Source organism: Tympanuchus pallidicinctus, unplaced genomic scaffold (genome assembly GCF_026119805.1).
Source record: "Tympanuchus pallidicinctus isolate F22 unplaced genomic scaffold, pur_lepc_1.0 scaffold8, whole genome shotgun sequence".
NCBI classification, from domain to species: Eukaryota; Metazoa; Chordata; class Aves; order Galliformes; family Phasianidae; genus Tympanuchus; species Tympanuchus pallidicinctus.
Genome location: NW_026294802.1, coordinates 27837398 through 27981576, shown reverse-complemented (window position 1 = coordinate 27981576; position 144179 = coordinate 27837398). Strand labels below are relative to the sequence as shown.

At 38.6% G+C, this 144179-nt stretch overlaps 1 protein-coding gene and 1 long non-coding RNA gene across 2 annotated transcripts; one reads left to right on the top strand and one right to left on the bottom strand.

The window, feature by feature from the left end:
- The first annotated feature begins 39983 nt into the window (after positions 1-39983).
- On the top strand, positions 39984-125669 carry LGR5 (leucine rich repeat containing G protein-coupled receptor 5). The gene is made up of 18 exons (XM_052668997.1): positions 39984-40234; positions 72909-72980; positions 87786-87857; positions 89484-89555; positions 99300-99515; positions 102580-102651; positions 104773-104841; positions 107654-107725; positions 108572-108643; positions 108744-108812; positions 108951-109022; positions 110883-110948; positions 111157-111228; positions 112670-112741; positions 114282-114407; positions 119631-119776; positions 120777-120860; positions 123359-125669. The coding sequence occupies exons 1-18, from the start codon at positions 40020-40022 to the stop codon at positions 124447-124449; spliced, it is 2730 nt and encodes a 909-aa protein (XP_052524957.1). The 5' UTR covers positions 39984-40019; the 3' UTR covers positions 124450-125669.
- LOC128073804 (uncharacterized) lies at positions 53818-66904 on the bottom strand. The gene is made up of 3 exons (XR_008202891.1): positions 66087-66904; positions 62089-63356; positions 53818-54082 (listed from the first exon to the last, which is right to left on the bottom strand). It is a non-coding gene; the product is annotated as an uncharacterized LOC128073804 (long non-coding RNA).
- Positions 125670-144179: the final 18510 nt, after the last annotated feature.

Below are 144179 nucleotides of genomic sequence, written 5' to 3'. Positions count from 1 at the left end.
GAGCAGAAAGATAGTCTCTCATTCAAAAAACTTACTCCAACAGAATGATAAGAAATTAGAGATGACAAAAATCTACACAGTATTTCAGAGCTGATAAAAGTGAAACCTCTGTCTGCTCAGCAGTTACGGCTTCAACACAGAAGCATCTTATCCACTTTTTGCAGACATCAGCAAGTGCAAGTTGTGAAGAAAGATGTGAAAAATAAAAAATAGAATGCCTTTTCAAGTTTTACAAGAGAGCTCTTCCCAGTTGTATGGGGCAACTTCACTTGACAAATGTTCATTAAAAGTATTAACAACCGTTAAAGTAATATGCAGTCAAATTGTGTTGGATGACCACCAAAGACTGCAGCTCCCTTCCTTGGTTAATGTTAAATGTTGATAGCAAGTGTTACACAAGACTTTAATAAATTCTTTGCCATCATTTGGGAGACCATCAGAGAGAAAGACGTAATTGATAATATCCACTTATTAAATAGTTTTTCTTGCCCAGTATATTTCAATAACTTCCTTAATATTTTCATCATTTGATCATCTTTATGTAAATTTCTTTTGCTCTGATGTCTCAAGTGAAAAATTCAAAAGTCTACTTTACTGATAATCACTTTAGTAAAATAGCATCACTTTAGTTCATAACTTTCATTTTCAGTATTTTTAAGTGCATGTAGGATCACGTTTCATGTGTTTGAATTTACAAAAGCTGTATATCAAACCTGTGCTCTTCACTAGTCAAATAATTTAGCTGAAAAAAGATTTTTGCTGCTGGGCCTGCTACTATAATTTGAAGTCAGTGGTGGAAAGCAAACAGACGATTTCTTCAAGATTTCAAATTTGCAGTAAAAAAAATTGCACACTGTTAGTTCCAGGAATAATAAGAACAGTTGTGTTGTTTTTTTTTCAGACACATTTGACAAAGTCCGTATATTTAAAAACTGCAGACATGCTTCTTTAAATTATGTCTGTAATCACATTATTCACAGCTTGACAGTTATTCTTTGGTACATATAATTTGCAAACAGTGCCCATCAGCTCAGTGTTCCATGTTGTTGTTTTTATTTTATTTTCTTGCTTTACAGTCTGTACATTAAAAGTTGTGCCCGTAGAAGCGACTTTTGCCAAAGGAATTGCCCCTCTCGTGTCTTTGTGTAGAAGTCGTGTAAAGACAAAACTGCTCCATGGTTCTTTTAGCCTTCTCCCTCACCTTTTTTAAAAGTCATTGAATCAGCACAAGTTCTTCTAATGAAAAATGTTTTTGCATAAAATTTGTTGATAGAAATGCAGTCCAGCATGTCTCCAGGTCTGCCGTCAGTCAGATGTGAGCAGTTTGCAGTGTTGTGTCCAGCTGCTCTACTTGATACATCGTGATTTGTGAGTATTTAAACATGAAGTTTGAAACTGCCAGAGCTTATTCTGAAATGCTCAGTTGGATTTGGCTTCAATTAGAAAGACAAAGAATCAGGAATATCAAGGGCTGGCACAAGAAGAAGTGCATTTCCAAAATTACAAATATAATTTAAAAGACAGATTTAAGCTCTTTAGAGCAGCAAAGCAGTTTAATCTGTTAGTCTTGATCAATAATGGCAACTAATTCAAAATGCTCTCTTACTCCTAAGGATTATAATAGAGGAAGTGATTCCTGGCCCAGAGATCTCAGAGTGGGTAAGATTTTATCACCATTAATGCACATTATCCTCAGTAAGAACAGCAGAATTTAGCCAAATACAAAGAATCTGTCCTGAAGAATCTATCCTGTGGGGTTTTTTTAGCAAAATGTGGTATTTCTTAAAGAAAAGAATAAATAAACAAAAAGGAAGCTCTATATACCCAGGCGGTTTCGGTGATACTGATCCTCATCCCAACCTCAACTTTTAAAGTGCATGGAAAGATGGAACACAGCAGCTGACAGAAAAGACTTACCAGCTCAAACAGGAAGCTGAGAGAAACAGTGCAAGAAAAGCAAGGCAATTTCCATTGACTGATCACCACTGTCTTATTAAAGCAACAGAATTGTGTCCACTTTCCTCACCTTGCAGCCACTGAACCATAATGGCACAAAGGAAATCATCAAGAGAGCAGGAAAGGAATGTACAGTGGAAAGTTCCATGAAACATTCTTAATGCAGATGTTTTACAGGAATGTTCAGAAGTGAACATGTATTTTGCCATAAGTACATCCCTCAGGAGATTTACATTAGACTCAAAGATGTCTGTGTTGAATGACTGACAGTAAAAAATTGCTTAGCAATTTTATGTTTAATCATGGCAAATAATTTCCTAAATACTTTTTGGGCGCCGATGTACATTTTGTAGTGGCTGACTAATGTGTAATCTTCACAGAGTATAATGTCAGTAAACCTACCGTTGTGGAGTAAAGTCTTTGCTGTGTCTTACTTAAATTGCTCAGAAAGTTTGTATTGTTTTTCCACAACCAATTGCTTGGAATCAGAAAATTTCCAGAGGAGGGCCACAAAAACTACTGAAGGAATAGAACACTTTCCCTGTGAGGTAAGGCTGAGAGAGCTAGGGCTCTTCAGCCTGGAGAAGAGAAGATTCCAGAGAGACCTCACTGTTGCTTTTTGGTATCTAAAGGGGTGAGGTTAGAAAGAAGGAGACAGACTCTTTAGCAGGATCAGTTGGCATAGGACAAGGGGAAATGGTTTCAAACTAACAAAGGAGAGATTTAGACTGGATATAAGGAAAAAGCTTTCTACAGTAAGGTTGGTAGGGCACTAGAATAGATTGCCCAGAGAGATATATGGTGGATGACCATTCCCAGGAGACATCCAAGGCCAGACTAGATAAGATCCTGAGCAACATGACAGCTCCAGATGTCCCTGCTCATTGCAGAGGAGTTGGACTAGATGACTAGGTGATCAAACCCCTCAATCATGAATAACATTCCTGTAAGTGAAGAGAGTAACTCGTGCCTTATAGCCCCAGCTTGGTGTCCATAGGATACCATATTTTATTTATCTAACTATTTCACTGTTTTTCCATGGTGATGAGAAGCAATGTATTTACAGAGAAATATATTGATGCTAAACAACAAAGACAATACAGCAGCACTTGGCTGTCAGTAAGCTGGTGGATTAGTAACCCCTCCTTGTCCAGTGCAGAATGTAAGCCCCCTCTGATTTCTAATTGATGGTCTTCTTTTCTCCAGATGACCTTGATTATTTTCCCTCTTTTTGTGTAAACCATCATGTTTGGTTTTTTTCAGTTAATGCTACTTGTCTAGAAATAGCATTGATTTTAGGCACAAATAAAGCAGACTGCTGTTTTCCATCACTTGCAGGGAGTGGTAGAATAGCCCCAACTTCATTTTTTATATTCTCTTCATAAGAAGTTGGGGTAGTGGCACATATCTGGGCAGAGATGTTTCTTTGTTTCTTTAATCATCAGGGAGACACACTCTCCATTATTGCAGCTCATCATACATAGTATTAGGCATTTACTAATAAGTAAGATCCAAATTCTCTTATTTGTCACTCATTATTTCAGGATAACTATAAGAAGATTTACACAGTTCAGTACCAATTTTTTAATTATGTATGCATAAGATATATGATGACTTAGCCATATATGTCCTATAGAGAGAGACGCATACAAGACATTCATACAGATATATACTTTTAATTGCGACATAAACATGTAAACAATTTCTTATTAAATTGTTAGACAAAAAACAAACAAAAAGAAAAACCACGCAGCAAACTTTGTAAAGAGGAATCATTACTGTGTTACTTTTTTTAGGATTGTTTTTTAACAAACCCAAAAGAATTCCCCTTCATTTAAGGTGGTATTTTATTTATCATATCTACTGTCTTTTTACTAATTTACTTTTTTTTTTACTAATTTACTAACTTTTTACTAATTAAGGGAATTACATGTGGCAGTAAGTTCAAGCCACCTATACAGGCTGATTGATACTGCTTGGTAAATAATCAAGTTTTCCAATATGACTATATAGATAAAGATACTATTATACTACTACTATAGGATAGAGATACTTAGAAATCATAGAATCATGGAATGGTTTGGAAGGGACCTTTAAGATCATCTAGTTCCTCCCCTCTGCTATAGGCAGGGATATCTCCCTCTAAACCAGGTTGCTCACAGCCCCATCCAGCCTGGCCTTGGCTGATTCCAGAGAGGGCATCCACAACCTCACTGGGCAACATTCAGTGTCTCACCAACCTCGCAGTAAAGAATTCCTTCCTGATATCTAGTCTAAATCTACCCTGTTTCAGTTTAAAGGCACTTCCCCTTGTTTTGTCTCTACATACCCTTCTAAAAAGTCCCTCCCCAGCTTTCCTGTAGACACCTTCAGGTACTGGAAGGCCTCTATAAGGTCACCCCAGAGCCTTCTCTTCTCTAGGTTGAAGATCCCCCAGCTCTCTCAGCCTGTCAAGACCATAAGCCAAATTCAGAAGAGGAATCGTATTCTACAACACAATGTAACTGGAAAACTTTGGAAAATCATAATTATTAACTAACATCTGTTTCCAATATGGTACTAGCAGGAGAACATAATCCTTGAATAGAGGGATGTGCAACAATGTCAGGAGTGGTAATTACTTAGTAATATGGTATTAATGAGATCATTTCTGAAACTCTCTGCTGTCTGCACTTCTAAAGGGATATGGATAGCTGGAACTCAGAAAGAAGCTACAGAAATAGCTATTGCTCTGGAAATAATTATGTTGTAGTGAAAGAGAGTGACAAATTCTGTTCATTTTATTAATAAATATACTGAATGGATCATATTCTACCAGTAGCCATGTGGGAAAAAAGATATTTTTGATAACAAATTGAAATTTGGCATAGCAGAGGAAGACATAATAAGACCCAAAAGACATATTCAAAACAGTGAATTGAGTTTCCTGATTCCCCTGTGTATTGATAGGCAGAAATCAGACCTTTCATAATCTCTACTTCCAGCTAATGAGTTCTCAATTCATGACAAGAATTAAAGTTTCTCTATTACACCTTACTGTAATACTTTGCAGTTCATGCTGTTGAATCTCGTGTCTAATTCCCCAGTCCTTGAAGTGATGCAACTCTTTTAATTTGATATCCTGAGTTTTCTCCATTTTCTATTTCCCAATACTATCAACAAGTTTGAATCTAATTTCCTTCAAGTCCTTCAGTGAAAAGATTTCTCCTAATATATCTTCTTAAAAATCTGTCTCGAGTACAGATGAGTTCCCCCATCTGTACCATTCCTTTTTCAATACTGCCCTAAATTCTTTACCTTAGTCACCTTACAGTTGCACTCTTCAACTCCACTTTCTCCAAGCAAGTGATTTTCTTTTCAGCAGCATAATGACTGCATTGTAGAAAGACAGACAGGATATATCCCCTTCATTTCCTTTCTCTAGAATATGAAGTCATGCTATTTAAAGAAGAAAAAAAAAATCAGAATCAAGTTAGTTTGGCACATCCTGCTTTGGTAAAACAATATTTCACTTCCCTTTTATCTGCAGCCTTAGTGGTCTTTCCCTTCAAAACCTGTTCTAAAGCTACATGTACTACTGAGCCAGACTTAAAATTCACAGTTGCCTGCACTGATTTCCTCTCCTAATGCAAATATGTGCAAGATGCTTGTGTTCAAATCTAGTTCAATCACTAACTCAGTGGGTTTGATTTGAAATAGTTGCTTTTGGACCTATGTTTCAGTGCTGATTTTAAAAGAGATTGGTCACTGTTGAGTCTGTTGCACCTTGGCAGAATCAACTCAGATTTTGTTTTTACTTCTCTAATAGCTATTTTCCATTCTCTCATTCTAATTTACGCTTCAGTTTTCTCCTAAGTCTTCAACTTACCAAAAAGCACCGCAAACAATTTCCTTTTGTGCTAACAGCTACGTTTTATTTTACTTCTTTACCTTTCATCTTTTTATGTTACTTCTTCAGCCTCTGTCTTCATTCTTAGGTATCCCTTGTGCTTATTGCATCAACACAGTGATGAATTGCTGTAGAGGAATCATTATCTTAACCGGTAGTTTGTCAGCTGTTCCACTGTGGCTGCCTGCACACATTCTGTGGTTCAACGCAAGGCAGCTGACTGCTTTCAGGGAGATTTGAGCTCATGTGTTTTTTGATAATTCCTGCACCTCAGCTGCTAGATGGTCACTTGTAAAGCTGTTACTTTTTATCAAATGGCAAGTATCTATATGCCTTAATTAGCAATGTCCAGCATCCCAAAATCCAAAATCCACTTCCAGACCTATAACTGTACATCCTTCTGCTTAATTCTAACTAAATTTCAATTGCCAAGACTACTTTCTGCATCTTCCTTAAATATAGTCTGTCCTAAATTCATCAGCTAGCAGCCTTCCTGTTGTCCTCAGAATTTGTCTCAGAAATTTTCGGTGAAGAAATGAGTGACTTAATTCTATATTCAGAACAGCGTTGCCCAAAATAATTATGTAAAATAAAAATACCATAATGACACATTTACATCAATATTTCTTTTTCTCATATGAGCAAAGGTCCAGATGATTCCAATAAGCAAATAAATTTTATTTTCTATAAGAGTGGGGAAAATATTCCTTTCACTTTTATTTAAAACTGTGGGAAATATGAAAATAATCCAGGCTGTTGGGGAGATGGTTGACTTTCCTTCAACTGTTAAAGCTTTTTGATTCCAGTGGTGTCCAGGAAATATCATATTGCATGAAATAAAGAGGTATGTGTCTAACCCATGCCCCAGCTTAGAAGCTGCCTCCTGTCAGCAATTACACTCTTTAGCTGACTTTGCATGCTTATATGTGAGGTCTATGGAACTTAAAACTTAAAGATTTTTGGACAAAGACTCCTGTATACAATGCGATCTCTCTCTTCCTTTCTTTTAATAGAAGCAATTTCAGCCTAAGAGCTGATTTTACCTTCTCCACTTCCGCTTGAGTGTGGAAAGTGAAACATGTTTGAGGCCATAATGACTAAGCACAACCTTGATACTGATTTGTAGGCTTTTTTTCAAAACTAAGAGGGTTAAAAAAAATATATATATATATATATATATATTTTTTTTTTTTTCTTTTAACACTTGACTCTGTTATTGACTAATATTCTCCACAGGATTATGGTTTGTTTGTAGTTTGACAGAACTACCCACCTGAATGAAACAATGGCCCTTTGGACATCAGAAGTATGACTCAGTTCCATGACTCTCTGGCTTATGTTTTCAACATATGTATTTCAACAGTATATAATGTCCTGAAAGCCCCACACTGACATCACCAGCACCGCACACCATAAGACATTTTTCATTGGCATGAAAATCCTGGTACCTCTCTTCTCTGGTTTTGCTTTTTTGTACACAGGCATTTAGATTTAAATTTGGGGAGAAAAATATATTTATACTTCTATCTCTATAGTATCTACACCACTGCTGCAATACAAATAATATTGTTAATAAATAACAGTAAGATTATCCTTGTTTTCTGATTTTTTACATTGTTTCTATGTTAATTCTGACTCAGTATTGATTTTATCTTTCATAAATGATTTTCTATTTTAAAGTCCTTAATAGTGTGGGGCACTATTACAGCAAAGTAGTTTTTGATCCTCTTTATAATAGGTACATTCTCAGTATCAGCAGCCACTCCCATTTAAGTACTTATGCTGCATTTAGCATAGAGTGGTGAGTATTACACATTTAGAATGTATTTTTCTCTGTTATATTTCATAATACTCAAAAAAAAAAAATCACCAGAAAATGTATGTTATATTAACAGAATATTTGTTTTGGCCATCATACTGTTTCTATAACATGAATTTTTCTCAGGGATAACTTATTTCTTTGCACCATTGATAAAAGTGCTCCTTTTAATCAGAATCTGTTCTTGATTTGCTAGGAAAGGGACCCATAGTTACAAAAAATTCCCACCAGCTTGGCTTGCCAAGATGATGGAATATAAAAACTTGGTGGTGTCAGCTGACTGGAAAAAACTCAGCATGACCCAGCAACGTGCAATTGAAGCTCAGAAAGCCAGCTGTATCCTGGATTCTCTCAAAAGAAGTGTGGCTGGCAGTGTGAGGGAGGGGATTCTCCCTCACTGCTCTCAAAAGACTCTACCTGCAGAAATGGGTTCAGCTCTGTGGCACCCAGCAAAAGGTGGTCAGAGACTTATTGGAGTGAAACTAGAGAAAGGCCATGAGGATGCTCAGAGGGCTGAAGCTCCTCTCCTGGGAAGATAAGCTGAGAGAGTTTGGGTTGTTCAGCCTGGAGAAGAGAAAGCTCTGCGGAGACCATATAGAGGCCTTTCAGTACCTAAAGGAGGCCTATAGGAAAGCTGAAGAGGGACTTTTTAGCAGGGAGTGTGAAGATAGGACAAAGAGTAATGGCTTTATGCTGAAAGAGGTAGTTTTAGATTAGAGGAAATTCTTCACTATGAGCTCAGTGACGCAGTTGCTTAGAGAAGTTTTGGATGTCCTATCCTTGGAAGTCTTCAAGGCTGGGCTAGGTGGGGCTCTGGACAACTTGGTAAGTGGAAGTTGTCTCTGCCCATGGCAGGGTTGTTGAAATTAGTCTTCAAGGTCCCTTACAACCCAATCCATTCTATGGTTCTATGAAAATTTTCCCTACAAACAAAAATCACATATTGGATTTGAATTGATCTTTTCCATGAGTTGTCTGCTCATATTTTCCTCCTCATGGTGTTTTTGCATACAGCTATACTGCAAGATATGCAATTATTAAATGACAGAGAACTGTCATATCTTACATTTGGTTTCATTTGGTAGACAATCCAAGCCAGATCTCCTTGATTAAACACAATGCAGTAGTCATACAAAATCCTATTAAATAGAAAAGAAAAAAACTTTGTTTTCAACATTCAAACTTACTATATTAACTTCTCACTCAACTAATCTATACCCTCTCAGATTATTAGCCTTGTATCTACTGAATTTTCTGGTAATTTGCTTGAACATTATTATATATGCCCAACAGAGCCATTACTAAAAAGCAGTTATGACTAGATTTATCCCTACTTATGCAAAACTTCTGAGTTGATTGGTAATTCTAATAAAAATTATTTTTTCAACCCTACTGAAGAAAATGCAGTTGCACTGAAATCACCAAGAGCATGGTTTACACTCCACAAACTTTCATAACTGGTGGGAAAATGTAGTCTCAGTTTCATTATTCACTCCCAAAAGCAAATAATGCAGTACAGCATTTTCCTCAACTATTTTCCCTATAAACTGAGCTCTTTCATATTTTTTTTTGATTGTTGAGGCTCAGGTGACCCTTATGATATCAATTTATTCCCTTGTCAGATGAAAATTAAGCTTTAACTATTCTCGAAAACCTTTTCCCAATCCCATGGTTCATGAAGCACAAACCACCCCGCCATGCAAGCTGCGCCCTCATGTACACCTGACCTATTACAGTTTCCTGCCATGTCTTCACAGCTCAAAGAGAATGACAAAAGATAAGTTCTGATACAGTCGAGTGGCTACAGAATACTGAAAGCAACATTAAATAAGTGAACTATTGTTAGCTATCAGTCTGACTCTCTGCCAAGCAGCTAAATGAATCACTTTGAAAAATTAAACAAAAAGAGTTTAATTTGACATGACTGTTGTTTGACTTTCCACTTTTTTGTTTTAGTGCAGACCCAGTGCTGATTCTATGCAACACCAGCCAGAGAATAAAGCACCCCATATCTGTCCATTGTCAGCCCATAACCAGTGCATTAAAGCCTTTTATTTTTCGCTTGTGCTGTTTACTATTAGAAATGCATGATGCAGACTCATAGGTCTGCAGAAAAGCCCCTGATATTTCACAGACAAAACCTCTCCATCCTCTTAAAATGTCTATCTGTTTGCCTTTGCTCTTTATGTAGTAAATAAGCTAGGAGGGATACTGAACACAGATAGCTAAACAATTCCAGTTCATTTAGCAGTTCATATGTGCCCTTCAGTCTGTTGGAAAAGGCAAAGGGCCAGGTAGGCAGGGCCATTGCAATAAAATGTTTTATACAGTGAATTTGTCTTGGTTGAATAAAGCATTAATGTAGGAGTAAATCATCAAGTTAGCAAGAATCCTGTTGCCTGTCCATTTACAGTTTTGTGCTTCTCCTCTTCAGTAGGTTTCTTTCCTTTTTAATGCTGTTAGTAAACACTATGGGACAATTTTTCCACCCTGTTACAGCATGCAACCACATTGGCAGTAATTTGGTAACAATGGTGTAACCAAGGCAAAAGAATTTGCCCTTCACATTCATAGGCCACCTTTCATCCAAGGATATCAAAGAACAAGTCTGACCAAAATCAATGTCCAAGATCTAAAAGCTCCCAAACCTGTGCACAGAACCAGCTTTTGCAGCCAGATGCATTTCTGATCCATGTTTAAAGCACTTTTGTCTTGAATCAAGAGATACAAATCAGTAACAGCACTCCTACATGGAGCAGCAACCTGTCAGGAACATCTAGAATGATTAAAAACTGTGGTTTGGTTCAAAATCAACTTCTAGTTTAAAAATATAATTGTGACCCAAATCAGTACCTAATATTTCAGCTTTTCTTAGAGGAAACCTGGTTGCATCAGTAGTTTTTCATGAAACAAAAAAATAATCAGCCAAGGAACATGAAAACTGTCTTCAAGTTGAGTACAGAAAGAGTTAAACAAAATAAACTGCTACTATCATGCATTAACGTTTTGTATGTTCTAATCACAACAGCAGAAAACCCTCCTCTATTTCTTAAGTAGTCAATCGATTTAGTCAGTGTGATATATATTCTGCAGCATTCATAAAACATAAACAAGAAAATATTCATCGCTACAGAAATGAGGAAAAATTTGTTGTTCAAAAAGAGCTCATGGTATTGGCCACCTGCCTAGAGGCCAAGTGGCTTTCATTACGTGTCTCTTCAAAGCATGCCCTTACCTGCTTAGGGACCCCAGCTCTGCCAGATACCTTAGCTGTCACCCTGCAGTGACACTATAACCTGGTTTAGCTTGTGGTGACAGAAAAAACGGACTGTACTCTTCTGATCTCCTCATAGAGGAAGCAAGGGGAGGTCAGTGAAGCTTCTTGTGACTTTGTTCATGAGAAGACATGAAAAACACAGATCTTCAAGTTACTAGTAATAGTATTCATTTTTAAAAAAGAAAGTAGTAGAAACGAACGCAGGCTTGGGAATGGCTTGGTAGAAGTGAATCTGGAATTGAATTAATTGTCTTCAATTTACTTTTCAATTTCTCATGGTGGGGAGGGGGAAAAAGAATGATTAAATAGAAAATACACAGCTGGGAAATTAAAATACCCCAGGCTTGGCATCGAACATCACCTCCTCCTCCCTCCACACACAGCTCAGCTGTGGGGCAGATTTAGATGCAAGCAAAACATTTCTGAAAGCTCTAAGTCTGCTTATGTTGTCCTAAAATATGACCAGAATGCTAATGGGGCAGAGGCAGACTCTTGTTTCATGGACCTCCCACTGAGTTCATGCTTCACCCGTTGCACAAAAAGGAATGTTTTGCACATTAGGCTAAAATTAACTCTTCCTGTTCTTTCCTCCAAATGAAGAAAGGGGGCACTCTGCATGATGTTGCTGTGGGCCTGGGAGTCCAGTTCCCTCAGCCGCTGCCAACACCCGTGGCCAGGCTGTGGGGTGCAGCACTGCACATCAGCAGCTGCTCTGCCATCAGCATCACCAGCTAGGCAGCTCTGCCAGCTGGACTGTGATCCACAGAGGTTCCTTCTCTCTCTCAATCTCTCAAATGTACATTGCCATCCATAAGCTGTTGGAAAGCTGTATCAGAGCTGGCTTCTCTGGCATATGGTTTTATGGATTTCCATCTGAGGGATCATTTTGAGAGGCTGACCTCCATACTCAAGTGAAGTTTAATTTAATGGTAGAAATGAGTAGATGGTGAACAGTGTAAACAGCAGGCATGCTCAAACTGAACCACTAAAAAACAAGACACAGTCTCTTTTCTGACTCAGAAGCTACTTATTACTTCTCTTTTACAGGTTGAAATTATTCATTGAATAATTTGAACAGTAGACTACATCTACTGTTTTGCTTTCTGTGGTCAAGGATTTTAGAAAATGTTTACAAGCTGTAAGCTCTTAAACTCAAAATTGGCTCCTTTCATGTTTTCTAAAGTGTTCAGCAATTGAGAGCGACCAAAAAAGATCAGTCATTGCCCCTTAATGCTTTAATGCACTTGACAGACTAACTGTATGTTCTCTGATTTGAAAGAAGGGAGAGATTTATGAGTTGTTTTAAAAGCAAGAATGGTATTTGCAAGCTACTGAATATAATACTTTTTTCATTTTAAAAATATATACATGTAATTTTCAATAGTAATAATATAATTGTTACTTGAAGTTGTCCCAGAGAAAATATAGAACTATTGTATTTACCTTTTAGAACATTTCTTCTAACAAAAGAAATATGTGTACTCAGCTTCTAGGTCAACATTATTCAGAAGAAAGTCTCTGTGTATTTTTATAACAACTGCCCTTTCTTTCCCTTGCATTCCCGCTTCCCCAAATCTTAGATTAGTATGTGCTAAGAAGTGGGCATTTTCTGGTGTTTGAGATTAGATTAATTAGCTTTACAAAATCTAGTTAACATGCACAGAATCAGATGTTACAAGCTAACTTCTACTTTACTTTAAAAAAGCAATAACAAGACCTCAACAAAATAATTCCAAAGGAACTGAAAACCTACAAACCCTTGGTAGTCTCTGAGCTATAAGAGTGGAGAAGAAAAAGGTTACATATGAGATCTCAATAGACCTATGCTTTGTTTGCTAAAAAGCATACCTAACACATACCTAAACATACCCTAACACACCACCTTTTCAAAGACCTCAGTTCATTAGTCCTCAGAGAAACAGATGGCTGTCACACTGTCAGCAAATGTGGTATAGAAGCAATACAGCGAGCTCTGGCCTCTGCTTTGGAATAGCTGGAGGAATCTCCCATTAAGAAGTTTCTGGATCAGGTATCCCAAGCAGAAATGCACAAGTTTTGAAGCTGCAAGTTGGATTCACTACCTCAACTGACGATCCCACCCAACTGATGACCCTCTGGCCATCTCCAGGAAGTTCCCTATACAGGCTGCAAGCAAGTGGTTTGGTTCACCCTCTCTCCCAGTGCTTAGTGCAGGTAACACTAGCACTTAGCTAGGGTCATGGTATCTAGCCTAGGTGAATGGTACCTAATTTTAAAATAGTTTAGTGGGGTTCTGAGCTGAACAGATTTTCCAACATTTATAAAGGTACAAGGGTTTTGTAACTTGTCGAGTTCAAAGACTGACTCTTTAAAAAACAGTCTGGGAATAAATTCTCTGCTTTTCTCTTCTAGGATCAAACCTGTTAGTATCTACAGAATTTTGTGAGGCTACTGTTAGGAAAAGTACTGCAAACATTGCTATTTCAGGTCAGTCAGGAACCAACCTGACATTTAAACTAAGGGATCCATATCCTCACGGAGTGTAAACTAAGTTTTTTTCAAAATGTAAGTAAAATGAATGCAGCCTAGCAGGCACAGCCCAGGGCATGTTGCCCTGCAGTTATTCTGCATTTGCAGTCTCCTAAAAGGGAGCACAAGGTGTAAGTCCCCAGGAGTGAGCACTGCATTCCATACAACCTTGAATCAACTTGCAAGAAGGCCAACCTGTGTAGTTTATTGCCATTTTGGCTATGAGTATAGTACAGACTGTTCCTTCACATACTCTCATTTCACCAGATTCTTATTCCACTTGAGCAGTGTCCATGCCCAGGTTGGTGCAATACTTGTATTGCCCTGATCAAAAGTTCTCATAGTATCAGTAGCAGACTTATCAGGAGATCCAGCATCAGTATATCCCCCATAATTACCTGGGAGAAAAGATGGCTCCGTTTATTGCTCTCCCTAAGAAAATCTTTCCACTTAAAGCCAGTATATACTAGAAAATAGGAACAAAGTCAACTATTTCTTATAGCTTCTAAATAACAAATAAGGTTGCTATATAAGTAGGGATGTGAACTAAGGTAGATTTGGCAAAAGTTGCATCTCCTCTTCTATGTGTCACCAGTTATTTGGGCTTGCATGAGCTGAAATCCAGCTTTTAAGAAAAATGAGTATTTAGAAATGAAAAGTTTGGTGGTTTTCTAGCTAAAACGTAGCTCATGTTTTATATTTGGAATTGAAAGTTTCATGAAACGTCTTCTCTGGCCTTGGATGATTCTGAGGTATTTTTGTTGGGCCCCAAACGCTATAAACTATCCACCACTAACAGCTTGCTTCTATGAAAGTCTGTTTCAAACTTCAGCAAAACACAAAGGTTAAGTCCAAAATAATTCATTCTTGTAAAAATAAATAGATAAATAGCTCCCCTATAATCACATAATTAGTGGTACAATGCGTTAGCCACTTTTGTAAAAGCAATTTAACCACTTAACCATTCACATTGTCAAAAATATCACTGACCCAGTTACTTAAAAACAATTGCTGAAATTAATGTTGTTTTTTATTGTAGTATTAATGTGGGGCAGATTTTGCTATGTGCAGACAGAACCAGACCCTTCGTCTATGCAATCCCCCAGTATGATTTTTGACTCCTTCCCAAGAAAATGAAGTTGGGGCAGGATGGCAAGGATCCATACCTAACCTAATCATTTATTCACTGGCCAAATTTCCCATATTCAAAATTAAGAAAAATTGTATCTCAGTGAACTCAAAGCGTGTGGCACCTGAAGGTTTACTAATGCAATCATACTTTGCAGAACAGAAATGCCCAGTGAACTCAAAGCGTGTGGCACCTGAAGGTTTACTAATGCAATCATACTTTGCAGAACAGAAATGCCCACCATTGAGTCATTCACTCCCTTTAACATAAGAGCAGCTGAAGAAATTATGAGACTAGATTCTCTGTTTGCAAACCAAATAAGATCCAGGGTAACAAAAGGGATTTTTAGGAAATTTTCCACCCTCCATTGGAAAACAGAGATCAAGATGATTAGATCTAATGATGATTAGGTCTAGTTTGATGTGGGAATTCAAACAATGGAAGCAAATACTTTCATTTTAATTTAATTCAAGTTCATCACCATTTCTGCAAATTTTCTACAGCTTGAAAAATATTTTATCTTCATAAAAGATCTAGTTCTTGTGTATGAAAAGAGTTTTCCACTTGCCTGCTGTCGAGCTGTTAATTGTAGAATAACATTTCTCAGTATGTAGAACATTCTTAGGGATATATAAAGGAAGAAATATGGACTAAATTCAGTGGGTAACTTTTACAGAAGCTGAGCTTTCACAATCAACAATTGAAACTACTAAGCTTGTGAAAGGTACTTGCAAAAAAATTGAGTAATTTGTTCAGAAGAGTCTACCTGCAGATATAAATCTGAGGTGTGCACCAAATCTACTGGTAACAAGAGATGCTATGTCTGTACTGCTCACTTTTTCGCTGATGCATGTATAAAAGTACTTTAGTAGGAATCTTTACCACAGTGTTTTTGAGAGTAAGCAGTAAAAGCAGCATGCAATAAGAATAAAGTAGCTGTTTGACCTTAAAAGATAACAGAAATACTATGGGCTTGATTGATTTCATTTTGAGAGTGAGTTCAGCTTTTAAAAGACTGGGAAGTGCCATTACAGTAAGTTGTAATGATTTTACAATAACAGCAGATAGCAGATGGCAAAAAACAACTGCACCCAAAATACCTGACTTGCTAGTAAACAGCTCTGCAGCCCATGTCTATCATTCTGTTGCCTGTTGAGTTTAAAACAAGATTTTTTTTTTAAGTCACTTTGATGGCAGGACTCAGAGAAGAATGAACAGGACTTTCAGAAATAAATGTCTACTCAATTATATACATTTCATTCTGCGTTTTCAGTAAAGACACAGAGCTCTCTCAGACTCAATCACTCACATAGGTACAGGTTCAGGCAAGCAATAAACTAATCAAGACATTTTCTCTACAGCCTGGAGAAAGAAAAAGGAGGGAAAAAAGAGCAGCTTATATTGTTGTAGTTATTTCTATTTTAAAATACTTAGGAAGAACTTAGATACCTCAGTGGCAGGCCAGTTCCTAGATGGACTGTACAAGTAATTGTGCAAAGAATCACAGCCAGGGCAACAGCATCAGGGTTTGTTGTCCACATAAAGCAGACTGGCACATATAGCTCCTGTGATAGACTTGGAAGCAAGCAAACCAATTTTCCAGGAAATAGCAAGGAAGAGTTATTAAATAATAGGCATGGTGTTGAAGCCAGTCGTTTGGTCTCCAGTGGTTCAAAAGTTCTGCCATACTGACAGGGTTTGGAACTCACCCAAGTCATATCGAAGAATGCCACTTAGCACCAGTGGTGAAAATCATGAAAATTTAGACTAGGGCTGTAAGGGCAAGGGGAAGAATGTGATGTAGGATCGGGATTGCTATGTGTTGGCTTTTTGTGGAAAATAACCTATAGGGTCAGTCTGTCTGTAAAGTGGACAATATGCATACTTTTCCCAAAAAAGACATCACAGAATAAAAGAGCTTTAGATCAGCAGTAACCATCAAGAAGTCTGAAATTTGGATTCAAGGAATTCAGATCTTAGATGATTATTATTCTACAATTGCTTTTGTTCAAAATGACCCCCATTCTACAAGTCCACACTATTAAACAAAGCAGTCACTTGAAAAGAGCATCACCTGATTGCTGTGTGTGAGTTTCCCACAAGGAGCCTCTAGTGCAAGCACAGGAATTTATTTGCAGCCTAGATAAATGCAGTTTAGCACAGATCTAGAAATAAACACTGAAGACAATGTCTTGTTATGCTAAGCAGGTAGTATTTCTGTTCATTTGCTTTCCATTCTTTTTCTCACCTTGAGTGTGCACCTCCTTTTAGAAAAGTAGAATCCCGAATCTACTCAGTTCATATTTTTCGATTACTATATAAAAAAAAACCAAACCAACAAACCTTGAAAGTTAAATGACACTACCATGTAGAAAAAAGAGGGAGAAAACTTCAGTGTGTCGGGGGAGGCACAGGGAGAAGGGGAGGCAACAAACTCATTGTGTTGTTCCGGACAGGCAGGAAGAAAGATAAGATGCAAGGGATGTGGTTTATTTTAGCTGCAGCTTTATTAACTCAACTCCCCTGGGAACTACTATCAATAACTTGTACAGTGCAGGTCGTCATTCTTTCCATAATTATTCCCACCTGCTGGAGAGCTGCAGTTGGCCTCCTTTCTCCCATCACTCCTCCCCTCCCCACACACACCTCCACAGCTGGTTACCAGCCTGCTACTTACCACCAGACCCCATCAAAAAGGGTAACAGGGCTGGAAGAAAGAGATATCTCCTTGCTGTTACAGCAGTTCCGACTCCCTCTCAGTTTCACTCTCAGCTACACCTTTCTCTAAGTCCTCCTGCACTTCCAGTTTATCAGACATTTAGGTATTCAGGGAAGAAATAGTTGTGCTGTGCATCTGCCACTTGGAGAAGACAGCAATTGGTTTGGTTGAGCTTCTCCACCCTCCTCCCTGTTCCCCAGAGTTATTCACATTTACAATTGTGCATAAAGCTCAGTGTGTACAGACTCAGTAAAGTGCCCGAACTAGAAATAAATGTCATTTAGCCAAAATGCTGATTATCATGACATTTAAGATTGCTGTAACTTTTACTTAGATCAATATTTGAAATTACTATTTTAAAATAGTAAAGGAAGTGTTTCTTTATATTAGTCAGAGAAAGTAAGAAGCAAAGAGCATTCCAATTCCCATAGTTGTTATATATACATAAGATGATCTGTTGACCTCACATTCTTGAATTTGTTCTTTAGCAGCTCTAGGAATGAGTATGGTACCAGCAGGAAGAGAGAACAAAGAGCTTGGAGTAAGAGGAAGGATGTGTTTCACAAGATCCTGAAAGGAGGTTGTGGTGGCAATGTGCAAGTCTGCCTCTTCTCCTGCATAATTAGTTATAGGACTAGAGGGAATGGCCTCAAGTTGTGCCAGGAGAAGTTCAGGCTGGATATCAGGAAAAAAATTCTTCTCCAAAAGAGTAGTCAGGAGCTGGAATAGGCTACCCAAGGAGGAGGTTGAATCACGTTCATGGGGGAAATATTTGTTCATGTATATATTGTACATATTGTGTGTGTACATATACATATTGTAACATATACATATTGTAATATGTATATATACATATTGTTCATGTATATATTGTACAATATTTGTAGATGGTTGGACTAGATGATCTTGGAGGTCTTTTCCAACCTTGGTGATTCTATGACTCTATGATTGTATCACACATATGAGAATCAGACACACCTACTCTCTGCATGCAAGACAGCCCCTTGGATTACTTAAACAAAATGTTTATATGAGTTGCATGTGTGCATGTCTGATATAGGAGTGCATGTGTGCACTCCTTGAGAACTGCCCTGCAGAGAAGGACTCGCGGGTCCTCATAGACAAGAAGCTAGACATGAGCCAGCAGTGTGCACTTGAAGCCCAGAAAACCAGCTGTGTTCTGGGCTGCATTAAAAAAGGAGTGGCCAGCAGGGAGAGGGAGGTGATTTTCCCCCTCTACTCGGCTCTTGTGAGACCCTATCTGGAGTACTGCATCCAGGCCTGGGGCCCCCAGTACAGGAAAGGTGTGGAGCTCTTAGAGAGGGTCCAGAGGAGGGCCACTAAGATGATCAGAGGGCTGGAGCACCTCTCTCATAAAGAAAGGTTGAGGGAACTGGGCTTCTTTAGCTTGGAGAAGAGAAGACTCTGGGGAGACCTTGTGTCCAGGTCTGGAGCCCCCAGTACAAGAATGACAGAGAGCTGTTGGATAGGGTCCAGAGGAGAGCCGTCAAGATGTAGGGGAATGGAGCACCTCCCCTACAAAGACAGGCAGAGGGAGCTGGGCTTGTTCAGTCTGAAGAAAAGGCTGCAGGGTGACCTCATTGCAGCCTTTCAGTACCTAAAGGATGCCTACAAACAGGAGGGAAATCAATTCTTTGAAAGGGTAGAGAAAACAGCAGGACAAGGGGAAATGGAAAAGTTGAAGGAGGAAAGATTTAGGTTGGATGTCAGGGGGAAGTTCTTTACAGAGAGAGTGGTGGGGTGCTGGAGCAGGCTGCCCAGTGAGGTTGTGGATGCCCCATCCCTGGAGGTGTTCAAGGACAGGTTGGATGGGGCCCTGGGCAGCCTGGTCTACTATTAAATGGGGAGGTTGGTGGCCCTGCATGTCACAGGGGGGTTGGAGGTCCGTAATCCTTGAGGTCCCTTCCAACTCTGGCCATTCTGTGATTCTGTGAGATCTCATGGTGGCCTTCTAATACTTGAAAGGGAGCGTATAAAAAAGAGGAGGAATGGCTGTTTACGAGGGTGGATAGTAATAGGACAAGGGGGAATGATTTTAAACTGAGACAGGGGAGGTTTAGGTTAGATATTAGGAGGAAGTTTTTCGCACAGAGGATGGTGACAAACTGGAACAGGTTGCCCAAGGAGGTTGTGGATGCCCCATCGCTTGGAGGCATTCAAGGCCAGGCTGGATGTGGCTTTGGACAGCATGGTCTGGTGGTTGGTGCACATAGCAGTGGGGTTGAAACTGGATTATCATTGTGGTCCTTTTCAACCCAGGCCATGCTATGATTCTATGATTCTATGATTCTATGTATTCACTGGCAAGAACATGAACGTGTGTCCAAACCATGTTGGGAGGAACAAAGGATGGGCAGTGGGAAAAGACGAGAAAAATGCAGTCAAATTATACTCCCATTACAAGTTCATCTTTTAAGAAAATAACCAATTGTATACTCAAAAACATGCAAATAAAAGCCATTTATCAGGAAAAATGCACAAAATTTCCTGAAGAAAATTCCATTTAATAATCAAAATGATATGACTGTTGCATCTTAAAAAGTAAACCGTTGTTATGCTTCTGATCTGTTATGAATTTTTATTTATTTTGGCAATATATTTACATCTTCTATGAATTATCAGTGAATGTAAGAAAGGCTTTCTAGAATCCTCAGCATAACAGAATTGATTGAAAAATATGTATATATTTTAAAGCCATTAAAACATGGTCATATACAGTAGTTTTGCTATCACTTCCGTGTCCTTTTAGATAAGTATCTCCCTTCTGCAGACAGCCATTAATGCAGATACTAACCATCCCTTCTTCCAAACTGTCTCTTTTTTCTTCTCCTATTGCAGAATTAAAATAATTAAAAATTATACTGGTTTTAGACTCAGTATGAGACCAGAAATAAGTCTGTTCACATTGACGTCAGAGAAAATGGTTCATGAGATTCTGGCTCCATGAATACACAAATAGGAGGATTTTGCATTTCTTTCTGGTATTTATTTATTTCTTCACACCTAATTAATACATGAAATCAGTTGTGTAAAGGAAAAAAATGTATATATCAAAATAGAACACATCTTCATCTGTTTTTTACATTTTCTGAATTAATTCCCTTAAAAATGAAGTATCAAAACACAAATAATATATTTAATTCTTGTAAAAATATGTCATGGGCAAAATGTTGAATGTTGAACTGCTTAGAGAAATTTACTCCTTTCCATTTTTCACAAGAAGTTCCACTGTATGAACTGAAGAGATTTGTCTCTGTTCTTGAATGCAGAAGAACGGAAATATGGTATTCTATCATTTTGCTGTACTTGGTCTAGGTTCATTTGATTTTTTTCCTAATGTTTTGAAATATACATGACATGAAAACCAACGTCTGGCCCAGTAGGAGATAGTAAAATACTTCACAAACACCAGATGGGATTTTAACAGTGCTTGTAAAAACATAAAATGCTTGAAGCGTTTTCTGGAAACCTAAACCCAAACATGTTCCATCTCATTATAAGCCTTTTTTTCACCTAGTGAATTCCTTTAAATTTTCTGTTTGAAGACTGACAGTGTAATAGATCTCTGCTAAACAGAAAAGAAACCTCCAAATCAACCTCTTTGGAAACTAATATTGATACATATAAAATTCTTGTGTGATGTCACCAGCGTAACTCCTATGTAATCTTCATAGCATGATTGCATGGTCTCAAAAAAAGAAGCCAAACAAGAAAAAAAACACATCATGGTATTTTTTGTTCCATTATTCTATTAGATAACTGAAGCATAATATACATTATTGCATTTATGTTTTAACAATCAGATAATATTTTAAAAGTAAAAAAGAAGACTACCTATCCATCATCACATCAAAAGAAATGAGTTCCTACTCCTCCAGGATTAGGAATGCAGCAGAATGGAAAAATTCAAGAAATCTACTTTTTCCACAATATATACAGTGATTTAAATTTAAAAAAAGTATTGACAAGAGTTATTTAGATGACTTTCCAGTTTATTTTCTGTTTGATGCATTTTACTTTCAAAGCTTTAATCTCAAAATGTAAGGCAGTTATAGTTGAAATAATATACATTAAAATGGAATGATATATTTAGAAATGATCAAAAAAGAACCATTCAAGTCAAAACAGTAGGTAAGCTCACAGTCATCTCAAATTTCAACATACTGCATTGACAAAGGATGAAGAGAATCATCAAAATCTTGTAGGTTTTCCCTGGAAGGAAAAATAAATTGTATGAAATAATTTAAATTAAGTTAATTTAAATGCAATATAATATAATTCTTTAGAAGGAAACCATTTCTATATAAAAGCAGCCTTACAGCCTACTCATTCTCTTAAATCCAAACAACATTAGAACTAACTGGATATTTTTATGTATGCATTACTGAAGTATTTTATTTTTCTCACAAACATTTCTTTTTTATAGAGTGGCTTCACTTTCCTGAGCAACAGATGAGCAACTCTCATACAATCTGATATCGTTGTGCCTTCGTGAGACAAGAAGTTCTTTCACGGCAATATTTGTCACCAGCATTAATAGGCATACGTGTGTGTTTTACTGATCCAGGAGCCCAAGATTCCTTTATTCTGTAAGTGGCAAAGCCAAACTTTTTGCTTTCTTTTTGAGAGCAGACCTTTGTGATCAGAGTTTAGCACTCTTCTCATCGTGCTCTGGGAGCTAACTCAACACCAGGAGAAAGACAATGCCTGAAGATAGCTGGGGGTGTCAGCTTCTTGGGCTGCCAGGATCATGCCCGAGGACCTTTAGGCAGTACCAGAAGAAAGTAATGTTGGGAATTAGCTTTTCTGGAATCTTCTTTAGGAGTTAGGTACCTTATTTCAATGCAGATTCACCAGTCGTCAACTTTTTAGACATTCTGGGGAAGGAAAGAGCAGATAAACATTAATAATACAAAATAGATGAGATTAGTAAGATTTAGTTCCAGAAATGCCTGTTTCCATTTGAAGATACTTAATGGAGTGTGACACTGTAGGTGTTTTCGCAACAGCTTCATCAGATTTTCTCAGTTGCAATTTATGTTTATTATTTCATTTTAAAGAGGTGACCAATTTGTGACTCTCTTAGAATACGCACTTCCTAGCTGTGACTCTTGGATGAATTTATTTTCAAAGGTACAGTAAAGCCGCAAATGAGTTATCTTTAAATAAGGTAACTATTAAGTGTCTTGGAGTTTCCGTATCCCTTTGCACTATGGGCCAGCATCTCACAAGGTGAAGCCTGATATCCATATGTTTTATGAGCCTAAATTTTGCACCAGCAAGTGCCACAATCATATCTTCAAACACAGGCTTAGTTGAGAAAACAGCTGGATATTTGGGTGATTGAAAGCCCAGTGAAGACTAATTGAATCCAGTGTGAACATTTCCACCAATTTAATTGGTATTTATGTTCACAGCAGGACTATATTTTTATTACGAAATTAAAGATTTCTGTAGACAGGTACATAAAACAAGCAGTAAAAGCGTGGAGGCAGAAACATCGTGACCTCTGGTTTGGTGTGTGAGAATCCCACACTGAAGGTTGTCCAGTGAAGAATGATTTCAGCAAAGCCAGTGCTGAAACAATCATTTTTGTTACGCATTTTGTGAAGTTGCTTGTTCTATGACTTTAACAGATATCAGCTAAGACACTGAAATATGGTGCATTATTTATTGATGGCATTTATTCTCTTCTCCTGTGGTATATTACTGTAGTTCCTGAGAGTTTGATGTGAAATGTTGTTTCTGGGTTTTTTGGTTAAGTATTTTTAAAGCCTTAAAGCTACCAAGATAAAGAAAAGGGAAAGCCATAATAGATTCTACTCATGAAAATTTTATTTTGTTAAAGTAATGTATGTGCATCAACTGCACATTTGGCTGCATCCACTTGCAGACAAAATCTGCCTTCATAGAGATTTATGTGCAAAAACTGGAGACAAACTTCAAAAGTCGGAGCACTTTATTGGAGATCTTTTTACAAGGTCCTACAGTTTGAGTTCACCAGTTCCACTCATGGCACTTCCTGGAAGCCCACCCTAATTTTGAGTGTACAGTAGCAAAAGAATCAAGCACTGTAGATATTCCTAAGTGAGAAAGATATAACAGTCAGCATCCTCAGGGAATTCACAGAATATAACCTATTTCACTATTTAGTTGCATACTAAAACATACATTTGTACACTTGTGGTTTTTTCAGTATTTTTATTTCTCTGTAATCCCATATAATTTCTATCTTAATTTCAAAGTTAAGGTATGTGCAGGGTTTCTTTTGTGAACATCAGCCTTCCATGCTGTGCCTGAAGTGTACAAGTCAAAGTAGTTTTTCTCAAGTTTATATTCATCAGCATCACCAGTAAAAGAAGCTCTTCAGCTGGACCTCCATTAGCAATGCTATTGTGCAAGACTGATAATAAACCAAATCATTCTCACTGTATTTTCTGGCTCTAGAGAAAGAGGAAAGCAGCTAAAACATACTGGCAAGAGCAATGCCACCTTTGGAAGAGCTGTGAGCACCACATGTTCCAGTTTTTTGTCTGCCTGCTGCCCACACATAACTGCTGAAGGACAGGCTGCAGGCTGCCTGGTGATGCATAGCGTTGGATGTGGGCCTGCACTGTCTTCCATTTGCTTGATTTTATGCTTCAGATTTCCTTAGCCTGTACTTGAGAGACTTTGTCAGTCCTGAAGGAATAGGCCTGTGGTTCTGTGGTTCTCTGAATTACGAGAGCTTTGTCATCGGACTGTACTCATACTGTACTCATACTTAGAGTCAGCACAGTGAGCTGGCAAGACTCAACACACAACGAGAGCATGCAAGAGAATTAAAACTGTACCATTTTTATGGTGCACTTTTGCTTTATATACAGAATTGCCTTCAGAGTTCCATGCTGAATTACGGCCTCTGAATTTCAGTATCTCACTTCCCCTCTTTTGAAGATGGCCATGTACATTTTATTTAGGCTGCCACAAGAATAATAAAAAAAGCGAGTCACACTGAGAGAATATTTTTCCCGTTTCTTTTTGGCTATGGAATGCAACTGTCAGTTATTTGCACTGGTGTGTCTATGTGTCCAGATGCTGCTTTTCAAGTAACACATCCTACCCAAACTCCACATAATGGCTCCATCCACATCTAGAGCCTTCAACTGCTTTGGGTTCCCACTCCTACCTCCTCTTTCTCATCCAAGAGAGAGTCTATGAGGCTGAATGAGTCCTGAATTATAATCCTTTTAATGGACCCAAATACTAACTGCCCTTTGTGTGTTTGAAAATTTACATCTGGAAACAATAATAAAGCCACTTTGCCTATAAGTAACTTTATCCATTCCACTTACAATTTACAGAGCATTTTCTTTGTATTTCTATTTAAATAATTTGGCAAAGAGATCTCTCAGATCCTGGCTGATTCTCCTTGTCTTGGCTAAAGGGTACAGTGTACCCTTTCAACCTCCAAATGTGATCTTTCAGGCTCTTCTGAACAGAAAGCTTCTCTTTGAAGTGCTGAGGCAAGCCAGTGAGGCTGGTTCACTCTCCTGCTTCCAGAAAACATATTATTCACAAATTGGAACACCTACTCAACTGTATAGGACCAAGCTATGGGCTTTGATACAGCATATTTCAGCAAACATTAGCCCTTGTTATTTCAGTAGAAAAACATAAAATGGAATAAATGATTTAAAAAGAATTTATTCTTGTATAAAAGCAGATATATTGAATATAAAAAGAGCTTAGGAAAAATAAAACAGATTTCATAGAATATAGACTGCATTTTAATGAACAGTGCATGCTTCTCCTAGGATTTTTTAGGCAGCATATGGAAGACTTTTTTTTCTTTTTTTTTTTTTTCTTTTTTTTTTTTGTCTTTTATAATAGAATCAAATTGGCTAAAACCCAGATGTCAATGAAAGTAGCATGTTCATATTTTTAAATTAAATGGCATTTATACTAATTACATAATTGGTTCTCCAGTACTTTGGAAATGTGCTAGAAAATCAAAAAAGCATGCATAAATCTAACACCTAAAGCCATGCTCCTTATTTTTTTTTAGAAAGCAGTTACTGTTCAGTAATGGCCTCAGTTCTTCAAGCATATCTGTGCTGTGCAGCATCATCTAATGCAGCCCCTCAGTCATTCATGTGAATTGAGCTAGCTCTGCTACCTGAGGCATTTGGCCAGAAAGAAAAGCAAATTCAGGTATATTGATATACAAATACACAGGCAGGTAAACAGCCATGCACTGTGGCATAATTTATCCCTTCTTACTCAAAATTTCCACTAAATTCAACAAAAATTAGCAAAACAATATGTGAGCTGAAAGATTAGTCCCTACAGCTGGGGAGTTGAGATAATTATGGAAGGGAATGGGTTCCTGAAACTACACTGTGCTCAGTGTGAGCTGATCCCTCTACCTTTCCTAACCACATCCTAGCTCAATTAACTGAAATATTTTTGTCACAGAAAAACCGAGCCTTGAAACATCATCACTCAAATCCCAGTATGTGACAACCAGGCACAGACTCAGATATGAACAATACAAATTCTTTATTATAGGTTCTCACATCATTTACACACATTCACAGGTTTTCCTTCTTTAGCTTTCCCATCCATCTTTACACATCAACAAAGTGTCCCACAGACAGTCCTTAACTGTGCATACAGGTGCTTATCCAATCAGAGCCATGGGCAATTTCTTTTGCTTTTCTCTTTTTCTAGAGACATCCATGGTTCTCTGCCTTGCTTTCTCATTCTGTTCATCTTGCTTCACAGCTGCTGCTCTGAATAGTCTTTCTTATATTCCCACACGAGAATCATGTGTCTCAAAGCTAGGTATAAAGCAGAGACAAGTTTCCAGTTTGAGGATGCTTTCAAAGCAAGTTGTTTTCCTAAAGCTCCAAAAGCAATACCTCCTGTTTATTTCACAGAATCACAGAACTATAGGGGTTGGAAGACACCTCTTGAGATCATCTAGTCCAGCCCTCTGCAAAGCAGGCCTCCTACAGCAGGCTTCACAGGTAGGAGTCCAGGAGAGTTTCCATTTCCACAGAAACCACAACAGATACAAAGAGTACAATAACACAGTTTGATAGAACAAATTCTCAGCCACAGTACACTATTTTTCAACACAGCTAGTACCATTAGCTACATATTTTTGCAGCAATGAACAACAGCCAGCATGCCGCACTCGTCAAAATCTACACCAGAGGAAAGGACCCACAGTTTCACAGCTGCTATAACTGAGCCATTGCTAGGAAAATGTTGCCCATGCAGTCCATCTTTTATCAGTCTGAACAGATGAAAATCAGAAGGTGCCAAATCCAGACTCAGTGGTGAGTGTGGTAGGAGAGTCCAGCCAAGACTGGCAACGTGCTCCACAGTTTTAAAATTGGTGTGGGTCCAAGAGTTACTGTGTTGCAACAGAACAGATGTCTTATTCTCTGATCTGACTCTGACAGTTCAAGCCTTCAACATAGCATCGTGATGTAGCCATCAGAGTTCACGGTTTGTCCAAGTTCCAGAAGGATCATTTCTTTGCTATCCCAAAACACAGTGCACATCACTTTACCCTCTGAGGGCTGTGTCTTGAACTTTTTCCTCAATGGGAAATTCACATGTCACCACTGCACAGACTACCATTTTGACTCCAGCTCATAGTGGTGATGCTACATCTCAGCACCAGTGATGCAATTCAGGAAGCTGTCACCTTCAGCCTTGTATTTGTTCAACAGGTTCTAACAAACTTGCATACGGTGTTCTGTTCCTGTGTGAACATTCATGGGACTCACCTGGCACAAACTCAGAGGTATTCAGATGTTGCCACCATCATTTCCAACATATTTAAGCCAATTTTCAGCTCCTTACACAGTTTCCTGGTTGCAATCTACTGATTCATGAGGATGAGCTGATCAAGACTTTCTTCATTACTTGTGTGACAGCTGTGCTGATGCTTGATGACCATCTGGAAAATGGCTTGTCTTTCACGTCACTGTCACCACTGCTGAAACACACCCCCACCATCTCATTGTGCTCCCATCCACTGTTTGGTCTCCATAAACATTCAGTAAGCATCAATGACTGTCAACGATACCATTTTTTCCACACAAAGGAATTCAGTGATACATCTTTTCTTCATATGCATACACTGTTTTGTCAGATTGCCCCTTTTGCTGCCAGCTGTTACACAGCAACAAAATACAACAGGATATTAGTGGGAAGGTTCAGAGACAACATCCGTCTCTGATGTCATGGCTCAACAGAATGAAATAGGAGGCATTACTTTCAGAGCAATCTTCATAATTTAGAGTGGTAAATGGTGTCTACTGACAGTATCATAATGGGCTTAATGCAAGTGAGTTGTGCAGACCTATCTAATACATGCTATTGATACAAGGGCACTTCTGAAGTAGTCACATTATCAGAGTGAGTTCTAAAAATGCCCAGTTTACTAGTGCATGCGTCATACAAAGCCTTAACCACAGATGCATTCAGTTGCCTTTCACATACCTGAGGGAGTATTGCTGTTTCTGTGTACTTTATCATGCCTATGTATGTATCAAAAGGATAAAAAAAAAGTTACAGATGTGTTAATATAGCTAAAATCATTTTAAGTATATGTACATTATGCTACAAAGTAGACTGAAGAAGGATTGAGTCTTCTCTGTAGATAACATCTGGTAGGTGTTACAACAGAATAGACTCAATTAGGGGCACATGCCAGTACTATCATTAATCCCTTGGACTGCATTGTAGGTTCAACATTTCAGCAAGTATCACTGATACAAAACAACCTGTAAAACATAAAGTAACTTCAAAGCCAGCTTTGTCCATGACATATTCAATGCCAATTCCTTCTGGTAAAACAGACCAGCAACACATTAAGGCTCACATGAGACTTTTCCAGCTTATCTTTGTACCATTCAATTATGATATTTTTCTATTTCCTTAAAATTTGTCTAGTGAATAGAGTACTTTGACCAGTGAAAACTAACTAGTCATGAGAACTATTGCCATAAAACTGCCAGCATGTTTTGTATCCCCTTCGTCATCCTGTTACTTATATTATAGCTGAGTACATCACTGCTAACAGGGGATTGAATTGGTCATCCTGTTTCTTAAAGATTCCAAACTGTCCCTTTAGAATTGACCTTCGTGGGTTAGGCTGTAGTCATTAAAACAAAACAAAACACAAAAACAAAACAAACAAAAAACCAAGAACTTTGAAATACATTTCATAATAATTCTGATAGCATATTTATGAAGACAGCTTTCCTGAAGATTAATAGAAAAAGCATGGTCCTTCTTTTGAGGGTTAGCTTTAAATGGAATCACAACACAGGCTCAAACAAACTTTTCATCTGATACATTCATGGCAGGATGAAATGGAATCTGTTGTAAGTAAGCTGATCTCACTACTTTTTCACATCTAATTCAAGCTTGTCAGATAAGAACCGGAATTGGTTTTCATCCATGGCCTGAAGAACCAAGAAAATCACATTGGACTCCTGAGTAAAAAAAGGGAAAGAAGTATTCACAAAAGCTAAGTCTGGTCTTCAAAGAACAGACTTGCTAGACTACCTTTACTGTTGATAGAAGAAAAACTGCAGTAAGGGAAAAAAATCAAGAACACGTAGAACATGGCTTTTTCTCTGAATCATCTTCTAAAGAGGTCTCTCTCTCTTGAGAATAATGTATAGGTTTCCCTGCTTCCGAGTGGCAATGTAAACTTTCATATAACCTGTGTACTATTGTTCAGTACTTTGAGGAAGGATGGTGAGCTCACATTCATATATTCTCATGCCTGTGCAGTGAATGGTTGTGGAAAGCAGCTCTGTGGGAATGGTTGGTCACAACGCAGGGTGTTAAAAGTATTCCTTTACTTTCATACAGTCTGTGTACCTTTTCCTCATTGTACAGGCATGTTGGAGACTATCAGATAAACCCTCAGTCTAAAATCCAGAGCCTAGGATTCTTTTCCAAACAAGCTGTATGTGATTTTCCCCAGCTTTATTAATCACTTGGTGCAGGGAACAAAGCGTTTTCATTAATGGCTGAGGAACTCACCAATCTGCAGCCCTGTACTCTGCACCTGTATTGTATTTCTCTCTCCTTGCTAAGGCCTGCTGTTAAGCAAAGAGGTGAAGTGCCGGAGGCGGATCCAGGACCCTGTCTTTACACAGACAGAATGACATTTTCTACCTTGGAATACAAAAGACCACTCAAGATGAACATTGGGTTAAAAGCTGTATTATACAAACTCTTTTTCATAACTTTAATGTTCCTTTTATATACTACACGTGTTTAGTATTGAAATCTGCAACACTGTATATCAGATAGAGAAAAGGCTGAAGAAAGCAGAAGAGATCTGATTCAATCTTTAGCTCATGGAAGGACCAATTTCAGCTCAGGTTGCTTACGGGCTTATCCAGTTGAGATCTGAAAAGAAATCAAAAGATCCTGACATAAGTTATGCTTGAGAGTATGGGAATGGCTAGAAATAAGTTACAGATGGGATATTCATTTTCTGCTGAGTTTTACACAAGATAGGGTTGTTATATTGCATCCTCTCTTCTCCACTTTTCCATCTCTTTTAGCACCTCAGAATTTAAGTGTTTTAAATAAACTACAACTCATTTATTCTCAATTGCATTGTTTGAAAATATATTCTGGAGAAAGGCTCAGAACACCACCGGCAGCCAGCAGAGGGGGCCCACGTTTTTAACTTGGTTTGGTCTCATTGAAATCCCTAAAATAAAGAGCGTGCAGCTTCTGCCTGAAAACAGGAGTGTGGGTTAGAGATGGTAGCCAAATTACTTCTAATTTGAGCAGAAATCTCTCTCTTGTGTGTGTGTGCTTTTGGCAAAACAACAAATAAAATTCCCGCCTTCCTGTAATCAGTAGTAAGAAATTATTTGCTATGAATATACAATTGTATGGGAATCTATTCAACTTCTTCACAGATCAACTTATAGATATGGTTGGAATCTTTTAATTAACCCTTGGCCTCATATGCCTTTTTGCCTGTCACTACTTTTTCAAAAGTCAAAATAACATCTTCATCTTCTTCACTTCACTTACCACTTTAAGCTCCAGCCTTGCAAACATACAGTGACTTTGTCCACACAAGCAGTCCCAAAGAAGCTTTGTAGCATACAAAAAGTGTATTTGTAATATTTACGTGTAATTCTTCCAGAGAGTTGTTTGCCACTTCAGTGTCTTTCTGTAATATGCTTCTCTTAATAGCTCTATCATAAGTCATGTTAATTACTCTCTGAGTGAAAGTATTAATAAAAGGTACTATATTTTCCATGTTAGGTAAATTTTTTGCAGGATTGTCTCTGCCATTCACCTGAAGGTAATTCTAAGCTTCAGATTTTACTCTGGTGATGTGCTGAGATAGAAATGGAATAGTCCTGCATAATAAATGCCACAAAAGCATCTATTATTTGGACAGCCCATAAGAAGCTGCACTTGAGAAATATCTATGCACCCAATAAGACATTCTCTTGTATCTATCAACACACATAAACAGTAAAAACCAAAATAGCTTATTAGAGTATTTCAAATTTTTGCACCTCAGAATAAATTAGTGTTGAAATTAACTGAATGCTTTCTTTCAGATCTAAAATTCCCAAGAAACAGAAGAAATTCTTACTGTTTGGGGAAAAAAAAAAAAAAAAAATCTCTTAGAAGTGCATTAGGAAAAACATTGCCGATAAACTGCTGGGCACCAGTAAAATTGGAGAAAATTCTAACTACTAAAACTCTGAATTAAAACACAGCATAGATTATCTCTTTTTGATTACCACAGTTAGTCTAATGTCTCAAACTGTTTTCAAGTTGTTCTGAATTAATAACTCAGTCCTGCAAGCTAAAGACAGAAAAAAATACTAGTGCCTCAAAAATGAACAGTTGCATTTTGATAATATAAATACACAGAGATACATTGTTCTGAAGATTTGGGGTACAAAGGAACATTACTAAAGAGTAGTAGTATCTGATTTGACTCAAATTAATCTGTGAATGATATACTCATGACCTAAAAAAACCTGAATATAACATTGAAGTATACAGGTATATTCATAACATAATGTATAATCTGACAATGTATCCCAAACCTCTAACACTGCATGGAAGATGTAGATTTTGCTCTCTGCTACAAAGGAATGGGTCAGGCTGCGAGTTGTTGAGAAGATATAAAATCTGAAGCAAAAGTGGGTGTCTGAATTCAGTATGGTCACCCACAAACAACACAGCACCCTTTATGAAGCCTTCCTCTCTTCCCAAGACATTTCAGTTGTGTTCAATTTCCACGTTCAAAGAAACGCTCCCTAAAATAATCAGCCAACAGACCTGGTACTTATGACTTCTTTCCATAATAACATTTGCTAAAATTCAACATTAAACATTATTGTTCTTAATATAAAATGCATTAAGTGCATATTTGTTCTACGGATGAAGATGTGTTCCTTGAAAAGGAAAATGTATCATGGAAATGAAAACGTAGAAATAGAATGCTTTTGACTTGGTGCTTTTGAAACACATTCCAAGTGGTCAAACTTAAAGTAATTATTTTTCAGTACAATGCATTGCTTTCTCCTTTTGTCATTTTCTTCCACTTAGTATATTTTAGATTCCATCTGTTTTTACCATAGTTCACAGAAATATTTCAGAGAAAAATTAAACTTGACCAAAGGCTGCTTCCTATTCCACTGCTCCTTCTGACAGATTCCAAGTTGCATTAGACCAAAATTATTAGTACTGATTTTCTTTCAACCTTCAATTTCACCTATCTCAGGGGCCCATGCTTTGAGCCAAATGCAGACAAAAAAATGTACGTAATCAGAATACTAAGCCTGAGTTTTTTATATTAGCCCTTATTTCTCAAAGTTTCCTCTCTCCTGAGTATAACATCTCAGAGCTCTGCTCTACTGTAACATTAACTTTAATCACAATCAATGCAAGCTTGCTTTTTCTTGGCAACCTTGGTTTAACTATCCACAAATATATAAAATAATTAATATAAGTGCTTTGAACTACCTTCTGGAAGAATCTATAGTTCTTAATCAGCTTCAGAGAGATGCCTAGGAGATTAAATTTGGGTGGTATGAACACTCTCTCCTCATCTACTATCTCCATTAATTACTAAAGAAAAGTAGCCAAATGCTTAGAGGCCTGATTTATTAACAGAAATAAATGCATTGGCTTCCGTGAAACTATACTAATACTGTATTGCTCTGAATCTTGCCCTTTCAGCTACTACTACAAAATGAACTTTACTCAGGATTTACAAGAACTTAACCAAGGTCTGAACCAGGTCCACAGACTACAAATTTGAACTTCTTTCAAATACTTCTTTTTTAAAAAGTCCTGCAACAGCCATGCATTGGGACATTTCAGTGCTAATGACAGTAGTCTGAATAATAACCAGTGCTGAAAACCTTGTTAGCCTTGTAAGAGGCTCTAAGGTTCCCTGCACAATCAGTGGATGTTGATGAAGTTTTCTCAGCTTAAAGCCAGAGTAGGCAAGTGCCACTCAGGAACCCCTTTGGTTTCAAAAGTGACAGAGGAAGTTCAGTGATATAACATCCTGTTCCATGCTTTTGTAGAGGCATTGCATGTCGTGGGTCCATGCTGACACTCCATTAAGCAAGGTTTACAGATAGAAAGGTAGTTCAAGTAAGCTGATTGCCTCAAAGGAAAACACAACTCAAAACAGCAATACCCACCCTACAGTCAGCTCATCAGCCCTGCCAAGGAGCAGAAGAGAAGCAACCTAAGGCATGTTAAAAAGATATTAATGTTATATAAAGCTCTGATTCTAACATTCAATCCAGAAATATATCTCCATCTTTCAAAAACATCTAATGCAAATATATAGCAATTAACAGACTATTAACACTATCAGGGGCACAGTTTGTAGAAAAAGGCCACAGAAAATTGATGGTTGTGTACTTCATAATGACAGAAGTTTCCAAGCTTTTTTACCTCTTTCCCTTTCAAGTCCTTTGTGAGCCACCTTCCCAGCTCTTCTTTGTAATGACCTGCCTGTGACTCCCATTCCAAATTTCCTCTTAGTTTTGAATGTCCCACTGTTCTTCTTTCAAACTCAAGACTCCTCTAACTCATCCACTCTAGTCTTCCTATAAATATCTGGGCTGTAATCAATCTTCTTCCCTTTACTCCATGTTTCTCTCCATGAGGCTCCTTAAGTCTTCAGCTCTGCAGCAGCTGCAGGCACACAGCTCCATTTTTCCTTCCTTCTGACTGCACTGCTGCTGTTCAGGGCCAGTCCCCTTCCTCCAGCTGCAGCAGGGGTACTGCACAGGCGTCAGCCATAAGAAAGAAACATTTCTTGCATATCTGCATAAGCACTCCATTTTTCCTGCCTCACTGGCAAGCTCTGTTGGAGTCTTTGTGGATCTGTTAGAGGAACAGACATATGCTTTAACCTTTCCCATTCTTTGTGTCATTCTGTGTTAATGTAGATGGGACTACATCAACACATAAGAGTCAAGAGGTGGGTAATGTGTCCTGTCAGTTTGTCATAATGGTGTTAAACTTACCAAAGTGAAAATGAGACATAGGAACCACAGAAAGATGGACTCTTCAACACCTGCTCTCATTAACTATGTAACTATGAAGCTCTGTTGCTTACTTTTGCACTAGACAATATATCAACGGCTTTCCAAAACTTCTTAAAAAATAAAGTCCTGTAGAGTATTTCCTGTTTCACTCTTCTAAAGACCAGTTCAAGAATGGGAAAAGCACTGTTATCACAGTGATTTAGCGTGTCTGAAATATTGGTGTTATTTGTGACCAAAAATATTTGCAAAGAAATTTCTTTCTGCAAAGAAATCCTCTTTTTCTGTGCTTACAACTCAGGAGCCAAACACTCAGACAAAAATAAAAAATAATGTAACTCCTCCATTTGGAGAGGGATTTACAGGAACACAAGGTATTAGACCACATCTAAAGTCTCTTGTTAATTTGTCACAATTAGGTGCTTCTTAGATTTCTTAGATGCTGATCCTCAAATGACTAAAAATCTTAAAACTACCAATGAAAAGGAAAAAAAGGGAAAAAAAGGGAAAAAGTGGAAAAAGGAAAAAAGGAAAAAAAGCAAAAAAGGAGAAGGAAAGGAGAAAGAAAGGAGAAGGGGAAGGGAAGGGAGGTGAGGGGAGGGGAGGGGGGAGGGGAGAAGAAGGGAAGAGAAGAGAGGAGAAGAGAGGAGAGGAGAAGGAAAGGAGAAGAGAGGAGAAGAGAGGAGAAGAGAGGAGAAGAGAGGAGAAGAGAGGAGAAGAGAGGAGAAGAGAGGAGAAGAGAAGAGAAGAGAAGAGAAGAGAAGAGAAGAGAAGAGAAGAGAAGAGAAGAGAAGAGAAGAGAAGAGAAAAGAAAAGAAAAGAAAAGAAAAGAAAAGAAAAGAAAAGAAAAGAAAAGAAAAGAAAAGAAAAGAAAAGAAAAGAAAAGAAAAGAAAAGAAAAGAAAAGAAAAGAAAAGAAAAGAAAAGAAAAGAAGAAGAACGAGAAGAAGAAAAATCCATTATTGTGACCTCCTTCAAACAACTGCAAAACAATGTATTCGCTCTTTATACAGTATCAAGCAAATACACTTCAAAAACCACAGGAACCCCAGGGTGTTTGCCACACAGACACAGTGAAAGAAGGAAGGATGAAAAGACTTGGACAGAATTTCTGTATGAGTTGCTAAATTAAGAAATGACTCTATGGATGCACATGGTATATATCAACTCTCATCTTTACCCAAAGAAGAATGCAGATCTCCACAGCACGTACAGGACATAGAAATACATCATGCATCTCCACACACCCACATATTCAAGGGTTTTATGTTTTAAAAATGTTAGGGAAAGAACTCTGCAACTCTCTGTGAACTGGAGTTAACTTCCTCACAGATGTGGATGTATTGACTTTCCATTGAAATATGGAACTTTTGTTGCATTAAGTGAGCAATAATTTGCAGAGCTTCCTCCAAATCCCACTGACAAACACCAAACTAGATATGGCACTTTCTGGACTTAATATTGTGCTATAAATATGTGCAAATTATTTTAGTGTTCGGCTTCAATATTTGCTGTTAAACTGAATGACTGGCTACTGGCTACCCTGCTGCAGTGATAAAGAATCCAGAAACCGTACAACTGAGAAAACAGTCACAGTGATTCATCCATTGCAATGTATCTTTCCAATATCCTGGGCTTTTTTCCACATTTTTTCAGTCTTTTTTGAGCAAGATTTGATACCACTTGTTATTTGAGGTTCAAATTTGTCACATGCTTTCCTGCGCATGTAAGAACAAATGCATGTGAAAACATGACAGACTGTCTCTCTCACAGACCTGTTGCAATGACTTATTTACTATCAGAAGGCATGGTTCATAAAACCATATAAATTTGGTTAGTGGAAGGACAGAGGCAATTTGACTTGCCTCAGTGCCCTACTGCTCATGCTTCATGGTTCTTAAAAAACTGTATCACGTCTGATGATGGTCCTCTAGGGCTATAGTAAGGCAAACTTTGAATGGACGGTTAGATAAGGTTGAGAAAAAAAGACTGATGGGCCAAACAGAGAGCTGATGTTTTCAAATATGAGTTGTACTGATGAGAGATATTCCTCCTTCCTGTATCACCTTACCATTCTTCATTTACATACAGCCTACGTGTTTTCCTCTTGTTCTCTTATATGATATACAGATATATAAAGATACAGTAGCAGACCAATTACTGCTAGAGTTTAAAAGCATCATTGCAAGTGTTATTTAAAACACATCTTTCCAATTTTGGTGAAATATCCACTTAATGCTTTTGCAGCCTGGCTTTAATTCCCTAAATGATGTCACATCCACCTCAACTCAAAGTAATAGTTTTTCTTTATATAGCTTATTTCCATGTCTTCACTCTAACACATGGATTTTATTTCCTATACAGAGTATTACTGTAATGATCAGCTTTCGTTCTCTCCAAACAAATATTCAGTAAATCAGCCTCCTTTGTATTTACATTTCTTCCTCATTTATTTTCCCAAATCACTACCTATTAAAATGTGCCTGGAAAAACATTTCTTTTTCACTTTCTATGCGTGCTTTGCAATCAATCTTTTTTCAGAGTGAAAATAATGTCAGACGTTACAATGTGCTTCAAAATTATACTAAGCCAACCTTCACAGTACAGATTGTAATAATAATTCTGTTTTTCTATTTTTGTCCTTTCTTCCCATCAGCAATTTCTCTACTGAAGAATATTTCAGGTGAATCCAAGAAAGCTTCACTTGTCAAATGTGCCATCTTGCTTTTAGCTTAACTTCAGAACTGTTGGGGGAAGACTGCAGCTAGATGGCAATGTGCCAAACAAAAGAATCAACATAAAAAGGTGATTTCTAAAGATTCGTGACAGAGCATGCCCTAAATAGCATGAAAATCTGAACAAAAACAAGTTAATGGCACATAATCCATAATATCACTGCAATTGACATGTTGTGGCCATGTGGTAAATAGAGCAAGGGTAATTACAGTTTTCTATTTCTTCTAGGTTCTAGGAGCGATTCTGCCCTAACCATCTTCCATTTATTATGTAAAACAGAAATGGTGCCATCTGCCTTGTTCTGAAGGACATTGTAAATACTTGTTTTAACTTAAGATTCTCACTGAAACAAGAAAGGTACATGACACAAGTGTGAATGTTTACTGAGCAGGTAAATATGAAATTGAACATAGCATACAGCCTTCTGCTGTATGTATAAAAACACCACACAGCAATAGTTACTAACTGAGAACTATAGTTACTTAGTTATTTAGTGAGAACTATTGGGGATAGGTGGATGGTTGGACTGGATGATCTTGTAGGTCTTTTCCAACCTTGGTGATTCTGTGATTCTGTGATTCTGTGAAATGGCACACATAGTCCCTCGAGGCTGGCCATAACAAAAGGATGAGTCAGGAGTCCTGCAAAGTGAACCCTTCTGCACACATAACCATGCAACTCCAGCACTGCTCTACAGTAGCACAGCCTAAGGGCTAATGGAGCTTCACATTTGCTTAATGAACCGTTTCAGCCTAAGGACTACAACATGCCCAATGACGAATTTGCTCCCCCAGTGGTCAGAAAAAGAAATCCCACTCTGTGCAACAGCTTTGTTCTTTCCATGGCCTAACTACATGGTTGAACTGCCTTCTGCGTATTTACTATGAACAAGAAAGGAAGAAACATGCTATGTTCAACTGTAAACTACTTTGACCTTTCCAATTTGTTTATTTGTTTTTGTTTGTTTGTTTGCTTTGGCTCTGTATTGGAGTTGCCTTAATACCTAAGCACTAGCTGCTACCTTTGCTAGTGCAGGATCTGTTACCATTTCTGCTTTAAACTCCATTTTGGCTGGGACAACCAATCATAGCAGAATGAGGTATAACTTTCCATTGTTAAATGCTTTAGGCACATTGCTTTTCTTTTTTTTAATCAGTTCATCCAGTTTAAGCTTCCAAAGCAGAAATAGCAGTTAAAGTTTCTTTTTATAGTTCTGCACTTTAAAATCAACTTTCACATGAAATCTAAAGCTTGTCCTGCTGTAATTAATCATCTGCCCAAAAAACACATTAAATATATCTATCTACTGTATGAATTGTTGTGCTTTTAGTGTGCGTATAATACATAATGTTTTTTTGCATTCAAGCAATCCAGGAAAATGCCTTTTCTATTGATAAGCCTTAAAGGTGGAGGATCATCACATTATCACAATCAGAAGACAGCTTCTTTGATTATCAGGAAGACAGGAAGAGATTCAGGACATCGTTTTGCTGAAAACCCTTTGGGTTTTGTTTACTACCCTGATCAAATCCAAAGGTGGCTGCAGAAGAAGTGACTAAGACTGCATGCCAAGATGGGAGAACCTGCAGGCAGTCTTAAGGTCCCAACAGCCTTTTGGAACAACAGCACCTCCCTAAAACATTACCAAACTGGCAGATGTTTTTCCTTTTCTCTTTGTGGAGAATCAGGGATCTGTAAGAAAATAAAATATGGAAAAAAAATAACTGAAAAGTTTAATTTAAAAGCACAAAAGTAAGAACTATCCATGTCCAATCCTGTCACATCCTTCTTTTAGTCCTCCAGCTACTCTTCTTCCAAAAATTCTTTAAATTAAATGGAAGCACATTGAATGTTTCAAAGAAAGTCACTAGCAGAACAAATGTATTCATGAAAAATAAACAACACTCAAAGAAGGATTTTTAAAGTAAAACTCTCACTACAAATTTATCTGTCCACTTTCAGATATCTGGTGCAATTGGATCAAATCCTCAACAGAAAAGGAACAAACAGCACTTGCCTTGCTTTCTAGAACAAACAAAATATGTGTGCAATGGCCTCAGGTTATATAAATACTATTTCCCTACACTTATGAGAAATATTTACTTCTTTGTTAACTAAAACTATTCTGATACCTTTGGCAGAGAATGTTTGTGACTCTAAAGTCATGAAGTAGGGATGCCTAAAAAAGACTATTTTGCCCCAGTATAAAGTAAAATATTCAGAGTTCATCAAACCATTAGCACGTATCCATTCAGCACAACATAAAATCATGGAATGGTTTGGGTTGGAAGGGACCTTCAAGATATCTATTTCTAACCCGCTGTCATGGGCAGAGTTGCCACGCAGTTCAGAAACAGAACTACTGCTACTTTGCAGAGACATTAGGCATGGGAAGTCTGAGATTTGGGGTGGAAAAGGTCACCCTACAACACACTAATTTTTGCAGAATTTTTTGACTTGGCCATTTTTTCTTGTAAATCTGTGCTTTCAACAACTGCTCTCATTAGTGTAGAATAAGGTGATGCTTGCTTGGAGAAAGCTTTCCACCAACCCATAGGCCTAAATTGACAAAGCATTCAGCCTAAAGAGCAAGACAGCAGATTCCTTCTTTATTAATTTAAATAGAGCACTTGAGCACCAGTGCAAGGTCCTTCTGCAGCTCAGGTTACATCCAGTGATGGTCCAGAGGTGGGAATAGGGATTAGAACCTGGGTGGTATGTAAAAAACAGTATTTTGCCAGCCTTTTCATTAGGCTCTCATTTCAGACTTAATTGTAGAGACGGCGTAGCTGAAAACCTTCAACTAATTCTCTGCGGTGCACAGCAAGCAGCTTGACCAACCATCCAGCCACCAGTTTGAACAAGACTTGGGCTGGAACGTGGTTATTAATCTGGTTGCGAGTCCTAAGCCTGGAGCCTGTGGTGCGATTTGGAGGGGGACAAAAAAGAACAACCACAACACCGATGTGGCACAACAGAAAGGCTCAACATTTTGCCATCCTCCCCACTCCCTCGGTTTTGAGGGAAAAGAAGGAGGGAAAGAGGGGGCCAACCGCCATTTCACGACCGCTCCCCTCCCGCCGCTTCCCTGAGGGGAGCTGTTGACCCGAGGGAGCTCCCGCCCTGAGGCGAGCCCTGAGGCGCCGCGGCCGCCCCGCCCCGGGTACCCCCCGCCTCCCGCCTCTCCCCGCCCGCCCGCACGGCGACGCGGACAGGGCCGCCGCGCTACGGCGGGCAAGGCTGGGGCGGCGTCAGCGGGCGCGCGGTGCCGGCCGCAGGGCTTTAAAGCAGCGTGTAAGCTGAGATGCTACCACAGACAGCGGCGCGGCGGCGGCGGCCGCAGCAGCTCCACGAGCCCAGCCGGCCGCGGGGCGCGCGAGCCGGGACCCATGGCGACGTCCCGCGCTGCCCGCGCCCTCCTCCTCCTCCTTCTCCTGCTCTGCCTGCCCGCGCTGCGGAGGGGGGCGCGGGGCGGCGGGCAGCGGCCGCGGGGCTGTCCTGCGCCTTGCCGCTGCGAGCAGGAGGGCATGCTGCTGCGCGCCGACTGCTCCGACCTGGGGCTGACGGCCGTGCCCGCCAACCTCAGCGCCTTCACCTCCTACCTGTAAGTGCGGGACGGGAGGGGGCGACTTCCATAAGAGCCGAGCGGCTTTTTGAGCAGCGGGCGGGCTGTAAGGCGTTTATGGGCGTCTCGCTGTTTCCGCGCCCGCTTCGGTGTCTGTAGAGGATCGCCATGCGATGTGCCGTTCGGAAGCTAATTAACAGCGGCTGCAACAGCAGAAACTCGATTAGATCCGCGGGGACGTTATCTCTACCTTCTCTTCCCGGTACAGCGCCGTGAGCTGCGGCTGCTGCCGACGCGGTTAGCGGCTGAGAGCGGCGGGCAGGTGGCCGGGCGGTCCCGCAGCCGCCGCTCTGCCCCGAGCACTGCGGCACGGAGCCTTGCGCCGGCGCCAGGTGAGCTCCGCGCTGCGCCGCGCCGTGCGGGGCGGCCGGGGCAGAAAACTGCTGCATTTCTCGTAATAACAGTAGTAATTCCAGGGAAACTTTCTTTCTTTGCTTGCTTTTGAGATGGCTCTTCGTTAAGCCTCGCTTGGTTTTGTGTTTGTGCACGGTGTCCTAGTGCCCTTCGTGGTGATTTCACACAGATCTTCGCGGCTGCGTGTCCGGTAGCTTGTTAGTGGGATGCTTCTCTGTATCCAGCACTTCTTGTATCTGTCTTGTCCACCTGTGTATGACTGCTGAAATCCGCGCTACTGTGGCTGCTGTGAAGATGCTTTCCCAGGGCTGCGTGCCTGTGTGGTCCTGACGTGGTAATTCTGAGCTAACTTGTCACTGCTGTGCTTCAGAGGGCATAGAACACACATTGCGTCTGGGGAAGTGGATGGAACTCAGCTAGAAATGACAGACATGACAACATAGGCAAGGTAGAAATGAAATTCAACCAATAAAACGTGTTTTTGAAGAGAGCTTAGTTGAGAGAAAATAGTGGCTTTGAAAGAGGGCGTGCAGCTGAAAGCCTTTTCTTTCTGCACATCAATACTTTTCTGGAATTTATCTTCATAAGATCAATTTTAGCTTATTTTTATCCTAAACATTTCAAAGTCAAAGCTATTAGTGACATTAAAAGGCGGAAGCCCATGGTATTTAATGGCTGCTTACAGCAGAGCAGAACTTGGCTGCACACAACTGAAATGCAGTCTTTAAGATGCGCACAGAATTTTTCACTGGTTTCTCAAGCAGCAGGTGAGGACTGGGGGCACACACATGACTCAATACTTTCTTATGCTTGGGAAAGTCATTACCAGAGAGAAAGTCATTATACGTAATGAACGTATAATGGCATACGTATTTAAACTGTACATGTCCTGTGTCAAGAAGAAGATGCTCTAAACTCAGTACTGCTTGTAGGAATGCTAAAATTGGAAAAAAAAAAAAAAAAGAAAAAAAGAAAAAAAGACAAAACAAACCGAACTTCTGAGAGCCTACTGTTTGACTGTTTTATGAAGAGAAAAAGAACATAAATATGCATGATGATGTCAAAACACCACTGCTGTGCACGTCTGCTGTTCAAAAGCTGTGTGTCTCCAGCAATCTGCTTCTAAGCAGACTTATGACCTGCTCCACACTTTTGTTTTCTCAATCCTCTTCTCCTTTAGTGGGAGAATGTCCTTCTCTAGTCAATAGTTTTGTTCTGCTCAGTAGCATGCACCCTGAAGTGTAAAAACTCCACTGCGGGGCAGGCAGACTTCTAAGTGACCTAGGCTGTTTGCATGCATGCGGTAGTCAAGTGGGTAAAAGACTGGTGCATACGTTGGTGCATCCACACTTACAAGGCTGTTATACTTGGATTGATTAATTATTGCCTAATTATGCAGAGCTGTAGCTCCTGACTGCCTTCTGTACAGAACTGCCAATACTCATTTTCTTTAGATGGCTAAGCAATGGTAAATTTTAAAACATTCCTGTTTGTTATAGAGATGTTTCCTTCCATAAGCTTTGCGGCCCAACCAATTGCTTCTTGATTTATTCTTTTGCCTTTGGTTTTGTTTTCTGAACAAAACAGAAATGTCTTTTTGTGTTGTGACAATTTTTGCTTTAGAATAAAGCAGGAAGTTAAAGCTTTATGCTCAAATTAACTCTCTTTCCAGCAAAGAGCATCTTCTCCGGCAGATTCCCCCATAGTACAGTGTATACATCTGGCTAAAAACTGCCTGTGGTATTACCTTATGCTAAGACTCTGTTTGTGTTTTGGTTGTTTGGGTTTTTTTTCTGAATTTCTATCATTCATGTCTCATTCACTTGCATAGGGAAAAAAAACAAACAAACACAATATCTTGTTGTATGCTGGATATTGTGTGAAAATGTCAAATACCAAAGCCACATTTGTCTTATGCTGGAACAAACATCTACAGATGATGAAATGTCATGGTGCCTAGATTCTGCTTTTTGTATGAAGGTGTTCTTGCAGTAAAGCCAAATGTAGTCTACAGCTGGACCTGTTGTATGTTTCCACATTCTCTTATAAAGTTTCAATCCGTGTTCCCCCATCAAAAATAATTTCACTGATGCTTTTGTATCTGCTGCCATGAACTGTTAGAATTTTAAGAACAGACAAGGAGAATCCAGGAGTTTCTCGCCGTTTCTTCTTCATTTGCTTCTAGGCTAAATAATGTGTATGTAACATACAGTGTATGTAATGCAATTCCTGTTGACATTAATGTGAATTCCATGTGCTTGTGAAGGGCAGCACTGAGTCTCTGTTTCAAATTAAGAACATGTCACTTTCCTATCAGTACGCAGTGAAAAGAAGAAGCCAGGATCTACAAGTCTGTGGCACAAGGGACCTCATTAATTCTCAAACCAAGCCTGTGAGTTAGTGAAGTATTATTACCATTTATTGTGATGTGGAAAACTGAGGCAAAAAAGGGGGTTGCTCAAAGTTAAAGTTTATGACAAAGTCGGTAATTAAAGCCAGAATACCTTATCCCAACTCCATTCTTTAACCACAGCCTATTTCTCCTACATAACTGCTCATTAAAAATAGCGTAAGATTTGCCTACTCTTGTTCAAGAATATTTAATATGACAAGTATATTAAAAAAAACTGTTTCATATCTCTTGTGATGACAATCCATAATATAGCATTTAAAGATTCTGAGGGTCTTTGTTATATGGTTGGATAGCACAGAAAAGAAAATCAATCATAAATGCCAGTGCTGTCTGACAGTTCAGCTGCTGTGCTCTTCATGATCAGAAACTTTCCATAAAGCCCTTAACAAGAAACTCTGAAGTGGAATATTTTCATAATGTTACAACCTTGGATTGATACAGATGTATGTACATACATGGGTAACTATCACAGGATATGGTGTATTACCTTTTCCATCATGGTTTACTTAATACGTTATTTCAGGATAAGTGTTAATCACATTTTAAAAATGCTACTTTTGAGTACATTGTAAGTCTGCATAGTAACATTTAGAAAAATCTGGTTCATGTCACTGTTAATCCTTTATAGGAATTACTTGTTAAAAAGATATTCTTTTTAAAAACTATGTTAACACTGACAGTATTACAGTAAAGCCTATGAATATCATAAGTTTTATAATATATTCCTTGGATAAACTTTGGCCTTCTGTTTCGTTCATTTCCTTAATATTGCATTTAATAATAATTATTTCTGTAAAGCACACTTGAAGTTTTTGAGGGTCTTTGAAAGTGTTTAAGAGAACTCAACATTAAAAAAAAGACAATTCTGGGAGAAAAATTATTTATCTTGGAAGGTTAAAAAGTACATTTGCATAAATTATCTGCACTTCTGAAATGAGACGGTGGTTTCTGTGTTAGGAATATACAAAAACATGAAGCCAGACTCTCTGGGGTAAGTTTGCCCTTTTTTATTATCACATTCTAATATCACAGTGCAAGATCAAGATCTGTATACCTCTTCATCTAACGTACCATGGGAATGACTGCAGTGTTTCGGGGAGATCAGACAGCGAGGTATCGTTGTAAGCAGGAGCAAGCTCTTTAAAGTCTCTTGCAACTTGCAGATCCCTTGACAAGTCCGAGGTGTTAGGTTGCTAGTAAAATGCCTACCTTTCCTTAGAAAGGATTTCTTTACATAGCTACACACTTTATAAACCATTTTTTCTCCTTTCTAGTTGAAATACGTTAGATGTTCAGCATGTGGTTTCAGGTCATAATCTGAGTCTCGTCCTAGTGAGAGATGAAGGTAAATCCAGATTCTGGGTTTAGAATTTGGTGTTACATTCCCTTTTTGAAACAAAAACTCCGCTCATGGCAATGGTTGGTATAGAGAAGTAAAATGTATGCATAGGTAAATCAGAGATGCATGAAAACCAGGGAAGTGACAACCTATTTAATGTTCCTGTTCATCAGCTTCCAAGGGACTTGCTTTAAATTTCAAAACATGATGTGTCAACTCTCAGCTAGTTTCTTTGTGAAAAAATTTAGATTGAGTTTGACAGTGTCGCTCTTCACACTGGAGAATGCGGTGCTCAAATTAACTCCTTACACTGCTCTGAGTATAAAGGCTGAGCAGCCTTGTGCTGCTCAGAGGGGAAAAAAGGCGCTCGCGCTACATCTCTCCTTTGTAGCATTTACTGTGTGGAAATGCTGCGTAAATTGACAGGGAAAAGGAAGCTCTTTTTAGGCTGGTAGAATACAAGGAGCTGGCAGGGTGGAGGCACCTTCAGTTCGGTTTGGTGTCTGAAGTGCACAGGACAATTGGCCGGGCAGAGGGGGCCCGACTCCAGCTGGGAACGCGTGCTCCAGGCTGACCTTCCCAGCCAGCATGCCAGCGGAGATTAGACTTCCCTCAACTGCTCCCTTGTTAACCCAGTCTTTGCTCTGACACGATTTGTCTTCCAAATGTATAAAATTGCTACTAGTTTTGCTGTCTAGATCTTTCTTTTTTTCTGTGTTTGCTGGCCAAAGATAATATTTCATCCACATGCACTGCTTTCCTAATTCTCTGTTGATCATTTAAGTGGTCTCGATTAATGCAATTTATGGTATTTTCCTTCACTTACTTCCTTGAACTGTCCAGCAGATCTGATTCTTTTCCCAGTAAAAATCATGGTAAATAAGGTGTGGTTCCTTTGGCTCCGAGTAAACCGACTGAGGGCAGAACATGATGTGGTGTTTTTGACATACCAAAACAGCTTTAGACTTCAGCTCAAAGAAAATACCCTAACGTCTTAAAAAAAGAATGAGATGTGATCAAAGCGTGCTTACTCCTCAGAGATTTAGCAATTCAAGTGGCAAATCCTTATGCTACATGCTCTGTGCTGTTTGCTGAGGAGGCCTGAGTAATCTCTGTGCTCTTCTGCTGATCAGGTGTGGGAAAGTTAAGGCCTGGAGAATTGTAGAAGAAATAAATGTAGTTGGGGAGGGGCAGGATCTGAAGTGGTATTGCTCACTGAAGGAGTACAGTCCTCTTCTCTCTTTCGGAAAGGAGATTTAGATGAAAACTGCACAAAGCGAAGAGAATGAGCACCTTATACTATGTGAGAGTAACTCATGGTACCCCTCCTTTTCATCCAAGAAGCATAGTTTTGTGTTTTATCTTCTAAAAGCTTATGGCAACAGCTTGGAATTTTTGAACTAGAGACCTCAGAATGAGTATTAAAGCAGCAGCACTCACTCTGAATTCCATCCTGGAGCCTCTTTTTTATTGAGCTGAGAAAGACCTATCAGCGCTGCTTGGAGACAAGCAATTGTTCAAGTGGGGAGAGCACAAGCCCAGTGGTACAAGGTACAACCACCACAATTAGATACAACACCACCTGTTACTCTGAGCAGGAAAGGAGTGGGATAGCAGCGCAGATCCCCAGGAACTAGTACAGGATGTTCCCAGCTTGATAAGGCCTTTGCAGAGACAGTGCATTCTGTATCACCTTAAGATTTCTGATTTTGCTTTGTTTTATTATACTTTTTTAGCTACGAGCTTTAGGTTTTAGAATCAGTGGCCTCAGCACTAATGTCCACCTCTACGAAAGAGGAGTATATTGTCTAGACAGTGCTGCAAAAGTAATTATTCTAAAGCGTATTGTTATCCAGCAGTGATAATTGTAATAATTAACCACTCTCAAATTAGGACTTTATTGGTAACAAATGGACTCTTAGTTTGGGCCTGATTGTATAATTTGGCTTTAGTCCTGCAAATACTTATTCGGATACTTAACTGTAGTGTCAGGAGTGGTTCTACTGAAATCACATGTGCAAATGATTGTAGGAGCAAGGTCTTGTGTAATTTTAAAGCAATTCTCACCTTCCCCAAATATGAATTCATTTGCGTGACATAGTTTTATTGCAGTGTTCTTCTACACTGTCTCACTGCACAGCCTAAAGCATTAGGTATATAATAAAGAACCTAAAAGCTTGTATTTCCTTTTTTTCTTTTTTTTTTTTTTAAGTTTTATATAAAACGTGTACATAATTTAATGTGAAAAGCACTATCTTTCAGCAATTATGTAATTGCAAGTAAGCAATTTTACATATATATATAGATTTTTTATAACTATCGCTGAAATATTTTATATGGTAGTATTTCAAGAGAGGCAGGAATCACTTTGGTTGGGAATAGGACACTCTTGCATGTAGAGATGTGTGCGGGTAGGTAGATGTGCCCAAAGCATATCAGCACCTTGCAGTAGAAACAAATGCTTCTTCCATCTCACAAAGTCTCTTGCAGACGCTTGAATTCTTTTTTTATTGATTGTAATCATGCTTACTAATGTCACTTAAGTATTAAGTTTTTGGGTAAGGCAGAAGTATTTGTGGGATATAGACTTAATCTATATAATGATTGTGTATAAATTTAACCCTTTTCATCTTAAGAACTTTGATTGTGCTTATAGATACATAACTATGCCAATAAAATCTGTTCAATAATTTCTTGAGGCTTTGAAGGGAGTGTAAAGATGGTGTTCAGTACTGCTTGCTTAGTGCTAATATTTTTCTATTTTATTTATGTTTTTTTGCTATTAGTTCATTTACCAAACACTTTGATCCATTTTGCTTGAGGATTAAACAGTTATAGCACCAGTGTTAGGCAGGAATAAAACTTCCTAGCTCTTGTTTCTGCAGTAGCAAGCATCTTATGATGCCAGTTACACCATGTCTTCTGGATCCTGCGATAATATAAATGCTAGTCTTAGTGAATGAGAGAGCAGATGTGAGATGATGTCAGCACTAAGAGAAGTGTAACTGCACTGATTTGGCATTCACTGAGTTTGTAAATGAGTCTCTGTGTACCCTGTGGGGAGAAGTAGGTCATAGCTGGCAAAGGAAACAAGATAAGACAAAGCTCTCTCTCACCCATCTCTGAAATTTACCTGTTGTAAACCACCTTGATGACTAACTTGCCTTTAGGTCTCTTAGCCCAATAAGTTTAGCATTTCTTAAATGCTCTGCTTCACTGAAGTTGCCATTTTGGAGGCATGAGGAAAGAGAAGGAACTGCTCCTGCAAAAAGGGAATGTGATCAATAGCCAGGATCCAGATAGTGAGACCTTTGGGTTCTGCTGCTGAATACAGTCGTAAGTAATTTACGACTTCAAGCAAGTCACGCAGCAATTCTGTGATCTTACTGTATGGGTTAGACAGCTATCTACATCTGAATTTAACTAATTTGGTAGTGACTGATAAATGCTGGAGATCAATAGATTAAAAACACATAATGAAGTGCTAATTGTGAGTATGACATGGTAAAACTAGGTGAAATCCCAGAGGATTTGTATGTGTGTGTGTTTGTGTGGGTACATCTCCCTTTCAGTTTTGCTCATGGTTGCTTACGTAGTCTCAAATGAGTGATATATACGATTCTTATTGCAACAAGTAAAATCTATGCAGGCATCTGAAAGCAATATTTGACCTGCTGACAAAAAAATACAGGATCCATATGTTTGGAAGTATTGCCTGCACTCATGCTGAAGTTATACAAAGACAAGGATTTGGAAAAAGGCCAAAAGAAGTGCAGGTTCAACCTTGTGACCTGACAAAGGTCTCAGGGAGTAAATTGCAGTCCTGGGGTGTACCTGTATAAAGCCTCAGTGCATTGAATTTAACCTGCAACAGGCACACACTATTTCAAAGGGATTAACAAAGGCATTAAAAGTGCATTGTGAAGAGAGAGGCAAGAGGTAGTCCAGTAATCTGTCTATATTGGAGCTGTGGAGCAGTGAAACGTGGCTCTCATCAGGCAGTTCAACCAACTTTAAACCCCTGGGACAGGAATGGAAATCACGGTTTTCATTTGTGCCAGGTGTCAGCAATAAAATTTCATAGGGTACAGTTACCTTGGCATAGTTATTACCTGAAAGGTGTGTGACTAACTGGACCTACTGGAAGTAACACATAAGTATGGTTGTGGTGGGGTGCAAAGTATGGGTTTGTGGTGCTGCTGCTGTTTGTTTTGAGTATGGGGCACTGTGAAAGTGCAACTGGGAACAAGACAGGGTGTTCACATGGTGTTACTTAGGTCAGCACTGACAAAGGACGGTGTGAAAGTTCACAATGCTGAGAATAGCATATGGAAAAGCTGTTTCACAGCATATAGTCCACTCATCTGACTTGTTACCTTTACATACGTAGAGTAGTGTGAACTGCTGAGTGCCAGAACATTTCTGACTAAGACAGAAGATGTGAAAATAAAGGGCAAGACAAGTATCCTGTCTGCCTGAAGACCAGAGACGGTAAGGAGGGTAGCAGAGTAGATTCTGGAAATGTCAAAGTAGATGCATTTTTATTTTTAAATTCTGAACACTTGCTGAATACTGATGAAGGGAAAAAATAATCTGGTATAGAAAAAAAAACCAACATTGTGTAGAAACTGATATATGTAGGAGAATATCATATTAACAGTATTTCTAGGGTTTTCAGGGTGAAATATTAAAAAAAAAAATCATCAGAGGGAATGGAGAAAAAAAACCCAGTGCCAGATTTATCTCTGCATGTTTATGCCTAGGAAGACTCAGGTAGGCTTTTCTTTGCTTATACTGATGGAGTTGATTCTCTAGAATTAGGACTGCTAACACAAATTCAGTTTGAAAAATTCATAGATTTTAGAAAAGTATGAATATAATTAAATTAAAACATTCAGTCATAATATGGTAGCTCTTGAAGGAAAAGTCATTGCCGTGCAGGGTATCTGTCTATGAAACCAATAGAAGTCAAAATTATTTTAAGGAAAAAAAAAATAGACGTGCAACCAAGTAATCATTTCTGTCTTGCATGTATCAGAATCTGTATTCTGCCAGGATCTGTACTCTACCTAGGGAGGAAGAATTGCTTGCACCAATACAGGCTGGGGGATGAGCTGCTGGAGAGGAGCTCTGCAGAGAGGGACCTGCGTGTCCTGGTGGACGACAGGTTGGCCATGAGCCAGCAGTGTGCCCTTGTGGCCAAGAGAACCAATGGCATCCTGGGGTGCATTAAAAACAGCGTGGCCAGCAGGTCGAGGGAGGTGATCCTTCTCCTCTACTCTGCCCTGGTAAGGCCTCATCTGGAGTACTGTGGCCTACCTGTGCGACCTGGTGTAGGGAACCTGCTTTGGAAGGGGGGTTGGTCTCGTTGATCTCTAGAGGTCTCTTCCAACCCCTACAATTCCATGTTTTTGTGAAAGTTTCTTTGTGTCATAGAGCTGTGATCAGCTATTCAGATTTTCCAGCAGTTTGAGGAAGGTGAGATTTTTCTTCTATTTTTCAGTCTTTTCTGTTGCTGGTGATTGCATTCAGATTTTTGATGCAACAGATTTATGGTCTTTTGTTTTTTTGTTTTTTTACGAGGATGCTTACGTAGCACCATGATGCTTTCGTTATATTTACTATGGACAGATATCATCCCACCAAATAGAGTTATCAAATCACATTTGTCCACATATTGGTGCCTCAGCCTTTAATGGCTATCTCCAGTCATCTGTGAAGAATCCTGTGAACTTGAAGCCAGATGTGGTCTGTTTTCTACATTTATCATCAATCACAACAATAGCATCTTGCAGGCATGTAGCTCTGTGTTGCTGCCGATGGGGGTCTGACCATGGGGCACTGCTGTAAGAGCATCAGATTTCATAAAGAATTTGCAATACTCAAACTTGCTGGATAGTATTATATTCACTGTTATATCTCTGTGTGGGAAGCATATAGGAAAATGGTGCATGCTGTCAACATGCCACTAGTTTAATCTGTTCTGATAAGGGCTTGTGAAAGCTAATTATGAAGCAGTTCAGTTCCCAATGAAGCTAAAATAGCATCTCCTTGTGATTATATGGATTGAGCTCCCGGAATGTCAGTTAGCTCTGTTGTAGTACATTCTGTTGGGTCGCAGTGAGTCTAATCTTTATCCAAATATCACTATGTGTTGAGTATGCAAACAGATTTGTTTTTCATATTTGGTGAATGAATAACTGCCTGAGAACACAATAAGAGTAATTAATTGTAAATTATATTCATTAGTGGTTTTGTTTATCACAGCACTGAGAGCTTCCATTGAAAGTGTTCTCAGCTTTCATAAGATAGCATTAAAGTGGTTGTTCTGATCAAGATTAGACCATAAGGAAATAAGTGTATCATCGTGGAATGGTATGCATTCAGTAATGGCTGGCTGTCCTAGCCACAGGAGAACAATAACAGGAAGACATAAAAGAAAAAAACACTTTGTAGCACTATACTTCTGTTCCTTCAGTCACCATTACTAAAATTAAAGTTAAATGAAATACATATCAAGCTGTAAAAGTATGAAATAAAATCAGAGGTGCACTATGCCATCTATTTGTTGTTTGCTGACAGCAACATAGTGTTGTTCATCTGAAGCAATTTGAAAATATAAAACATTTGGTAATCTAATATTTGCTGCCACATTTAGACTCCAGTCTGAGTGCTCCTCCATGCCACCAAGTCCATCGCAACAAAATGCCTCAGACCATTACTCTCCAGTGTGACTCTGACAAACATCTGGTATATTTGTAGGCTTTTTGACTGATGGAGCAGCTCCCGGCTTATTAGACAGGCTGAGGTGTTCAGCAGTGTGACAGGCAAACTCCTGCATTGGTCCCCTTGGGTGCAATTAGAGAAGGCCTGTTGCTACTGCAGTGACCTCAGGTGCACTTTGGGAACACGTGGCTCACCACTGTGCAAGCTGGATTGAAAGAAACAGCCCAGGGCTGCTCCAGGTGGGGAGGATGACACAGAACAAAGGGAACTCAGAATTTTTCTTTATATACTACGGCAGAATTATTGATGTAGTTGAAATTGATGGAGGTGGAATTTGTCAGTAGTTATAGTAAAAAAATAGGCTTTGAAGTTGTGTACTATGATGATTCTACAATGTGGTTTCAGAGTATATCATTCTTTACTATTTAATGATGTAATATGTATATGTTTTTCACTTCTAGTTAAAAGAGCTTTGAATAGTTTCTAAAACATCAGGGCAAGTACAAAAAAAATAGTTGAGGCTGAGTTTTTTATTATACAGGTAGTGAAGCACTGAAATGGTTTGCCCAGAGAGGTGGTGGATGTCCTGCCACTGGTGACATTGAAGGTCAGGCTGGACAGGGCTCTGAGCAAGCTGATCTAGCTGTGAGTGTCCCTGTTCACTGCAGAGGAGGTGGACTAGATGACCTTTAAAGGTCCCTTCCAATTCAAAAGATTCTGTGACTCTATGATCTCAGTGCATGAGGATCTAAATGTGGAGAAAGGAATCCTATCAATGTTTATAAATTCAAACTCAATCTTTACTTCTACGTCAAGATGTATCTGAATAGATAATGCAGCTCATGTAAAAACATGAATGCTGTTTCCTGATAACATTTTCATTTATTTAATATTCATTACAATCTTGTTGACAAGGTTGTTTCTGACCACTGGATTTAGTAAAATTACTTAGTTATATGTTGTAATAGGCAAGGTGATGGTTAGCTGCTGGAACCTGCTTTGGCAGGGGGGTTGGACTCAATGATCTCTGGAGGTCCCTTCCAACCCCTACAGTTCTGTGATTCTGTGATTCTGTGATTCACACCGTGTATAAAAACATTTGAGATGTCAGCATGTAAGCATATACACAAGGCTGAGTTATATTCTGAAATGATTACAAGATTGATTTTAATACCAATTCTGTACCTCATGCTGGTCTTTCAGTATTTCACAAAATACAACATGCAGTTGATTTTGAAAGATGCTGATTAAGAATACTGATTAAGAACAGTTCTATAAGGGATACTGGAGTAAAGCTTATGCTGCTTCTAAGAGCCAGGTCTGGCAGGGAAAGCTAGAGGTTTCTTCTGCATTTTTTTACAAGTAATATTTCCTACCCAATTTAGGTTACTTAGGACAGCAATGCAATTCACAGAGAAAATAGAAAACTCTTAAAGGCAGCTTATCTCATAGCTATCCTAGGAGCAGCTTCACTCTTCAGAACTGTCAAGAAGGAACATGAAGACCCAACAACAACAACAAGGTTTGCTAGTTCTAGACAGAAGTCTCTGTTAAAATGATTGGATTTATTACACATAGTAATACACATAGTTTTCTAGAGACAAACAAATGCAAGCCAATGGAAATACTTGCATCTTCTGGTTAATTACTTTCAGCTGCAATGGTTCAATATGGTGCAGAAGCTCTGTACAGAAGCTTATAAGTTCTATATGAAGTGTAAAATATATAAAGATATATTTAGCTTGGAGAATAGAAGGCTGCGGGGAGACTTCATTGTGGCCTTCCAATACTTGAAGGGAGCATATAAACAGGTGGGGGAACGGCTGTTTACAAGGGTGGATAGTGATAGGACAAAGGAGAATGGTTTTAAACCGAGACATGGGAGGTTTAGGTTAGATATTAGGAGGAGTTTTTTCATACAGAGGATGATGATCACTGAAACAGCTTGCCCAAGGAGGTTGTGGATGCCCCATCCCTAGAGGCATTCAAGGCCAGGCTGGATGTGGCTCTGGGCAGCCTGGTCTGGTGGTTGACAACCCTGCACATAGCAGGGGAGTTCAAACCAGATGATCACTGTGGTCCTTTTCAACCCAGGCCATTCTATGATTTAGGAATCATTAATTGTTATCAGTATCTAAATATTTCATTTTGTCAAAGGAAAAATACTTCTGTTGTTCTACTAGGTAGACTAGTTTTATTAGATTAATTAGATTCCAGTGTATCATGTATTCTAGTATGTTAGGCAATGATGTAGTTTTGGACACAGATACAGAACTACCTATTTTGTGTTTGGAAGGAAAGACAGATCACGGTGTAACTGGTGTGATATCAAGTAATCCAAATGTGGGGACTGTTACCTCCATATTATCTACTCAATGCCAGATCCATTCCCAGTAAGCCTCTGTTTGCTGTCTGCATCTGAAAGTGATAGTACTGCTTTTAAGATCTTTATCCCTTCAATCTTTAAACTATTAAAATAGGAAGGAGATGCCTTACAATGGAAAGCTAATAGCTTACTCAAGCTTCTCAGCTTACTATTCCAGATCTAGGAAGGGATTGTTTATAAGAAGTTTGTAGCTATTCTGTCTGAATTTCATCTCACTTTATATGATGTTATCAGATAAGACAAAGAACGGATATCAGAAGATTGCCTTTGCAAGTTACATTTGGTAGAACTCAAATATATTTCTGTGTTTGTATGCAGATTGAGAAAGAAGTTCTTACAAATATTTGGGATTTAGAATATTTATTTTTACATTAATTTTTATATTTTATATTGTTTAAATGTGGCTGGCAGTCTCTTTGAAGAAGACCTGCTAATGTAGACATGAGCTGGCACCATAGAAGGCACTTTTTCTTGGAGCACCTCTCCATCTAAATTGTTTTTCTTCGTAGGAAACTTGTCTTTCCAGGAAATTCTAAATCTGTTACTCTTCACAGCTTACAAAAAAAGTTTGTTTTGGTTTCTTCTGCTTTTGTATGAGGAGATTCTATGCTGAAAGAAAAAAATGGGCATAGCTATGTCAGGTAACAAAGCATATAAATCAAGTTTGTACCAAATATATTTTGTAATAACATTTTATATATATTTATATATATATAACATGATAAGAGTTTGCATTAAAAGTCTAACAAGATGAACAAAGCTGTATTTTGAAGCCTCCTCCATAGTGTTTAAGGCAAAGAAAACTGTTATATATCCCTTTGTAAAAAGTATTTCTTAAAATTGACGTTATTTGTTTTGCAGTTCAGAAGACTCTGCAGGTAGCCTTAAGAGCATGTACATTTCATTATTATTAAACCAACAAGCAGAACTTCTTTCTGCCATTCTCTGGCAGGATTAATGGATTTTGGCACGATTTTGGCAAGAGTGAAAGCTCTTGCTGCGTAAGCTAGCAAGCTTGACTAATTCTCAGTTGTGCTAACTTCATAAACCTATTTTAAGGTTTTAACTTTGACTAAAGATTAAAGGTAATGACTTCATGCTGCTGCCTTTGAATATATGATACTCTAATACGATTACAGTTAGTAAGTGTAAATAAAATATAGCATACGTATATCTTATGGTACACATGAAAAAAATGTATGTAATGGATATTTTACAACTTCCAGCAAACTCTCATTTTTGAGAATTTAAAATGAGATTCCACAAAATAATTGATACATTAATATTAAACACAGCCATTAAAACGTCTGAAATATTAAATTATAGATGGAACTAGTAAGCTGTATAATAGAAACAGATCATCTGTGTTCCAAAACAATTTACACTTGAATCAAAAAAGTGAACAGTTTTGATTTGATCTGATTTAAGGCTGACTTACTTAGCAAAGCCATTTTAACCTGTAGAGCATTCCAGTGCCTATCGGGTTTTTCACCTTGCCAGACAACCCTAGAATCAGTATTCAGAAAAGCCTAAAGAAAGGAGAAAAGAGAGGAAAAAATATTTTCAGCCTGTCTGACAAGACTACATAAAAAGCTCATGATCAAAGGGTCTTAAATACACGTTACTGGTGTGACAAACAACATTTTTGTCCCTTTATTAGATTTATTTTTCTTCTGAAAACTGCAGTGGCCAGTGCATAGTTTGTGAAAGAAAGCTGGCAGGGTTGTATTCTTTGATTCCTAATTAACACCTTCAGTCTCAAAAGAGAACTAACAGAAATACCATAAAATGTTGCAGCTGCATTGTTATTACGCTTGGTTGGTTTGTTAAAAGTCGGCTGGGCATTGGCAGCTGCAATAAAGGAATAGCTCAATGGATGTTTTGTATTGTGCCCACTGAAGTGAAAGAAGGCAACCATTTTATTTTCAAATGGGCAGCTGCATAGTGATGTTTAAATGGAGCTAAATGTGAGATTTACTGTTAATTTATAGTAATTGGTTATAAATAAAGTAGCGGTATAGCTTGGCTTTCATCTGTTAAAGCCGTAGAACACAAGTTATGAAAGGCAAAAAGTGAATCGTAAGATACTTGAATGGTAGAAAGTGCTGCTTAAAGCAATTACTTAGAAGGAGTAACATCCAGTTTTGCAATGTAATGTAGGAGGGAACTTGAAAGCATCCAGCCAAGCCATTCTTAAGTTATGCTATGAGAAGTTAAGGTAGACAATGCTTCGTCCCACTATAGTGAAAACCAAAATTGTAGTGATGGGGTCAGAACCAAATGCAGCTCTGCCTGCAGTGTATAGATTTGTATTTTGGGTAGTAGAATAAAGGAAGCATTTAACTTTGGTCAGATAAATCTCACTCACATTCAAAAAATGCAATTAGGGAAATATGTAAATCTAGATGTTTCATCAAATGCTAACTGAGGGGTTACCAGTTCTTTCCGTGCACAATGACTGAACTAAAGAACTTCAGTGTCTGTGTAAGAACCATTGTCCCAGCCTCAGAGCCTGTTGGAAACAGAGTCCAGACTGGCCGTGGGAAATACCTACATATTTGACACAGGCCCTGTTTCTGAGAGAAAAGGGGGTGGAATAGAAAGTATGGAGATTTTACTGTTGCATTCTAATCAGCCATGATCTGCCTAATTTGCTTTGATCAGGAAGATAAACTAATTTTCCTATAGGCTGGATAAAAGTAATTAGCAATCCAATGCTTTCATGTTTTTGAAAGGGGTGAAGAAAGGAAGAGCAGAAATTGTAATGGTGGGAGCAAAGTACATCTTTTCGGCTCATTTGAAAGCATTGTTACTTGAAAATAGGATGGTGCCATGAGAGAGAGGCCCTGATTAAGGTGGTTTTGTGGGCCAGGGTGTCATTGTACCCTGTGATCTGTAATGCTGTGCAGCTAATAGTTTCTGAAGATCGGTTTAACTTGAGTTTTGGAATATTTAAATTCTGTTCTCCTTTATGGGAAAGAATTATCCCTCATAAACAGTGCATCTGTTATTCTCTAAGGATGCTGTTTGATTTCCCAAGGCATTTTGGTGTCTTTCTCCATAGTCATCGTAGAATAATTCAGTAGTTAATTAAAGGTTGGATCTACTGCTGACATTGGATTTACAGATGAGGGTTTTTAATCCCACAAAGTGAAAGCGAAAAAGCCATAGCCTACACCAAATTGCTGGACATCTTGATTCCCGATTCAGGTAGGTAGTAGCTCTGCAGGCCTGGCTGTGGCTGTCAGCCCAGCGCATGCATGTGGTATGGCAGAACTCAGATAGGTTTTTTGGGAGATGTTATTCTATTTCTCCTTGGCTTCAACTATTGTATTTAACTATAAATCAGGATGCCCTGAAAGAGATTAAGTTTCGCTCTAAAACCATTAACATGCAATCAGCATGAAATGCCAGGGCATGGTCCTGCAGTCTTAACCCAGACAAACAGTTGTCACTCATGCAATCTTACTGAATGAACTCCATGGGTCACAGAATCTTTCACTTTTAATCCCTGTCTTTAAAATGAAGACTGTTCTGGAAATACCTACTAACCAGCCTAACTAGTATTATACTAAGATGCTTTCAAAGAATATATGCACCTCTCATTTTGGAAGCTTGCTGCCAATCAATAGTCTGAGATTCTGTCTGTAATATGCCTACTATTGTAAGCAGATCTCTAAATTGTCCATCACGCATGACTTAGAAGAAATTGCTGAACTGCTCTCTTCAGTGTTTAGCTATCTCACTTTGACAAATGTGTCTTACAAGGATACAGAATGTATTTTGTGGAGGGCACTGGAGTTTAAAACGTCCTTTCCTTGCAGAGCCAAGACGAACCTTAGGGCCTCGCATCTGCACATATATTTTTGTGCTATGCAATAATAATGCAGAGAAAAATCATGTAACCTTAGGCTGTACTAAAGGAATGTTAAGGATCTTCCCTCAGGCTTCCCCATTTTTCAGAATCAAGTAGTTCAGCAAGCAGCTACGGCCAGCCTGCTTAATAATTCCATCCACCTACATCTTTACATACTGAAAGTTATATTTAAAAGTCAGATAAGCATAAGGATTCTATTTATCATTTGTGTTTCAGTTATATTGCAGTCCACAGCCATAATCAGGATTGTGAATCCACTATGTCAGGTACAGTTAAAATACAGAGGTAGGCCCTATAAAAACTTTAGTAGGGAAAGAAAAAAAAACCCAAAACAGCTATTTATGATGAATGGGAAAACCATTTTATGGTGTGGATAGAAAAAACGGGGCATATGTTCTGTCTCAAAGACGCTCCTATTAAAAAAAATAATATCCTTTAAAGACTGAGTTTGGAAAATTAATTTCCCCTGCCGCAAGATGCGCTGAATAGTATTTGTGAGGGGAAAAAAAAAAGTGTATTTCTGTATGATGTCACTCTTAAACTGAAGTAGATAACAAAGTTTTCGGTTGAGTTTTTATCTTCTACAAAATGTTGGCATTGTAAACATCTGCAGTACTTGTACCCAACCCATGTTATGTCAGCTGCAAAAACTATGTTAGTTTGACGTGAGAACATGGTCACAAAAATAAAAACTGATGGAAGAATTGCAACAAAATGTAGATACATTCATTGAGGCACTACTGAGAGTTGCGGTTAGCAAGGGAATATTTATTGTTTATACTTGAGGAGGTAGTGTCAGCCCATAGGTGATCTGACAATCAGACCTGGATTTTCTTCTCTGTTTCACAACCATGCTTGCCACAGCAAGATCAGTTCCTCTCTCTTCTTACAACCTCTTCAAATTCTAAATAGTAGCTTTTTCTTTAGGGATTTTTTTGAAAACTACTCCATAATTGAATATTACTGTATACAAAGAAAAATTAGATGGAAGAACTGGTAAGCATGTAATTACTTCAAGTCAGATAAGATGTTCCTGCCCAGAAAATTTTCACCACCACCATCCCTGCCAATGTATATCATTCATGGTTATTGCTGGACAGAAGATGCACATCTGGCTCTTCCAAGAGAATAGATAGCAATTGTGTCTCAGAACTTATATATCAGAATTATATCACATTTTCTGTACAATGCAAGCGAGAATACAGATGCTTATAGCTCTTTATTCACAAATCAGAGAAAGGATGAGGTTGTTTTTTCCCTTTTTCTGAGCTGCATAGAAATTAGCTTCCTAAGTCCATGGAGTATTTAGAATAAAAATTGTGAGGAAATAAAAGGATCTGTGACTCCTACAGGCGGAAAACACTATCCCTCGTTCTGAAAGTCATCCTTCTTCCAACCAAAGGTCAGCGTGTGTTTTTTTAAAATAACATGGCAATCTGGAAATTCAACTCTTTTAGTGATACAGATAAAGTTTTACAAGGAACACTTCACTCTTCTGCGATACCACTCATTTCTAGTCCCAAAGGATTCAACATGCATTTGGAGTAACATCTACACAGATTTTTTTTAGAAAGAGGTGTGAACTCTGCCTGTGTTCTGACCATCTGGAAACCATCAGCAAAACACTGAATCTAACCTTACCTGGCAGGACAGTGTGAATCCCAATCTCAGAATTCAGTGTAATTGCCAAAGCATAAGTAACTATTGCTCTTGATTTGCCTTAGGGTATCCTGCCTGGTCTTCAGCTGTGTCTTCAAAAGGCAGCTGGTCTTGTAGGTCATAATGTTATGTTTGCCAGGCTTGCATGGATATCTCACATAACTTAGACTATTTCAGATGGCTCTATGTTTAGTCAACTAGATTGATTCTCTGTACTTTAATGCAGCATTTAGCTGCTCACACATACTTAACTCATGCGAGTTAAGGTACTTCAGGTTGTTTGACATATCCCCATGGGGTAAAAAAAGAGCTGATCTGTGCAGGAAGCACATCCCCTGCGATGTGGAAAGTATTTAAAAGACAGACAGGATAGTCTAAGGCACTTCACAGAATGGCCCAGAGATAAAAATCTGACCCAGCTTACATTTAATCAGCCAAGAGATCATTGGCATAGTTCCTCCAGAAATCTTCAAAATACATAATTGTGATATTATTAACACAGTAAGTTGGGGTATGGAGAGGGGTCAGTTTTGATCAGGGAAAAACCCTGCTGCTTAGGTAGTGTGACACAATTCAGATTAGTTTTGCAGTGAGTTGGGCTGAGCCTGGGTGATTTGTTAGGCCACATCCACGCTGCAGCTCATACTTAAAAGTATGAAGTCTCTTCAGCTGATAGCAAAAAGAGTGGGGGGCACTTGTCCACACAGGTTGGTAGTAAGGTAGATAAAAGAAGATGCAAGAACTGGCCTTCAGGTATAGTTAAAGTAAATTTGCAGATGTAAGTATTTGATGATGATTTTCCCTTATGTCTGGTGATCTTTGGGTATCTTTGTGAGGGCTGTCCAGTGAATTTCACTGACCCCTACTTTGACTATGGTAAAAAGGTCTATTTGTTCAGACAATGAGATCTATCTGGACCAGGACAAATTTGGCAGGGATGTGTTTTCTCTTTTTTTTTTTAATTTAATATTAAACAATCTGCCTAACATTGTGTCATTGGAATCTTTTCCAATTTTGTTTCTGTTTTTCTTATTTTCCGTGATGCAAAAACATTTTATCTTGATTATTTTAATAGTAGCAATAATTAGATGCTTTCTACCCTTCAAAATGGTATCACTGACTGGTTGCAAAATGAAAAAAAAAAAATGCACCAACATTAATAGGTCATACAACAACTTAAATAGAAGTGTGCACGTTATTAAACTTTGCAAATGCACGAAGTTTTTATTAAATAACAGCAAGTAAAAATGTTGAGCTACAATTATTAGAGTTATATCTTTGCTTTCACTCTAAACAAAAAAAAAATCTTTTGATTAAGGGAAATGTTAAACTGTTTCACTAGATGAAGTAATCAGGTTGTGCTTTAATCTGTTTTGTTGTTGAATTAGAAGAAACACACCTTCCACTCTTAAAATAGTAATGTAATTGTAAAGTTGTCAGTCTGGGGTTACTATTTGAACTGATTACACTTGATAAAAATAACAAGCCATGACAAATAGAGGGGCTAGGTTTCAGTAATTCACTAAAGAATGTCTCTACCAAGGCTTTGTGGCAAAATGTCTTGTTTGCAGGACAAATGAAGAGTTGAAATAACAACCCATGAATACCACTGGTGAAATGGCTATGTACACAAGGTGAATGCTAAAGTTTTCCCTTCTGAATGGACCTTTTAATCCAGGCATTATCTAGGGTCTGAAAAAGTCTTCAGTGGCCTTATGTACAGATTAATGGGAAAAGCTGAGACTCAGAGTTGGGCTATTTGCAGAAACAGTTTTCAAGATTTACTGATGGTTGACAAATGCCATTTAAGCTTTCAAAGCCGTCAATATGCTATTGAAAGGGATTTAGAGGGAAATCTTCCCACTATAGAAGATGAGGACTTTGAAGGATCTTGGTGGAAGCCCTTGGTCTCCCCACCCCCCCAAACCTTTCACTGCCTTCCTTCAACATATAGAGGCTGAAACGCGTGGCTATGGGAAAGGGGGGGAAGGTCCCTTTCAAGGGCGTTTGTATATAACCAAATGTGCCAATCTGCTTTTGTTCCGCCATGAGAACTGAATAGGAGTGTTTCTAGAAAAAGTCTCTTGTGCTCATGGTCAGCTTTTCAATAGGTTTTCTGCTAATAGATTTTTAATATGTGAGCTGCAAATGGTGAAATACAAGTTTGAAAATTTTATTTAATTGAAATATTGCCCAGAAAAGACTCTCTGTCCTATAGCATTAGTTAACGTGCTACCATTTCACCATTTCCTTCTCTAACTCTTAACTTTTAAATAAAAGTAATGTCATACATTATACATATGACAAGACAAATCATTGAAGCTTTGATTTTAATTACTTAAAATAATGCCTTGTCTTTTTTTCCACAGACATTTAAAAACATGTTTCTATGTCCTTTCTTTTTCTTTAGTTATTTAAAAGCTCATTTACAAACCACATGTCTTTATTAAAAAATGTTCATTATGGAACCAGGTTAGTAAAAAAAAAAAAAAAAAAGACCTTTGACTACCATGTTTTTTGTTAAAGGGGTTTTAATTTAAGATCAGGATAGCTTGAAGTCTTGGGTTGGTTTTTTTGTTGTTTTTTTTTTATGTACTGTTCTGGATACTCAGGAGCCATGATGAAAATTCTGAAGAAATTAATAAAACTACAAAAGAAAAAAGAACTTGCCAGAGCCTGTGGTCCTCTTAATAGCAATGGTGTTAATGCATGTAGAGCCATGCAGTGCCATCATCTTCAGTCTGCTGCAAGTGTATGAAAGTGCTGCCATCCAAAAGCCAAAACCATGACTGAGAGGGGAATCCCTCACCTAACAAGTCTTCACACCAGCCTGTGGGTTGGGTAGTTTCTTCGTGTATCAGGTCTGTGGGGCATAGACCTGTCTGCACAAGTCTGAATCCCACCAACCCTAAACACCCCTTGGAGAGAAGGCCAGGATGACTGGGCTCAGGAAAATGCGGGCAATAGGATAGCACCAGTGTTTCAAGATCTGCTTCTGCTTCGCAAATGCTTTGACTTTATTGCTGTCCTATATTTCATTACCACCTGAGTCATTCCCAAGCAAGCATCCTTTTCTCACCTCTTATGGAAGAGTTGCATCAGGTAGGCAGTGATCACTTGTGCAACTTGACCATCACAAGGTAAATTAAACCTTGAGAAGATCTCACAGAGTGTCATAGAGGCTGAGCCTTTAGTTCCAAAATGTTAATTCCTCTTCACCTATAAAGAGCTATCACAGTGTAGATCATTGTGAGTAGATTTTCTGTGCTCCTGGTAGAGCTGACTGGAAACCTGAACCTCACGTAAGACAAAAATCGAGAAAAGGTTTGAGAGGAGGAGGAAAGTTAAAATAAGCAGACCCAATAAGTTGCTTTGGAAATAAATTAGGAATTAAAACATAAGTACCCAAGTAAACTGAAGCAGCCATTATAAGGAAAAGAAATAAAGGCTTTAATGGTGAACAATATGGAAGTAAAATAAACTGAGATAAACCACTCCCTTACATTTTCTGAACCCTCTTACCTGGAAAAAACAATAATCTTGATTTTCAGCAGCTAATATTGTGCCTCTCTCTCCTTACCATCCATTCTATCTTTAATTCAACAGATTTTAGAAATGATAAAATAAAAGAGCTAGAAAAAAAATAGGTAGCAATCTTCCCAGTGAACCCAGCAGTACCCCTATCACTACTCCAGGCAGAGATGTGCTGCTGCACGATTTCCATTGGCTATGCAAAACTGCCTATTGGGTAGAAGCTGGCACGAAGCACTGCAGGAAGATGTCCTGCTTCTATGAATGTCAGTGAGAACTCTGCTTCCAGCATCAGTGGAGCCAGGTGTTTGCCTCCAGGCTCTGCTGCAGTGCTGACATTGATTTGCTGTGCTGTGAGTTGTAAGTCATGTAAATAATAGGACGACTGATTCTTTCCAGCATTTTTATGGCATTTGGAATTGCTAGAGAAAAGAATCGAGATCTTGGAAAGTTCATTTTGTGTTCAAAAAAGAGCAGGACAGGTGCACTATAGGGAACACACTTATGTCATATACGCACCTGTGTGCGTATATATGGTTCTGCTGCCAGTTGTTGCTAGTAAATTCTTGCTGGTTTACATTTGTTAAAGATTTGTTTTGCCTACTGATGTCTCATAATATTGCTCTGTGTTATCTCCAGGAAGATCCCAAACTGGTATTTGATACTTGAAACTAAGATGTAGCAGTAGCTGTGGCTGAACGGTGCCCATTAACTGTTTATCCTGAAGAGATTTTCTGCAGATCATTGTAACAATCACAAGAAGTGGTGGGTCACTGGCCTTGAAATGAGGTTGCCAAACAGTAGATTGCATAAACACTGTGAATAAAAGGAAGGAAACAGGAATCATTTAGTTTGAATCACAGTCTGCTAGCTCCACTCAAACCAAGTGTCAGTCCAGCTGATCTCAGTAGAAAGAGTTGCGAAGTATTTTGCCTGCATCGATTTTGCATGTACAGCTCTGATTATTTAAGTAATAGGAAAGGTAAGGAAATTATCTGAAGAGGAGATACGTTCATAAAAAAAGCAGTGCAGCCATTTTCCCTGATGGCTGTGCTGGTATGACAACATATGAAAATACATGCCAGCTCTGTCCTGCACAAGTGAGGTCTCTACTGGAGGTTTCCCCTTTTCATAGTGAGTTAGTGTGTGCTCAGCCCCATTTCATGAACTGAATTCCTTACAGCTACCTCAGGTATTTGTTGACATGAAGTATAACTGTTCAGTTACAAGCAAACAACATGTGTGGACCAGGTATAGATGATGTCTGTATAATATTAAGGATTTGATGTCTATTTATGTTCAGAGTATTTTATACCAACCAGAAAGTATCTGATGATGGGAGAATTTTGAGCATTTCAGAAAAAAAAAAAAAAAAAAAAAAAACATAACTTGATGAAGAAATGCAGTATTTTTAAGTGTGTTGTCTTTGTAAGAAAAAAAGCTCTGTGGAAGGTGTTGTAAGAGGCTGTCAGTCATGAGATGGTTCTGTTAGACAGAAAGGGAAAATGTGTGCATAAAAAAATGCACAGCTTTGTATATCGGAAGAATATTGGGAGTATTTCCAACCAAGGCATAAGACCACCCCTAAGCCAAAATGGCCATGTAAAAAAATGTTCTGTTTCACCTCCCTCATTTGTTTCTCCTCGGCACTTTTTCTTGTGGTGGCGCGAGCAGCAATGCAATGAACCAGATCAGAGAATTGATTTGCATTAAAAGTTTTTATTTCCCTGCTGGATTTGTTTTAATCTAGATCAGATGCAACTTCGATTCAAAAATATCCTTAAAAGGAAGGTGGGATGGGAGGAGATCAGGAGTGATTATTCTGGTAAGAAAGTCAACTGAAAGACTGTGCAGGTAATATGGCACTCATTGGATTGTCCATGCAATATGGAGAAACTTCTATAAATAATTATTTCAGCTAAGCAACAGCACAAATACAGTCATGTGAATAATTCAGACTAGTAGTTGTGATACAGCATAGCATCATTTACTCTGATGAAACTCTTAGATAACTCTTCAATAACAAAAATTTCAACTGAAGTATGGTAAAAGTAGCAGTGCAATTAGTTAGGATGAAAGAGATGAACCCTTGGCATGGCTGAATGAAGATTTTGCCATTTCACCAAGCTAAAACCAATTGGGAATACCAAGTTTATATCGAATAGATCTGCTATTGTACCTTACAGAAAATAACATTGTGCTGAGCCCCTACCTTGTGAAATTAATACATCATAGCAGCATCCAGCACTATCAGGGATATATAGCCTATCTGAGAGCACTTCCCATGATTAAAGTAGCTTCCAGCTCCAGACCTAGCACACTCACCTGTACTTGGGGCTCTCAGCACTGAGCAATGTAGCATATATATTTCCTGTTCCAAATGCATCACAAATTCATGCACAAATTTCTGGATACTCAGGCTCCACAACAGCCAGAATGCATTTATACAGTAGGTGCTGTCAGAGCTCTTTAATGGTTAAATCTTTAGGCCTGTGCTATGGAATAGAGTTGGGGCAAATTAACACCAGCAGAAGTTATTTAGAATGTATCTTGTTATGAGTGAGATCAGGCTGATCCTAATTCATTTCTACTCTCCGCAGCTTCACTGAAGTTGTACTGGATGTTTTGATGAAAATGAGTTTTAACATTGATTTGTATATTATGATCTATACTGTGCATTACACTCATCTTGATATGGAGTCCAATTGGCTGTGTGGCCTATGGCTTCCTTCATGGCTTTAGATCTGTATTTTGAGTCGGTCTATATTCAGGTGTCTTTTGAATTCCTTTCTGATGTTGACAGGGTATAGTGGGCCAGTAAGCAAAGTATTCTGTGCTTTGTAGACCCTCTCCTCTCATATCAGTAGTCATAAGTTAGGAATAACTTCATTGAATTCTGAGGGATGAAATGACAAAACTAGAATTAAAAGAAAGTTGTGCCTTCTTTTTCTGAAATAAATGAACATGCCACTTTAGGAAAAAACGACTATTCTTCTCAATTTTGGCACTGTTGTATCAAATAGTTGTAAAAATAAGCAAAATGTAGAGTTGCAGAAAATATTATGAAACTAAGATAGACCCCAGTACTTTTTCCTAGACTTGGTCACCTCTAACACATAACTTTTCTGAAGTTAACTGTGCTGTCCTTCATCAAAAACAAGATAAACAGTACCTGATAAACAAATAGGAAATGACAAAAAACAGAACAAACATTGTAGTAGACTTCTTCATAAATTGCAATAAAACATGTTGTGTATTGTCTTCAGCATTTGAACAAGATAAATAGTGTCTGCAGAACTCATATAATCTATTTGAATTAGTGCAGCAGAAACAAGTAATAACTCACAAAGTAAAATCATGCTAATGCAATCTGTGGGCATGGGAGGAAGAGGAATTCTATTCAAGCCTCTTTTAATTGCTCCTGCTGGCTCCTGTGCTATAAAGTATTCCTTTAGATATTTAAGCTGTAAATTATACGAGTTAAGTACAGTATATGATTGACATGTTGGAATGTTCTTGTAACTTATCCTGCTAATTATTACTTACCAGACTGAGTCTTCAATGCCAAGCGAAGAGCCATGAATCAGCTTTGAAAGTACATGGGTAATTTCACCTACAGAGCATTGTGAATTTGATACACAAAAAAAGCACAGCACCAAAATCGTTGTACCTAAAATAAAATGTCAGGTACTTGTCAGATTAATTCAGCTCTGTGTTTGTTTGATCTGATCTTTGATCTTTACTTTCTTTTTGACCTTAATTGTTTGCACTGCCCTGCTCCCTCTGCTGGAGTCTTGGATAAACTGAATGGCAAAATTGTTTCCTGAAAAGATTAATCATGCACGTACTGTTTGCTTTACAAATGTTCTGCAGTCTAGATTTAAGCAAGCTTTTGATGGCTGTTTATATGACAGAATAGCCTACCACATTCAGGAATAATGCATGCTGGTTAAAATGAGATTGGTAAAAGAGCTGCTTCAGTGATGAACCATTTTACTTTCTGTGATATTAGAGGAATCCAGTGACTGGTGTCAAGAAGTTCAGATTTTGACCACAGAGTTTCATCAGTTCTGTTAGCTTGTGTTGAATCCAGCCACAGCCTATCAAAATGGTTTGCCTGGATCTGTTACTCAGCATTCACTCAGCAGCAGAGAAATGCAGACAGAGCACTCCTGACCTTCCTTTTGATGCTTCCATAAGTTCAAGCCATCTATAGGATCCTTCCCATAGGTGTCTATTTAAAATTGCAGAGGTTCCATCATCTTTAAGCAAAATGCACTGCTGGAAGCCATACCACTGGTGTGCAGAAGAAAGGGAAGCGAAGTACTGAGGGTCAGAGGGAAAACTGGCCCCATATATTAGCACAAAGCTCATGGAGTGGTGCCAACACACACACTGTCACCGCAAGCTCTGTTCCGATATGATCTGGAAGATTTTTCTGAATAAAATGTTTGCTCCTTCAAATGTGAACCATGTGGTGGAAATTCACATCTTAATCATAGTTGCGCTATGCAGGCCTTCAAAGAACCACAGGTGCATTTAGCAGCTCGTTTTGAGAAGAAATGTCATACTTTAACTGCTAGGAAGCACTCACATTTATGGCTCCTCCCTGTGCTTCTCTCCATGGGTGTGTTAAACATGGAAACACATGCATACCAGCTTGCAAGTTGATTTTGGAAGACAGTATAATCCAGAACCATTAGACTGAAAATATGGTCATGGTTTTGTGTAGCCATTTTGTAAAGCTGTTCACAGCTCATGCATCCCCAGTTGGAAGAGCACTATGTGAATGCTTTGGGGTACATTGGGAATCTAATGGAAAGGGCACTGCTCAAATCATCTTGGTGTTTTGTTCCTCAGTGGCATACAACTGAGTTTGACTGACAGCACATCACTTCACCATTTCTAATGGTCTTATGTCTCATGTCTAATGTCTTAGTTTACCTTCTGTAAAGTGATGATAATTATTCATCTATTTATATGTGGAGACTCTTGAATGAAGAAGTGCTATAGGAATATATGTTAAGAAATGGAAAATACTGCTGCAGTCTTCACAAGATTTATCTGCTTTTGGTAACTACAGCAGGTGGAGTTATTTTTAATATACATAGAGAAGCAATTGTGGCAACAGACAGACAGCAAGCTCTTAATAGCTAGCATATTCCTCCATCAAACAGCGGAGCTGGTAAAGTGTTCTGCCAACAGTGAAATCAAGCGTACTGCAGTAAAAAGATATGCGTAGTGAGGGAAAAGAAGCAGTAATTCTCACTCCTTTTCACTATATTGCATCACTACCTATATGATAGTGTCCAATTTATCTGTAAATGGATTAAGGAAATGGCCTGACTGTAGAAGTTGTTCTCAGCTGGTAGGAACTCAATGTATTCATTTTATTGTCAGTATTTTTATGTGAGTGCTTTCTCTTTCAAAGATTGCCATAAAAATAATTATTAATACATCTTGTTGGGGCAAGGCAGGCCTACAGAAAGCATAACTAGCAATCATAATAGTAAGGCTTGATCATTATTTTAAAATTAGATTACAACTGTTAAAAAATTATTCATTGTCTTTCATCCTGGATTATTGTATTAGCCCTGTGATGGGTAGAGAAGTTTGTACTACTTAGTATAATAGAAGTATAACCAAGTGATAGATGAATAGGTTGCTGGAAGCCAACAGAAAACTTGTATATGTCCAAAGATGGATTTTTGTTCTCCTTTAAAGGCATAAGAACAATGTGGAAAATTGATTCCAAGGTGAATAGTCCCTGAAACATCTCTTGTAATAATAGCTAATAACAGGTTAGTAACTTGGCCTCCAGACCCTACTGTCATATGTTAAGAACTAGTTCACTTAACTTGTTTTACTGGCTTTGGAGAGTTTACTGTGAACTACTCACTTTAAGATGATAACTGCATATTTTTTCCAGCTTATGTATGTGTGCACAACAAAATTGGACGGGGGGAAAGACCTGTGTGTTTACCCTTCTGAGTTCTGTTTTGCAAATGTTGATAGTTTGTTTACAGCATCACCAATTTAAAGAAAAAAGAAAAAAAAATTAGACTCAGGTTGCAATTTGCAGTATTTTCTGTTCTTCAAAAAAATAATGTGCTGCAGAAGCACTTGACAATTAAATGACAGGTAGGATTCCTTTCTCAAGTCACCAGAGACACACCTGGTGATTGATTGGCACAGTATAATTAAGATATCAATATAATGAGCCATGTTGCCAGTGCAGCCAATGAAGCAAATCTTTATCTTCTTAAAAGATGGAATTATCATTTGCTGGTATGTTGCTTTTAGAAACATCAGTTGGAAATAGACTGTTGGAACGCTAATGGAAAAAGAGATGATATGTTCATTTGACTATTCAAAATAACCTACTGCCTTTCTAGCACAGTTCTTAACCTCATGCTGAGCTTAGTTTTCACATATGTTGATTAGATACTATTGCTATACAATAGGAGCATTTTAAAACTCGGCACATATCTTAAACAATGCAGCTCCTTACTGATATGAATGAAGTTTTCAGGTAATTTGATGGTGGAATATAGGAAAGGTTGTGTCTATCAACTCATTAAAGATTTTTCAATACACTAGTAATTTTAAGATTTTCATCATGGTAGCTTGTCGGACTACTGAGTTGGATAAGAATTGATCACAGTTTCAACTGTTTTGCTTCTGCTGAGTATATATGCACAAGCACACAAGGCAAATTGGGAAATTGATCTGACACAGGAACAGAATAGTTCCTCTGGGGATGGTTAAGAGACTTAGTACCTTGATTTTAATATTTTCTCAACATTACAGCGCAAATCCCAATGTACAAGCAACGTTTAATATCCTTAAGTTTTCCAGTAAGAGCATATTACTGATTTTTACAGGCTAGCCTTGAAAGGAGAAATCAGAAAATCTGTTTGATGTACTTTTCAGAAAGAAATCATTGCATTTGCATTGCACCTTTTATAGTCATAATCTGTAAGCCTCCAATTTACCAGCTTGCTCTTCCTGGTTGTTAGCTGTGCTTGATCTATCTAGTGGTCATAAATCACATCCTAGATAGGTCTTCACAGAATCACTGAATGGCCTGGGTTGGCAGGTACCTTAAGGATCATGAAGCTCCAAACCCCCTGCGCCAGACAGGGCCACCAACCTCCCCATTTAATACTGGGGTCCAGCACCCCATCCAACCTTGATGAACCTTGAACATCTCCAGCAGGGCATCCACAACCTCTCTGGACAGCCTGTTCCAGCACCAGACCATACCTTGGCAGTATGATCCAAAGGCTGGCAAGTTTACTGAGAACCTCCAATTTTTTGTCTTTAGAACAGTATGAAGAATTTCTGCTCAGCAGCAGAAACTTTACAATGTGATCCTCACATGAGATATGACTGGTTGCATTGCGTTAATTCTTCATGATTGTCTCACTTCTCTTAGCATCACTCCAGAAGTAACTTCGGATCATGGGATTTCTAAGTCCCTTAATTCCTTCAGCAAATGAAATTGGATGAAATGCATCCATGGTGATTCTGACCCAAAAGAGTACTCTGAATCTAGGAACCATAAGTGCAGATGAATTACTGCAGTGCAAGTGATGTAAGGTTTATACAGGTGAAATAATGTCATCTAGTCAGCCAGTTGGTACAGTTGGGAGGAGCAGAGGTTTTTGATTCTTGTGTTTGAAAGTTTATAAGTATTTCCAGCTGTATCAGCCTAATTAGAAGATATTACCTCTCTCTGCAGTAGTCTTTCTGAGATTCTGAAACCATTAAGGCTGCAACAATAACATACTGACAACACGGACTGCAGTTGTCAGTGTATTAGTTAGCAGTATGTTAAAAACAAGCTCGGAAAAGCATTATTGAACAAATTGGGAAAAAAAATTTGTTTATGAGACAAATGTTAAAAATATGCATACTTATACTGACACACAAGGGCTGCTCTGAAAGTAATCACTCGTACTTTATTATGTTGGTCTAGGACATCAGAGGTAAGTGTTAGAGGTATGGCAATACAGGTTGAATCTTCCCATCAATTTTCCATTCCATGTCGTTGCTGTGTGACAAATGGCAGCAGAGGGACAGTCTGATGCAATGCTGTCTGACATGGAAGTGTGTATGAAGCAAAGGTGTGTCACTGAATTCCTCTATGCAGAAATAATTGCCCCTATTGATATTCATCAATTCTCGATGAACTTTTCTGGAGACCAGAGAGTAGGCATAAATGGTGCTTTTTGTAAATCCACCTCTGGGATCTAAAGATGCATTTAATAAAATGTATATTGCTGATTTTCTGATTGTGTATCAAAGCATGTAATCAAAGTGGTCTCTCGATCTGATCCTCTTCAGATAATAGAGTGAGTCTGGTCTGCAGACTGCCTGTGAAAGATGTTATCGAGTATGGATCAGGAGTTCAGAGATATGGGGTCTTGGGGATATCAGACAAGTCCTGCTTACTACTAATACAAATTAATGTACTATAAAAATAGATTTCAGATTTTCCTGGTCAGTCATCCAGAGCATTAATTAATGTTGTTTGTAGAGTGCCCTAAATACTTGCCTATTTGAAGAAAAATGACACTCACCTTCCATTATCTCTGACTTTTTGGGTCTAAAATGTGTTTTGGTATGTTTACCAAAACCCATTAGGACTAATGTTGAAATTCCATTATGAAACCATGTTAAAATGCCATTGTTGTCTTCATATTCAGTAGTATATGATTCACTGAGCAAGTTTTGCTTCTGCCAAATAAATCTCCGTATTTGCTCCTCTGTCAGAATAAATCCTTTGAGCATTTATCAAAGTGAAAGGCTAATAATCTGCTAAACTGTATGGAAAAATTAGGTGATAAAGAATTACAGTAAGGAATGAATTAAATAAGTGCATTTCTGAAATTATACTTTGATTTTGAAGTGGATGCAGAGAAACCTTACTCAATGGTGATTTGATAATTGTTGTGAAGTTTTAACACGTTCCCTTTATTTCTTAATTTCTATGTGAAGTGTTTTTAAATTGCACATTTTTAAATTCAGAAAAAGGTCAAACATCAAGATTAAAAATGCTGACTAAAATGTATATACTATAGTATGAAACAGCCTGTGAATAATAGAAAGTGGATGGAGCAGGAATAGAAGTAGGAATAGGAATAGGAATAGGAATAGGAATAGGAATAGGAATAGGAATAGGAATAGGAATAGGAATAGGAATAGGAATAGGATGCCTACTCACCAAAGTACAGATAACTTGTTTGCCTTATGAGCTTCCAACAGCTGGAAGAAATAAGGTTATTCAAATACCATCCAAAGCTGCTAGAACCTTTAAGTGTGCTTTCAAGTATATATGTTTATATTGCTTTATTAAAACGATCACATAACATTGCATAAAATATGCTGTCCTCTGATATTTTTATTTTAACAGCATCTATAATAATTCTGACATAGTTGTATAAGTTTTATCTTCCGTGTAGAATTTTATAATGCAGTCTGTTTACAGTTTTTACTCCTAACTCAAGTCAGTCGTAATGACAGTACTGGGCAAGACAATGGAAAAAATGAAGAAACACCTTCAGAATAAGCAGTTATTGTATGAATTGTAGCCTGAACCATAGCCTGAATGATCTCTGACAGAGCTGATATGGCTGGTTGTTTCCTGTGCCAGGAACTACTGTGGAACCCCACCAGGAAGTGTGCTACAGAGAAGGATCACATTACACCCTTGTTTTATGGTTCATTTCACTTATTTAATGCAATTTGAGAACTTGCAAAAAAAGAGCACTGTAGAACGGCGATATTTATTTTTTGAAAATATGTCCCTTATTTAACACAAGTGGGTTGGGTTTTGGGGACACCTAATGTGACACATGGAAAATCAGTAGGCTCATACAGCAAGTTGTACAGCAAAAGCATTATTTTTCCATGCTCATGAAATGTAAAGAGTCATGCAAATAGTTTGCACCTGTGCAGCTTTGCTTGTCTGCTTTAGTAAACCTACGGTATGCTGCAGTGCAACGACAGTGAATATCAGAGTAGTTTTCCTTTACTACTCCAAATAAATTTTAATATAGTACAGTGGTTTATTAAAATTATGCAGCCTAAAAGGGTTGTTTAGTATTCCAGCTGATTTATGGAGAGTGATAAAACATTCCAAATTTTTTTTGGAAATAAGGAACATGCAATAGCTTGTATTGCTTTGACAAAGCCATTTTCATACAAAAGTAGAATGTTTAAAGTGCTAACTAGATAATGATTCATCAGTTCTGGCACAGGAACTAATTTTTTTAATGTGTTACTTAAAAATGTGTGGAATGAACAGCTGGATACCACAGTTGTGACATGCCATATTAAGTCTCTGTCTGTTTTCCCCTACAGTGATCTCAGTATGAACAACATTACTAAGCTGCCCTCGAACCCCGTGCACAATCTCCGCTTCCTGGAAGAGCTGTAAGTATCATTGTATCCTTGATGGGCATAGTCAGTGCTAGACACATTCCTGTGTTTGTCTCTCATACTTACTGTGGGAACCAGATAAAACGGTGCAGGAAAGCTGTCAGCCTGACACTTTTGGCACATGCGGAAACACTTAGTTGAAAAAAATAGATTGCTTGTGATTCTGGAAGTGAACGTATAAAAGAGTTACCGAGAGGCTACAACTTCTCTAGGCAGGGACAGAGCCAAACAAATTAAAATTTTCAAACAAGGGCTGTTTAAAAGAACTGGATTGCTTTTTGGAAATAGTTAAGCAGCAGGATATTAAAAGTTTGAATACTGGCTCATGTTTATTAAAATAGCAAGTAAAGCTATAATCAAAACCAAATCTTGCTGCTTCGTTCTGCCTGTGTCAAGGACAATTGAGTCCACATTTCCTAGTATCGGGGCTTCTTGTCCCAATCACTTTTAATTACTGTTTCCTTACTCTGAAGTTCAGCATCCCTGAAGGCTGACTGTAAAATGCAGAATCCTACACAAAGCTTAGTTAGGCTATCTAGTACGTTCACTGAGGGGGAAAAGCACTCTGCAAAAACCAGCTGACCAAACACTACATCAAAAGAGGAATGCTGGTTTGAAGTGATGGTGACTAACCAAAAGTGAAAAGTATTGTGCATTCTTGAGACCTGGATTTAGCAGTGACCCTAGCTACAATGACCCAAGCTTAAAAGAAAATTTAAGTTCCTGAGGAGCGATGGAGACTCTGTAAATGATGTACCAGAGCTCTTGTGGGAAACAGCTGGCACCTGCATCTGCATCTGCATGAATACCTCTAAAAGTTGATTAAAAGAATTGTGTAGGCATCAACCCCTCCTATGAATCGTGCTTTATAAGCTTTTAAAACGAAAGCCCTTTTTTTTATAGCGAGTTTAGCTACTAACACACCATAAAACCCACGTAAGATATGCAAAGTCATGATTGTGCCCTTCTTGCAAAGCCACAGTTTATTTTAAGCTGTGAAATGTGCACAGTCCTCTGCAATTTAAATCACCTTTGGGTGTTTATTGCACTGATGACTTCTGGTGTCCTTGCTAACATTCATTAGAATTTTGACATCTTGTATTTGCAATTGGCATCTATGAAGGAAAAAAAAAGAGAAAAAAAAAAAAAAAACATTTTGGTGATGCTGAGTTTGAACAGTGCTTCTTTTTTTCTCTTTCCTTTTCATCTTATATATTTTTGTCTTATTTTTATTACTGGATTTACAAAGCATTATTTCTTTTAATTCTGTCTTTTCCTTTGCTTTCTTCCTTGCTTTGGTCTTTATTGCTCCTGGTGCAGGTTTCAACCAAAGCAGGGACATAACAAGGAGAGATGTCAAACACCAAGGATTACAATATTAAGTGCACATGAAGGGAATCATTCCACAAAGACTTAGTGGATTTTTTAATGTACATGTTTGCTTGGTCATTCTCAAGGAGAAAAAAACAAAAGTTTGGGCTTTTCCTGGAATGGAGTTTTCACGCATTAAGCCAAGTTACCTTCCCTCTCAGAATTAAATGACCCAAATAGTGAGACATATCACAGCTGGAGAGACTGTTCAGCAACCTACTTCATCTCCTTGATCAAGAAATTTGGGGGTATTTAGAAGTGTTATTCTTGTGCTAAACCCATATGTTCCACCTGAAATATGAAACCACTGTCTTTGTAACCCTTTCTTCCAAATCATGTAATTTCAGTTTCTCATCATTGATGGCAGCAGGAAAGTATTTCATTGCTACATCTTGCTTTCCATGTGCACAGTCAGCTCCCCATTTGTTTCACACCATCCAGTCATTCTGATGTTGCTTTATAACAGCCTTCCAATTTATATTCACTTTCAAGTACGTATAGACAAATGAACCCTTTGAAGATCTGAGGTAACTGATTACCTCTTCTTAAGGCAAATTCAAACACATTGTGCTGGGAGCGCCTTTGGTGCTCAGAGCCATGTATGATACAATTCAGTCTAATAATACTTAGAAGTATAGACAGTGGAAGGGGAACTGTATATTAAGTTCTGAAGCAGGCAGTAACAGCCGCTGTAGTTTCCACCCTCCTTTTATACTCATTTCTGAGCATTGATTGCACGTATTAAAATTATTTTACCCATCCAAGCATTGCTATATTATTTTTACTCCTGGCTTACCTGGGAATTCTGCATTTTGTTTATCTGGCTCGGTTAAGGTGGGCTATTGTAAAATGTAACTTGACTAATAATGCAAACATGGTAAAAATAAGGTTTTACTAGATCCTTGTATCAAAGCATTGACCCCATGAGATTAAAATGCATCTTAGAAATGCCTATCCACTCTTTTAAATACAACAACAGCAGGAGCATAAAAATGCAAATTCTAGGGCTTTTTAACATTGAAAAATGTATTAGTAATCCCTTTATAGTAGGCCTGGTTCAAAAATCTGATAAAGGTTAACGATAGATCGACTGAGATTTAGATTAAATGCTACATGCTTGATGTGTGGTTTGGCAATACTAGCATCTCATTACCCCCAAAGAACTGGTCAGGTCTGCTCTGCTAATTCTGACCTCCTAAGCTGACTGATCCACTCCTCAAGATGAGGTTCAACACCTCTGCAAGCAGCATTCTTGAGGTCCTGATGACTGTGCCTGGTATTTATCTTTAACCAAAGCCTTTGATCATTGAAATGCAGCAACATATTGAAACTATGCCATATTTTTGAGATGCATTTTCCTCCAAAAATTTTAGAAAATATTGTGGTACTTTGAAATGTTCTAGCTCCTGAAAAGTTTAGTTTTGAGCAAGGTCTTTTGCTTTCAAAATGATTTTTTTTCCAGGCCTTTGAGACCCATCATAATTTTTTCTTAAAGTACACATGATGGAACTCCCACCAAGAAAGAAATCTATGCTTCAGCTGCTAGATTATCAGCAAGTTGCTCTGCATGGACTTGTACAACACCATTAAGGAAAGTTCTTCATTATAAATTCAAAATAATTGCAGATATTTATCAGTATTACTGAGCCCAAGACTCAATCCTGTGTGGAGTCTTTCTATATTTGTGTCATTCTATGATATATTTAGCACACTTGTATTAATAGAGTAGTGAATTAGAGCAATGCATTAACAAAAAAAGCTTTTTAGAAAGTATATAGAATTACGTAAGTTAGGACTTTTGAAGACAATATCTGAATGTAAGCATATCATTTTGAGATCACTAACACTTCAAAGCAGTGCCTGAAAGTGTTTTATTTTATAAATTGATATACCTGTGAAGAGTGAGGAAGAAAGCCAATAATTATTTAAAATGATTGGATTCAGGTCTAGCTACAAACATTTCCAGCTAGTTATTTCCACACATATATGGATACATATATATGTATGTATACAGATAAATATATGCACACTCACCCATGCACACACGTACATGAGGCTTTTATTTCAATTTTAAACACAGGAACACTCCATAGAAGAGCAAATCTCCAAGTGATTCTTACAGTACTTTGCTGTTTTTCAGCAACTCAGAATAGACTTTTTAGCAAAACTTAAAAAAAAAAAAAAACAGGACTGTTTTATTGCGTTTATTTGACCTACAGTTTCACAAAACCCAGTGACAGAGACACCTTCAAAGCTCCATACAGCTACAGGAAAGTTTATTGAAACCAATGTCCACATTTTTTCACATTGCCCACAGTATTATTACATCAGTTATTTAGGCAGAAGTGATTTAATCATGCATTTTAATACTATACTGCAGGCAGGATTGCAGATACAGTGCAAAAAAGATGTATTATGTGAAAGTCACCATCAGGTGTGTGGAAATCCCTTTGCATTGCAGAAGTGCTAAAAGACCACTGAAAATGAAGATCTAAATAACCAGACATGACCTATTATCTGTTCTTATTTACTATTTTCTTTTTACTTCCCTTTCTGTTTGCTCTGTTTTCCTACAAAGAGGTATTTAAAACTGTTCGTGAGAATCGGGTGTTACTGTCCCTGCCAGCTCTGAGTGGTGGGACTGAGCTCTTCAGTCATTTATGTCTTTGAAAACTGGGAGCATTGGCTCCTGGGGTTGTGTACCATCCTTCTTTTTGTGCTGGTACAGGCACTTTGTGGCCAGCTCTGAAAAATGGTTCTACACTTTTTACTGTTGTATAAGCTAGCAGTAAACATTACAGTGCTGCAGATATAGTCCAAAACATCTCTTAATTTACTTGAACACACTTTGGACAGAATGCTGAAAGTCTTTCCCAAAGATGAATCAGCGTAGTCTTAGAAACCTCCAAAGAAAGAAAAGTAAAAATACCTACAACAGATGTGCACAGCGAAAGTAAAACTAGGTGTTATCTAGTGTCTCAAACTGTCTACACACATCCTTCTAATGTCAGCTAAACAGCAGTTTTATGTGTTTTGCACAGCAGGTTTTACAGCTGCTGTTCCTGATGGAAATCAGCTTGTGCTATCTCCATCAGCGAGCATTTCAAGGACTTTCCCTGTTAAATGACTTCCCATCCCATGTGTAATTCCAGTGCTGTGCCGGCTGACACATGACCTGGATATCCAGTCTCTTCACATGAATTGTGAAGCCAGTGTCTTCACTTCATACGTGCACACATGCAGAGGCAATCTGTTTGGGATATGCCCTGTGCTCAGTACACAGTGTTTATCAGTGGCACATGGCTGTGACACATCATAAATCCCATCACTGTGGGACAGACTTTGCTGATAACTCAGAGCTGTGGCTCCATGGCTTTGCAGGGAGGCACGGAAGTCCTGACACAGTCATTGACTGTGCAACAGTAAAAACAGTGAGAAGATATTGATCAAGTTAATCAATTGGAAGCAATTGTAATCATTTTCACCCCTAGCTTTCACACAGTTGCTTTGATTTACTAGAAAAAAACATCAGATCCAAATGCAGAAGATTTCTAATGTACAAGATGACAGCCCTGGTGGATCTGAAGCTGTCACTGCCTTTGTCTCTGTCCCTTTGATGCCACCAAGCTAAAGGACAACAAAGAACTTCCCTGTGTGGCTGGGTCATCTTGGCACCCTCCAGACTGCCCCTCTTGCTCTGTTATCAATGATAACAAAATGAGGAACAAAAAGAAGAGAAACTATATGGCAAATGCCTTACTAAATTAGAGCAGCTTGCATTGCTTGTAGAATGGATTGTGCTGACAGACAGTTATTCTTGAAATCTTAACACAAATTTCAGGGAGCAGCCTTGACACTGCTGTGCATCTGTGGTGTGAAGGGGCAGTAGGGAAGAAGGTGAGGGGATCAAGATAAAGAGAAATGAAAATAGGGAGACTTGTGCAAGTAAGAACAATGAAGGTTCTATGCTGATATCCAAGAAACTATCAGTGTATCAGTGATGCTGCATTGCTCTTACTGAACGCCAGATAAAGAGAATTTTCAGCTTGTAACTTGCACGTACTGCTTGGAACCTGTAATTTATTACCAGCAGTATTCAGTAGGAACTGGTTTATGCTATCAAATAGTCACAGGAAGAGCTTTTCGTGTTTTGCGATCAATACAGATAGTAAAATTATACTTAATTAACTTAGATGAAGCTATACTTTATTAAATGTGTTATATTTCTACAGATCCTGAGGCAGGGTTTTAATTTAAGTCTTACACATTCTGCATGTACTGCAGTAGCAAGTATGCAGAAATTACTTTTTGTCAGTGGAAGTTCAGCCTGTTTGTTCGCCGCTTCATTTCAGTGCAGTGCACAGTTCCGATACGCACTTTCATTTTTCACTTGCTTTAGGACTATAGGCACTGAATTCAGCCCGCATTATATTTACGTCCCTTTAAGCACAGTTCTTAAGTTTGGGTTTGTTTGTTTATTTGTTTGTTTGAATTTCCAAACAGGAGTAAGTAATTTATCCTCTAGTTCTTTAGCATTGCTTCATTGTACTTCTCGGAGAAAAGCTGTGGCATCAACATTTGGAGCTGCACAATTTGTGTCCTTTGCCAATGGCACAGGAAGGACAAAACAGTGAGGACAATTTGTTATTGATTGTTTGATTGTGGTGCTTCATTTCACAGTACGTATCAACCAATTCCTGTTATCAGTGATGATAATTTATCCCAGTATCAGAAGTGTAAGCAGCGCTTTAAAGGCCAAAACTAGGAAATGTAATGTATATAACTTACCATTTGTTGTTTCATCTTGCTGCAACACTGAAACACAGAGGAAGGAAATTTAACAAATTTAAGATTAGTCTGAGACCCGTGATTTGGTGACAGGATTCTTCAAACGTGGAAGTGGAATTCTTTCTCTTACTGCAAGTAACTTTGGAATCTGATCCTGTAAATCGACATAGGATTTCCTGGTTAATATTGGCATGCAGCCTAGGAGTTCACTGTGCTGTAAGTCAGAGGGCAGGTACTTGTCCATGTGGTAAAAGGACACCACTGGATCCCTCTAGTAGGGCACTGGCCTCTGCCATACTGAGAGCAAGGCAGCTTGTTCGCAGCACTGGCCATGGGCAGCTGCATGAATGGAGCAGTTAGTTGTCCTTAGAAAACGTAGAGTCACAGTACTGAATTGTGCAAGGTGCAGATAGAATCCTCCCCTTTTATAAGTGGAAAGAGAAATAGTAAATTTTAGACCACATCCTTAACTGACAACAATCTAAGATCTCTTTTATGGAAGCCAGCTCAAGATCAAATACACACTGATTTCATTCCAACTGCTTGAGGTCAGTTGGAGTTATTCCAGTTTACACCCTCTGAGAATTTGGCACACACATTTTAAAAGGCAATTAGGCCCTGAAGCAGGAGCAGACTGTGTTATATTTGAATTTCCAAGTAGCAATAAATGTAATATACAGCACAGTTATGATTTGCACACTCCCCTCCTGCTTTCTTAAGGAGAGTATCTTTATATTTTCTTCTTTGATCTCTCTGATCATCACATTTTTTTAATATATCATTTGACCTACTTTTTATATTACTGTGATTACAGTTTTAATTAACATGACAGATTGAAATATAAAAAGATAATTAAAATACACAATAACATTTAAATTCTTAGTCTAACAAAGTAGTTCCACAAAAACATTTTGAAAAATATATGCTGATATCATCCATTAATTAATTAATAATTAACACAGTAATTACCCACCAATGAATTCATAAATTTCTGTAGCATTGACCCAAGAATAATCATTAAAAAATATCAACCTCACATCTCAAATTTTAATTGACTCTGCGTAAGTTCTTGATTAATATCCATATTGTCAGAACTAGTTTTATCTAATAAGCAAAAACAATCAAGCAATTGTTTTATCTACGTATAGGTGCGTATATAAACCGAGGAAAGCTCTTATCATAGAAATACATATTGACTGTACATTTATGTAAACTAAAGGTGTATACACTGAATGTGTTTTGTACATGTCTGTCTTTGGTCAGTTTGACAGGAAACAAAATTGAAGCAAGCAAATTAAGGTGAGCAATTCTTCCTTGAACAGGAGCTATATTTTTTAAATTCAGAGCAAGCTTTTTTAGAAAAAAAATATGGAAATATATATTTATATACACACATAATATATCTTCTACATTGTTTCTCCAAAAAATACTCCTAGAAGTGAATTGCTGTCAGATGTGATACTGAGACATGATGCAGTTATGAATCCAATTTCTGCTTATGTCAGCGCAACCTTTTTCACAGACATCACTTATCCTTATCAATGACTGAGAAAAATTATTTTTCAGGCAATTAGGGGAGAGGAGGATCAGGTTTTTAGAAAGAAATTTTAAATTACAAAAGCAAATTTATCTGTATATATCTGTAGGTATAAAAGAGACAGACCACAATTTCATAAATGTTAATGTGATGTGGCATCAAATTTGGCAAGATGGGTACCATGGAGCAGCAGAACTGGCCCAACTGTGGGGATTTTTCACCCTCTCAGGTTTTCTACACTTCTAATTTTTATTTGCAAAAATAAAGATTTCTGTCACTGGTTTCTAGGTTTGTCTGTATAATTCATTTTCAATTTTCTGTCTGGGGATTTTGTTAACTACAGAATGTAATGTAGCAAATAAGGAAATTAAACCTGTTTTCAAGGAAAACAGGCAAGCATAAAATTCATTGAGTTGTAGCATTATTGATGGTGAACTACCCATCTTTAAATGTACATTTATATATATGTATATGTAGATACGACCAAATTCATATTGGCATTCTCTAAGTATAATAACGCAGTCCTTGTTCTCATTTCTCAAATACAATCAGCAAAATAATGATCAGAAGTAAAATGCTGAGTCAAAGGAAGATAAATGCACGATGGCAGGAAATTATTCCTGTAGATATACCTCAATATATTTTCATAGTTGACAGATAATTTTGAGTTGCACTCAGATATTGAATATTGCAATACATGTAAGCAAATAGCTTGTGGAATGATTAAATACAATGCAACACAAGTGATTAGGGAGTTTTTAATATCTGTGATATACAACTCAGTCTGTACAAAAGGACATACATTCTCCTTTAATATACTGTTCAACATGTCCTTTATATATTGTCCAATATATTTACCATAAGTTTGAGTGTTCTACGTAACAGTGCTTATTCAGTGTAAGAATTAGATCTCTGATTTCTTAATAGAAGAGCTTTACTCTTGTACTGCTTATTCCTGCTATATGTTGAGCCATACCAAGATCCATAACAACATTTACTCTTCTGCATTTCTGCACCTTGCAAGACTCGAACAGTAATTTGTTCAGGAAAAATCTGTCATGTTAATCCTCTTAGAATACAGCATGAGTGTTAATTAATATAAATCTATGCTGTTTCCCAATGAGACTACTATCTTCCCTTCATCTCTTTCCTACAGTTTTGATAGTACGAGATTTTGAAATGCACTTTACAGGTGCTTGTTCAGCATTTGTTGAACTAGATCTTACCTTGGACAAAGACAAAAAGCAGCCCTTGCCCCTGTTTTACTGTCACTACTTGCTGCAGACTGTGAGAAGTAGCTTGGTTAGGTTTGCAACAATTTCTAATGGCTACTGAAAAGATGCTTTCTTTATTAAGTGCCACAGTTCAATTATTACAGAGATTTTTTGGTGTTTCGAATTCACCTCCCTTTCCAGTAGGTAATGAGGAGAGGCTTGGTGCCAGGCAAGGTATCTTTCAATGCTGAAAACATACAAGCACAAAGCAATTTTGAGACAGTGAAAAAAAATCTTGTTCTAGAAATGTAATGGAAATACTTAACTGTGTTCAGTCACAACATCATACTTATCTGCTTCTTTCTGAGGAATGAATCTGTTCTTTTTAGACATGAGCAACAGTAGAAGGAAAACAAAAATTTTCTGATCTTTTTTAGAACTTTCTATGGATGTTTTATCAGTTGTGCTGTCTTAGGATTGTTCTCCTTAGTTGGGGATGACCATTTCTCAGAACTGTGTCACTGCAAGAGATGTCAGAATATACAAAAGAGATACACAGATGAACAAAACTCACAGGAGACACCATATATGCCTTTTCTTAGATCTGAGCAAGGCCAGGAACCTGACCTGAAGCACTGTAGCAATTCCAACATCAAGTAGAGTTTGCCAGCTGGGCTGAACTGTGTTGAAACATACTTCATAAATTGCTGCCATTTGAAAAGATAGAAGCAGTGTGCTCTTCTGTCAGCTCATTTATTTTGCATCTTTTAGAAAGAGATATGCAGTAGTATAGAAATTCAGCCTTTGCCACTGCCAAAAGTAGCCCAGTATCTTGTCTTCAAGAGTCTCAGATAGAGGCACCAAGGGAAGAATACAGTGACACATCCCCATACGTTTTCCAGCTGCCATTAATTTCTGTCTTAATTAGTAAAAGAAATGAAACAGCGTAAGTTAAATCCAGTTATAAAATAGTATAGCTGTTTTAGGTACATGCCATCCAAAATCAGCAATACTGACTTTTTTAATTATCTTTTCGTTAGAGATATGATAACTTTGAGCCTGAATTAGTTTAATGTGATATTTCTAAAATAATAACTCTCAGAAATGCTGGAAAAGAATTTACTTTTAAAAACTGAAATTTAGAGTTCTTCTAATAGTAGAAGCCATTTGGTTATGTGTTACAAAAAAGCTAGTTTATTCCTCCTCTCAGAAATCATTAACTAAATGCTAAACTGCAGAAACAGATAGGATGTCCATCCTCATCTATTCAGGGAAAGCGATATTTACCTATCCAGACTGAAATCACTACCCAGAGTCCATCCAAAGTTCAGTAAAAGTACTGGGCAGCTTCCCTGAAATAGCTTAGGGTAATGGAAAACAAAATCCCTGATATGGAGATGAGTAAACCCTGACAGATGCTTGATAGATACCTGTAGAATCAACAAGGGGATTTGTTTTCCCCTATGCCAAGACTGAGAATAGAAACACAGCAATAGCAAGAAAAAAATCCAGAAGGAAGGCATTAAAATGGTTGGGAACAAATAAGCCAAATTTAATGAGCTTTGCAGTATGTCTTAAATAACTGGTGTGCTAACTTCCATCCAAGAATATTGAAAGAATTAAACAATGAGCCCAATGAATCATTACTGCTGATTTTTTCCAAATCCCACAATGCTGGGGAATTCCAAAGGGCTGGGAAGATGCTGCTATTGTGCCAGTGTTCAGAAGTGGTCTTATGAGCATCCTGGGAATGGATAGGTGGTTTGCCTGACTTGGATCCAATGGAAAATCATGAAAAGGATTGTCATGAGAAAGAATTTACTTTGGTAACTGGAGGTCAGACATCATCATTATATAGAAAATGAATGTTGCCAGAAGTCTACCTTTTTTGATGTTGTCAGTTTGCTTGGTAAGAGAGCCGCACAGACGTACATCTATTTTGGCATATGGGATACATTTAATTTAGTCCTCCGCTGAAATGTGGTGGGCTATACGTGATAAACATGATCCTCTGCTACACAAGCAAAGGAGTGTCATATAAAAGGACAGTAATCACTGTCTACAAAATCAGTCAGAGTTCTTTCCAAACTGAAAAATAATCAAAGCAGTGCTAAAAGAACGACCCGGGGCTTGAAAAACTCATAAGGCACAAACACAGAAGCTCTGCTTACAAAATAGAAGATTAACATGTGATTTTCTCTATCTAAAGTGGACTTCTAATAAATGAGAAGACATTTAATTGACAAGATATTTTATAATTGAGAAAGTTGTGATTTAACAGGAAAAGAAACAGAATCCAAAATGAGATTTGGAATCTGAAAAAAGGAAAGAAAAAAAAAAAAAGAAAAAGGTGGGAGGAATTACATCTCACTTTAACCGTGCAGATAGCTATCATTGTATCATTCAAATAGCTCAGGAACAGCATCCTTTGCTTATAGCTGTTTGTCAATTTCAGACATTCCTCTGAATGGTGAAGCTGGGGCCATGCAGATAAGTAATGCTCTAATGGTGGTGGTTGTGGGTTGCTGGATAATTCAAATGGGCATTATAATAAAAATGGCAGCAATTTAGGATATTTTCTCTGAGAGACATTTTTGTTCACAACAACTGACAACAGAAGGAAACAGGGAAAAAAAGATACATGGAAAAGTAAATATAACTTTCTGCAGTACAGTCTCATTAAAACTGTGCTGAATGCCCATAAGCCATGTATATGAATACCTCTGTGCATAGGTATTTCTTTCTGACTATTACAGGTTCCATAAAACCATTTTAAAAATTATGACTGTCCATTTTCCAAAAAAAAAAACGGCCAAGCATTAAGGCTTACCACAGAAAGACTTCTTGTTAATCTAGAAATAGTCAGTATTACACATCGAAACAAAAAAAGCTGGTTAGTGTCCCAATTACATTACCACTGTGCTGCATTTAAAGCAGGGAGGAGCATGCTTACCGTACCAGAGTGCTTAAAGAGCTCTAATTTTCTTAGCTAACCTTTTAAATAAAGAATATTTCAGATCTAAGAAGCAGTATGAACATGTAGTGTGTCTGGTAGTTTGCTTTGCAACAGCTCTGAAATTTATTGCAACACAGCCACTCTTTAAGACAGGATGGTGCCCTGACAGTGCCAGCTTGAGACTTTAGAGATATGAGTTCAGTTATCTGTGTTTTACAGAACTCTCCATGATACTCAGTGAGACACTTTTAGTAAGTGGAAACCTAGCACAGAATGGCCAGGGTTAGAAGGGACATCAAGGATCATGAATCTCCAACCCCGCTGCCACATGCAGGGCCACCAACCTCCCCATTTAATACTAGTCCAGGCTGCACAGGGCCCCATCCAACCTTGAACACCTCCAGGGACGGGGCGTCCACAACCTCTGTGGGCAGCCTGTGCCAGCACCTCACCATTCTCTCTGTAAAGAACTTCCCCCTGACATCCAACCTAAATCTTTCCTCCCTTCCTTCCCACCTGTGCCTAGTCTTTTTTTCAGTAAAATTTTGTAGCCTCTTCTGGTTCATGTCTAAGACTAGAGTTCAGTCATATCAGTAAAATAACGGTACAAAAGACTGAGGAGGTTAAACATTTTGTAGTCTTTCCAAAACTCTATATAGTAAACTGAAGTCAGCATTAGAGAAATCTCTAACTTTTGCTGGCCTATAATCCACAAACAGCATTTGCTTTCAGAGAACCAGTGCCTACTCTAGTACATGCCTGATTTATCCAGTATATACAAGTGTGTGCCAGGTTCTGCTCACTGATCTGTCTGCTGGTGTGCAGGTGCACATACCCAGGTCTCAGATGCCTGAACCTCAGACCCCGGTGCACCTCATGTGAGCAGTGAGCTCAGTGGCTCTATCTTAGTGAGCCATGCAGAAGAGAACTTTTCTTCTCTCTGAACAAGGTCACACCAGTCAGCAATTGTGTGCACAGGGAAGATGCTTTCCCCAAATTTATAATGCATAAAAAGTCATTGGTGTTGGCATCTAGAATCATGTTTTCTTCCACTGTGACCAATATTTTTCTGTGTGGAAGAGAAGTGCAAGTGTGCCCGGGACTCTGTAATTATCTTGGGGTAAATAAGCTTCAAAGGTAGATGAAGTTTAAGAACAGTCAGTGCTGGGTCTTTTGGATTGCAGTTCCAAGCACCTGGCACTTTCTACGAAAAGGATTAGCAACTCTGGTGCCTACTTCAATGCTATAGGTTCACCTCTGGCGGCTCAAGGCATTTGATGGAATTCATCCTCTGGTCTTTCCTAAGGGGTCCAAACACCAAATCAAATGTCATTTCTGTCACCACATGAGCTGGCCTGTGCTAATTGCAATTTTGATGTACAGTATCTTAAGTGATGAGAAATGTCAAGTAATTCTACTTGGTTTCGCTTGGTATGCAAATAGGGTGATCAAATCAGATCAGCTCATAGTTGTGGGCATCCAAGAGCAGTAAGCAAGGCTCTACTGACACATAGTAACTTGACTCTCACCCCAACCAGTCAGTTTTCCAGTGCTGGAAGAGGTATCATGGCATGGCACATTCCTGTTGAACTGCAATGTCAAGAGGGTAAATGCAAGATGCTCTTCAGTTCCACTGCTGAGGAACATACCAATGGCACTTCACATCAAAAATATGAGGGCTGCTCCCAAAGGCAATGCCTCCTATTTTATTATATTGGCCCACAACATCAGAGGTGCACATTGGTGGTATGGCAGTACTGGTTGAATCTTCCCATCAATATTCCATTACATTTTGTTGCTGTGCAACAGATGGCAGCAGAGCAGCAGTCTGACACAATGGCATCTGAAGTACATATGAAGCAAAGGGGTGTCAATGAATTCCTCCATCCAAAAAGAATGGTACCCACTGACGTTCATCAGCACTTGCTAAACATTTATGGAGATGAAGCAGCTGTTGTGAGCAGAGTGAGATGGTGGGTGCTGCATTTCAGCAATGGCAACAGTGATAGTGGGGCACCTCTGCTGGTGCAAATTGTTACAAGCACAGCATGCAGGCTCTTATTCATCACTGGTAAAAATGCACAGCTAATGCTCGTAACTATGTGGAAAAATAATGTTTCGTAGCTGAGAATTTGCTCTATCAAATAGTGCCATTGTGCTCTCTGTAGTACTTTGAATGGAAATAAATAGGAAGCATTACTTTCAGTGTAACCTATGAAGATTTTCTTCCATAGGAACAAATCCTACATAATACTTTCTTCTATTTTTTAATTTCTTTTTATCAAAGTACCATACATTACAGAGATATTTGTTGTACTTTCCTCAGTCTGTAAAGTATTTTGAGGCATTCTGAGAAGGAGGGTACAACAGAATTAGGGAAAAAAACCTACAAATTATAGCAAATACACTATCATGCCACCAGCAGAGAAGTTTGGGGTATTGTTATTGTAAAATGAACTTTATTCTTTACTATGTGGATATATTCTGATATTATGTGGAAATGAGTTAATGCAGCTGAGTTAAATGTGCACAGACATCATATATACACAGTTCCAAAAGTGTATGCCTGTAAGTCTCCTGATGCCGATTATTGTTAGTGTATCTGTATTTTAGTTATTGAGGTTGTTCTAGTGCTTAAAAAGAGAACTACAAAGAATTAATTGTCCATTTTAAGACATAATCTTGATTTATAATGAACTTGCATTTTGTCTCTGCAGTCCAGCTGTCAGTAAATCAACTATAGAGTTGATTTAGCTCCTCTTGATATTTTGCTTTTAAAAGTATATTAATGACAAAACAAGGCTCTTTTACTACTACCTCTGGCATCAGTCTTTCAAACATAGCTGTGTTACACTTTTTAGCAACCAAATTAATTCCACATGAAGGGAAAAAGTATTCACTCCTTTTTTCTTTCCCTTTTTCAAACTTTGCAGACGTCTTGCAGGAAATGGCTTGACATACATTCCTAAGGGAGCATTTGCTGGCCTTTTCAGTCTTAAAGTGCTGTAAGTAAACTGTGTGTTGTTTGATATATTTCTGATTTCCTAAATGCTCCAGGGAACTAATTAACCAGTGAAGTTTTGATCAAGTAAATTACATATTTTGATCAGCTCATTTTGAACAATTCAGTTGAAGTGAGATACATATGAACATCATTAAATCTTTGTTTTTTCATATAGAAAATATCCTAAACACAAAGATTGGAAAGCATTAATCGCATTCTAAAAACAACTTGCTCATCAAGTAGATGTCTCTGTACAATATCAAAGGTAAAAATTGGTTCAGTTCATAGTTTCTTTAGTTGTCTCAAAAGTTCTGTGTTCAGGCCTAAAAAATTTGGACTTTTCATGATCACACAGAAGTCGGGGTATATTGCCTTTTCCTTTTCTTGAGAGATGGGAGAGAAATCATTATTGTAGAACATGCCACAATTTGCAGTCTACTTCTTATTTTGTATCTTGTTCTTTGTAATCTAATTAAGATAAGTTATTAAGAACATGACTAAAATGAAGTAATGAGACGACATATACAGTTACTAAAACTATTAGCAGCCCAAAAGTCACTGTCTATCTGTAAAAGGGGATCTTTTCCTTCAGTTCACAGGAATTCTTTTATGTGCAAGAACGCCAATCTCTTAGGCAGTGTCAAGCTAAGCCAGATGCTACTATAAAAGCATACTGAGCTTTAGTGCAAAGATATTAGGTGGGAAAGAAGTACAAAGAGTTACCCATTACATCTACTCTTAAGTTGGGCAGCTGTAGCTCTTGTTGGCCCAAAGAGCTTCAGGCCTGCCAAAAAGTACTTCATTTACAATGTCCCACTGAGTATACCTCATTTTGAAGACATGTACTATTCCAGTGTTACCCACATAGAATCCTTTTATAAATGGAGAAGTTGGTCTAAACAAGGATGTTAGGCAGTTTGAATGAAAATGTATTCTAAGGTAAGAAAAGTTTCTCCTGGAATTTAAAAGATTTTTCTGTCTTTGCAAGCTAAATCATGCACCAGCCTCAGAAAATAAATTTATCAGGTCATTGCTAACAAACTTCCTTCTGAGAAAACTGATTTAATTGGGAAATTTTTAGCAGTTGTTACTGAGACAAATTTCTACAAACTAAATCATAAACTGCTCGTGCAGTTAAAAATGGTGCTGGCCATAGTAGCTTTTTCTTAAATGAGAATTTCAAGAGTCAGTCTGTCAGAACTTTATCAGAATAAGAAACAGAAGTACTGAAGAAGGAAAAAGAAATCATACATACGGATGACAATTTCATAATCACTCGAGGCAATTCGGAGCTCAAGCTCTATCAACAGCAAGTAAGGTTTCATCTGTTAGCTTCCTCACCTACTTTGAAAGTCCTACTAAAGCTGGTGTGTTGACAGAGTTAATGTACTGCACGTAATCGTTTGCTCTGAAGAGAGAGAATGAGCATTTTGAAAGGAGTGAGGGGAACACCACTCCTGAGCAATTGTGTAGATTGTTTCTGTGCTTGTATTTTTGAAGTAAAACCAGTAGAAAGGAGGTAAGCTTAGAAGAAAATTTGCAGTAGAAAAAAAATACCTTTACCGTGTTGATTCTGTTGTTTTTTTGTTTTGTTTTGGTTTGGTTTTTTGTGCTACTCAAAATGTAGAATGCTGCAGAATAACCAACTACGCCAGGTTCCTACTGAAGCACTCCAGAACTTGCGCAGCCTGCAGTCTCTGTAAGTATATTTGGTAAATCAACATGTGAGCTTGTATTAACAATAACATAGAGGATTACCTATTAATTACAACATATAGGATTACCTATTAATTACCTGTCATATATCGCTCAGTAATGTCTTGAACCTATTTCTTCTTTTAAATCTCTTTGAAATGCTTTTCAAAAGAATTGTAATCTAAGTTAAAAATCAAAAGTGACTGATTTCATTCCAGTAATTTAGTGACATTGGCAGTTTCCTTGCAGTGTTATAAACTGGTTCACCACCTGAGAAGACTTGCTCTGCAATACATTCTGTCTGTCAAGAAGAATATGGTCCCTGGAGCATCAGTCTTTCCCATGATTTCTTGTTAAGGCTCTTTACAAGGGAAAAGAAAGAATCCCAAATAACACCCTTGATTTTTTTATCATTTAATTTTTTCTTTTTAAGCAATATGGAAAATACTATTAGCTCATGAAACAAAGTGTACTGGAGGACCCTTAATTATACTCTATGCTACAGGCAGGTGTCCATATTTATAGTTCTTGACTGGGTCATGCTGACTCAGTCCACAAGCTCCAGTTTTAACAGAACTCCTGCCAGATTTCCTAGACTAGGAGTGAGGATTGGCTGTTCCATGGTATGAATGAAATTATTTTGATGTGCTTCTGCCTCATGATTTAACAGTGGTTGTACCACATCGTGCTAAAAGCTGATCTAGCCCTATTAGACCTTCAGTAGCAGATACTGAAGGAAAACTAAAAGGTCAGGCAAAAAATAAAATAATACTCCCTTGGTAAACTGTCCCAACTGCCAAAGCTTGGTGCTCAAGGACTTGCTGAGCGGCTTCTTTGAACTTGATAGCTCTTAGAGGATTTTCTTCTGTGAGCTTGTACAATTGCTGTTTGAGCTAATGTAACACCCATTATTTTCCATAGCAGCATATCTCCTGATCAGCTAACTCTGTGATGAGGTACCTTTTTTTATTTGCTTGGAATTTACTATCACATTTATGGTATAGATGCTAATAGGTGCAGACGCTAGAAGTTATAAACAGCTGTTCCTTGTTGAGGTATCCTAGATTTTATGTACCTCTGTCCCATCTCCAATGGTTACAACTGTTGAATTCTTTCTCACGTGGAAACTATTCCCTTCATCTGGTCATCCTTGTTATTCTTTACTGAACTTTTTTCCAGCTCTTCTATATTTTGTTTGAGACGAGTCAAGGAGGAATCAGACCTGCATAGAATACAGCCTGGATTTGCAGAGGGAAATTATGGAGGTTTTTTTGTTACGTGTTTTCCTGCTAACCCCCAAACTTCACTTTGTTTAATTGTTTTAACTGTTACTGAACACTGAGCATTACTTTTTACACTTAGTGCAACTTCAAGACATGATTTTCTTAGCATGTTAAGAGTTATTCAGGATTTTGTCTTGACAGGTGGGAATTTCCTTTACCTCATAGGCCTAACTTTACATCTTCCTGTACTGAAATCCATCTGCCATGTTGTTATTCAGTGAATTAATTATCATTAGTTCCTTCTGCTGCACCTGGAGTTCACATTTTGCAATTACAAGGCCACTGTTGCTGTCTCCACATAGGATGCAGAATAAATTCTGTTTCTGAATTATCCAAAGAATGTCATTGTCACTTGATACAAGAAAAAAAGATGGCTAGATTTTCTAATTTAAATTAATTTAAATTCTAATTTAAATTCTAAATTTAAAGTATGCGCTAACTTTGAATGAGCAGCATGAAATCTCTAGATGATTGAAAATAGGCATGTTCTTTGGGCATAAACAAACATTAGCTGAGATCTACTGATTGGGAAGCATACTGTGGTAAACATGTTCTCCTATTTTTTTTGTGTGTAAAGAAGTTCTACCAGAAAGTTCACATCTTTTGCACACATTCAGTTCAGATGAATTCCAAATAATGAATCAATTTCTAGCAAACTTTCGTCGTCGATGTATAACTTACCCATACACAGGCACACATTATACTACTTTAGCTCCCAAGTTCTTATGTCTGTCTCAAACAATACTTACCTCCTTAATATACAAAGCATTCGTTAAGGTTTGTAAAGGTGAAAGAGCCTTAAGAATTAATTATCTTATAAATTGTTATTTGGTCTGTACCTTTTTTTCTTTATTGACCAGACAGACTGAAATATCTTAGCCATATACTTTTGAGGTTGCAGTTCTTTCCTTTGATCTTTTTAAAAAGTCATGAGAAAATGCTGGTCTGCTGACTATATTAGATTTCTTTCTGCTAAACAAACAAAAAAAAAATCTTGCTGAGATCACATCATTCTATACACATTCTGGACCAAAACACGATAAGCCAAGCAAACAAGGGTTCCTTTGTTGCTCTGAAAGAGGCTGTTGAATTTCCAGTACAGTTTCCAAACAAAATGACAGTCTTGCTCATTCTTTTCTGCAGATATTCTTTTCCTTAGGTGAAGAAGCTGAAGAAATGAACCAAACATAGTTGCAGTGTGTAGTCTGCATTAAGAGCTGATATTTCGTGACAAAATTGAGACAGACTAAGAATAGGGGTGATCAGCAGAAACTTTTAGTCAGCTGCGTAGCAGTCCTAAGATGGAATGATACAGGTTTGTTCAGAAAAGCTACTATCAGCTGAAAGACGATCACTGGCAAAAGAGACCTCTTTGAGGGAAAGAAAACTATTATTCTTTTGTTTGCTTTAACTGGGTTGTGCTTGTCAGATAAAGGTGTGCATAGATTCAATTTCTTGTTTCTTACAGTCTAGGGATTTTCTGCTCACAAGGTGGTTCTTGCATTGGTTTCTGATTTACAATAGGAAGTATTTCTTGAAACCTTTGAAATAGCAGCAGTCTTTTCAGGGGTGTAATTAAGAGGTTAAAAGCCTGCACAAAGGCAAGTTCTATAAGATAACAACTTCTTGTGTTTATTATGTTTAACGAAACAGGTGGCATGGTTTTCGAAAGCCTCATTAACTCTTCTCTTTAGGTTAGCAAAGCTGCAAAAACCTGAAAACTGATGACAGGGCTTAGAACTGCCTTTTGTATTTTCACCCAAGAAGGGCAGTCACGTAGAGAGGCAATCCATACTAACCACCTTGATATCTTAATGATTGTGAAGAGGATTACGTTAAAATCATTTTTATATAAAAATGTATGTGATTTTGTGTGTACGCACATGAGATGTATACAAGGGCTGTTCTGAAAGTAATGCCTCACGTTTTATTTTGCTGGCCCACAGCTGTGTTTATCTCCATGTTCAGCATTTTATGTGGGCTATAATTTCCTTTTGAAATTTGTCATGAATGCGGATTATCTGGTTTACTAACCCTAACAATTCAAATGATGTTTGCTTCTGTTAAGCCAAGAAGAGGAAAGTAAGTTCTCAAATTCCATGACTGAAAACAGCCAACACACAATGAGTAGTGTCACAACTTAGATCTTGGCAGCGGGGTTTGAAGTGTCACTTGAATGCTGTCTCCCTTATTATTCACTTTTCTGTAGAACTGACTGTAAGCAGATGGTCTCTGGATTTTATGTTTCCCAAAGCTCCAATATCTCCACTCTGCTTTTAAATCAAGAAGGCTTTTAATGATCTTGAATATATCTGTTTGATCCAAAAGCCTTTTATGTAGATTTACTGGTTTATTTTTGAAATATACCTATTAATCATCAGCTTGCTTTCTGACCAACTGTTTTCACTGAATTTAAGTACTTGTTTAAATAGATGTTTTTATTTCTAGTGAGATCACTTATGTACCAGAATTGTCATTTCAGTATTTTTTGAACAAGAAGGATTGATAAAGCAGGCAGTGATGCACAAATTATTTTTTAAGATCTCTTCCTCGAGAATGTTAAAACAAATTTTATGCTATTAGCAACTGATAAGTTGGAGATCTTCCTTTGTACATTTTAGTAAATAAAGGAGGGAAGTCTAATTGGAACTGCTGATGGAGAAGTGAAGCTTCTGCTGCTCTTTTACTGGGACTATTGTAATGCAGCACCTTGCAGTGAATGCCACAGATTCAGATTAGCTCCATTTATTTTCTTGTTTAGAAATCGTTGTTTGTTAGTAAGAAGCTTTTCCCATTTCATTTTCAGAGAGAAATGATAATCAAGAATAAATTATGTCACTATCCATGCTAAAACAGTCAGCAAGGATATTTAAAAACAAGCATTATTTACAGTAAGACATGCCACTTGCTTTAATTCCTGTAAAGTTTAGAAGTTTTAGTAGTAGAAAACTTTAGTTAGTTTAGTTTTCTACTTTAATAGTAGAAAACTGAGCAGAATACAAGACAGTACCTCTTCCAAAGCGCTGGAAGCAATTGTAGAGGAAAAAATAAACCATTTGTTCTCCACTGAAAACCTGAAAAGTTGGAATTTAGTGTAGCACATGGATTTATCTTCACAAATACAGGATAAAAAAAAAAATAGTACAAGTAAGTTTAACTTTCGGACAGAATTTATATATCACTTCAGTTTTATTTTTAAAATATGTTGCTATGTGCAGAGCACTTTATGATGATGCATTTTTACATGAAAGTTGAGCTAGAAATAATCTTGGCTGTTCTTAATAGTTTGCTTGGCTGGACCAGGTCAGAAAATGGATTTTTCATCTCCTTCTCCCTGCTTCTCTAAGCATTTGACTTTTTAAAAGAAATTCTTATTCTGAAAAAGGAGTTGAAGATTTTGATAATACAGAGTTCTGAGATGCCTCCAGTTCAGTCTTAAAACTAAAAAGCCTTTTTTCAAAAGTGTTAACATTATAAACAGGGTTTTTTTTGTGTGTTAATAATCCTGATTATTAGTTAAAAGACCAAGCAACTTCGATGAAATCACGTTCTCCCAGGAGAACTGTTTTCATGAAAAGACAGGAGCTTCAGTTGTGGTTTTTCATGTCACACCCCATGATAATGAAGCCCACAGAAGGCTTTATCCTTCTTAGGAAACCCAGTACCTCGACAGTTACCCTCAAGCTCCCTATGGAGGAATTTCCCACCGTTTGGATCAAGGTTGTGCGTACTCATGCATACAACTGTACACATACACAAAAATGTCTCAAAACTCATGGCTACAGTCTCCTCTTACTTCCTGCTTTATCTACGTGAGCTTCTAGAACCCTAGGGCACACTAGATAACGAAAGAGGGACTAAATCACAGAGTGCCAGGGCAGTATCAGAGCGCCGTTCTCAGTCACACATTTTTCCAGCCTTATAAACAGCTAGGAGGAGGGCAGACATGCAAGAATCCCCAGTCTGTTTGTGCTACCACTAAATATTTGAGTCCAGTCCCCACAAAACCAGCTGTAGGGTCAGACTGCTTTCAAAGTGGGGTACAATTATCTAAACTGGGTCAGCAGTTCCAGGCTGCTGAGTGATGTTTTCTTGCATCCAGCAGAAGCTACTCAGTGTCTGACTCCTTTCTGTCTGCTGAGCAATCTCGTAAAGCGTTGCTTTTTTGTGTGTTTTTTTTTTTTTTTTAAATCATACCTGTAAAGAGATACATTTCTCAACCTCAGAACTGCTAATGAATATCTTTCTGTATGGCTGAATCCCACCAGGACATGCACTGCCTGTGGGAGGAGGACGAGAGGGCCAAGTGCTAAAGTGATCAGCCATGTCAGGTTCAAATCAGATACACAAGAATGTCCACGTGAGCATCATGTGATGACACGGTATTACCACAGTCAGCCTAGCAGGGCAAACAGGGCATAGGAGTGCTCCAAAGCACTGGTCATGACCACCTGCCCTGCTGCCTTGTGAGAAGGGTCCTTGGCTTCTGACTGCTGCCAGATGGGGTTTGTCTGAGTGGTTACCTGGGGCCACTTGGCAGCTCGTACAGACCTGGGCCATCCTGTCAGCATCCTGCATGCAGCCACCTGCTTTGGGAGGCCAGTGGAGGTTACTGGCAGCATTCCCAGACACACAAGATGCCTGGTCTTGGACCTCTGTTCTGCAGCCAGGTTCCTAGCATGACCCAACAATTCCTGCTGGCCCCACTTTTTCCCAGTTTTGGGGCTTTGAGGCTAGTTTAAGTTTGAAAAAAAAAAAAAGAAAAAAGCTTTGGAACTGGATATTTGTTATGTGTTATGTGTGATATGTGTTATACAACATGCTAGTGTCCTGGCACACCATCCAGGATACACCTGAACAACGTATTTGGATATAAAGAGAAATGCTAAGGATCAAAACTCTCAGAGGTGTTGAGACCTTCTCATGTTTTATGTGCAGATGGTGTTTGATTAAGTAGCAGGGCAGAAACAAATGTTCCTGAACTATGACTTGTGATTTTTTTTGTCCTCTTTCGATCTTGCTGTTGCTGCATAGGGTTTCTTGTATCAGTATTGTACAAGCTCATACAAGGGCTGAAATCTGTGAGAACTGCTGTGCTGGCATATTGTAATTAAGCTTTCACAATAATAGCATTTTCCCCTGAGGATTGAAAGGGGTATCCTGCTTAAAGGGACATGTTGGGGAAACCACGCTTACAGTAGCCAACTTTATTTTCATTACATTCACTTTTGAAAGCCAGTATTGATGTCACTCTTGCCATTCCTTACATGTGGCTTTAACCCAACTCCTATGAGCAAACCCTTGAGAGGGTCCATGTCACCACAATCTGACACTCTCCTTCCTGTGATACCCACCCCAGATGTGCCCTCTCCCCAGTCCTTGTTCATAATTGCTCCATGCTTTCAGCAATGCCTGTGTGCTATAGAACCTGGGGAGGAAGAAAGTGGTAGGAGAGGGAGGAGCATGCCCTTCTGCTATATGTGTGCCTGTCATCAGTCCTCATATGCTCTCAGTTCCTTGCCTATCCTGCCTACTGCGTGAAGGACCTTCACATTTGGTTTTGTCGGCATTGTATTCTTGACTTCTTTATCTGTAGTTGTAACTTTCCTCTTGTCCAGTCCCTTCATTATGTTCAGTCCCTTATCCCTTGCAAAAAGAGGCAATCCATCTGATAGATGTTTATCTCAGAGGGAAAAATGACCTGGGAGAAGTTTCTTCCTGTTCCTATACCTAGCATTTGACTTAACCTTGAATGAAGAAGGAAGATTCACCAACAAGACTTGAAGGATCTTCCTGAGCACTAGGTATTTCACTAGGCTGTACCTGCGCTTACTCTTGGGATAAGACTCAGAGAAAGGAAAAATATGTGTATTCATGTGGAGACGTACCAGTGGCATAAAGCTAGGTGTCCATATTGAATTGATCCAAAAATATGAATCAAAACTTTTTTAAAAAAACTACCTTTCACCCTTTTCAGGGTAACAGTGAATTAGTCATGCTTTCAGTCCTATATGAATAATATCTTTTCATCATACATAACGCATATGGTCCTAGCATTCACAGCATGCCACAGGAAACACCAGTGGGATACAGTCCACATAGCTCAAGCATTTTCTTTGAAAGGTTTGGACATTTTAAGTGAGCTCATGGTGAATTTCATACTGTCTTCTTTATTTACATGTCGCCTATCAGAAAAGATCAAGCTTTTCTGTTTTCCTAAATTGGCTCTCTCTGGAATATAATGGCAGCTTTCAAACTCACCATGTTATCTATATATTTTCAATTATAAACAGGGTCATGTTTGTGAGTTAATGGGTTTAGTTTTGAAAGTGCCAAAACTTTGATCAACGTATGTAAAACAATTGTCTGAAAGCAATGATTTTGATCAATGCTTTATACATCAGTGTGCATTACCTACAGTTTGACAGGAAACGTAATCACTATTGAAATGTTTTATTATCTGCAAGAGGGAAAAATGGTACTTGGAAATTCTAAAAAGATTAGATAACAAAAGAGCACTTGAGGCAGTGCTTATGAGCACTGGTAGAGCGTATAATCCAGCAATAGGACATGCAATACAAATCATTGTAGTTTTAAATTTTCTTACAAAGTTTATTTAAGGAATAAGCTACTTAGAATCTCATTTATTTTACAGCAGTGCTATGTTGTCTATTTTGCTTACATAGTATGTTGGGTTTATACTTGGAAACTTCAGTAATATAATTGGTTCCTTGATCTGCTCCTGAATGTTGGTAAGGTAGAAACCCTGAACTCTCTGAGGACAGAAGAAGTACTGCCTCTGCAGCCACAGGATCACACAGACAGCTGACTTCTGGCTTTGCCACACGAGCAGAAGTTCTGTGAGTAACTCCTCTGGAGTCTGTCCTCCTTTTGGAGGTTGGAGCTGCACAGTCAGCCTTGGCACTGAGCAAGAAGCTGACTGTCACACAGTGACACATTTAGGCTGAATAAAGCCTCCATTCTTTAATCAGTGTAACTGTCAAACTAATGCAACTGTAAGTTCTTAGTTTACATACCAGCATCACACAGGGAAGAAATTTACATCTAACCAAACACAAAGAAACCTCCTCATTCAAATTATACCTTATTTGAAAACACAGGCATGGCACAGTTGTTGCCTCGGGAATGGGGGAGGTAAAGCATGACTGTTCCTAAACACTTCCAGCCTCACCCATTTGTTGACCGACCCTGGAATTATTTTGAAAGTTCTGTCTCTGCTGCCTGCCATGTCAGTTATTATATTGAAAATTTAATTGTACAGGGGCTTTGACACTGAACTTTATAAATTTGTTCCAACTGACCTTATCTCAGTTATTTGCCAGCCTGGCACGAAGGCTTCACATTCATTATTTGTTCTCATGCAGAAGGTAGAAGGAGCACAGGGCAGGAGATAGAATGGACCTGACGTTTTACATGACTGTGAATGAGGAAGCAGCTTTAAATAAAGAGATTATCATGCCCATCACAGAGAGTATTGCATTTCTCTCAAACAGAACAAATTTGAGTTGTACAGAATTACTTATTTGTACCTTGCTGTGTGTGTGTTTTTATTCTTGGTGTTTTTTTTTTAATAGTGTTTTCAAAACTTCTATTTAAATTTGTTTTTATTTCATCATCTCTGTACTCTTCTGAACAGACATCTTCAAGAAAAGTTTTAGAGATTCGCTTCTATGACGTAGTATTTCTAGATTAGATTTGCCTAATCTGCAAAAAGTTAAATAGATTTAATCCCTTCTTGCAGAAGTGTGAAAGCAAGATATCACCTGCAGCTTAGGGAAGGTGCAACATGTAGCTGAGCTCCCTCTGTTGGCTCTGCTGAGGCTGAAGTACATCAAGTAACTTCAAAGGGAATCAACTGCATTAGCAACACCAATCTCTGTTTAAAACTGTTTTGCTCTTCTATTAAGAAATGTTACGTTCGTTGCTCATTAGAATAATTGAACTGCTCAGCTTTTAAGAAGGAGTAAAACATGAGCAGAAACCCAGAAATAATGTTTATTGTTAGCTTTTAAAAGTGACGGATAGCATCTGAAAATCCAAAACAGCTTTCAGCACTACAACTCAGTGATTTATAGATTCCGAAAGCGAGTGTCATGTTGAGTTTCTTACATTTTTTTATTCCATACTTTCAAATAATTGGTAAACAACTTTGTGACTGGTCCGTAGAGAGGCTCTGTTCGAAAGTGATTAGTCTATGCTCTCAGTGAACCAATGATCCCAATGGAGAGCTGAGAGCAGTGGGCCAGCTGCTTAGGAGACTTGTGAACACCATGTGAAGTCCCAGAGATAATGTTGGAAACAAGATAGAAATCCAGAATCTCTGGGAAACGAAGAACTGATGTGACAAATGCTGCCTATCCTCATTGTGTTCTTGATGATAGTTTCATGTGAAAGTCCACTGCTCTTTTCTCTGAATCAATTTTCTTTATTTCTTTTTCTCCTAGACGCCTGGATGCCAACCACATCAACTATGTGCCCCCCAACTGCTTCAATGGCTTGGTCTCCCTTAGGCACCTGTGGCTAGATGATAATTCCTTGACAGAAATACCCATCCAAGCTTTTAGAAGCTTACCAGCACTTCAGGCAATGACACTGGCACTGAATAAAATTCATTACATACCGGACTATGCTTTTGGAAACCTCTCCAGTTTGGTAGTTTTGTAAGTTTTATCAATTGCTTTTTAGCCAGAATCTCTGCTTCTTTGAAGGGCTTTGACGTCCTTGTGATTAATTACTTGAAATACAATGTTTAATTTACATGTTACTTAAGACAACCTAAATAGCTGCATACCTGGGTTAGCTAAGCCTCTATTTTTTTTTCTTTCAGTGTTAATATTAAACTTACGTTGTCTTGGACTATAAAGCTGTAGTTCTCTTCTACTTTTGCACTAGGCTAATGATGACACTCTTTATGTGTGCAGTCCTTTCTGCTATGGAAAATGTTATTTTTTAAATATAAAGTAACTTTTTGTTTGTATAAGTATTATAAATGCTTTTTTAATTATCTTAGAGAAACAGAACTTCCACATCATCTTAGAGATAAAGTCACATTTGCTAAAGTGCTTGATTAATCTAACTTAAAAGTTTTGTTTCCAGTAAAAAAATGTAAGGGAATTTTTAAAAAATCACCATATCTGTTCAGTAAAATTAACAGGAATAGATGAATTGTATTGTGTGCTTTCTAAGGCAGTACTGAATGGAGAAAGATTAGAAAAAGGAAATGAACTGAAAGCTTTCCGGGTGACTTGGGAAGAATCCTGCCCGGTAGAAATTATGTAGAGTTCTACTTCACAGGTAGTATATGTAGCTTTACATTGTGATATATTTGTGTACCAATACAGCTTGATGAATCAGATGCAAAACCATCTCCAAAATCTGGAAGGAATACTCTGGTACTCAGTTTTTTATCTTCTGGGAATGCACAAAGTGGAAAAAATGCTGGACAGGCTGGAGAAACTAAGGAGGAAACTGAGGAGTAGAAGTTATTTCAGGATACTTTGGAAAATGTCAGTATTATTAAGGAGAAAATAATATAGTCAGGAATTGCAACCTGTCTGAAACTATAATCTGTAAGATACTTAGCGTATTTTAGCATATTCTAACCCCACTGCAACCATTGAACCTGGCACATTTCAGGGTTCTTTATGGAGTATTGTATTCATCAACTCTGCCTAGTGCTTAATACATTCATTTAAACGTATAGAGCACCAATTACAGGTGTGCAATAGCTGCCTTGTAGTGCACAATCCTTGCCCTATGTTTACATTGAGTATCAGTCCCATTCCATTGAAAGTGGATAGAGGAGTGGATAGACTTGTTATTTAACCAAACTCCTAGACATCTCAGTAATGCTGAGAAGGTAGACAATGTCCTGAATGTCATTCTCTAGATCCCTGCCAGAAATGCGGAGATAGGAGGACATATAAGGAAGGCCAGGAGAAAATGACCTCTTTATTCCCTGATTGCTTCTGCTCACTTAGGTTCCATATTTTAGATCTGACCTGCTTACTTCTGGTCTCCTGGGTTTCATATTGGTTGACAATTACATTATTCCTCATTATCTGCAACATCTGATGCTAAGCTGGGGCTCTTTAGCCTGGAGAAGAGAAGGCTGTGAGGTGACCTGATAGCGGCCTTTCAGTATTTAAAGGGGAGCTGTGGGAAAGAAGGGGACAGACTTTTTAGCAGGGCCTGCAGTGAGAGAAAAGGGGAAATGGTTTCAAGCTCAAATAGGGTAGATTTACATTAGACATAAGGAAAAAGTCTTTTATAGTGAGAGTGGTGAGGCACTGGAACAGGTTACCCAGAGATATGGTTGATGCCTCATCACTGGAGACCTTCAAGGAGAGGCTAGATCAGGCTCTATGATCTACTTGTTCCTATTTATTGAAGGGGAGTTGGACTAGATGGCTTTTAAAGGTCCCTTCCAATTCTAAGGTTTCTGTGATTCTATGATTCTCTGATTTTTGCCTCATCAAAATATTCATGTGCAGTTATGTTTTCTTTTGTTTGCTTCTCTATTCATTCTGGCAAATTTCCAGCTGTGTGTGAATATGCATGCTCGTCTGGCACAGGTTTGAAGCTCCACCACTAGCAATCCAAACTGAAGTGGAATTTGTAGACAATCTTCATGCTAACTCAAACATTACAGCTCAGTGTAGTCATTTTAAAAAAATGATTAATTTTTTTCGTAGGAAGGGGGAAACCTACAAAACGTTTGTATTTTGCTATCAGGAACCTTGCTTTTTATGGACAGAGATACTGAATGTCTCTAGGTTCCGTGATCTTTAAAATTATTTTCAGAGCAGAACAAAACATTAACGGGTGTGTAACCAGCAGCTCCTCAATCACAATCCATCTTTTCTTTTGAAGTGTTACTCCCATAGTTTTCCTCCACTATGAGAGTGAAATGTGAAGAATAAAGTAGAAGTTTGCTGCAAAAAATGCATCCTCTTCAAAAGTCAGCTTGAATAGCACTAAATTGTACATACTCCCATTAATGAGCTTAACACAGATTGATTTTTTCCGTGTCAGTATAAAAATCTTAGAAGTAGGCAGCATTCTGGTCCTTCACGTGGGAGGGCTGGAGTGGAATGAAACATGCAGTTACTCCCGGGGCTGAACATTTGAGAAGTGTTGACCTACAGGTGTTTACAGTTTCAAGGAAGAGCAAATTAAAGCTCTAAAAATTGATTAGTTCATTCATCTCATTGAAGCTATGACTCCTTGTCCTATGGCTTTGTGTCTTCTTTCTGCAAGGCTAATGGCTGTTTCTGCCTTATTATCTTTCTGTTCACCTGCTGTTCTGTGCCATCCCCGCTAACAGCCTCTGAGTATAGGTTTTCCAAGTGAACACCACTCACAGTTCTAAAGGCAACATGTTAATTAATAATATGTGAAAATATGTATACAGTTTCACAATATTTAATGTGCAAAACCCACTCTAAAATTCCAGGTTATGCCCTTTCTAAGCCATGTAGATGGTTGTAAAACAAATCCCTTCTATGGAACCAAATTGAATGCTGCATGAGTGGAGTGATGTCAGGAGAAAGCAGAGAGGGCAGTGAAAGTGCCTCCTCTACACACTCTTGCAAAAGCATGACTTGCATTTAATTGGTGCATGCCTGAAAATAAGTTTATTTTGATTTAAGCATCAAAATGTTTTGCTTGAGTCCACTGTGGGCAATGTGCTTTCCTGACTGTGTGCTTAATGTTCCCCTGCAGACATCTCCATAACAATAGAATCTACTCCCTGGGAAAGAAATGCTTTGATGGGCTCCACAGCCTAGAGACTCTGTGAGTTGACCTCTTATTTGTTTCCTTTTTTTTTTTTCTTCTTTTTTTTTCCCCCCAGGGGAAAATATTCATTAATATTCTGAAAGAATAAAAATAGCCTAAGAGCTAAATGTGTTTTTTGGCTTGTCTAATCACTACAGGGTCTAAGTGATCGTTTACAATACCTCTATATGGCAGATAGTATTTTTGACAATAAAAATCAGCTTGCCTTTTTAATAAGCATCGTCAGTTGATAAATTGTTTAAAGGACATTTGAGAACTGTATTGGGCATTGAAAAACAAGTGGCTATTCATAAGCAGTTGTGTTTGTCTAGTTTAGTACTATTTATTTGTCTTGTTTAATCAATAAACTTAAAGGCCAGATTGGGAAACTGTCAGAATGAAAAGATATACCACCAAGAAACTGTCTCGCCATAGAAGAGGGTTATGAAATCATATAATTTTATTTTTTTTATCCCTAGAAGAAGAGAAAATGCCAAATACATGAATCATGTGTGTTTTACAAGGAAAGATATCTCAGTTGTGTCCAAGATTGTGTCTTTAAAGAGCTTTGCTGAAGAATAACACTGATAAGCGTTCAAATCGCCTCAAGCTTTTGTCAAAGTTCTGTTCATATCTATCTGCTAGAGTAGATAATAGAACTCCAAAATGCTGCAGGAACAGTAAAAGCTTGCATATCTTCTTCTCTACCACCTGCCACAATCAGCTAAATCCTTCTCAGAGATTCTAGAGATTTCACCTAACCAGGGCAGAGGATAAAGATCTGAGGAGCAAATAGACAAAATATCAAATCTGAATAATGCTAGTCTAAAGGTAACTATTTTCTTTCTTGTCCACAGAAGTATGTACTGCTCACTTTCATGTTTCAGTAACACCAGAAAGCAAGAAATTTTGACCTTTTTTCTTTCTCTGTTCATTCCCGAGTTTCAGCTGCACTGATCCCTTCAAACTGAAATGCAGTTTTACAATTTTGACTTTTAGTCTGCTGTGAGTTGAAAGGAAGTCCCTTAATGTAGCACCGGAAAGGGGGACAGGAAAGAGAGAGGGAAAATGTAATGGTTTGTTGTGTTTTTTTAAGTGAGATTCACATGGCACTTGGTCAAAAATGGGGGGGAAAAAAGAACAATGGAATAAGTAATTGCAAACCCAGTCCCAGCCACCTGGTATGAAAGAGATGAAAACTCAGAGGCAGTCATGAATCTGGGAATGGATATAGGTGGAGTCTCTTCACTGCAGTATGAGAGTGTAGCACTTGCCTCAAACTTACTACTTGCGTACTGTATAGACCAGTTTCAAGGTAGTTTCAAGACAATCTAAAGAGATCTCAGCATAAACTATGGAGGTCAGTTTTAAGATCATTTGCTTGCATTGATGCATAAGTCTGGAAATCACTTATCACTGCAGGGCAAAGCAGAACTGTGCTTGCCTGTAATCTCTTTCTGTCAATAAGTGGGAGAGAGAGATTTACAAGCAGGAAGGAAAGCCTCCTTGAGTTCAGACAGCAGTTTCCTGCCTGAATTACTTCAGCCTGATACTGTTTCAATTTCCATCTATTGTAAACTGTGATTTCTGTTTTGCCCATTCCATAAGGCTGTTTCTCAAATTTTTCAGACTATATTCTTCAGAAAGCACTGCTCAGGGAGCAGGCGCATCTCAATTTTAGTTTCAGGTGTCTCCTGAATACTAAAGGATGCACACGTCTTGCTCAAGGCAGAAGTATGTGTATAGTTCATTCACTTTACCATAATGAAGTCTAATTGCCACTGCAGCACGAGCAGTTCTTAAAGCAAAGGTCACTACCCTAGCTAAACTACTGCTTTTACAATTTGTATGGTTAGAAACAGTCTCCATGTGAGTACTGCCAAAGCTTAAATTGAACAATACAGTTAATGATAAAGTTGGGTTTATTGTATGTTTTCCCTCTTGATACAAAAAATAAGAATGAGAATGTGACCTAAACAGATTTTTTACAGAACATCAGTGCACTTTAAAGATTTCCTGGATTTTGGCTATACGTTTCTCATTCAATGCATGAAAAATGGTATTTCATTACAAATGCCAACAATTCAGTTATTCCTGATGTAACACAAAACCTAAATAACACAATCTGTTTTCACACAGAGATTTAAATTACAACAGTCTGGACGAGTTCCCCACTGCTATCAGGACACTAACAAACCTAAAAGAACTGTAAGTACAGCATTTATATTAGGATGGAGAATGTTTTGTCTAGTGTATGACTGATTATTTTCTTAATGCTGGTGATTTTGTCAGTAATCCCTAAAATCTGATATCCTAGGAAAAGCTAATAAATGTGCCAACATGCATAAAAGATAATTTTCAACATGCAATTTGGAGCATTCAAGTTCTGACAACTTTTATACTGCATTGTGCAGTAAATTTTCTTCAAGAACTTCATCCTTGGAACACAGCTAATTTATTTTGAGTCCCAAACACAACAATTGTTCTTTCCAAGCAATCCAAAATATCACAATCTGTTAGACTAAGGAAAAAACATGGTCCTCCTACTGTCTTATCTAGTTTAAATGTTTTCTTCCATCCCTCCTCCCCCATTAAATTAAAGCATTCTCTTTTCAACTTCAGTAGTCCTTTGTAATGTTGTAAACAAAACACTTGTGGATGCACAGACATAGTTTCTCTTAAATGACATCAACAGTGAAATGAAGCCAGCCAAGTTTATTGTAAGAAACAACTGAGTTATAAAAGAATGAATGCAATATTCACACATTTTAAAATGATGTGTACAGCAGTACGTATGTCCAGAGTTCTTTCAGTTTGAAGTAATTGCCACTCTGCATGTACCATCAGCATAGATTTTACAAAAACTAGCTAATCGTATAGCAGCTGGACATAGTTGACAGAGTTGACACAGTTGTAGTATTACTGCATCACTCATAATAATGCCACTTTCTGAGGCTGGGATTTTTTTGGAAGCAGGGAACCCCCAAGCAGTGTTGACTCCAACTCAGTGCCTTCTGTGCTGCCCAAGAGTGTGGCTCTGCGAGGCTGTGAGTTTTTCAGTCCAGCTACTCTCAGCTGCTGTTCTGTTTCCTGAGGCCTAAAATAATTGGTATGAAATCCAGTGGCCTTGAAGAACTGCCTTTCTTCTGACCACTGGAGTCAGTAGCCAAATATGGATAACCTAGATTTGCAGTAAATGCACCTTGTCCAGTCCAGCAAATTGCCTGATGTGCTTGAGATTTCTCGACCCCATTGGTTCTCACATCTAGGTATCAAACTGCTTGTGTCAGCTGAGCTCCTCTGCACAGGAAATCTTTGGAGTGTTAAACTGTAACCTGAATTCCCAAATCCAGCACAGAACCTGACCGTACATCAGTGTTTTGCTTGGCCCTGGAAGCTGATCTTAAAAACATGAGGTGTCTCTCATTGGGTTCCTTCTGTTCTCAGCAAGAGGAACCCAGGGCCACAAAGATTCAGTTTATTGCAGGGCTACATTACTAAGGTGTTTCTGGGTCAGGCCTCTTCTCTTTCTCAGAATTTGTGCTTGGACTGAAAACACTAACCATGGCTTTTTTTTTTTCTCATTTTGGAAAGAGCAAGCCATCAAGGCAGAGCTATACAAGTCCCAGATGCTCTGCCCTTGGTGTTATCAACTGTAGGGTCAGTTCTCTCTCCAGAATGGGTATAGATGTTAGGTTTTGAAGATGCCTGTGAAACATTTTTCCCAGTGTGGCCTTACTACAGTGTCCTTACCCAGGAGTGCAGATAGATTTAAGCTGTTTTGCTCAGTATGTGAACTGACAAGCAGTAACTCACCTAAGGTTCAGATGAGGTACATTGCTGAGGTGCAGTGCACAGGATATGAGCTATAGCCATGATCACTCACTCCCAGTCAAGACCTCAGAAGTACCATAGACTCTGTTTTACAGAAATGCACTGCAATTTCCTTTTGGCTGATGATGGGGCTGCTCCCACACTCTGACCGTGTCAATGGTGATGAGGGGCCAGATGCTGTCCTGGGAAGCAGTCATGCCATTTCTTTTGCCTTTCTCTGTACAAGGAATCCCATTCAGTGCATCCACAAAACCAGTCTGTTCACTGGTTCTAGATGAAATGGGATCCTCATATTGCTTGGAATTTGTGTCTGCATGGATGCAGTTTTTATGCAGAAGAACAAGGGATTTAGAGCCTTGTTCTGTCTCATCAGCAGTAGCACGGTGACTAAACAAGTGAAACCAGTAATGTGGAACCTGTTGAAGTAATGACCAAGTGTGCCTGCATGAGTGAACAATTTGAGGCTTTCTAAATATATAAATTTAATCTGGGAAGCCCTTTTCATACCCGACTGAACTAATGGGAGTTTCCCACACAAATCATCATTGTTCTTTAGAAACCTTAGTTGTTTCTTTTGTTTTTCACAATGGAGAAGTACTCATATGAATAAAATCCAGTAATTAATGATGAGACCAAGTTTTGGCCCCCTATCCAGCAGACACATTGGATAGCTTGTTCATTTCTACATCTAAAATATTTCAACAATTGGGTTGTGGGAGACTCAACAATATAATGTATAAAATCATTTACTTTATGAATTTGTGTAATTCATTATTATCACAGTAAATGGAATAGATGCAAATTAACAAATAGGAGAGGATACATATATATATGTATATACATGTACTATTCAATGTCTATATGTACATTACATATACATAACCTACATGACATACAGCTATGAAATGGTTTCCTGCTGTGAGCATCTGAATTTTAAAATGCTATTTTGCTGTTTATTTCACCTGCATGGCATTTCTTGTGTAGAAGAGTGCTGAATTCCAGACATTTCTTCACTTGTTCTTTTGCTCTTGCTTTTACCAGTTGTCTTACCCCAGAAAGCAAAAACATATCTTTACACACAGACATTTTCCTTACTACAGTCAAAGAAATTGTTGTGTATTGTGAATACAAATTGTGCCTTCTCATTCCTTTTCTTTACTGTGTAAACCATTTTTTTGTTTCGTAGAGGATTTCATAGCAACAACATCAAGTCGATACCCGAGCGTGCGTTTGTAGGTAATCCATCACTTATTACAATGTAAGTGGTAACAGTTTATTCAATGACACTTTGTGTAAGAGGATATGGTATTAAGTACCATGTTTGTTGCTATTTGTCTGATATATCTTCTTGTGAATGCACTGTGTAGCACATAATAATGCAAGTGAAAAGCTTATATCTTTCTAGCCTTATGAAAAGTGTGGCAATTTGCATGCCTTATTTAAAGGGAGTGAGTACCAATACTTCATCATTGACCTTTCAGTTGAACCACTCTTTATAAGTCTCTTAGTATTGCTGGCAATGTAGAAGATATAGAAAAATTACTCGTGATGGATTCCAGTCTCAATTCTCATTATTTACATGAGAATACATATAATTGGCAAACCTCAGTGTACGAAATTGTAAAATAAATGTAAGAAAAATAGCCACAAGTTTTGAGCAGCATTTTTTTAATGAGCAAAAGCAATGCTCATTTACAAGTGCAGTGGTACTCCACTGCTGTGGATGGACAACGTTCTCCAAATATGATAAATTCTGTTTTCTTCATCCATCAACTTTGTCGTATGTCATAATAAAGTTCTTCATCTTTGAATTTTAATCTTTCTGGGAGAAAGAGGAAATGGCAGGCTTCTGGTTCTAAAACCAGGGAAAATGGATACTTCAGTATTAAAAGCATACTTAATGGACATAGCTAGCAGGTGAGAAAAGGTCCACAGGTGCACAAAATGTCTGTGAGCATATAGAGATTACTCATTTGTATATATTGTAATCATGCAATGTGTCTTGAATCTTTTAAAATATTCCATGTAATATTTTGTGTATGTGTTATTTGTATAACATTGTGTATAACGTGTATAAAATGCCTTTTTTGCTCTCTTTTTGCAGACATTTTTATGATAATCCCATCCAGCTTGTTGGAAAATCTGCTTTTCAAAACTTACCAGAACTCAGAACTCTGTATGTGTTTCATTTCTTTAAATTGTCTTCAGTTGCAACGTTAGAGGTGTCCCTCAAATTCCTCATTGCAATTGTATTGAAACGGTGTTTTAAATTCTAGGACTTTAAATGGTGCCTCACAGATAACAGAGTTTCCTGATCTGACTGGGACTACAAGTCTGGAGAGTTTGTAAGTAGTAGAGGAGTATTTTTCTTTGGTTTGTATTTTTGATATCTATTCTAAAGAATGTCCCAAAAATAAGCATTTGTGCTGCAATCTTTTATTTATTTATGTATGTATTTATTTATTTACAAATTCTCTCAATAGGACACTCACAGGAGCACAGATCACCTCTCTCCCCAGATCAGCTTGTGACCAGCTACCTAACCTCCAAGTGCTGTACGTTTCTGCATGATTAATAACTGTACATTAATAAAAAAGATCAATGAGCAAATGAAGTCATTATGGTTTCAAAATTACCCCATCGCTGCTATTTTTGTGTATCACATTACTGCATAGAAATCAGAGCAGGGATCAAGTCCCAAATGTTACTGAAAAATACCATCCTCCAACAGTTCGTATTGCACATACCTGTCAGTAATTCCCACGCACTGCTGGAAAAAATCATTAATTTTCATCTTTTTAGGAAATGCTAAAATGGTTCATGATTTTGTTTAAAAAAAATCAGAGCTACTTTCATTGCCTTTATTTTCATTTATTCTGTCTCTCCTGTAGCACTTTTGCTTTCTTGTGAGGCAGATAACTCAGGGAAGTGAATGGAAAATTTATCTGTGTAAGGAGTATAGCTCTGAGTGCTTTTCATGCATCTCTTTTAGATTTTTCTCCAGACAGACTTAAGTAGTTGGCTGAAATTTTGATAGACCATTACTTGGCATTGTTGGGGCATAGTTCTTATACTAAATATCCAATATTATTTTAGCTTGGAAATGTCCTTGGGGTTTGCTTAATCACTAACGAAAGTAATCACTCTGTCTGCTTCTTTGAGAATCAGCCAACGCTTTCCTCTATGTATTACATCACTTGGAATGTATTTTGTATTGCTTCTCTGGCCAGCATTGAAATAGGACTAATTATAGCACATGATTTGAATACCACTGTGGATGTCATTAACATTTCCAGAAAAATTAAGTTTTAGTTGATGGACTCAGTAGAATCCTACACTGTCATTACTTGCACTATTTTCACAAATCAAAAGTAGAATCTACAAAATGCCCCTGTCAGAATAGTAGTGACAAAGATAATTTTTTCCAAGGAAGCAAGTGGGTAGATATGATTTAGTTTTAAAGGATTGGAAGCAGGGATGAAAGTAGATTACTCTTTTACTTGATATTAATAATTATGGGAAAATGACATTTTTTGTAATTATGTATTTAATTTTTATTCTATATTCTTTCCACCAGCAAAATTCAGATTTAGTTTTCCCCAAACAAGATGTATATATATGTACATATATGGTGAGACTGTTGAGAGTGGGTAGGAGAGGGGTGTTTGGTTCTTTTCCTTCTTTTTTTTTTTTCCCCTCCAATTTCTGCAAATTGCCTGGGCTTGTTTTTGATTAGTTAGATTATTCTATAAATCAGTCCAGATGTTTCAGTTATTCTGTAATTTGTTGAGTTTTGGCTCAAGTCTTTTCAAGAGCTTTTTTCCCTCATGTAGTGATTGATTTCAAAGTTAATTCCCATATCTTTAACCACAGTGCTCAGTTATAAGATGTAACAGTTCTAAGGATCAGAAGCAATACTGCTTAATCAGAAGTGTAGAACTGAAAGCTAATTACAGTTCGTTGTGATTGTTGCCAGAAAAATATAGGATATTCTCAGACAAAATGTACATAGACATTTAACATATTTGTAAATACATATTTATTTGTGCATTTTAAATGATTAAATATTTATCAGAAGTTTAACGTGATGAATATGAAGTCTGTGATGCAAAGCCAATGCTCCCTATAAGCAGACTGCCAATGCTGTTACTGTAAAACACTTAGAAGTCTGCACTTCAGCAGGAGATTGTCAGACAATGCAAAGAATTTGCAACAGCCGTATCTGGAGTTAATATATCTTTCCTTCTCCCCTCAGTTAGAAATTAAAAGCTGACAGATGAGAGATAATAACTGAATCTGCACATTTCTATTCTCCTGTAAATAAGTTATTTTTAACTGAGCATAAAAAGAGACAGGAAAGCAAACCTTTTAGCATTACATTGAATGTTAATCTTTTCTTTTCTTGTATATTACAGAGATCTGTCTTATAATCTGCTGGAAGATTTACCCTGTTTTACTGCATGTAAAAAGCTACAAAAAATGTAAGCTTCAAACTATCCTAAAATGCCCAAAAAGAGGCATCTAGATAGAATTTGCTTGAGCATCATTAATTCAGTTACAACTGACCAATTTGACGTACTCAAATACGTATCCTTACAATGTACTGAAGTGGATCATAAATGGTCTACAGTACTGCTTAGTGTCTTCTGGATACCTTTGAAACTGAGATAATTTTTATTGCTGTTTCAGCGACTTGCATCATAATGAAATTGATGAAATCAAAGCAGACACATTCCGGCAGCTGGCTTCTCTTCGTTCTCTGTGAGTACAGCACTAATGGTGGCTCACATTGGTGCTCAAACACATGGGGGTATATTTTCTATTAATTCACTGTCTATTCACTGTCTGTCCACTGTCTGCCACAAGTCACTCTATTTTCTATTTCTCCTCACTTTGATCTTTCATCCATTAAGTTGTGATTTGGAAAGCAGAATAAACATTTTTAAGTTTAGTTATCTGAACAATGAATTCAGATATGTAAACTTACAGATATAGAAGCTGTTACTTCTAAACATTTATGGTAGAGGTGGAGAAAGATGCTGTCCCAGAGCTAGTATCTATTGGCAGAATCAGCTCTGAGGAGCATGAGGTCTTTATAGGGGTAAGTGTTCTCTATGAAGAAGAACAATAAGAAATACATAGGTCATTCCAAAAGTAATTCTTCCCATGAAAACGACAACAGATACAAGGAGCATAATAACATTATTTGACAGAACAAATTCTCAGCTGCAAAGCACAGCTTTTTGTCGTGATCACAATTAGCCAATTTGCACGGATGACCTGGTTAAGATACTCTTCATGGTGTGACAGCTGTGCATGGCTATCTGGAACATGGGTTTGTCTTTCACTTCACTGTTGCCACTGTTGGAATGCATCACCCACTGCCTCACTGTGCTCACATCCACTCTTTGGTCTCTATAAACATTCAGCAAGTGTCAATGTGTGTCATTTTTTCTTCATGGAGGAATTTGGTGATGCCCCTTTGCTTCATACACACTTCCATGTCACACAACATTTTATCAGACGTCTCCTCTGCTGCCATCTGTCACACAGCAGCAAAATGTAATGTAATATTGGTGGAAAGGTTCACCCTCTACTGCCATACCACCAACATCTGCTTCTGATGTCATGGGCCAACATAATAAAATAGGAGGCATTACCTTCAGAGCATCCATCATAAATTTCAAACTTACGTATGTTTCTGTGTGTTCATACAGACACAGCAGAATAACTTTGTAGAGAAATTACTTAAGAGTATTTGCAGGATCAAGTCTGTATATATATAGTATATTATGTAGCTACTTATTTCAGTTTTTCCTTGTTTGTGACTCAGTTAAGTTTGTTGACAATGGATTTGCTGTTACTAATCATATCATAAGGTCCTCTTAGAAGTAGTCTGTATAACCCATTCCTCTGTCTGCTACCTTGGGAAACTAAAGCAGACTAAAAACAACTGAGTTAGACTGCGAAGGGCATTAAGAAGTTTTAGATAATGTTGTCACTTTAGTAACTAACTCCATTAACTGACTAACATAATTTTAAAAATTTCAATAAGATTTTGCAGCATGAGATTTGCAGAAGTTTATTGAAAGTATTTGCATGTAATTAATACCTTTTTTATATTTAGGCACCCTAATCAAGTGTATGAAAACTTCCATATTCACTCAGTGGGTATGTAATTTTCCACTCACTTTTCTTGTAGGGATTTAGCTTGGAACAAAATTAAAATTATTCACCCCAATGCCTTCTCCTCTTTACCATCTCTGATCAAACTGTAAGTATTTGTATATCTTTTACGTTTAAATTTTAACATTTTTCTTGCAAGAGCATACAAAGCACTGGTAACTTGTTAATTGCCCCACTCAGCAGAAATAGAAACTGTCTCTGTTCTAATCTTCTGGTCTGTCAGATCTGTATCTAAATGTCTGCTTTCTTGTACTTCACCAATTCCCATAGATATTATGGCAAAGCTGCATATACCAGAGTGTAATCAGGATGATTAGAGCTCCATGAAACATATCAGTGTATCTTCCATTCTTCTTTCAATTTGTTAGTCAGTTACTGTCTTTTAACAGTGGGGCAGATGCCTTATTAGTTGTGTATCAAAACTAAGGAAATTGATACAAAATCAAATTACAAACATTGTTTATCATTGCATGGAATAGTTTTTCTTCTTAAGTAACTTTAGTCAGATTATTTAATGAATAAAACACCAAAAATCCAATTTTGCAGGTCTTAATTACAAGCACTTCTTTCTTTACTCTTTCCTTCTTCCCACTGTAATTGTAATACCTCTATAAGGTGAATCCCTGGGGTGTATCCCTGGGGACAACATGAAAGAAAATTCCTCTGCAGTTATCTTGCTCTGCAGTTGTTCACAAATGCACGCTGACGGGTATCTGATCACAGATAATGCAGGAGTTTGATTTGGGAGTTACAGGAAACAAAAATTTGAAAAGAGGCATTAATTTCTTTTGATGGACTAAGCCACCCCTCTGAATGGTGAACTGAAAAATGTCTATGAGGAGAATATTGCCTATGGCATACTTTTTGGAGGGATCCTCCTTAGTGCTTTCTTATAGAACGAAGAGTACAGGACCATTGTTCTGCCAGCAATAAATTCTTGCCTTGATCAGTAGAAAATCCTTTGAACACACACATAAACCACTGTACCAAGTGTTACCTGAAATGCTTCTCTGTAACCCTCATCTGAATGAAGTCATGGTAGACTTCACAGTTCAGTTGAACCAAAATTTCATCTTTGGTAATTAACTGTCTTGTGAGCAGTAGGACATATGCATGCACAAGCACATGCACATTAAACATGAAAAGGTAGAAAACCAGTACATCAACAAGTCTCTTATTTTATGACTAGCCCTTTTGATTTAGATGTTCAAGGGGCAAGAATTTATAGTCCACTTGTAAAACCATACCAGTGGCATCAGACTCTCCTTTTTTCTTTTTTGAGCATTGACCATCTGAAGTATTGCAATGTAGATTATCATGAGGAGGACTGAAACAGCTTACTGAATAAATGGTAGGGAGAGGGAGTAATAGAAAACAGAATGCATCTGAACATCTGCCTTTGCTTACTTTACCATTTTCCCTTGATCACTGTTAGCTTTCTGCTGAAAATATAGGTGTATATTTCTGAGTGCTGTTGCAGTTTTGCTCTGTTGATTGAGACTTGTGTATAACAGAGTCATTTTTTATCCATTTGGAAAACTATAGCCTACTTCTCCAATATGACACTTCTATTACAGAATTAAAATAAAAGAGAACCTGTAAGCTGATTTTTATTTGCTGTTATGCAGGGATGTGTCATCCAACCTTTTGTCCTCTTTTCCTGTGACGGGGCTACATGGTCTAACTCATTTAAAATTAACAGGAAATCATGCACTACAAAGTTTGATATCATCTGACAATTTTCCTGAACTCAAGTGAGTATATCATTAAAACTAATAAGCTACATTTGTGTTCATGTGCAGTGGAAGGTGTGTCAGTGTGTAACGCATGTTGTTTCATATTGTCAGTCTTTGATCTGTGCTATTAAAACCAAAGCAAATATGATAAAAATGATAGACTTATTTTATTATGTTCACTTTTAACTGAAGAAACTGTGAAGTGTTTTGAAATATTAACCCCAGTACTTGGTTAATATGAGCCACATCTGCTTCCTGGTGATATATTTCAAAAGCTGTTAAAACAATATATGATATGTCTTTCTACTGGTCTGTGCTTACAGAATTTCCCTTATGTTTAGAGAGAACTCAGTAAATATCAAAAATATACTATTGAAGTTTTAAGATATTTGGCCATTTTTGTTCCAAGTAAAAATGAATGTGGTTTGTTTTTTTGTTTTGTTTTGTCTTTTTTTCTGTAATATTTGGTTTAAGATTCAGATAACACAGAGCCATGGAATTAGGAAATTGCAGGGATTAGAAGGGATCTCAAGTGATCACTGAGCCCAACCGCCCCCCAAAACTTTGCCATTGTGTGCCATATAAAATTTTGATGCTAATAATTTTTTGCTGGATGCTCTGTGATACAAGAAGGAACTGTTATCTAGAGATTATTTGCAGCTCTGCCAGTCACTGCATGACCATAGAAAAGTCACAGTAAATCATTTTGCCTCTGATTTCAGGATAGTGGGGAGTGTTCCTTAACTTTCCCTTGATTTTCATGTTTTAATTGGAGGATACAAACTGAAAAATATTTTTTTTCCTCACTTTAATGTAAAATTTTTGATACCATAAAATTCAAAACAGTTAAACAGTATGAACATAATTAGAGAATTACAGAGTGGTGGAGATGGGAAGGGACCTCTGGAGGTCATGTAGCCCAACCTCCTTCTCAAGCAGAGCCACCTGGAGTCAGTTGCCCAGGCCTATGTCCATACGAATTGAAAAGTCTGCAAGGAAGACTCCATACTTATGTCCTCCCTAGATTTGCATTTTGCACTGAAAGAGTTTCATAAGTCATTGTATGCAGACAACTCAGGGAAATGTGCTACTGATGGAAAGGACTGGAGTTTTTGTACATTGTTATTTGTTACAAATAAAGGTGTGATGAATAGAAGTAGGGAGATGATTAAATGTTTGAATAAAGCACTGGATAGAACCATACTGGAGTACTTTTATGATGCTATGTTAATATAAACAGAGAGAAGAGTTGCAAAAATGATTCAAGCGCCATGAAACAGTGCTTAAAAGACTTAATAAACCCAGTATTTGTAGCTTGTCACAGAGGAGATTGGTAGTGACTCAATCACTAGTGTGTAAAACTACTTTGTAACATAAATGTTCAAAGTGCTAGAGGCCTTATGTAAGTCTTCAGATGAGTCTCAGAGGTCAAGAAGCAAGTATCATAAAAAGTTGTGAATGTCTGAGCCTGAGCGTCTGCCTGTTTTTCTTCTCTCACTGACTTTGCCAGCATGTTGAGGCAGGTAATAATTCTAAAATGCCCAAAGCCTCTTAAAAAGAACCTAAACACAAGAAAATTGATCACTCCAAAATAGAAAACATGCAGTAATACATATACCATGTGTGTACCTGTAGTGGTCCTAGAACAATTTGTTGTTTAATTGTGTACAGGTTAGATTTTTGAATTCTTTTATCAATATTACACTTTATGTGGGTTGTTTTTTTTTTTTTTTTCACAAGATAAATTATATATATTGCTGAAATGCAACTACAGTGTATTTAGTTGGAATGAGTAATTAAAAAGGATGTGCCAAGCAATGGCTTAATTCTTTAAAAAGATATAAAAAGTATGACCGATATATCTAGAGCTGATTAACATCTGTAAGAGCAAATTATATCCATTCAGGAGAGAATGGGATAAAATCCTATCCTGGATCCTGTAGGACTTGTACCATAAATTAAAATGAGGCCAGGACTTCATGCAGGATCACTGCAGACAGTGCATGAAACACCAACTTGAACAGAGATCTGAAACGAAATGAAATTTCACCCTTTTTAATTGTTGGAACTAGACATTGGTTTCAACATTAAAGACAAATTCCTGTATAAAAACTTCCTGCTCATCTAAATGGGTCATTGCTGCTCAATACACAAACACATCAAAGAGCTGAGCATCCTCTGCCCCACCTTCAGCAATGGCCCAAGAATGCTCAAAGAGCCGAGCCCAGCTTGCTATAACAAGCTATGAGGAAGTAAAGTCAGGCTGCCAACCACTCCTTCCCCCTTTATCTGATGCTTTGATTCAGTGCTGTAAAGAACTCAGTGACTAGCTCCATTCGTCATAACTGTGCATTTCCATTCACCATCAACCAACCTTTGTGAGGTGGAAAACAACCTTGTGTTCCCTGATGTTTGGTCTAAAATCAGGAAAAGAGATATTCCTTGCAGCAGGAAAAAAATGTCAGGGGTACAAATACCATCAGTAAGGTAAGAAATATATAAAAATAAATTCAGACAGTGTTTCTATGGGACTATAATTTGACAAACTCCAAATCTAATCACCACTATCACATAAACACCAGGTACAAAAAGGACTGTTTCTGGCACTGCATGGCTGAGAGTTGCCTTTTTTTTTTTTTTTTTTACATTAAAAGTTGCTTTTAAAGGAAAGGAATTCCTCTGTCACCAAGAACTGGCGCTAATTGCTTTCCATTGCAAAGTATATTTTATCCATTGTGTTCTGGGTCCCAGTCAGTCTGTTCAAATATGCCTTGCACAGACATTCAGAAGTATTTGCAGGTTTAAAATCTGTATGTATGACCTAGTAACTAAAAAATAAAAAAGTAAAAAAATAAAAATTCAGTTGACTTTCAAGGTTCTTGAAAGTCCTAAAGAGAGGATAAGAAATTGGAGTCTTAGTCTTTAACCAAAAACAATTTTTCTGGCCACTTTGTGGAAGCTGTGGAACAACACCATGTGAGAGGTCCACATTTCAACTTTGTGAGAGGCCAAAAGAACCTGAAAATCTGTTCTTGTTAGCTATGCATTAAACACAGCACAGCCAACTGGTCAGAAGAGCAAACATCCAGAAGAGAGCAAACATCCAGAAGCAGGTAACAGGGCTGGAAGGCATCTCCTGTGAGGAGAGGCTGAGGGCACTGTGCTGCTCAGCCTGGAGGAGAGGAGGCCAAGAGGCAACCTCACTGCTCTGTGCAGCTCCTGATGAGGGGAAGCAGAGGGAGGTGCTGGGCTTTGCTCCTGGGAACCGATGGCAGAATAGGAACAGCACAGGGCTGCAAGGGGAGAGTCAGGCTGGAAGCATTTCTGTGCCATGGGGGTGGTCAGACAGTGGGAGAGACTTCCTAGCGAGGTGCTAGATGCCTGTCAGTGCTAAAGAGGTGTTTGGACTCTGCCCTCTGTAATGTGCTTTAAGTTCTGGTCAGCCCTGAACTGCTCAGGCAGTTGGACTAGGTGAAAGTTTCTTCCAACTGAATTATTCCATTCCAAAACACACTTGCTTTCATTTCTTGAACCTAAAATACCCACTAGCTATTTCCTCAGCAATATTAAACACTTCAGAAGGTTTAACATCATAAGTTGCAGTGATCATCTTATAGAAATTTCAGTGTTTCCTTTTTTAAAGTGTTTTGTGTTGGTTTTTATTTATTTTTGTCAGCCCAGGAGGTGACTAACTGTTGGTCAGTTTTGTAATGTGTGGATATAATAATAGTTTATTTAAGAAGAACTTCTGGGAAAAGTTTACAGAAATGTTTCATCAGGATAATATTCATATTTTAAAAGATCACATGTAGAGAAATGAGTTAGAAATTGAATATTTAAGTCAGTCAGATGGCATGAAGTTGCATGATAGAACTTAGTTTTCTTGAACTTTTACTAGAGTATTGAAAAAGTAGCTTGTGCAATTTTGTACTGGTTACAAGAGTACAGATTATTGTTGCTAATTCCCAACAGAAATATAAGTGTATAGAGTCTAAATTCTCCAAATGCACTAATTTAAAATTCACTTTAGAGCTTAGGGTTCGGTTTGCTCTTCTCTAAACTTGCTAGCATGCAAGCTTAAGTGTTGGCATTGGGCGCAGTTCACAAACTGATTCTCTTGTAGACTTTTCAGGGCATTAAGTGTTGCTCGGAACATTCATTATATTAATTTACATGACTAATTTGTTGAAAGTAACCTGGTAGTAGTCACATCTTTACCTCTGAAGGTTTATTAGTCTGTTGAAATTAAGGTGAATTGTTAGGTTCCACTACGTTACTACTGGGGATCTGCAAACTAAATGTCTCTGTTTCCAGTGCATAAAGTATGTCTCACCAATAGAAGAAGTAGCCTTTAGAAGTTGTATACATGTAGTTCTTCCCCAGAATTTGCACATCGACGGAGAAATGGAGTTGAAAACATACTGGACATCAGTAATTTTCTGGCAATAGACGCCTCAAAATCTTTGAAAATCACTCATCTGTACTCAGTTTTGTGTTAGGAATTCCAATTTTACTAAGGGAGTTAGAAATGACCATCCAGTGTCCTTCAATGCTCATTGCTGTGACAATTAGTAAAATGAAAACCTTTTCTTCAGTGACATATATTTTCATATATGTTGCATTTGTGATTTATTCACCTTTCTGTTTAGAACACTACTTTCTTGGTCTATATACAAAAAGCAATCTCCTTGTTGCCATTTTACTGTGAAAAGTGTTTGATGTGGAAAGAGATAGATGAAATTCGAATCCAAAAATAGATCTTATTTCCCAAAACTGGAGAAATTCCTTTTGGGAAATTAGATTTTTGTTTTGCCTGTTAGGCAGGTTAGGCACAGTTGTGATCTTTTGGTTTTTTAAAAGAAACCAGTAAGAAAGTAACGTGGAGAAACCGCTGAGTTACACTGAAGAACTATTAAAAGACAAAATAGAAATGGAACTCTCAGAGTAACATTCACTCAAGAGCAATTTATGTCTTCTACTTCCATATCTCCCATGAAAATGTGTAAGAAAATTTCACTGGGCCTTCACTACAAGTACCCTAGAAATCATCTGCATTCTGGCAGAGGGTTCTATCTGTGAATCTTCGGTTTATATCATCATGATTGATTTTTACCCATAAATATTTCTACTTTCAATTCTGGCTGTTTAACCAAGTTCATTTGCACTAACATTAGAGAGCAGTACAATGAATAGCTCATGCTCCATCCCGGTATCATGGTATATTTCAATGTTCTTCTCCAGGGTCATGGAAATGCCGTATGCTTATCAGTGCTGTGCCTTTGGAGCTTGCGAGAGCCACTACAAAATCTCCAGCCAATGGAACAAAGACGAGAATAGCAGCACTGATGATTTTTCCAGGAAGGATATTGGGTTGTTACAAATTCAAGGTAATCGTTACCTTTCATTTTTAAATCTTCCTAAAGGTTGTGATTTTTCAAGTGGGCAGCCTGTGATGTTAATCTTATCCAATACTCTTTCACAGTCACAGAGGCAGCCTCTTCCTCTCTTGCCTGGCAATGTATTATTCAAGCATTCTTATGCTTAGGGAAGTCATTTTGTCAGGTTTGCCTTACAAAAATCTCACTTGCTCATTTTTCTGTCCAAGTATGGGGAAGTGAAATTTTCCCTTTATCTGAGAGACAGGGAAGTGGTGCTCATATGTAACTCTATAAAATAATCGATCAGCAAGGACTTAGTATCTTGCCAGCCTTGGCAGTAGCAGCACTGCCTTCTCTGTCCTGCTGCACCCATGCTTCAGGATATCACAGAGCTTGTGTGGTTACTTAGGTGTAGCTGCTGGGATTTTTTCCTGGCATTTCCTGGGTACCAAGAGTGCATCTGTTCTGCAGAGCAGAAATTTACTTTGTTTTCTTCCCCTTCAGCAGAAGTTCTGTTATTTGACCTGCCATGTAAAAGCATACATACATGTTATACCAACCTTCTGCTTTCATTGCTGTCTCCAGTCCTGAAGACTAGTAGTTTTCAAAGTTCAGGGCTAGTTCCAGCAAGAGCAGAGCCAAGAATACATGGTAGATCAATGACACACAAAGAAACACAAGAGCCTGGGTTAAATCTTAATAGAGGGGCACAATAGTGGAATTCGTATTTTTAACTCCTTCCTACACAGTTGTCACATTGCAAATGAAGTAATGGAGAAAGCAACTTTCTGAAAGTGATTGTTTTCAGAGAAGTGATGATGCCAACTGTTTAAATAATCCTGAGTACAGTGACTTAGAACCAAGAAAGCATACATCTGCTTCTTCTTACAGTTTGGCAGGCAGAGAGATGAGAATAGGCCTTAAATAGCCAGGACTTTTTTGCAGCTTGTACAAAAAGAAATTTTCCTGAAAAATGCAGTATCAAATCTGAGTATTTTCTCCCCCATAGATGAGCGAGACTTTGAAGATTTTCTTCTCGACTTTGAAGAAGATTTGAAAGCTCATCATTCAGTGCAGTGTTCACCTTCTCCAGGTATAGAACTCCAATAGATGGGAATCTAAGAGCAAAGTTGCTAGATATTTTAGATGCAGTAACAAACTCTGAATCTGAAACTAGGATGGAGACAATAAATTTGCAATAATATCTGTACAATAATATGAAATTCTGCACAGTCCTCCAGAAAACTCTGCAAACACTGAATTCATCTATGAACGTACCAGAAATTTCACACAGTCCTCTGGCAGATCCTCACTCTTCCCTTTTCAGAGGAATTGGTCTTCTTATCAGGGGGACAAGAAAGCAAAGGTTCTCTTCTGCCAATAAATAGATAATAGTAGAACAGAATCTTTGCTTGCTCTTTCCTTTGCGAAACTGAAGTACTTCTTCATTGAGTTATTCTATATTCTATACTTGAACTTTCTGAATAACACACAGTTTAATATCTAGGACAAACAAAACACTACAGTAATGAAATATATACGGTCCATCACAAGGAACACCCAACACAGTCGTTTCCTTCGGAGAGTAAGCAGTACATCCCTGGCTTTGCAGTATGATGGAAAGGTTTTAAGGTTTAAAAAATAAAAAGTGATTAAATTGCAAGGCTACAAGTCACCTGTTACACTTAAATTTTACCTGAAGATGAGGAAAGTGTTTGGAATATAACTTCTAGTTTTAGCATCCTGTTCAACAAAGATTCTCCCTAGTTGTTCTTCCATTGCATGAACAAAAGCATGTTCAAAGCATGAACAAAAATCAGCTAGTACTTCAAGACTCACTCCAAGCCAAGATCCCCATGTTTCTCTACTGCCTCCTTTGTTATTGAGCTCACAAAAACATCATTATCTTCATGATAAGTTGTCACCAGACACCTGTAAACTGACACAACGGATGCTTCTGCCTACTCAGTGGAAACAGTAGCTGTATGGAGTACAACTCAGCAGCAGGGGTTGTGTCTTCATGGAGAAGGTGGATGACTTGCTTTGAGGAAGCACAGCTGACTAGTACCGAGACAAGTAATGTTTCTCATGCGTTCAGCTTCAATCACACACTGGGCAACCTGATCTGGTGGGTGGCGAAAGGGATTCAAACTAGGTAATCTTTAATGCCCCTTCCAACCTAAGCTATTCTATGATTTATCTTCACATCTCGAGGATGTGTCATTCTGGAACTGCTATGTCAAACAATCTACCAAATAATACTTTTCACTTTCTGCAGTGTTATTTCCTTACTTGCAGTATACCTTGACAGTCAACTTATGCAGAAAAGTATATCTGAATTGTAAGTCAAAGATTTAGGGATTCCACTCTGGGGATATTTCTCAAATGGAGTGGTCTCAGGAAATCTCTTTGCAGCCAAAATAAAACATGTCATATCTTCCATCATGAAAAGTCTTCAACAACCCTGATCTCCTCTAAAAGGTCGGATTTATCATTGGAATCTAAATGGAATCCTCTCAGATCTCATTAGATCTCAATCCAAACTAGTAGATTACAGTGCATTTGTCTTTTGAAGATGGGATATTTAGTATCCATTACTTCACTGAGAATGCTGGAGATGATGACAGACTTAAAGATGTTACCCACATTTTTCTGTCTCAACAACTTGCCTTTAAGGATCCATTCCAGATTCTTGGCAAAAAGGATTAAAAATTCATCCTGAGTTTATTCAAAATTTAGTTGTTCAAAAAGAGACTTCCTATTCTTTCCAGTGCTTCATGTATTAAAGTTTTCTTCCTCTTGTGTAGGATGTTGAAAAGTAGATCTGGCCTTTAGCTTTTCAAAGGTCAAAGCCATTTGAGTCACCTCATAGAATCAATGAGGATGAGAAAATGAAGAGCAAAGCACTCCTCTGAAAAGACACTGCAAAGGGGTCTTGAACTGTGTAATGACATGCTGTTTGGCAGCCAGAGTGTATCTGTTCATATCCATTACATCAAACTTCACCAGGACTCATTAGCAACTTATTCTGGTTCAGCAAGAGATCTTTTTCAGCTTCACATGACAGCATTCACTGAAACTACAAACTGGACATTCTATTCAATAAGTAAGAAATCTAGTCAGTAATTTCGCATGAAAGTTTGACCTCCAGCTGCTAGTTTAGAACAGTAAAATATGTATCCAGTAACCAATGCAAGAGACAAGCCTTCAGGATTTTTCTGGTAAGCTTCCTGTTTTCCCATGTGGCGTTCTGCACATATATGAGCCCATAGCTGGTGCAAGAGGAAGGTACAGCTGTCCTTTTTCTTGAAGAATTTTTCATGGCAATCACACTGCACTTGTACTAGTAGATTAAAAACACACATAAAAAAAGAAAAAAAAACTAGAATGTTCAGGCGGAGGGACAGACGCATGCGATACGCAGATAAGTAGTGCGCTATTGAGATCTCTTATTGCTCAGAAGAAAGATAAAATATCCAGATCTCCTTTTGGAGTGAAATTCACTGCTTGGCTACGCTAAGAAAAAAGTGAAAAATTGAATTTTACTTTACATGAGTTTTCCTTTCTCCTTTTTTTCTCTTGTCTTTTCAGGTCCCTTCAAACCGTGTGATCATCTCTTTGGTAGCTGGCTTATCAGAATTGGAGTATGGACCATCGTCGGTTTGACCTTCGTTTGCAATGCACTGGTGACAGCTACAGTTTTCAGATCTCTGTTGTATATGTCCTCCATAAAGCTTTTGATTGGTCTAATAGGTATTGTAAACGCCTTGATGGGTCTTTCCAGTGGAGTACTGGCTAGTGTGGATGCATCGACTTTTGGTAGCTTTGCTCAGTATGGAGCACAGTGGGAAAGTGGAATTGGTTGCCAAATGACTGGTCTTCTCTCCATTTTTGCTTCAGAAGCTTCCATTTTCCTCCTTACCCTAGCTGCGCTTGAGCGCGCATTCTCTATAAAGCATGCTACAAAGTTTGAAACAAAATCCTCTATTGCTAGTGTAAAAATTGCCATTTTCTTTTGCTTTATGTTGGCACTTGTCATTGCAGTGATACCTCTCCTCACTGGGAGTGAGTATGGGGTTTCTCCACTTTGTTTGCCATTACCATTTGGAGAACCCACTGCTATGGGCTACATGGTAGCGCTAGTATTGCTGAACTCACTTTGCTTCCTGGTAATGACTATTGCTTACACAAAGCTCTACTGCAGTTTAGAAAAAGGAGAACTGGACAATATTTGGGATTGCTCTATGGTCAAACATATAGCCTTGCTGCTTTTTACTAATTGCATTCTTTATTGCCCTGTGGCCTTCTTGACTTTTTCCTCCTTACTAAATCTTACCTTTATCAGCCCAGAAGTGATAAAGTCCATACTGCTGGTGATTGTCCCACTGCCTGCGTGTCTAAACCCACTCCTTTATATATTGTTCAATCCACACTTCAAGGAGGACTTGGGAAGTTTGCGAAAGCAAACTCTGCTATGGAGGAGGCCAAAACATGCTAGTCTGATCTCTGTGAATTCAGAAGACATAGAAAAACAATCTTGTGACTCAACGCAAGCACTGGTAACCTTCACAAGTGCTAGCATATCATATGACATGCCTACCAGCAATTCACTCATGCCATCGTCTTATCAAATGACAGAAAGCTGCAATATTTCATCCGTAGCATTTGTTCCATGTCGCTAGTTTCAGTGGCAGTGCAGAAAATATGTATGTTTACAAATTTTTTTTAACCCAAAAGTAAGTATGGGTGTGTGTTTTCAAGCTAGAGATTGCCTCTGAATTACTGTTACATGCATCACAAAACAGATGACAAAACTTGCAGTAGGCTGAAAATCCAGTAGTTTAGCCTTCTCAGCCAGTTTCAGAGCTGCTGGAATGAAGAGAAAATCTGAAAGCTGCAGCAGTTTCTGCAGTTGTATTGGCGGTTCCCTTTCAAAGTAGCACTACTCAGAAAAGGCAGTTGATGAAGAGCAAAAATACTGCGCTGAATTGGTAAGCTTTTTCTTCAACACATCTTCAACACAAACATGGCACACTTTGTTTCATGGGTTGGGTTTTTTGTTATTTTTTCCTGTTTAATATAATTTGGTCTTAATAATAGATACTCAGTGCCGAGTCTGTTTTTATAAGCATCAGCATATGGCCCTCATTCAGCAAGATGTCTAAGTAGAAGAGTAGTCCTGTTGGAAAACCTAAAGGTTTTTGCAGAATATACTTCAATTAAGTTCCATGTTCAATAGAGAAAGTTCATTTAATAGTTTACCTGCTGCTGGTTTTGGTTTTGCAGAAGTTGTCTGACATGACAAAGTGTTCTAATTGCCAGAAAAATCTACAGAATTATTATATAGTATAAAAGCAGTTAATCAAAATCCTGCTAAGCACTTAAAATGGAATCATAAACAGCAAGCCATTGCTACAGTAATATTTTTTTCCTACAGTTCTGCACAATCTGGTCGTGAATTACCAGCATGCCAGTAGAACTACTAATGATAAAACTGACAGTTGAGAGACTCATAGAATTTGAGGGAGAAATACTACATGAAAGGTCATGAATACAGGCAGACTGGTGTGTGGAGTACAAGTAAATGACACGAAAGGCACTCACACGAAAGCACTGATGTAAGGTCATTTGTCTAGTAATGAAAATGATAGTCCTGCTCCAGGCATTTCTAGAAAGCCTCTCAAGGTCATTAGTTGAAGATGTGGAGGTCACTGTGTCTTTTTGGCTAATGATAGATATGGGAATACAAGGAGTGAAGGTTTTATGGTCTGTGTTCTTAGCACTGTTGCGAGCACTACGGGAGTATTTCAGACATTTTTTGTATTCACATGCTGTAAAGAACATTGGGGAAATAAAACATTTCAATGTCACAAATAAACTATTTAAAAAAAAAAAAAAAAAAGCTTATCAAATAAGCAGCTTGACCACAGTTTGTGAGCAGCTACTTCTGGAAAACAGAAGTTTGAGGGAAAGGACTAAGTCAGGAGGAGAAGAATCTGGTAAGATCCCATGGAGGCTGATGCTAGGTGTGTATACACAGCATAAAAATAAAGGTGCGAATTGATGACGTTAACGGTCGCTGCCAAGTAGAACAACTTGCCATGGCTTGGAGTGAAAACTCACCAAGTAAGTTCAGATTGGATACATTGCCAAAAAAGGTTTTGGAGCAGCTATTGGAATTCAGGGATGCCTGATGGCATTAGTTTAGGAGCTGGTTAGATTAGATTAACATAGAGTACCTCTCTTGATTGTAATCTGTTAATACTTTGCTGAATCATGATGTGTACGTTTACACATCATGCAATTAGGTGAGAAGACTTCAGACCTTTTCCAAGCGTACAGAGCTCCCTTCCTTTGCCCAGAAGACAAGCAGTCTTTGACCTTGGCCAAGCCATCAGAGGACCTTCCAATCATCTTTTCTTAGAGCTGGCATATTTTCACTCAAGTGAGTTGATCATTTATGACACGGAAATGCACAGATTTGTTAAAAATAGCTCCCTGAGGAATAACCTTTAATAGCCCAGTAATCACTTTGCAGTTAATGGCCACTCAACTTCTAGGTGAATGAGACTAATTTTTGAACATTACCACAGTTAAGCTAGCCCTGTAATTAAGATAATCAGTTACAGATGGTCACTGTTGTTCATCTGTTACTATATATGCAACTTTCTGGGACTACAGGATGGATTTTCACAGTGAAGACTCTATTGCCAACAATGGATATGCTTTGGCTTTCTTGTCTACTCACACTGGCATATTTGTAGGTTTGCAGTTACAGATGGCATTAGAGTTGACTTTGGCTGACATGTTCATCCTGCAGGGAAAAAAAAATGAACCAATGCTGAAATTATGTATGATAAAGTCAGCTGAGTACTTATCTGAATCCTTTATCTCTTGTGGGTTTTGAAGCAGTGCAGCATACAGCTGGGGAATGATGCCTGAAACCACTTTGAATTAAACAGAGGATCAGTCAACCATTGCACAATGCCTATTACCGTGTTTACTTAGCTTTAATTTAACTGGGGTCTGTCTGTGCTGCACTGCTTAATGTCAGTGAAATTCCTTTCAGCTCGCTATATTTAAGAAGTTTGTAAAGTGATTTGAGAATCAAAGTAATGTTATAATTCTAAGGACTGGTTAAAGAAAGCTTCTTTTATCAAAACTTTTTAACTCGCAGAAAGTCCTAAAGGCTCCGTGTCTTATTTTTATAAGCATGTTTGAAATATTTTGATCAAATATTTTAAACTTGAAATTGTTAAAATTCATTTAATAGATTTTAAAGTAAAATTTGTAAATATAGAACTGTATTTATTATTACAGTGAAATGCAACTCCACTATAGGACGTGAGATTAAGCCCTGTACAGTTTCGTATTGATATTTGCTATATTTTCTGCTCAGATATATTGCTAAATTCATTATCTGTAAATAATATAATGTAAATGTGTAGTGATTGTAAATAGATGATGTGCTTTCTTTTCTACCTGTGTTCCAAACGTATGTCAGTTGTAATAAAATGTGACTACACAGTAAAGAGCATTTAATCAGGGCTTAACACTTCACAACTGTGTGCATCTTCAATTAATCCTTCCCAAGTTATTCTAATATTTACACAAACATCTCCAGATGTCCAGAATTCTTGGCCAAACATAACTTGCAGGCTGTGTGCTCTCGTTATGTGCCCTGGGGAGCAAAAAATACTGGAAAACAGTGTTTCGTTTCAGCATGGACTGAATCTTCTACAAAAAAACAGATTCTGCTCCCTGCTGTCTGTATCTCAGTGACAACCACACACTGCTGCCATCTCAGCTCAGACCGTGTGTCACAGGCATGCACCAAGTCACACGATGAAGGGTTGCCTGGCAGACTTCTGACCTCTGTGGGCCACATGGGACATGAGGGGCTGCTGCACTTACTGCTGGCGTATGCAGGACAACAAGTTCTCCTATATACATCTTCATTTTCTCTCCAATGCTGTATGTGGCAGGCAGAGCTGGTAATTCATCTGGCAAAGATCACAGCAGAGGGGCAGTAGCAGCATCACATACAGGAAGCACAGGGTGAAGGTGTTCAGGGTAAGTGGATGGTGGGGCACAAAACGTGGGATTTAGCAAGAGTCACACGGCTCAACTGCACCAGGGGTGGCAGCTCTGCTGGAGGAAAGGCAGAGAGCAGCTGAAGGCTCAAGTCATCCTTTAGGTAACAAGAAAAGGTGGTGGCAGATACGTTCTTGTTGGAAGGGACTGCAGTGCAGAACAGTGCTGTGTGCTTATTTTTTTAGAGATTGTGAGTGGGTCCTTTCTAGGAAGAGCCTGAAAGAGATAATGCACCAATGAAGTACAAACACTGCGAAAGCAAACAACCATTCAGACAGGAATTCAGGGCAGGAATACAGGGAAATAACAAACTACAAAGACAAAAAATAAAATATTTCAGTTGCAGGTAGATTTTAGCAGGAAATGCACAGGTTCTCAGAATGAATAAGAAAGTCAGAGTGTATGGGGTCATCCAGACAGAAAGCCCAGTTAAAAATAAGTACTTCTGATGGGTGAGTTTGGGGATGCTTGTGTTAAGATGGGGCAGAACCAGCAGTGAGTGGTGATGAGAGGGCATTAATTACCCACAGAAGGAAAAATCAGACACATGGCAGAGTACAGGAGAGTGCACAACTCAGGGAGGAAAGGGAGCTTTAAGATATAAAAGGCAAACAGGATCAGAATTTGATGGGATATTAACAATAGTAGAGTTTTGTGATGGATGAAGAGCTCAGAATTAATATAAAAGATGTGATGGCTGAGGAGAAAGTGAAGAGTTTTTCACAAGGCAATATCAGAGCTGGGGACCATGTGGGAGAAGAAAGGTATGCTATTTGAGGAAGGAAACACTGCATGATCAGACTCTCTCCTCTGAGAGACAGAAACCATGGAGGAAGAATGGGATGGTTTGATGAAACCTTTGGTGGAGGGTGGAAAAAGAGATCAGTGTTGTATGTTCTGGAACATGGAAGATGGACCTGATTGACTTGTTTGTCAAACAGCGAGCAGTAGGGCCTGAGGTCAGCTTCGGTTTTCTGGTGATCTGTAAGCACACGTGAGCACGGGTGACTTCTGCCTCCAAACACTTGTGCCTCAGAAGTGTTACCAACAATAACAGCTGAATGAGAGCTTACCACAGTCTCAGGTGACGAGTTATTTAGCTAGCAAGTGGAGCATACCATCTGTTCCCTATGGCACACTGGATCCAATGCCAAGTGTTACTTGGGAACTCAGAAAGTCTTCAGGGAAGATACAAATTTGGCCAAAGAAGAACTAGTCAAACACAGGAGTAAAAGCCATAAAGAAGACCGGATCCTGTGCTGTGACAGTGTGTTCCCTCCTCCCCTTCTTTCTCCCAGCTCCCTTGCTGTCTTCCATGTGAGGCTTTTGCAGAGAAAGGCAATGAGCATCAGTACTGGTAACACTCTCATTAAGACAGATTGATGACCACAAATCTGTCTCAAACTGAAAGAGCTGACACCTGGTTCAACAGCCAAAGCCCAATGAGAACGCTCCTAAAAACTACCTATGATTAATTCAATTGTTTTACACCATGAACAGCAAGCAGCCCAAGAGCCCCTTCAGCTCTCCTGCATGGCAGTGAGCTGCGTGACAGGATCTACCTTTGAGCAGGAACACCTCTCATAGTCATGCCTGCACAGAGATCCCTTACATCTTGACATCAAGGCACCATGCCAATAAAGATCCTCAGTGACTGACTGTTTAAGCTTTGTTAGTTTTGCTAAGATTGTTGTGCACGTGGATGGATTGTGCACATGCGGTCCCTTAGACACGAACCATTGACCAACTTTGGGATTAGGAGCGGATCCAACCACACCTGGGCTCCTTACCTCTGCAGCTCAAGGCGTTTGGAAAGCAAGGAGGTTCACTCTGAACTTCGTGACTCAAGAGGAGGGGCTCCTCCATGTGTGTGTTTAACACTCCCCTCTATGTAGTAAATAGACAAATGCATCCAGCCATCTCAGATCTTGCTACGTTGCTGTTAAATCGCTATATTATATTGTGTCAATGAATGTATTCCTGTCTTACGAGTGAAGTACATAGTGTAGATGTTCCCATTTGCAGCACCTACAAAAAAAGCAGAAATGGGTAAAGGCCATGCTTAACTTTTAGTGGAAGAGAAGCCCGGAGAACAGCTTTTGGTAATCTCATAGTTCTTAGTCTCCAATTCAGGCCCACTCTTTGTGCAGTCCTTTCTGCTTCTGTTCCAGGCTCGCATTCTGGCCCACTGACCTGCATATAGAAGCCAGCAAGTCAAACTGTCTCCTATCCATATCCTCTGTAATAGGAATTCCAGCATTGGGCACCAGTTATTTCCTCTGGCTGTTGAATGCGACTCTGCCATAACAATAATCTCATTATCAGGCATTTCTCTCTCATCAGTTTAGGTCACTGTATGAAAGTTAAAGACTTGCTGAAAACCTCATTAGTCAACCATGTAAGGAAAATCTTAAATTGTTTTGTAGCAAAATTAACGTGCATCCTCCAGGAAAGCACTGGAAGTCACAAAAGCAGAGATAAAGGAGTAAGAACATGAAGACAGGAAGACTAACAATGACAGATCTGAACTAGGATCACAGCAGCAACAACGTTGTTTGGAAATCTTTTCAGACCTGTAGGGCATAATAATTGCACAAAGGCTCAGATGCTGCAGGAGAACACAGCCCTCAGCCTCCAGAAGAGTTGCATCCTTCTACCAGCAAAGTATTGGAACAGCATTTCCACCAACTCCAATAATCAACCCGTGTTCTCTTTCAGTAGTGTGCCAACAATAATTCTGCAAGGGATGAACAATGTTATTGTTAAAAGTAATGGGATGTTATTGCGTATTATCGAAACTAAGCTCAGGAAATTGATTCAACACATACCTGTCTTTGCTAGAACAGAATCCTAGCTCCAAAAGGCTTGAATTTTTAGGGAAGAACGCAGATTTACCCATGCTAATAAATAAGTAAAGAAGAAGGAGTTCCATCTCTCCATACCTAACACAAACATGCTGGAAAGGAAAGCCAGTATCAACATTAAGAACATCTTGTTAACATAACGAGAATCACAGACTTCTGCTCCAGTGAGTCTAGAGACATAGGAAACATGAGTATATTCCTTCCATAAAACTATTTGTTGTGGCATTGATAAAATTATCTAAGGATCCAATCTCAGCCATAGTTAAAAACAAACATTAGGAATATTCCTCTTGAGAGCTGGCCCATAGCCAGGAATTCTAAAAAAACTCAGTCACAGACAAAGAGTCCACTCAGAATCCCCATTTAATCTTTTCACAGGTGGCAACATTTTCCATTTGTCAAGCAAAAAAAAGAAATGCCTTCATTAGCAAGGGGAAAAAAACTGTCCATCTGTGGGACTAAAGACTTCCACTAAGTATTATGCATGCACATATCAGGGGTCTTCAACTGGCTTTGAAAGTCTCAGGACTGCAAAACTAATACTTGAAGGAAGTTTCAAGCATCTCTTTTTTCATCTGGAGTCATTCTTGATATGTAATCATTGTTTTGACAGGTGTCCACTGTTATTAATTTTGTTCCATGCATAATGAGGACTCAATCTCTCTATCTGTAGATTTCACTGAAGTTATCATCAACATTTCCAATTAACGAATTTTTTCCTTGAGGAAGAAGCTCTCCCAGTCTTCTCCTGTAGAAAGAAACACAGTCTATTGTGAAATCCTCGCAGGCCTCTTTTTCTTGTTAGCTATGAATGTGAAATCCAGAATGTTTCATGCAGTCAAGGAATTAATACTGGGATCTGAAACTAATCTGAGGTCTGCAGTGGTAACAAGTGCCTCAGCTCTTCCTTTCCTGAACACAGCCAGCAAACGAGAAGCCAAAATCATTGCTCCAGGGAGTGCACCAGAGAGATTGACAAGCGGGTATCTGAAGTGTGGCATACCAACCAAGTGGAAGAGCCAGCCATCAGCATCTTAATTCCTCAAGTGAGAAGATAATTATTTGATTTGATTAAATGAAGCATAGAGTCATAGAATCATTAAGCCTGGTAAAGACCTCTAAGATCATCTAGTCCAACCGTCAGCCCAGCTCACCATTCCCACTAACCACGTCCCTCAGTGCCTTCTCTTCGCTGACAAAGGTGGAGGACCTACACAGAAGGCACAAACTCCCTGCCCTCAAAGGGCCTCCTTCCCCTCGCCTCACAGCTCTCCCAGGTCCTTGCTGTCCTCGTGGGCTGTGAGCAGAGAGCCCAGCACCTTCTCTGGCCCTGCAGCTGCGACCACAGCTGGCTCCATTCCAAGGACGTGTCCTGCTTAACAGCACCAGCCCTGAGGCACTGAGAGGGAGCTCTTTGTGTCTGAGGGACAGCGACATTCTCACCGGGGTGATATAAGGCAATAACATGCACAAGGTGGAAGCACACCTAGGAACACCTGCAGCAGAGCTGGAGCGTGCTCCGTATCAAAAAGACAAAGAGGCAGTATGCTCTGCTAGAGAAAAACACCATTTCACTGTAATAATTGGCCAGGAGGTGAAGTCAGAACAGTCTGGAAATACTGTAATGTCACCGAGGGTCAGAAAGTTCGTGGGATTACCTTAGGAAAGTGGAGACTGCAAGTCAGGGAAGTGTTATTTCAGAGCACGCTTCAGAAAACATGCTCTGGCTTTGCAGTCCCACGCTGCAGTTGGGGGCTGTTGCCTGAGCAATGCATGGTGCTGAAACATCCGATCCTGACAGTGCCACCCCTGGGCTGGGTGCAACCTCTCTGCTCCTGAATGAGAAGCTGTGCCACTGGAAGTCACCAGCCCTCCTTGCTCTGGGCTGAAAGTACCACAGGCACTCTGGGGGGACCTCACTGAGGCCTTCCAGTACTTGAAAATAACTCATGAACAGGAGGGAGACCGACTTTTTACATGGTCTGGCAGTGATAGGACAATGGGGAATGGTCTTAAACTAGAAGAGGGAAGATTTAGGTTAAATGTTAGGAGGAAAATCTTTACTCAGAGTGCAATGAGGCACTGGCACAGAGAAGCCATGGGTGTCCCATCCCCAGAGTTGCTCAAGGCCAGGTTGGATGGGTCCCTGGGCAGCCTGAGCTGGTCAGTGGCAGCCCACGGATGGGAGTGGGAGTTGGACCCCTTCCAACCTAAACCATTCTGTGATTCTGTAAGTAATATTGGCCTAACTCTAAGAAGGCAAAGACAGAGGTGCTATATAAAGGTTGGAAGGTGGCATTCAACGTTGGAAGAAAAAGAAGAAAAGATAACTCTTGCAGAAGATGAAGCAAAAGCAGTTAAAAATCTCATAGTCATAAAGGGCTTCATTCCCAAAAGCAGCAAAGGAAAGTGAAATGGCAGGGGCAGCTGCATGTGTGCACTCACACCAGGCACAAAGGAGGGCTGACAATACTCCACTGGTTTTGCTGGGGAGAGAAACATCTCTGGGCTTAAACACAGAGAGGTACGTTCATCCGCGGGTATTGGCAGGGCATCAGAAAGAATATAAATACCCAATACAGAAAGACTTGAAATGAGAAATTTCTTAAAAATACTTCAGCTTTACACAAGCATCAGCAGAAAACAAACAAAACAATAAATCACTGTGGTTTGTTGGGTTCATCGGGTGTTACGAGCTGTTCAAAACTCAAATATTTTCCTTCTGTTCTCTTGAAAAGGACTCAGTGTATGTGCTTGTATGGAACTGACACACTTCACAGTGTATTTATTTATTAGAAACGTTTAGATGTTGTACTGAGGGACATGGTTTAGTGGGGAAATATTGCTGATAGGTGGACAATTGGACTGAATGATCTTTGAGGCCTTTTCCAACCTTGGTGATTCTGTGATTCTATACAGACTTCAACAAATTACCAGCATTCACAATTTAGTTCTGTCTCTGAGTATTCCTTTTCCACCAACAAGAGCCAACAGGTGCTTTTTTTTGTAGAACATTTTCTCTCCATTCCCCATACTCCTGACATTGAGCTCTACACAACCCTGCTGATGGGGCTTTCCAAGCCTTTAAGCCCTTGTTCCCTTCTTGGAGGGATTTACAGCTCTAAGAAATCCATTTTGTAAGCCGTAAGTGAACTGTTCACAGTATCGATCGTTCTCTACGTACATTATTAGCTGTGCCAGGAGAGCACTCAGGAGCTTTGGACATAGAACACATCCCTCTGCTCTAAGCACTGTATAAAGACAGAGAGAAAAATATTGCTGGGAGCTCAGTGCTAAGCTCTCAGCATAAGTCAGCATAAACAGATGGCAAAAATGGGCGAGAAAGCCCACAGGCTCTTCCAGTGTGGAATGCAGAGGCTTTGTGAGAACCTTCTGCACTTCAGTGCTTTTCAGCAAGCTTCTATTTCTGCACCAAATACTCCTTTCTGCACAGTGGAACTTCTCACGTTTGTAGGCAGCGAACATCACAGCCTTAGAAGTTGTTGCCTTATGGCAGAGAGAAGAGTTTCACATCAAGCCTGGGACCTCATAAATGAATATCCTAGGTCTGATCTTTTTTTATAAAGGTAAATAAGTGATAAACAATAGTGCCATTGTCCAGAAAGTACAATTCTTACACCAAGGGCCTTTCATAATGAGAGCAGCATCATAAAAGTGCTTTGATCTACAAAGGATCAAATATCTTTGTTCTCTATTAACATAACTTTCTTTCCCAGTGGAACATGGAGAATTCCTGATAATGGCACTCCATTAGGATAATTAGAAAAAGATTGTTCAGCTCTATTTCCCCTCTTAGAGCTCCCTGGCAAATTTCTCTTTCGTGTCATTCAGATTTTCTACCCCAAATATTTCTGTCATAAGGAAAAAATTTAGAACTTTCACATTTATGACTCAGAAGTTTTGGCTGCCAATGTGATATTAACCAGCCATTAAAGGATTCTGAAGAGGGAGCCATGCTGAAAATTAAGCCATCAGCTTTTAAAAACCTAATAATTTCTTTTAATGTGAACAAGCTTGTAGATAACTATGTCACGGACCTTTTAACAAGGTAGCGGGAATGTGCCTGGCCTTATTCACAGGGGAGTCACGAGAGAGCGTTCCAGGAAAGGTTGGCCCCAAGGGACTGGAGGGTGTAGCATGACCAGAAGCAGGACTGTATGGCAGATGACAGACAGGGAAAGACACTTGTTAAGAGAGTATTCCCAGACATCCCAGCAGAAATCCCAACATCTTGCTCTGTCTCGCAGTGCAGTGGCAATGTCTCTCCCATCAGGGATACAGACGTGAGGCCACAGACAGACGGGGCCAGGTGAAGAAGCCTTGTTTGGCCCCACAACCTGTGCCCTGTGCCTACACACACTGTTGTGAAACATCGACCGTTCACCTTCCCAGGTTCTGGTTCAGTGAGCCACCCCTCATCCAGAAACTGCAGAAGGGAAGTTTGAGGAGACTGCCTATGTAGATTTGGGGAATTCTGGCAGAGGGGACACTCCCAGACTCTCCTGCTTTGGTGGTGAAGGAGACAGGCACAGGCTGGCAATGGGATCCTCATAGGCTTTGGTGGTTTTCCATCTGAAACACAGCATCCTTGATCAGCAAGATGGATGCCAGTCACGGTAAAACACTCGAACCTGCAGAAAGGAAGTAATCAATGAAGAGACTGACTGATAACGCTGATCAAAGGGCACTAACATCATAGGAGAAAATCTCATCAGTCACTCTGGGCAATATGATGGCAGGAAAGCCAAGCGCACAGAAAACAGAGCCCCATCACACAAGTCTGAGGAAAGGGGTGAATGTGGGGAATGGGAAATCATAGGTGACTCTGAGGTCTGTGCAGAAAAGTGGTCATGAAACTGAGAAAATGAAGTCCCCTGGGAATACTTTTTTCCAAATCTTGTCATTCATCATTCTATTAAAAAATGGATTAAAAATCATGTGCCTGTTTGCTTCAACTATCTGAAAGAGTAAGCTGGAAACCCTGAGTGCTTGGAAGGCTGGAGATCTGGGCAGCAGCGTTCTGAACCTGCTGGAGTGTTACAGCTCTTGATTTCAAAATCTTAGAGCAGGTGGGACATTCAGAAGGAAAGCCAAGATAACAGCCAGTACTGCAGCCTGCTTCTGTGTTCTCCTGCCTGCCTCTGAGCCTGCTTGCGCAGCCCAAATCCTGAAGCCTTGCAGGTGGGGCATTACAGCAGGGACACAAGAAGAGACTTACACTCTCCAAAAACGTCCTGGAAATGTCTCTCAGTCTGTTTGCATTTGACTGTTCGTACAAGCTGGGGTCTTAATAACCATCATCATCACTGTTTCCATAAAGCCATATAGAAATACAATCGCTTTGCTAAGTGAGCATCCTTCTTTCACCCTGCATAATTACTTACTGTTCTTACTCACTGCAGCCCTGAGGTCAACATTTTGTGCCGGCTTGGGGGGACCTGAGGGAAAAGTAATGAGTGGAGCACTGTGGAGTCCCATGTGGGAGATGGAGCCAGAAGTCCAGCTTGCTGTCCCCAGGCAGAGGAGTTGGGGCCATGTCTGAAGCACCTGGGGCACTCAGGGCCACCAGCACCCCAGTTCCATGCAGCAAGAAGCCAGCAGGCTCTGGCTCCAGCAGGCTGTGCTCTCCAGAGCACATGGCCTGGTGTGTGTCTCTAGGCACAGAGGCCTGTGCTGTGAATTCAGTGGAACAGGGCTATCCTCTGCCCTCAGTCCATTATCCAGGCCCATGTGCTCATGCTCCCTCCAGTCTTTCTTTTCTTCTAAATTGAGTGGTCTTGACCATAAAACATACGAAAAGCGTTGTCTGGTCCACATCAATTCACCAAATAGCAGGACAAATACTGCTTGGGCTAAAACCATGCTGGGGAGTCTGTTAACAGTGTGTTGGTTTGTCTGTGCTTGAGCCCATATCCTGCTCAATCTCGCTGGTCCAACCAATGTTTATGGAATTTCAGGCACAAATATGTTGCTCCAGACTGATCGAGTCCAGGTTCAGGGTTAGCCTATCAGTGTCCATGGCAGGTCTGGAAGCACTGTATTCCAGACAGCTAGGTGGATTTCTGCCTTTTCTTTGGAAGTTTTCCAGGCACTCCAGTATCTAATTTCCCTGAGATCTGGCCAACGCAAAATTGAATTTGGGATGAGATCCAGTTGCCCATCAGCAGGAACTTTGCGACTGGGATGGAGCTTCCTGATTCAAAGAAGTTTCTCCAGGCAATTCTCCATGCAGCCACTCACCCCAGATGTGGCCTAGGACTCCCACCGCAGCAGAACCCAAGGCTGAGCCATGCAGGAGCCTCCCTGCCCTCCACCCAGCAGCATGTTGGGCAAGAGGAGGCCACAGTGAAACAGATGTTTTCATTGCTCTGTTTCAACAAAAGCTTTTCATGGCTTAAAGCCTCTGGACTGCTTAGAAGAATTGGACAGAAAAAAAAAAAAAAGAAAAAAAAAAGCTGAAAGATAAACAAATATAATAATCAAGCCTAACCTTTGATCTATGTTGATCTGATAAAGCTCTGGCACAGGGCCTACAGAAACGACTCAACGTAGCACTCGAGGAGGATTGTGCTGAATTAAGCGGTACAAACACAGGCTTTGTGTTCATTGGCACTTTATAGACACTGCCCCACTCACATGCTGATCTCAGGCAAAAACATCGACTTTTTACCTTCCAGAGGAATTACACTGGTCGTATTATCATCTCCTCTCATGCAATTATATATCCACTTATTTATGGTGCAATATCTTTGTGTCTCCCCAGTATTCTGCAATCCCTCAGATTATTAATGGGGCTTTACAACCAGGAAGCACAAAAAGCAGGACTTTCTACTCTCCAAGACAAAACTGCTCTGCTGTTGGTGTACAAGTGCCACATGCCAATCCGCCTGGACATTCCCCCAGGGAATATGTCATCGCTCTTTCCTGTTCTTCCAACAAGAAATTAGATAAAGTTTGGTTTTTCTTGACTTTCCTGAGGTTTGAACCGTGCAGGTCCTGGTGGTGACTTTCCAAACAGTGAAATTACTTCTAAAATCTAACCAACCTTTTCTGGAAGAAAACGGAGTGCTGGCATCTCATTCAGAAGAGAAAAAAAATCACAGAACCATAAGGTTCAGAAAGGGACCTCTGGAAATCATCCAGTCCAACCTACTGCTAAAGCAGCTCCTCACAGTCGGTCATACAGACCCATTCTGTATATCTCCAGAGAAGGAGACTCCACAACCTTTCTGAGCAACCTGTCCCAGTGCTCTGTCACCCTCACTGTAAAGAAGTTCTTCCTCATATCTGTGTGAAACTTCCCATTTTCCAGCTTCTGTCCATCACCCTTTGTTCTATCAGTGGAAGAGTGGAGGGAGAAGGAAGTCTCAAGAAGGAAAGGTGGAAGTTGGTGGGAAAGGCAGATGTGATGGCAGTGAGTGGGGGCTGTGCAGGAGCATGTGGGCTGTTCTCACACCACATCAACATCATCATAACAAAAACTCCTTCATGCAAACTTGTAAGAGCAGTTATTTTGCCATTCCACTCATGCTGCATGAGCTCTTCTCTATACAAGAGTTGTTCTCATCATTATTCTCAAGACCTGTACATAGAAGTTTCCCAGCCACCCTTTCTCAGCCACACCGCATTCTTGAACAGGTTGGAAAACAGACTAAAAGGGGCATAAATGGGAGTCAAATCAGCACTTATCATAGAAATAAAAAGCAAAGGTAGAATTCAACCATCGTCTCAGAGAGCAAAGTTTCCTCATGAATCACTTCACAGGAGGTCGCCTACAACCATCAGGTCCTGTGCGTGATAAGAGTGAGAAATAGATGGAAAATCATTTCCTTTTCAAAAAACACAGTTTTCCTCAGCTCAGACTCTTTGAACCAAATCATTTTACAACAGCACCACTGCATCTTCTATGGTGTTTTCTGCCAGATCAGATTCTGCTGCCCACACGGAAAGGCTTACTTCTGTTTAGTCTTCATAAGCGTTTCACTGAGTGATGTTTACTACCACACAGTCACTTCTTCCAGTACCCCAGGTGCAGCACTGTGAAGTTTATGATGGGGTTTTATGCTCCTATTGGCTAACAGTCACACAGATATATCATTGCCAACAATTTAACAAGGTTAACTTTCAATCACAGGCCATGCTCTGTCTTATTATCTGCTACTCAGGTAGGGCAACAAGTTGTAGTAGGCAATAAAAAAAGAAAGAAAAACAGCAGTTAACAACTACATCCTCTCTTAGGTCAAATTTAGATCTTGTTTTACTTGGAAACATTAAGCCACCTTGCCAATACAGATATAATAACACTCCTGTTCTGTTCTTCAGATCAACAGAAACCCCTGACATGAAATACTGACATACTCTGGAAACAAGCCCTCTTCGGCTCTCTTCTCATCCCTAAACCCACAGGGAAGATGGTCCCCCACTCTCAGGTGAAAAAGCAGGGTGTGTATGGGCATCTGCTGATTTCAGATAAGATGTACGGTCCCATCTACTTCTATGCAATCTGACTGCCTCTGCAACCTGCTACAAATTTGTAATGGATTTGAATGTTGCTGAAAAAAAAGTTGCTGCTGCTGCATCTTCATTTGAACTCTATCAAAGCTACCTTGGAGTACCTCCACATCTATAATCCACTCCCACTGTAGGATAGAGATATAACAGGACCATCTTGTGTGACACATGAAGTAGGTACAGATATTGAGCAACCTTTTTTTCACTAGATATAGAACCCACAGAATTACTGCCTTCCAATCAAATACTGCCAAGACTTAGATGCTTATGTTCAACTCATTTAGAAACCATCTTTTCAAACTATCAGGTGCAAGTACGTGACGCAGCATCTAGCAAAGTTCTTTGAATTATTTTCTTTTCAGACTGCCAACACCAAGGATATATGTGACTCCTATTAGCTAGGTGCTGAAAAGTAAGGTGCATTTTGAGATACAGTTGACAAGGCAACTCCATGAACTCCAATACATTGATTTTCAGTTGATTCAGCTGTCTTGGTTAAAAGGTCTGTATTTCTAAATTAAAGTAAATGTCGCACATTCTTCTTATCCCACCAAAATCCATCAGTAAAACCTTCCATGATTTTCTGTAGATATACAAATGATCCCAGAACAATTCCCACAAAGTTATCCAGCAGAGATGTGACCAGACTTAGTCAACATAAAACCTGAGAATGGAAATGAGTTTGCAATTGGTTTGAATAGCCACTCATCATTGGAGAAACTTATATTTGAAATCCAAACATTATCTGTGGGAAGAAATGACCACATGCATGTTTGTCACAACTTTTGTGATCCAACTGTGCTTCCATGGTCCCATGGAAAGAATCTCAGAATTCTACAAAGCTCATAGAATCATAGAACGGCCTGGGTTGAAAAGGACCACAATGATCATCTAGTACGCTGTGTGCAGGGTCGCCAGCCACCAGATCAGGCTGCCCAGAGCCACATCCAGCCTGGCCTTGAATGTCTTCAGGGATGGGGCATCCACAACCTCCTTGGGAAACCTGCTACAGTGCATCACCACCCTCCGTCCCTGGAAGTGTTTAAGAAATAGGTAGATGTTGTACTGAGGGACATGGTTTAGTGGGAAATATTGGTGGTGTGCAGATATTTGGACTGGATGATCTTGGAGGTCTTTTCTAACCTTGGTGATTCCGTGATTCTGTTCTAGGATTAGTTTGGGTTTCAGACTTACTTGTTCCAATAATACAGAAATATTATTGCTTTGTAAGCCTGAGTGACTGACCACAGGGCAGAAGCTCAATCGATGGGTCACAGAGGAGGGGCTGTCAGTCTGACTGCTTCTCAGGGGCAGACGCAGGTATCCACACTGGAGCCTTGTAGGCAAAAAATATTCTCAATTATTTAGTGATGGGCAAGCCAACTACTAGGGTGGGATTTTCCTTCTTCTATCAGAAAATTCATTCAGTTCTGCCCTAGTAAATATTTTGCTTAATTAATGTAATCCGTCTTGATAATTTCCACAACTTTGAGATGGTCTTTACAGACCAAAGGAAAAACAAAAACAGTCAATATATAAAATCGCTAGAAAAGAACAGAACAGAGGACCAGAACAGGTGCTTCTCATGAACACAGAAAAGCCTGCTTCTGAATGGAAAAAGCTTTCATTTTGTGATGCTTTTCTTCCTTTACTGTCTCGAGAAGATTGATGTGATTGCAGCTCACTTACAGCTCCTGTCTCTCCACTAGAAGCCAAAGTCTTGAGTGAAAAACTGCAGTTTGTGCATCTCAGAAGAAAGATATTATGTAGAGAGTTGCACCTTCCTCAGAGTTTGAACACTAGAAACACAGGAACAACTGCAGCAATAATGAAGAGTTCACGTGTCTTAGGGCTGCACCAGCCGTCAGTTGCTTCCTCAAATTGGAAAATGAAGAAACAACAGCCAGGATTACCTGGCTGCTATTCTTTTTTGGGTTTGTTTCTCAGTATTTACAAGGGCTGCTCTGAAAGCAATGCCTGTTTTATTATGTTGGCCCAATACATCAGAGGCAGATGTTGGCAGTGTAGCAGTAGAGGTTGAACCTTCCCACCAAGGGGAATGCAACCCATTCCATTTTGTTGCTGTGTGACAGATGGCAGCAGAAGCAGACGGGCACTCTGACAGAATGGCATCTGACATGGAAGTTGCACATGAAGCACTGAATTCCTCCATGAGGAAAAATTGGCACCCACTGACAGTCATTGACACTTTGTGTTTATGGAGTTCAGACAGTGGGTGTGAGCACAGTAAGGCACTCAGTAGTGCATTTCAGCAGCAATGACAGCAGGTCACCTCCACTGGTGCTGATTTTTATGAGCACAGGATGCAGGCTCTTGTTCATTGTTAGTGAAAATGCATAGCTAATAGTGGTGGCTATGTTAAAAAATAGTGTTTTGTAGCTGAGAACGTGCTCTATTAAGCAATATTATTATGCTTTTTGGACCTTTTGTAGTTTGCATGGACATAAACAAAAGGCATTACTTTTGGAGCAACCTCTGTAGTTATGCTTCAGATCCTTAGGACTGAAAATCAACCATCAATCCCTCAGAGCATTTTAATCCCAGGCCACAGGTGATAATTACAATTTTCAAAGCTGGGTAAGATTTACTGTGATGTTTACAGTCAAAAGCTTGTGGAGAAAAAAAAGGGAACTAATGGTTCTTAATTAAGATAGAAATACATTCACTGTTCTCCATCATCTCAACCTTGAGTGTTGTGGAATTGGATCCAGGCATACAGCTGGACGCAGTATTTGTACAGATCTGTATCACAGAATGATGACTGTGCAAGCTGCGTTCTGCTTTCAAGAAAGTCGGAGGAGATGGATGCTTCCACCTTCTTTTCACTTCAGTGCCTCTGAAGGTGATGCGAATTTTCTGCTTGCCAGAATACCACCAGTTTGAGAAGTTAGCTTGCTTTGATAAACACTTAATGAGCACTGAGGGCAGAATAGAACAGGTGCACAAGGAATATGCCTGAAGGACTTTGAAAGCAAGCCAATGTAAAACTCACACGTATCTGAGGCATGGTCTCGGCCACCACCAAAGATAAACAATCATCCTTAGCCTTCTGGATCTAAAGAATCATGGAGCTGTTTTTTTTTGTTTGTTTCTGTCAATCATATAAACAAAAGAAGTAAAATATATTTTTCATTAAAGGCCAGGCTATCTTCAGAAAGACCAAAGCCAGGCAAAATGACTCCATCACAATCTGCGTTCTATGTAAAATAAAGGGTGTGCAGTAGAACACCTCAACAAAAGCACTAAAGAAATCTGTAAAGCCCCTAGGTAGTTTGTAAACCGCTGCATGCACTAAGGTAAGAAATATTTACATCCTTAGCCAAAGGCAGGTCACTTCTTACAGCTACGTCCCAGCAAGGGATGGTAAGAAAAGTGCTGGCCTGGCTCCATGATTTTTTGCCATTTGAACGAGGGAAATGAGGGGGCAGGAGGAGTGATTAGACTAAGGGGGTGGAAGTACACGTTCACTAGAAATGTCACAATCCCAGAATGGTTGAGTTTGGAAGCAAAGCGTGGAGGTCACGTTGCCTAACCCTCTGCTGAGGCAGGGCTGCCAGAGCAGTGTACCCAGAGCCAAATCAAACATAAATTGTAGCAAAAGGTGACAGGTAATATGGGTAAAGATAACCAGGAATATTTTAATTAAAACAATATGGATTAAGATCAGCAGCAGATAGAACATCAGTTTGTCTTTCCCTTCATCTCCATGTGAGAACTCCTTTAGGTAGAGTACTGCACAATCACAGAAGCCTAGGGTTGGAAGGGACTTCGAGAGACCATCGAGTCCAACTCTCCTGCTAAAGCAGGCATCCTACAATAGGTCACACAGGTAGATGAGCAGATGGGTCTTGAATATCTCCAGAGAAGGAGACTACAGAAGCTCTCCAGGCAACCTATGATTATTCCCTGATTAAAATTTTAAGCAAAACTAGGCCTTTTGTTATAAAGTCACTGTAAAGCAAGACACAAAAGATAAAAGAAGGTAACAGTCCTACATAAAAGAGAAGCTGAAGTGACAGAATGTGGAAGATAGAATTAAAACCCCATAACCCTTGACAGCGTTAGTCAGCAGAACAGGAGAAATGGCATCGTGCTACAAACTTGCTGCATACATTCAGATGTTGCTGAAGAAAAACGTGAACATCAGTTGAGTTACACACGCTGCCCATGTTCACCAGACAAGAAGGCTTTTATTAAATACTGCATGTTTACAGTCTACTTCTTCGTTCTGAGCTGTACCACTGAAGTGTAGTCTGAAGAAATCAGTACTACTGTACCACAAAGAATGGGTTAGAATCTGCTTTCTTCATATTCCATACTTTTGCAGCCTCCAGGAAAACCTGGCCATTTAACCTCAGTATTTAAAGTTTTACTTATTTAGTAATTCATTCTTAAATCTTTCTATACACCTTTGTATTTATGGTGTGTAATCACCCTCCATTCCCTTACATGAAAAATAGCATTTCCCACTTTTCTCTCTTTTAAGAGAGCTGCTTCATGTGTAACTTCAGATACAGGTTTTGAAAACTACTAATTTTTTTTTTTCTTTTTTAATGTCAGAAGCCTCTTTTCCCTTATTTACAAACATTTCAGACCACTTAGTCTGTTTTCACAGCATCTGCTTAAGTCACCTTGGTAAAAGGTGCAATCTTTTTTTTTTTTTCTTTTAATGTAATTTTGCACAGATGAAAGAACAGGCAGAAAGCCAACCCAACGTGAACAGCCCCATGACAAACTCAGTAGGTTGGTACTATCCCTCTGCAATGCAGAGTCTGTGGAAAGAGGGCCTCATTTCATTAAAGCTGAAAATGAAAAATATAAAGCGTACTTTCCATTACTGACGTGACATTATTGAAAGGAAAATGGGACAAATTCATCTGTGTACCTGAGGCAAAGATAAA

Bases quoted from the DNA above. Each gene is read 5' to 3' on its own strand.
- LGR5 (XM_052668997.1), top strand. From the start codon at position 40,020: ATGGCGACGTCCCGCGCTGCCCGCGCCCTCCTCCTCCTCCTTCTCCTG. The intron at 40,235-72,908 runs GTAAGTGCGGGA...TTTCCCCTACAG, and splicing joins AGCGCCTTCACCTCCTACCT to TGATCTCAGTATGAACAACA. The intron at 120,861-123,358 runs GTATAGAACTCC...TTGTCTTTTCAG, and splicing joins GCAGTGTTCACCTTCTCCAG to GTCCCTTCAAACCGTGTGAT.